General features: G+C 42.2%; 3 protein-coding genes across 10 annotated transcripts; 2 read left to right on the forward strand and 1 right to left on the reverse strand.

Moving 5' to 3' along the window:
* Positions 1-4439: 4439 nt before the first annotated feature.
* Positions 4440-11338, forward strand: Ptma (prothymosin alpha). 3 transcript variants are annotated; one of them, XM_058577520.1, is made up of 5 exons: positions 4440-4565; positions 9555-9626; positions 9898-9991; positions 10312-10385; positions 10588-11338. In XM_058577520.1, exons 1-5 carry the CDS (start codon positions 4551-4553, stop codon positions 10633-10635), a joined length of 303 nt encoding a protein of 100 aa, XP_058433503.1. In that variant the 5' UTR covers positions 4440-4550; the 3' UTR covers positions 10636-11338. The 3 variants fall into 3 exon arrangements, with proteins under 3 accessions (XP_058433503.1, XP_046295819.1, XP_058433504.1); XM_046439863.2 differs by lacking the exon at positions 4440-4565 and adding an exon at positions 6786-7029; XM_058577521.1 differs by lacking the exon at positions 4440-4565 and adding an exon at positions 9246-9267.
* A 12927-nt stretch (positions 11339-24265) lies between these two features.
* Pde6d (phosphodiesterase 6D) lies at positions 24266-79487 on the reverse strand. Its single transcript, XM_046439654.2, has 5 exons — positions 79286-79487; positions 30154-30242; positions 29089-29214; positions 28131-28236; positions 24266-24850 (listed from the first exon to the last, which is right to left on the reverse strand). Exons 1-5 carry the CDS (start codon positions 79333-79335, stop codon positions 24769-24771), a joined length of 453 nt encoding a protein of 150 aa, XP_046295610.1. The 5' UTR covers positions 79336-79487; the 3' UTR covers positions 24266-24768.
* An 85-nt stretch (positions 79488-79572) lies between these two features.
* On the forward strand, positions 79573-106890 carry Cops7b (COP9 signalosome subunit 7B). 6 transcript variants are annotated; one of them, XM_046439649.2, is made up of 9 exons: positions 79573-80098; positions 80495-80535; positions 82935-82988; positions 87030-87207; positions 90293-90368; positions 92929-93017; positions 94883-95085; positions 97080-97185; positions 105461-106890. In XM_046439649.2, the coding sequence occupies exons 1-9, from the start codon at positions 80036-80038 to the stop codon at positions 105617-105619; spliced, it is 969 nt and encodes a 322-aa protein (XP_046295605.1). In that variant the 5' UTR covers positions 79573-80035; the 3' UTR covers positions 105620-106890. The 6 variants fall into 6 exon arrangements, with proteins under 6 accessions (XP_046295605.1, XP_046295606.1, XP_046295607.1 ...); XM_046439650.2 differs by having other exon boundaries at positions 82950-82988; XM_046439651.2 differs by lacking the exon at positions 82935-82988.
* The last annotated feature ends 34638 nt before the right edge of the window (positions 106891-141528 follow it).

Raw genomic sequence — 141528 nt, forward strand, 5'->3', positions numbered from 1 at the left:
AGCCTAGGGTCTGGGGACATAGCTCAGTTGGTAGAGTGCCTGCCTTGCATGCACCAAGCCCTGGGTTCAATCCCCAGCACCAAAAAAAAAAAAAAAAAAAAAAAAAAAGAACTGGTCAGCCAGGGCCCCAGTCACTGAGGAGAAGGCAGGACATGTGGCATGGAGATCTGACAGTCAGGGCACCACGATGCTATTCCTGACCACAAGCCATGTTGTTGGTGACCTTGGTCAAATTTAGCTCCTATTCTGGTCCCAAACCCTCCTTCCCATCCTCTCCAATTGCAGGTGTTCAGGGGTATACCTGTTGGAAGTATGGCTATTTTTTTTTCTTCTCTCGTGGTGCTGACATGACACAGTCTCAACATCCTGGGAAGGCTACTTAGTGAAATATCAGGCCCATTTCCCTTTGACATAGAACCAGAACACATGAACTGAATGATCATTTATTTTCTTTCTTTCTTTTTTTGGTACCAGGTATTGAACCACCAAGCCACGTCCCCAGGCTTTTAACTTTTTGAGACAGGGTCTCACTAACTCACTTAGGCCTTGCTAAGTTGCTGAGGCTGGCCTTGGACTTGTCATCCTCCTCAGCCACCTGAGTTGCTGGGATTACAGGTGCGTGCCACCAGACCCAGCAAATGATCATTTCTTGATGAAGTATGGCAGGACCCATAAGAAAAGAGTCACACTGAATGGGGGACACAACCAGACCTACCCTTGCCCAGGCCCAGCTCACAGGGCCTGCAGGGATGTAGGGTTCCAGATGATGGGAACCAGGTGGGAAAGGTGGGGAACTACTTAGAATCACTGTCAATCAAGCCTAAGAGTGGGTCCTCCTGTCCCACTACTAGGACAGAGGGAGGAAAGAGACACTGGGATGGAGGAGAAAGAGCACAGAGAATTTCCACTATTGCCAGTGATAGTTTTCCATGAAGCTGAAAGCTTTCAGTACCCAAAAGCTGGGGTTCCTGGCTAAGGATGTTTCTTGACTCCCATTTCAAACCGCTCTGAGACCTTGCATTTTTCCATTAAAAGGTGCTGGACGGGCCTTACCTTTTCTGGCAAGACTTTCATTCTGGGGTGAGGCCAAAGGCTGTTTGGAGATTCTCCTATGGAATCATTCAAGTGAATGCCTCACTTTCTTCCTGTGAGATTCTCAAAAACGCTTTTGGAAGAGAGACCATTTTTTTGAAAGGAGCCTGAGAAATCATCCCTTTGTTCCAGAGAGGCTTGCTTCTTTCACCTGGACCTAGAGACAAGTGGATCTGCATGTCAGGACCTGATTGAAGACCCTGATCTATGAAGGGCAGGTGAGAGCACTCTGGGGAGGGGACAGGAGGTCCCCATCCCTGCATCACCCAGCTCGCTCAGGGATCTCCCTGAACACCTCCATCCCTCTTTGCCACGTGCACACCAAATGCTCCCTTTCTCCCAGCTTCATCGCCTGGTTCTCATGACAAAGAAGAGCACAGTTGGAGTGGGAGGCTGTTTTTGGGTTGAGGACCACAAGGACCCTTCTCAGCAGTGGTTACAGATTTCTTCAGAGATGTCATTTTTCCCAGGATGTGCATAGTGACTGGACTCCTGTGACCAATGTGTCCTGGTTTGCCCAGATTTCTGGTTGTGGTGCTGAGAGCTCTGCATCCTGCAAAGCCTTCAGTTCCAGGAAAACAGACTGTTGGTCACTTGGTAGGAGAGTGAGAAAATCCTCGCTGGCTGAATGTCCCTGTGTGCTCTGCCCTTGACCCATACATCTTCTCTCCCCAAATAGGGTGGCAGCAGCTGCTCTGCCAGGGGTGAGGGTAGAAAAGATCTACCTGAGGCTAAGGAGAAAGGAAGCTCCAGCATGTCAAAGTGCATCCTTCCTCAATGTCAAGCTCGCGTGAGCTGGGGCTGATGGCCTGGCATGGGCACACAGACCCTCAGCTGGGTCCTCTTCAGGGCTCTTAGTCCTGCTGGGCTTCCATGTGGGGCTGCGTGGCAGGAAGGCACAGGTGAGGAGATGCTCAGGTAATTTCTTCTTGCAGTGCCCTGAAGATAACTAGGCCCTTCTCAGGTGCAGCACTCTTCAGGCCTCTTCAGGCGGTTGCCCAGGTGTGTGCAGGCTCACTCACGTGCTCCCCAGTCAGCGCCTTCCCCTGCTACCACGAGGCTGGGCCTGCCCACTCACAACCATAACCAGAGCTAAAGCAAAACACCCACGGGCTCAGCTATGCAAATAGGTGCACACACACAGGAGGGATGCTGGGAAGAGGGCCAGGAAATGGCGCAGGCAGGCACAGGATTCCCAGAGACATGAAAGGCAGTGCAGTGCATGTGCAGGGAGTCAGCACAGCGGCCCCATAGTGCTGAGGTGGCTGCCATGTGCCTGGAACACTCACCTCCCCCAGCCTCCTTACCTTGCTTGGCTAATCTCACATTGGTCCTCCACAGGCCTTGGCACCCTTTTGGGGACAGGCATCAAATATCAAGAGACATTCCCCACTTTCTCACTGCCAGGCAGGGGCCTCCATACCTGTGTGGGTACCAGGAGCCAGGCCTCTGGCCCAGATCCCTGGGAGGACATGCAGGCCTGGGCGTGCTGTGGGAGGGAGCAGCCATGTGAGGGGGGTGGCTCACTCTTACACAAACCCGCTGGGCTTGCAAGGCGGGAGGGTTGAAAGGCGCCTGGCAGCTCCCCAGGCCCTGACACCCAGGCGAGGAAACCACAGGCTGAAACTCCTGGGCTTCCGAAGGGTGGGAAGGCAGGAGTTTTGAGGCTTCCTTCATGGCTGCCTCTCAGACTGCAGCATTCCTCTAATGCAGGGGGCTGCCAAGCTTGTTAGGAACCAGATCACAGGCTTCAAGAAACTCAGTTAGGGACTGGGATTGTAGCTCAGTGGTGGAGCACTTGCCTCGTACATGTGAGGCACTGGGTTTGATCCTCAGCATCACATGAAAATAAATAAAATAAAGGTACTGTGTCCATTTATAACTAAAAAACAAAAACACAACTCAGCGGGGACAGTGCCCTCACTTGCCACCAAACATGGGAAGACTCTGCTGAAGACACTGTTCTTTCATCAAGTCTTTCAAACACCATAAACCTAACCCACTTAGGTACAGATGGCAGCTGGAAGAGAGTCCTGAGAACACTAGTTTCCCTGGATGTGGAGGATGCTATTTTCAGTACTTTCTGAATATTAACTCATTCAGTTCCCACAATAACTCTGCAAGGTAGGAACTATTACTTCATTTCCAGTTTTTGGAGGTGAGGAGGAAGCTGGCCCAATTCTACATGGCTGGCATGTGGCAGGACCGGATTTGAACCCAGGCAGCTTGAACCCCCAAATGCATTGTCTGATCTTTTGGGAATCAAGCAGAATTGAGATGACCCATTAGGAATGTGTCGGAAATGGCTTAATAGCAAGCCTAGGCTGCAAACTAAGTGCCTACAGGACCAGGCAGACCAATGTGAGTGAGGCTGGCAGGGAGAGGTCTGTGGGGTGGCTGTGGAAGAGTGTTTAGGCAACCCAGAGGCCTCCCCGAAAACTCCCTGAAATCAAACTTGCCTGTAAGCCATTTGGGGCCCCTGGCTTAGAGCAGCTGTGACCTAAGTGCAGGGTATCTTGGCTGAACAGATCCTGAGCAAGAAAGGCAAGCCACTAGGGCCCACTAGAGCTCATCAGCTTCTGGGTCACAGGAGGAGGAATGCCAAGGACAGATCATGGAAGTACCTGACCTCCTGTCTGTGTAACAGCAAAGGGCATAAGAATCACTAGAGATGGAAGTGACAAGGGACAGGAAGAACTACCCAGTCAGAAATAGCCAAGAGTGACCTGTCCCTGGAGGAAGCCTCAATGTCCCCAGTGGTTACCATTGTCAGATATCACACTCCTAAGGCCTGGAGGTCTACTGAGTGTCTTCTGCTCCAGGGCTCCTCTAACAATGCAGGTTCTTCCATTCTAGGATGTTACCCTAAGTCAGGCCCTGATTCACTTGTTAACTCTTAAGTCCTTTGCTATAAATTCCTGTTTGCTTTTTTGACTTGTTAAAAGGAGGGTGATATCGATTTTCAATTGGTTTTGGTGTACCAAAATTAAATAAACTAATTAATTCTATATGGCTCAACTCTGAAACTGTCCTACCTAGTTTATAAGAATAAATGGAAATGCTTGAAACATGAGAAAAATTCTGACCACCATGAAATAGTAGGAGCTTCGTGAGTGCTTTGATGAATCAAGTGGTGGTTCTGGAGCCGGTGGGCAGGAACCTCCTGCACCCACTTCTAGCAGAGCCAGTTACATGGGAACAAGGTCAGGCAAAGCAGTTTTTCGAGGAAAATTCACATTCACCTCAGCTCCTCCAGGGTGTCCCCCCACCCCCCCTTCCCAGCGACTAGGATCCAGAACAGTCTTGTCCTGTTTTCAGCTGTGGATACAGAAGTGATTGCCCAAGGCCACTCTCCAGATTGGAAGGAAAACAGCCGCTACGAAGAGGCGCTGGCCAAGCTCTCATTGCATCCGGGTTTTGTGGACAGAAACAATTCCTTGGAGGGTGCCTGGAGCTGAATGGATGCGCTGCAGGTAGCCGGCGCTCTCCCAGTCCTTGGTGACGCATAATCCCTTCACCTCCCTCGAGAATAGCACAAAGTAGGGGATCCGGCGATAGCAGCCGAGGAGCCCCTCCTCCCCGTCTGTGAAGGGCGGCCGCAAGTCTGCGCCGCAGTAAAGGCAGCTGGCGCGGGTGTGGGGGGGCGAACAAAGAGTTGGGACGCGTAGTCGCCAGGGACAACATTGTGAAACCCCTAAGGTGGACGCGCGCACATTCTGAGGGACTCCACTTCCAGCCACTGGGGCGCCCTGCGGGCAGGCGGTAACCCTGCGGTGTCCTCCCCGCCGCATAGCTCTCAGGACTGGGGGCGACCGCTCGGCAGCGGGAGGGGGCGCGGTAACCCAGCGCTGTCCGGCAGCAGCCCCACGATTCTTCAGGCCAAAAGACAGGGAACCCGGGTTCTCCCTAAAGGAAAAGTCGTTCGAGAATGCCCAACAGGCCAGTGGCCAGGCTGGCACACGTGCACCGGGATGCGGGCTTGGCGCGTGCGGGGTGGGGGAAACGCAAGGAGGTCCAACTGGGCGGCGCCCCAGCCCTGCGCACCCTTTCTCCTAGGGAAGCGCGTGATAAGCTCAGCAAAAGGGTCCTCGCGGTGGAGATGAGCCAGCTCGCCCAGGACCTAAGGAAACAGAGAAGGGCAACTCAATCCCTCTTTTCGCCTCGACTTAAAGCTCCGCAGGTCTTGGCATCCGTCCGCCCGCCACCTTCCCAAACTCCGGGTTTTCCCCGTTCCCAGATCGGCGGCCCCAGGAGACAGACGGCAGGAACTGCCAATGGCAGGACGCAAAGCGTCAACTTTGTGTTCGCCCGCCACTCTCAGCCAGTGTGCGTTAGTTTCTCCGGAGTCCCGCCTTCCGTGTCGGGCGCCCCCTTCTGGCAACATATGGACGGAGTCTATCTGTCGCCATCTTGTGTGTGGCATAGGTATTTTTCTGGACTCTATTTGTATTTATTCTAGTCTTTGCTCCCACAAAACAAATTTATTAGTTCCACAGCGAAGTGCCGAGGCGATGAAGAGGGTGTAGCCTAAGGTTTTCGGACCGTCCGCGTGGGTCGGATCGCCACGTCACGCCACGCTTTTCGAATCCAACGCCATTTTGAGTGTGGCGTCTTCATGGTTCTCTTTTCTGGGCTCCGCATGGTTCCTTAAATGGCCCCCCAAATTTGAAGGAGCCCCCAGGGACTAGCCCAACTGGCTTAAGAGACAATTATTTCCCTCCAATAACAGCGCAATTCCCTCGTGCCCATCGAAACCCCCTAAGTAGGTGGGAGACAGGTACATTCGATGGTCTGGACGACTCTGGAAAGAGGTCCCCTGAGACTGTCGCGACGGCGGTGACCACCGCGACGTTGACCACAGCCCCGGAATCCAGCGCCCACCATGTGGTGCGCGGCCCACAGGCTGTCCCGCTCGAGGGCAGGAGTTGGAACCGGCATCCAGTTCCTGAGTCTGTGCGTTTGGCACGGTGCCCATTCGTTGGCTTGCTCAGGAGGCGGACGCTGGGGCTGGTGGTGGGCGACCGGGTCACTTTCATGCGGACTTTGGGCACCTGGGTCTCGGCGGCTGGGGGAGGACATGGGAAGACGCGATGGCCCAGTTGTGAGGGTCTCGGTCTTGCAACTTAATCATTCATCGTGGGCTTACGTCCACTTAGACTAGGACAGTCCTTCATTAAAGGTGCAGGGGCATAAGGCCAGGCAGCTCTGCGGGCACTGAGCGGGGTACTGAGCGGGGCACAGAGCGGGGCACCGCCCGGGGCCAGCGCGGCCCAGCACCCCCGTCCCCTCCCCCTCGCTGGCAGCCGTCGTGCGCCCGCCACCGCCTCCTCTTCCCTCCTCCTCCTTCCGAGCAGTCTCGAGGAGGGGGAGGGGGCTGGGCGGGCAGCTTTGCCGCGCTTTGGCTTTCTGCGTCAGCAGCCCTAGCAAAACAGCGACGGGAGCGCGCACCCTGGGCGCGCCCGCGCACCCCTCCCCCGCGGTCTCCGCGAAGCCGAGACCCAACAAACTCAGACCCTGAATGACAGCGCGACCCGCGACTGCGCAGCGCAGGCAGCGCGGAGGCACTGCCGCTTTAAGCACGCTTGCCCATTGTTCGGAATCGAGCCAATGAACGAACGCCCGCTCCCTGCGCTCAGCCAATAGTCTTTGGGCAAGGGCGGCCGAGCGCCGCCCACTAATCTATATTAAAGGTTCTGGCGCCGCGTGAGTCCCCCACTGGCTGCTCTGAAAAGCCATCTTTGCATTGTTCCTGGGTCCAGCTCCCCTCTCGCCGCAACCACCTCCGCCGCGCGCCTCCACCTCCGCCGCGGACTCCGGCAGCTTTATCGCCAGAGTCCCTGAACTCTAGTTTCCTTTTTAACCCACTGCATCGGATCACCGGCGTGCCCCACCATGTCAGACGCGGCCGTGGACACTAGCTCTGAAATCACCACCAAGGTAAGACTGGACGCCGCCCGTCCCCTCGGGGTCCGCGCGCCGCCGCCGTCGCCCGTGCGGTGTTTGGCGCGCGGAGGCTGACCTGCTCGGTGCACTCAGTTGCTACCTCCCGCGGGGAGCCCGCCGGCAGCGCGGTGCCCCCAGGCAGCCTACTCTTTGTGTGCGGGGGAGGGGGCGGGAAGCAGCGCGGGTAGACGTGCTGCCCGCGGGGAGCGTGCCGGGCACCCCGGAGCGGAGGCCGAGGGGCTCCGGGAAAGCTGACCCGAAACCCTCGAAACTTGTTAGTCTGCGCGGCGGTGGGAGGAGAGGGGCTGGGCTGGGGTCTTCTGCCGGCCCGGCGCACGGAAATAACTTTGAAACTCGAGCGCGTTGGGAATCGGAAGTGCTGGGGCGCGTGTGCGGGCGCGGGCCGGCTGCGGAAAGTGTGGTGAGCGCCCGCCGTCCGCGCTGCTCTTTGTTCGGCGCCGGGCCGCCGGGTTTCGCGCCCTGCAGTGGGCAGGCGGTGGTTTATGCGGAGTGAGCCGCGGCAAAGCGTGTAGGGCGACGGACCGCCGGCCGCGACGTCGGTGTCTCCGCGGAGGTGTGAAGGGTCTCCGCCTGGGCTCTCGGGGAAGCGGGGATGGGGGCCGTCCGTGGGGAGAGCGCCGGGAGCGGTCGCCCAGCTTCAGTAATTCAGCGGTGCCCGCCTTGGCCGAGGAGGCGAGCCCACGCGCTGGAGGAGGAAACGGAAAGTGAGTGAAGCAGTGGGGCGACGGTGGGCGCCCCCGCGGCTGCCTAGGAGCACCGTGTGCGCGGCTGGCAGGGGAGCCGCGGGCTAACGCCGCGGCCCCCGACTGATGGGGCCGGGTGGGGGAGCACCAGGGCGCCCGGCGGGCTCGCTGCCCTCGGCGCGAAGGTGCTGCGCGGCAGTAGCGGCTCGGCTGCAGCGCCCGGTGGCTCCCGCTGCTCGCCCTGGGGAGCGTCTCCGCCCTCGGCGCGAGCACGGCCTTTCAGAAGGGACTGTCTTCTTTTTAACCTTTCGGCCCGATTCCTCGCCCCTCGTGCCCCTTCGGGACCTGGCGCGAGTCACCTTGGCGTCTCCTTAACCCATGTGCCCCTGGCGTCACCTTCGGCTCTCCCAGGAGCGACTCCCCTGGTGGAGCAGAGTTCAAGACTGGGATCTCTGGAGGGGTTCTCTTCAGTCCCTTCTGGGTCCGACTCGGGGACCGGTGTGTGGGGAGCCCACTCCACCACCCGTGGCGCTTCTCATTCACCTTCCTGTTAGATGAATTCCTGCGAGGGCCGCCAGGAGCTGGGGAGCGCGCCCCCTCGACGGTCCCATAACTGAAACTGCCCAGCCGACTTTGGGGCGACCTCCCGCGGGACTTTGCCCGCCAAGTGCAGAGACTGAGGCCAACAAGTCCAGCCTGCCAGAGTGGCGGCAGGGGGCGTCGAGAGGCCAGGAAACTGGCGTGCGACACGCGCGCTCCGCAGGGCTAGTTGCCCGCGGGCTGCGAGTCTCCTGGGGCCCGGGGGCACTTGGCGGCCCCGGGCCACGTGCTCCTGCGCGCGGTGCGTGCCGAGGCCCGCGCGCGTAGTTCGCCGGGCGGGCGGGGGCCGTGCGCCTGCGCGCAGCTACCTCCCCGCCCCCACCCACTCCCCGGGGCTTTGGCCGCCAGGGGGCGGGAGCGGGCGGCTCCAGGGTTCCCGAAGGCCCGCTTGCTGGCGGGAACTTAAGGACCTACAGGTGCCCTGGGACCTTTCCGTGGACCTATACTGAGCACCTCTGCTGAGCAGCTCAGCTCCGTGTGTCGGATGCCTGGTGGCATTGGTAGCCAACTGGGCCCCGCGGGGTGGAGAAAGTCACAGAGCGTTCACAATCAGCTACCCTCGCAAGCCTGGTGGAGTCCGACCCGAGGTTCGGTTCCACTGACACTGAGCTGAGCTATCGCGAGCGCTGTCGGTGGGCAAGTGGGTATCAACAGCCAGAATGGAGGCTGGCCGGGCCCAGCACAGGCGCGCGCTTCCCCAGGCAATAGATTGCGCAGCCTCTTGGGACAGTTGTTGTCACTTCCTTGCGACTGGTGTTTCTTCAGATACCCGCGCCTGTCGGGGCCTAGGCTCTCTCTGTGCTCCGCTGGCCATTCCCTTCTCAGGCTGGTTCCCTCCATTACCTTATTTATTTATGGCACATACCTGCTGCCTTCCAAGAAGGAGTTGAGGGGCGGAGCTAGAGCTGGAAACAAGTCCTCGATGAGAGTAAGGACAAGTGTTCTGTCCCGTCCTCCCGGCCTGACGGGTTTAGGGCTTGGTGTGCCACATGGATTTTTAAGTGAGAGGCACAGGGAGCAGTGGGAATCGCCAGTGAGGTCCTTTAGTGTGTATCCGAGGGTTGGGAGTTGATGGGAAATGTGGTCACAGGCACAATTGTGTGACAGCCCTTCCCCAGTTGTAAGAGGTGACCCTCCTACGTGTGTGGTTCTTAGCCCCTTTGCCAGCCCTGGGTTACTCAAAAAGACTAATTGGTTCCCTCTTCCCTTTTGAAGGACTTAAAGGAGAAGAAGGAAGTTGTGGAGGAGGCAGAGAATGGAAGAGACGCCCCTGCTAATGGGAATGCTGTGAGTGTCCACCTGGCTCTGACCCCTGGCTTTCCCTGTCCTCATGTTTTTCTTATTAAATTTGGGCTTGGCTCCGGTTGGAAGGAGGCTAAGTACAGAGCAGTTCCTGTTATGGTTTTTCATGTAGCATGGTGAGGGTGTTGAGCAGGGATTCTCCTAGATGGTTGGACTATGGAAGCATTGGGCAGTCTCCAGAGTAGCAGCATGAGCCATGCTTTCTTCCAATTTGGGGCCGGCTTATTATTGACTGTTACGTTTTCTTGTTGAGCAGAATGAGGAAAATGGGGAGCAGGAGGCTGACAATGAGGTAGATGAAGAAGAGGAAGAGGGTGGTGAGGAAGAGGAGGAGGAGGAGGAAGGTGATGGTGAGTAGTTTTGTCTCTACTTAGCTCTTTCCTTTTCCTGACCTTGTCTGTTGGTCTCTGGTAACCTACTGGGATATTGGGAAAAGTGGACCATGTGCAACTGGAACTGGGCTAGTACCGCAGAGGCAGGGTCTTGTTTCAGCCAGCGCCACACCCTCTTGCTCACTCCCATTGGACATTGCCCTCTGCAGCTTCCAAAGCCTACCATCACTTAAGTATTGGTCTGGCCTCTGGGTGCAGCTGCATGGGTAGTTCCTTGATCTGTCCACTTGGGAGGCAGAGTGTGGTCAGTGATTTACCTGGCCCTTGGTTCTCTCCAGGTGAGGAAGAGGATGGAGATGAAGATGAGGAGGCTGAGGCAGCTACGGGCAAACGGGCAGCTGAAGATGACGAGGTGGGTTCTAGCTTGGGATGGGATGTGGTTTCCCTCATCTGCCTCTAGCTGAACTTCACCTATAGCACCAAAGCTGGAGAGAATGATCACAGGGTAGTGTGGAGGGGGGAGCCATGAGCACAGAGAATCACATCTTAGTGGAGATGGGAAGGGGATTTAGCTGTGGAGCTACCAATGCCTTGATAACTGTTTCTTTGCACAGGATGATGATGTTGATACCAAGAAGCAGAAGACCGATGAGGATGACTAGACAGCAAAAAAGGAAAAGTTAAACTAAAAATAAAAGGCCACCGTGACCTATTCACCCTCCACTTCCCGTCTCAGAATCTAAACGTGGTCACCTTCGAGTAGAGAGGCCCGCCCGCCCGCCCACCACGGGCAGTGCCACCCGCAGATGACGTGCGCTCTTCACCACCCAACCAAAACCACAACGTGAATTTGCAACAGGGGAGGAAAAAAGAACCAAAACTTCCAAGGCCCTGCTTTTTTTCTTAAAAGTACTTTAAAAAAGGAAAATTTGTTTGTATTTTTTATTTACATTTTATATTTTTGTACATATTGTTAGGGGTCAGCCATTTTTAATGATCTCGGATGACCAAACCAGCCTTTGGAGCGTTCTCTGTCCTACTTCTGACTTTACTTGTGGTGTGACCATGTTCATTATAATCTCAAAGGAGAAAAAAAACCTTGTAAAAAAAGCAAAAACAACAACAAAAAAACAATCTTATTCCGAGCATTCCAGTAACTTTTTTTGTGTATGTACTTTAGCTGTACTATAAGTAGTTGGTTTGTATGAGATGGTTAAAAAGGCCAAAGATAAAAAGGTTTCTTTTTTTTTTCCTTTTTTTGTCTATGAAGTTGCTGTTTATTTTTTTGGCCTGTTTGATGTATGTGTGAAACAATGTTGTCCAACAATAAACCGGAATTTTATTTTGCTGAGTTGTTCTAACAAAGCAGTCTCAAGTCTGCTGTTTGTTTGTCTTCAGTCTTCAGGGAGGGGTCTTAGGCAGGAGGATCTTTCCTGGGTTCAGTGGGTTGAAGGCATTGCTTCTGGGGAGGGTACACTCATGTAGGGCCAATATCCCTGGTGAGTGGCCAGGGACTATTTTGTAGTCAGCTTTTGGGGTGTGGTCTGGGCCATGCTGCAGATGGATCCTGGCCAATGGGTGGTGGAGCCATGGGAGGAAGTGGGGGCTGTTTAATGGATTAGTATTGATTATACCAAGAGGTCTTGTCTGGGTGCCAAAAAATGGGTCTCTGCCCTGGAAAGAAGAATCCCCAGACACTGAAGAAGTAGGCTAGATGTAGATCAGCCATTCTGTAAAGCACAGGCCAAGTGGGAACTGGTGCAGACTCATCCCAGTGGTGGCTTTGTAATACTGTAGGGCTGGTCACCTCACCCCCTAGTGGCTTCTCTAGTGATAACATGGTATTATCCCTTTTATCTTCTATGTTTAGGGCCCTGATTAATTTGGCAGACTCACTCTATGCCCCTTGAGCACACAGGAGGCAGTATTGGGCCATTCAGGTTTTCAGATCTGGGTTGTAAGGACAGGAGGTGGGGCAGGCTGCTTTGCAGCAATCACAATGGGAGGAGACATGGAGCTGTAGATCCCAGGGGGACACTGCTGGGTGCCAGCAAGGGTCGGGGAGACTTAAGTACCCTGAGTTGGACCTATGACTGTCCAGCAGGCAGGGGCAGCTGGTGGGCAGAGTAGGGTATGGGAACTGAGAATCCATGTGTCTGGATGCTCACCTGCCCTCCCCACAATCCTCTGACCCTGAAGGGACTTGCTTCACCTTTGAGCTGACTGGGTAGGGGTAGGGGGACATACTGATTTATTGTAAGAAATGAGGCACTGGGTTTGATCCTCATCACATAAAAATAAATGTATTGTGTCCACCTACAACTAAAATATTAAATAACACCTGGGATCCCATACTCTCCTGATGGGAGGAGATGCTGAAGTCTCCCCACCTTCCACCATCTCAGGTCCCCACCATTTGCATTGAGTCATTAAGTCTTTAAGATGGCCTGGGGGAGGGGCAAATTTTAAGAAACTGGACATTCATCCACAATTCCTCAATGCTATTGATTTTGGACACTGCTGCACAATGGGCAAGGGGGCTACAAGCACATGAACAAGGAAGTTCAAGTAGTCAGGGCTTCCCTGGGGTGGTGGCATTTAAATCAGCAATGGAAGTGGAAAATTTGGGAGCAGGAAGCACTGGCCATCTTCCTGATCTGGCAGATGTTAGTGTGTGTGAAGCTCGAGCAAGGAGGGGCCAGGACAGAAGGTCTAAACAGCCAGCCAGGTAATGTTTGGGGAAGCCACAGGTTAAAGGAGGAAAACTCCCTGGAGAGTCCTGAAGAGGCTTGAGGATCAGAGTTAAGGTGAGGTGCTGCGACCAAGAGAAATAGGTGCATTTAGGAGAGCCCCTATAGTGCCCATCTCCTGCAGACCCAACGTACCATCTCCACCATGTGTACCGTGTCATCCACACCTTTTCTCCCCATCTTTGGGCTTCACACCAGATGCCAGAATCCTGGGAGGGGTTTGTCTTATGGCTAGAGCTTAGCCATCTTCTCTGGGCTGCTCAGGTGCCAGGCTATCTGTCCAACATGGAGCTGCCCACCAGCAGCTGCCCCAGGATCAGAGACAGATTGAGGCTTTAGAAGAAGGGACCCTCTAACTCCCAAGCACATACCTCATTACTCCTGCAAAAGCTTGGACTACACATGCTGAAAAAAAGGGGGTGGGGGTGGGCTCTGGAGCCTAGACTCTCTGGCTCTGTCTGTTCTGCTGCCCAGAGCAGCTTATTCCTGGAATGTTCCCAAGCCCAGAGCCCAGGAGGGTGAGTCTCTAAAGCAGGTGAAGTGCTACAAAGGCCGCATGAAGCAAGCAATGCATGAAGTCTCACCCAACTCCTTCAGCTTACAGCCCTGCTGTGAACCACTACCCAGAAGGGATGAAAGAAGCTTAACCTAAGTCTAGACATGGAAGGGGCAGCCATGTTGAGGCCTCAATCTCCTCTGCAAAATGGCAACAGGATGAAGCATGAGCTAGGACCCATGGCTGCCTTGTTGAGGTGCTGCATCCTCAGTCCCAGTTATAGGCCCTCACTCCACAAAAGTTGTGTTCTAGAATAGCCCTTGCTGCCCCAGACAGAACACACTTTCCCTGGTTCTGAGCTTAGTATGTGTTTAACCGTTGTGTGAGTATCTGTCCAGTGGATCCAGGGTCACGTTGACCCCATTCCCAAAGTCCCCTGCAGCAGGACAGGACCTCCCAAGGAGCCCAAGTTAGGAGATTAGCAAGGGACGGGTGCCCTCTGGTGGACACAGAAAAACAGCAGGGGGCTCCTCTATTCTGTTTAGTACAGGAAAGAGCCCTTTAGTTCCCTGGTCCCAGAGAAGAGATGGCCTCAGTCACCCTCTAGTACTCTCCCCTCTACAAGACTTTATTCCCTCTCTGTTGCCAGAACCCAGTCAGAGGCAAGTCAATGTCATTTCCCATCCCTTCCCTCTGGGGAGCTGGTGCCCCAGCCTAGGGACCTGGTCCTTCTTTTCCTGGAGAGGAAACCATAGGCCTCCCCAGAGCTAGAGCTGGGGTCCAGGGTTGCCATCTCTGGGGTTATGAACTACCCTGGATTCTGGATCCCTGGGCTCCTTTAGTGCTCAGCATTGTGACCACATGCCCTCTTGTTCAGCCTCATTCAAATGCTGTGTGCATGGTGCACTCCCTGGGCTGACCCAACTCTGGGGATGGATGCTCGATAGCTCATGAGCAACTTTGGTAGGATGCCACATGTCCTTCTCACTGTGGGCTTTGCTATGATTGTAGCTTGAGGGCCCTGAATCACTATAACTGGAAATTGGGGGTCAGGGGCCCCCAGATGAACTGCTTGGCTATCTCTGAGCTGCCTACCATACTTTCCCAGGCCCAAGTGCCAGAATCTGGCACGATCTCTCCTGCACTGTTGGCAGGATCCCAGGGGTCAGGATCCTCACTCAGCCTCTAGTCCTTCCTGGGCCCCACTGCCTCGCCTGCTGTTGTCAACCTTCTTCTCCAAGCCTGTGTCCTGGATATGGGCCAGCCCTGCCTGCCTCAGGCTCTTGGCCACTCTGTGGTCCCCTCCTGGTAAAAACTGCTTCATAGGGACAGCAAACCCTGGGCTCAGCTTTACTTGGAGCCTACCTCAGTCCGGTTAGGTCTTGCAGGCCAACTTCCTCTTGACTCTGCCCAGCTGTCCAGCAGCCTGAGCCTGCTACAGGTGTGCTCCCATTTGTAGTGTGGCTGCTTGTCCTCCAAGCCCTTATAGACAAGGGCAGGGCCAGCCAGGAAAGGGTGGAGAATCATTCCCTAAGGCCCTCCATTTGGGAGACCTTGTGCTGGCAGGGTCTTGGCTGAACTCTGAGAGGCGGTATAAGCTCAACTTAGGAAACACAACGGAAACTTCTTAAAATCACCTGGCCCATTTTCTTTACAAGCTGGGTGAGTGCTAGGTGCATTATTTGCAGAAAAGTCCTGGCAGTTGGGGGCTGGTTTGGATTCCATGAAGTCCTGATCACAGCTGAGGCCAGGCTGGAGGGAGCATGCCTCCATGGGCTCTCCAGCAGAGCTGCTGCTCATAGCACAAGTGCCAGGTGGTCACTTGAGACAATCTCATTTCATGTGGGCCTGTTGGTGGGGGAGACCTCAGCTGTGAGGCTTTTGGCAGGGAGCAGTAGGAGCTGTGGGGGAGGGTTCTAGAAGGCACTAGGGGCACCTATTGTTTTTACCTCCAGCAGCTATCCCCTCACTATCCTCCTAGCAATAATCACTGCAGGCAGTATCCAGTTTTCTTTCCAGAGAACTTTCCTCTTCCCATTCTCAGCAAACTCCAGGGTGGAACATATGGCTTGATCCTGGCCAATCAGTGCCCTGAGCCCACTGGCCACACTGATGGGTTCAGAGTTGGCATATGACCCAAGTCATCCAATCAGAGTGAGCCCTGGGTTTTTTGTTTGTTTTTGTTTTTATCAAGTTGCTAGAAAGCAAAGAACATTTGGTTTTGTCCCTTGAGGATTTAGATGCAGGTCACTCAGAGGGGAGCAGAGCTGAGCCAAGCAGCAGAGAGAAATCTTAAGTTCTGATGACACTGTTTGAGCCCCTGAGTCCAGTTGTCCCTGAAGCTCTAGATCCATCTCAGGACTTTTCAGTTATACAAACCAGTAACTCTCCTCTTAGTTTAGGCTGTTTCAGATTGGATTATCTGTTATCTGAAACTGAAGGAGTTCTCATCAGTACACACGAAGAATGCAGGGCTCCACACTCCAGTCTACAAGGCCTCCAGGCCTCCTCAGCAAAGATAGCTTGAGGAAAGGGCATGGCTGGGGACCCCTTTCCTGGTGTGTTTCCAGATTGGAAGGAAAATAGAGAGGTGAATGAGCATCAGGGGAGGCTGTGACATTTATGGGCCGTCTTTCAACAGGTTGCAGAGTCCTGGCCTAGTCACTCCCAGTGGCCCACCTTGCATCCTTTGCTTAGAGCCCCCTTTCCCTCTTCTCCAGCCCACAGTGATTTCTGGTCTGCTGACCTTCCTGCCTTCCCATCCATGCCTCACAGCCAAACATGGTCATTGAACTAACCTAATTGTTCTGTGAGGCTTGTGGATAAGTGGTGAGACCCTCATGTTGTGCAGCTTGGTGTCTCTGTCCCAAGATGTGCCAAGAAACAGGAGGTGAGATCCACCCTGTTTCGTGCAGTGCTGGTGTTTTCTGGGCTTTTAACATACTGAGGGGTGCTGTGACTCCAAGAGGAAGGGCTAACATGCCATTCCTTCTAAATTTATTTGACCTGGATTTTTTTCAATAGAGCCCATTAGCCTATTGAAGGACATTAATGTCCAGAAAAAGCTGATCTTGCACAACGCAGACCCTCACTAGGGTTCAGGGAATATTTGCTGAACTAAACAAATGATGGATTCCTTTGGGAACATATTTCACAGCTGGGCTCTTGGAATCCGGCAGGGGCCTCCTCCTCCTATGGCAGAGGAAGGCTGGACTTGTGGTACCCCTGTCAGCACCAAGCAGAAGGGGGATGTGCCTTGGCTAAGGAGGTCACTGGCATTAGTAGGTGGGGTCAGCAAAGGGTGGACTGTTGTATGATTATGGAAAGCATTTTGGCTCAACATATCACGATCCAAAACAATATATATATATATTTTTTTAATATTTATTTTTTAGGTGTAGATGGACACAACACAATGTCTTTATTTTTATGTGGTGCTGAGAATCGAACCCGGGTCCCGCTCATGCTAGGCGAGCGCTCTACGCTGAGCCACAATCCCAGACCTATACATATTTTTTAACTAGAAATTCCACTGACAAGAACCATCCAAGGTATAAAGTTAGAATAGACTCGAAGATGTACACAGTAGTGATATTGAGCAGAATAAACAATTAGAAACATGCCACGTATTTGACAGTCAGGAAGTGGGCAAGTGACTAACAGTATAACCACTCAGGGGACAGAGCAATGTTTACAAAGAACTGAATATCTATCTATCTACCTATCTATCCATTCTCACCCATCCATCCATCCATCCCAGGGGAACTCTACCACAGAGTTACCTCCCAGTTCTTTTTTTGAGATAGGGTCTCACTAAATAGCTCAGGCTGGCCTCTACCTTGGAGTCTTCCTGGCTCAGCCTCCCTAATTGCTGGGATTACAGGTGTGCGCCAATGATTGAAGATTCTATTATTATTTTTAATATTTATTTTTAGTTGTAGTTGGACACAATACCTATATTTAGTTTTATGTGGTACAGAGGATCGAACCCAGGGTGCACACATGCTAGGTGAGTGCTCTACCACTGAGCCACAACTCCAGCCCTGAAGATTCTTTTTAAATATATAGACATGTTCTAGGCTCACTGTATTCTCCAATCCATTTTTAGTGCAGCCACCCTTTCTGGAATTAACACATTAATGTTTATTGTGGGGCATGTGCCCTTCCTTCCAGAACTACAAGTAGTTTTGAATAATGGGGGAAAATAAGCTATAAAATAAGCTTATTTTAAAATGTCAAGAGAAAAGAAGTTGACAGAAAATTGTGTCTACAGGGCTTGGCTGTGGCTCAGTGGCAGAGTGCTCACTGAGCACAGTGAGGCACTGGGTTTGATCCTCAGCACCACAGAAAAATAAATAAAATAAAGGCAGTCTATCTACAACTACAAAAAATAATAAAAAAAGAAAAAAGAAATGAAAATGGTATCTACAATATCGTATAATGATAAAGAAAGAAAGAAAAAAGAAAGAAAGAAAGAAAGAAAAGCTAGGAAGGCAATCTCCTGAGATGTCGCCTCTTGGTAATAGGATTGTTAACTTTCCTCCTTTTCTTCCCTCTCCCACTTCCCTTGGAGAAGAGGGTCTGTAACTTTTCTTCTTCTTTTTTAAAATTTTAATATTTATTTTTTAGTTATCGGTAGACACAACATCTTTGTTTGTATGTGGTGCTGAGGATCGAACCCGGGCCGCACACATGCCAGGCGAGCGCGCTACTGCTTGAGCCACATCCCCAGCCCATGTAACTTTTCTTCTTAAGATTGATTCAGTGTGTTTTAAATTTTTTAAAGTGAGCATATGAATTTTTATAGGGAAGCAAATTAAAAGAAAGAGGAAGAAAGAGAGAGGGAGATAGGAAGGAAGGAAGAGAGGGAGGGAGAGAGAGAAGTAGGAATAGAGAAAGCAAATAAGGAAAAAAAAAGGCAAGACAGAAATCCATATATCCATTAGGTCTCAGTTGCAAATTAGTTTATGAGAAAAGGGGATTTGTTATGACTAGGATGTTCTAACATGGCAGTTTCAGGTACAGTGGGATCCAGGTGCTTATTCATCAGGGATGTTGTCAGCTCTGTATTCCTTGGCATACCACTAAATCCACAACTGGTGATCTAGAATTTGGTGCAATACACCATCATTTGCAGCCTGGAAATGTTTGTCACTAGGATCAAAAAATCATTTCAATATCATAAAATATCTTTTTTTTTTTTTTTTAAGACAGGATCCAACTATGTTGCTGAGGCTGGTGTGAACTCCTGGGCTCAAGCCATCCTCCCCACTCAGCCTCCTGGGTAGTTGGGACTATAAGTATGCACCACCATGCACAACAAAATATCTACTTTTAAGTAAATTTGTTTTTACTTTCTTGGAATCCTCCAAAAGAAACTTGTTATAATTGTGGCTTAATTATACTGAATTGTATATTGTTGCTGAATGTAAGTAAATTCAAAGTTGGTTGGGGGGCTGGAGCTGAGCTGATGACAGAGCATATGCTTAGCACGCTTGAGGCTGTGGGTTTGATCTCTAGCATCCCCAGTAGTTGGTATGCATCTGCCAGAAGACATGATTTGGATTCTAAGCCTGACCAAGGAGTGGACAAAACAATGTGCATGGCCAAAACGCACCATGACATAAATGACCACTCTCCATGTCTGTAGTACATGAAGTAATAAAGTGAAATTTCAAGTTCTGTAAGTAGACACATCCATTATCTACAACCTGATTATACAGGGGTGTCCTGAGCCCAATAAAATATTCAGATAGCATACTGTATATTTCTGAGGCACATAATTTAGCTTGAAGTGAAAGTAATAATTATAATCTATATTAAACATTTGAGTGACAATAATTTGGCTTATCCTCTCATAATGAAGAAGAGCTGTTTCGGGAATGTTTTAAATAAGTTAAATCACTTAAAGAGCCATTCTAAGAGATTTTAGGAGGCACCTTTTTTTTGAATACATTTCCTTTAATAAGTGCAAGAATTCAAAAATCATTTCATGGAATCAAGTGCTGTCTCAGGATCCAAAAGTGTCAATGCCTATCTGTTGCCATTGCAACAAAGTCCAGAAGTCCAGAGGGCAGTCAATGCCAGTGACAATGATGTATGTGTGCTTCTAATCCTCTGACAGGTGTATTTTATTTATTTTTTGTGATGCTGGGGAGATGGAACCTAGGCAAGTTCTCTGCTGCTAAGCTATCTCCCCAGTCATAACAGGTATATTCTAAAACTACAGCATTGCTGGAGTTCCCACACTGTCTCCCTTCATAGCCATCTTAGTATCTCCATAATTTTTTCATGGTGCACCCAAGCCAAAATAAGCACTTCTCTTTCTTTAGTAAGTAGGTCCAAACAACTTATTAAGCTCCTTAATAGCTTTAATTTTTTTTTTTTTGTGTGTGTGTGTAAGCCACATAAATTGAGAGAACATTTTTATTTTTTGTTACTAGGAATTGAACCCAGGGGTGCTCTACCACTAAGCTACATCTCCAGTCTGTTCTATTTTTTATTTTGAGATAAGTTCTAAGTTATAAGGCTGCCCTTGAACTTGGAAATCTCCTGAGCTTCTGGATCATTGGGATTATAGATGTATGCCACCATGCTTGGCTTTTTACTTAATTTTTAAAGCACAATGAATAGCGCCTGCATGGTTTGTGATTTCTGGGCACTGTACATCTTCCCAAACTTTGAGATCAGACAGGATATCACACCCTTATTTCTTATTCATGTTGATTTTGTCTGGGAACTTGCTTCCTATCACTAAAATCTCTGAAAGCCTGATCACTAGAGATATTGCATCACAGAGAATTTTGTAGCATGGCCTGATTTTGAAACTTTTTTTTTTGGTACAAGGGATTGAACCCAGGGGTGCTTTACCACTGAGCCACATATCCCCAGCCTTTTTTTTTTTTTAATTTTTAATTTTGAGACAGGGTTTTACTCACTGAGCACAGTTGCTGAGGCTGGCCTCAAACTTGTGATCTTTCTCTCTCAGACTCCTGAGTCTCTGGGATTATAGGTGTGCACCACTTTACCCAACAAAATTTAGCTGTCTTGAGCTAACTGAGCAGTACAAGACAGGTATTCAGTATCACTGTATTTCCTTTTAAAGTTAAAAAAATTCATGGCAACTCTGAGAGTTCACATCAGTGACCTGGGGTCCCTTGGAACACAGCTTCAGAACTGAATGTATTCACCAAATTTGCACCTCTCTTGCTTCTGTTTATTCAAAGCTGTAGTGGAAGCATGAGTTTGCAGACCAGATAAAATCACCAAAAGCATTGCTAAGCCTTCTTATGTCTCTTCATTTTGAGGATTTTTTTACTACTGTGTTTTGAAAGCTATGAAAAAGACACCAGGTCACTAGCAAGGGGTTCTAAAAATAAACTTGACAATACAGGTGGAAAGTATTGCCTCCCAGGAACAAGACAATGTGGTTAAGTACAGGGGACTGGCGATCAGATCTACATCCTAGGGTGCTCTTTCTGGTGGCGATGGAGGAAGAATAGGAGGGGGGGTCAGTACCTGGCTCCCTCCTTTCTCCTCCCCATCCTACACCAGCTTGGCACATGGCTTTCACCTTCTACCCACAAGGCAGGGCCTTCCCTGTCCAGAGCCTGTGTTTTCTGGAGTTCACAGACAACTGAGTGGCACATCTGGTTCTTACTCTGGTTGGCATGTTAGGGATTTTACAAATCCTTCCCTGATTAAAGCCTAGCTTTCCATATTCCTAGCCTGCGGGGGCCTTGGCAATCTTGGTTAGGGAGTCAAAGGCCATGCATTGCCTGGTCTCTCCACCCCTCACTGCTGACTGCTGCGGCCACTGCACTTCCCAGTCTTCCTCAGATCACTATCTCATTTCTTCCTTCCTTCATTTTTCCTGTTCAGTACTGGGGATTAGACCCAGGGTGTTCTACCACTGAACTACATCTCCAGCCCTTTATTTTTTGAGTCAGGGTCTTTCTAAACTGCCCAGACTGGCCTTGAACTTGTGATCCTCCTGCCTCAGCTTCTTGAGTCACTGGGGTTTTCAGGCCTGAGCCACCATACCAGGCTCTGATTTCTTTTTTGTGTCTCCTCTCCTTAGAACCTACTGGAAGGGAGGTAGTTCATTCATCCCGTCCCACAAATATTAATCTATTTAGTGTCTACTACATTAAAAAGTGCTCAGTAAACATGCGTGAGCGAAGGTGTAATATTTAAAGATTTGGCAAACAGCACATTCCTCACACATGATAACTTAAAAATCCAAGGACTGCGGCGTAGCTCAGTGATAGAATGCTTGCTTGCCTAGATGTGTGAGGCTCTGCACTGAAATAAACAAACAAATAAACAAAACCCCAAATTAACAAATAAAATAAATCTGAAAAGTTTTAGAGACCAGGGAGAGGGAATAAAATGGTGGCGCACACCTGTAATCCCAGCAGCTTGAGAGGCTGAGGCAGGAGGATAGTGAGTTCAAAGCCAGCCTCAGCAACTTAAGGAGGCCCTGATCAATTCAGGGAGACCCTGTCTCTAAATAAAATACAAAAAGAGCTGGGGATGTGGCTCAGTGGTTGAGTACCTGAGTTCAATCCCTGGTACCAAAAAAAAAAAAAAAAAAAATGAAGACTAGCCAGGTGCAGTGGCACACACTTGTGATTCCAGAGACTTGGGGAACTGAGGCAGGTGGGTCACAAGTAACACCAGCCTTCTGCAACTTAGCGAGACCCTGTCTCAAAATAATAATAATAATAATAATAATAATAATAATAATAATAATAAAAAAGGGCTGGGATGTGGCTTAGTTGTGAAGTGCCCCTGGGTTCAATATATATATTTATGGCTGGGGGTATAGCTCAGTGGTAGATTGTGTGTGAGGCCTTGGATTCAATCCTTAGCACCTTAAAAATTAAAAAAAATCTATATAGACACACATATATATGTTGTAAAAAACATATCTCTTCATCCTTTAGATCCCCACCTTGTACTTCTCTTAGGGCACTTTTGATAATTATTTGTCATATCCCTTGCTAGAGACAAAGCTCAGGGAAGCCAGGCCCGTGTCGAGCACAGCCTCTTATTGATATATATATATATTGGCCTATAAGAGTGGCCTGAACATGGCTGAACCCTTTTGGGAGCCTCTCATACCCTACCAGGGCCATATTTATGTCTCTAGCAATTATTAAATGCCTATGCCAGCGCTTCCCAAAATATGGGTCTGCAAACTGTCTATACTGCAATGATCAAAGGTTCTTTTCTTCTATTCTTTTTCTTGCTGGGTGTTGAACTTGGGGCCTATGCATGATAGGTACATACTGTACAACTTATTAGCATACTTGCTCAGGTACGTGCCATACCAATAAGCAGCCCCTGCGGTGTTTTTACATGCAGGTTTCTGGGCCCTCCATCTATGGAAATGGAATCTCTGGAGGCTGGGAAAATGCCCATCAGTATTTGAGAACCAGTGGTTATACCCTGGTTCATACACTCCTTCTATTAACATTCTGTGGCCTTCAACATATCCAGAAAATACCCAGGTGTTCAGGCAGCTATCCCAGCCTTCAACCAAACTACAAGAGCTGCCCTTGATAGAGACCCAGCAAGTGGCCGAGTGTCCGAAGCACCCATAATCTCTCCTTTTGCTGAGTTCACCTATGACCTGCACCACCTCCCTCCTTCTCCTTCCATTGTTCAGCAGTCTGCCTCCTCCCTTCCAGCTTGAAGCACAAGTTTTGCATTGTATGTTTTATAATAAAATGATAACTCTTTCCTGAGAATATGTATCAATCCCAAAGAGATGCTGGGGTTCATACATATGCTCTCTCTCTCTCTTTTTTTAAGAGGTTCTGGGGCCTTGCTCATGCCAGACAAGTGCTCAACCACTGAGTCATATCCTCAGCCCAAGATGCAAGGCTTTTAAGAATGACTGGGTTATAATTCCTTCTGTTTTCCTCAGAGCAGCTAGCACAGTCTAACGGTTTTGGCCAGGTGAGTGAGTGGAGATGTGTTCTCTAGGAATGCCTTCTTTCTGCGCTAGAGTGGGTCTAGTCTCCAGAGAGCATTTCCTGAGGTAATTCTGGGAAACAATACAGTTCAGAAAAAGGGGAGGCGATGAGCCCACTCTGAGAAAAGAGATGGCATTTCAAGAAAGCACAAAGAGGGGCTGGGGTTGTGGCTCAGTGGTACAGCACTCACCTAGCTTGTGTGGGGCCCTGAGTTCGATCCTTAGCACCACATAAAGATAAATAAATAAAGGTATTGTGTCCATTTACAACTAAAAAGTATTGAAAAAAAAAAAGAAAGCAAAAGGAAACCTCAACTCATTTCCACCTTGTTTTTCCCAATATTTGGTATTTAAAGAACAGCTTTTTGAAGACAATGATTAATTTAATGAGGAACAGAATTGTCATTGAAAGATGGTGCTAGTGCTGAGTTTCCTTGCCACCCACAGATGCAAAGAGAGCCAGGTAATGGCCTCAGACCTACCTCTTTGGTAATAGAAAACTTTTTTTTTTTCCCCAGTGCTGGGGATTGAACTCAGGGGCACTTTACCACTGAGCTACACCCCAGCCCTTTTTATTTTATTTTGAGACAGTGTCTAAGTTGCTGAGCCTGGCCTTGAACTTGTCATCATCCTACCTCAGCCTCCCAAGTCATTGGGATTGCAGGCATGCGCCACTGCGCCAGCTCCAGAAACTTTGAATCACTGGTATTTTATAAAGGACAGTGACAGGGATAGCAGCTCAGAAGTAAGTTTCTAAAAGAGAACGCTTTTTGGTTCTCTCTTGTCAGACCTGAAAGCACTGCTGTTGAAATCATGTCTCTCCCACACCAGCTTCCTTCTACTGGTCTTGCAGCGGCCCAGCCTCCCCAGCCAGCTGCTTCCCCATGGTTTTCTTGTTTTGCCTCTGATGTACACCCTTGGAAGCAACAACCGAGGCTCTCCGGAACCAGATCAGTCAATCTCTGGAGTAAAATACAATTGAGATCCTATCACTGATAAAATATCTTTTGTCTCACTGTGGTACAAAATCATGTTCCAGAAAAAAGGAGAGATGGAAGCAGTGCCATGCTAAAACTGTAGGAATATTTTAATTCATGTTTTAATTACATTATGTAATAATATCACAGTCTATTTTACAAGTTAAATGTATGAGAATGTATGAAATAGAAATGGTAGGAAAAAACTAAACATGGGTCAGGAACATGAATTTTTCTAAAACCAAGGGCAAAGGAAGCCTGCAGGGTCCAAGGAGGAGGTGGGATGGGTGACCGCAATATCAGTTCCTGGCATTGGTTTGTTCCCTGCTTGCACCAGGAAGGAGTCCAGGCAAGTCCCCTACCTTGGTCTGGGGTTGGAGTTTAATCTGGTCAGTGGAAGATGGGGGCTTGGGAGAAAAAAGCCATCTGGTTACCTACACGGAGCTGGTCCCCTGGTGGCCACAGACAGGCTCTGCGTCAAGGGAATCAGGGGTGAAGTGTCATAAATCAAACATGTGGAGGATAAAAGTAAACGGTTTCCTCCTCCCTACCCAAAACCCAAATTCTTGAAGTGCACACTCATTCTTCTCTCAAACGTAGAAAAGTCTCACTCTGGATGTGCTTACGAGAAGATCGTCGTCAAAAAACTTTGTTTCTATGATAACATTCCCACTGTGAGGAAGGAGAAATGGGAGGGCAAGAGAAAGCATGAGCATGACAAGGCACAAGACTTGGCTTCCATAGGTGGTTTCCTTCTGGGGTCTCTGGCCCTGGGATCATGCACCAGTCAAAGCCTTACCGTGGGGCATTAGAATACTAGTCCACACGGGTTAGAAGTCTCACATGATACTTATGTGACTAGTTTGTCTCCATTGAGTTAAAAATGGGACATGAGAGCTTGTCTTGGTGTACTCTTACACCCTTCATAGAGTGCTCTACACATAGGCTGCTTACAGAGCCCAGGGACCTCATGATACCAAGATGGAGGCAGGATTACAAATAGCCACCTGCAGACTGCAGCTGCCCTTGAGAGAGGTACCTTTTCCTATAATACCTACTGCAGTGGATAGCTGAGGTTTGGCTTGCCCTGTACCAATTCTCCTGACTTTGAGTAGCAGCACTCTGCTTCTCATTTGGGGAACCGTCCTTCCTCTAGTCCAGGTATCAAACCAGTGGCTCCTCCTATACCTTGCAGAGGGGTGACCATGGGATGTAACTCAGATCAATCAATCTCTCCCCTGAGCAGGATCCTTCCTCTGGTTGCTCCTGGAGGAAGCCATCCACAGACTCCTACCCCTGCATCTTCTAAGCTGTCCAGGTTTCTCCCTGGCTCCTTCAACTCTGTTCTATTAGCCAGAGCCTGTTCCATTGGCTTATAGTCAAAGACCCTTAAATCATGTACCTTTATTGTGAGGATGAGATTTTATTTTTCTGGGTGGCTATCTCAGTGCCCCCATTTGTTTGTAAAGTAGGAGAGACTGTGACCTTACCAAATCACTTAAGCTGAGTGAAAGGCAATTGTTTTTTTTTTTTTTTTTTTTTTGGGGGGGGCTCTCAAAAGTTAACTACTATTTTGGGAGGCTCTAAAAAGTAAGACATCACATACTCCACTAGATTGGCTGGCTTTAGTACCTGAAAGAAACCAGATCTGGCCAAGAAGTTAAACAAAGATTAATCAAATTTAAAACAATGTCCTCCTCTTCTACCTTGTATTTTTTCAGGGTAATTAATAACCAGGAGATACATTTCTACTGGTGATCAATTATAAAAAAGGTAAATAAAGTACTAAAACTCTACTGGGCTAGGGTGTAGCTCAGTGGTAGAGCCTCTGCCTGGCATGTGTGAGGCCCTAGGTGCCATCCCCATACACAAACAAAAAAGGGGACTGGGGTTGTGGCTCAGTGGTAGAGTGCTTACCTAGCACGCATGAGACACTGGGTTCAATCTCTGGCACACTTAAAAATGAACAAATAAGGCTGAGGTTGTAGCTCAGTGGTAGAGTGCTCGCCTAGCATATGTGAGGCCCTGGGCTTGATCCTTAGCACCACATAAAAATAAACAAATAAAATAAATGTATTGTGTCCAACTACAACTAAAAAATAAATATTTTTTAAAAAAATTAACAAATAAAATAAAGGTATTGTATCCATCTACAACTACAAAAAAATTAAAACATAAAAAGGTACTACTGTAATAAAAAACTATGAAAGAAAAAAGACTATTAAAAACTCAAAAGTAAATAACCTCTATTTACATATTTAATGTGGCTTTTATAAAGGACCTGTTGAAAGAGATGATCTGATAGTACACAATTATCTGTGGTAGTCTTTTTATTCCCCCATAGAATTAGGGGTTGAACCCACGGGTGATCTAACACTGAGCTACATCGCCAGTCCTTTTTATTTTTTATTCTGAGACAGGGTTTTGTTAAGTTGCCCAGGCTGGTCTTGAATTTGCAATCCTGCCTCAGCCTCCCAAGTAGCTGGGATTGAAGGCATGTGCTACTGCACCCAGCAGGACTAACTCTTTAGAAGTCACTATTACTAAAACATCCCCAGCAGTGCTGGGGATCAAACCCAGGGCTTTGTATATGCTAGGAAGCTCCTTCCCACTGAGCTATACCTTCAGCAGAGATAAAACATTTGAAAGACTAATATATTTTCCCAAGAGAAAATGGTAGGTGGGCAGTAACTGATGGTGTTTTGGGGCAAAGGACAAATGAACTTTGTGCAGAAGCATAGCTATTAAATCAGAAGCTAGTCACTGGAAACCTGTAACCAAACATATCCTCTAAGTCAGGACTTAGAGTTTGGCAGATTCTGTTAAGGTGATAAAATAAAGCCTAGAGATACCAGAAGGATGGCAATTAGGACAGGGAGTGAGGTAGCTAGATTTGATATCTATTACATGCCGGTTCCCTTGCACATCATCTCATTTTATCTTCACAATGCTTCTGTGAGAAAGAACTATTCATTCTTTGTTTAGAGATGAAAGACTAAGGCTTAGAGAAGTAACATACATTATTACCCAAGATGACAGGAAGTTAGGGTGAATCAGGAGGTTTTTTTCTTTTTTTGGGGGGTGGGTGGGTACTTGGGATTGTACCCAGGAATGCTTTACTACTTGCAACACCCCCAGCCCTTCAGACTCACTAAGTGGCCTAGGTGGCCGTGAACTTGTGACTCTCTTGTTTCAGCCTTCCAAACGGCTGGGATTACAGGTGTGTTGTACTGCTACACCTAGTATGAATCAGGAACTTTTTTTTTCTTTTTGTGGTGCTGGGGATTGAACCCTTGTGCATGCAAGGCAAGCACTTTGCCAACTGAGCTATATCCCCAGCCTCCTAAATCAGGAATTTAAAATGTGGTCTAACCAAAAGGTTTTGATTCTTTAAATTTTTTTTTCATTTTAGATGGACACAACACCTTTATTTTATTTTATTTATTTTTAGTGGTGCTGAAGATTGAACCCAGGGCCTCACATGTGCTAGTCAAGCACTCTACCACTGAGCCACAACCCAAAGTTTTTTATTCTTTCTGCTCTTATCACACTATCTTATTTATTTGTTTATTTTTTGGGGGGTTCTAGGGATTGAACTCAGGGGTACTCGACCACTGAGCCACATCCCCAGCCCAACTTTGTATTTTATTTAGAGACAGGGTCTCACTTGAGTTGCTTAGTGCCTCGCTTTTGCTCTGGCTGGCTTTGAACTTGTGATCTTCCTCTCAGTCTCCAAAGCCACAGGGATTACAGGTATGCGCCACCACGCCTGGCCACACTATCTTTTTTATAGAACAAAAGTCAGTAACCTGTAAATTAAGACATCCCTGGATACTCCTTTACCCTTATTTCTCAACCTAGTTCTCTGCCCCCTTGACCAGGATCAGGTGCTCCCTGGGCCTGGAATGCCTGCTTTGAGATACACTTTGCAGTTTCCTGGGACCTCACTCACGTTAGGACGCTGGCTGGCATCATCTGGGACTCAGGTGCTGCCTCTATCAAGGACTGCCAGGTATTTGTGGAGTTAGGGATCACAAAGCCAAATTCGAAGAACCATTCTGAGGGAAGAAGGAAAAGCTGGTGAGCAGTGCCCCCATATAAAGTTACCAGGCTCTTTGCCTCCCTTTAGAGGTGACCTCTTTTTACTCCAGAACTACTGAAGTTAGTGATCAGAAACTTTCCAGACCCTAGAGGCATAAGAAAGGATGAGGAAGTCCCCTCAGGTGGTCCTCTGAGTAGTGCCAGAGGCTTGCTTCTTGTGGCTTAGCAAAGGAGGACCAGTAAGCAGGGCACAGGGTAAGCAACATTTTCTTAGAAGCAGACTGGATGTGAACTAAAACAGAGGTAGACTTTCTTTCTTTTTTTTGAGATTTTTTTTTTTTTAATATTTATTTTCGGCAGACACAACATCTTTGTTTGTATGTGGTGGTGAGGATCGAACCCGGGCCGCACGTATGCCAGGCGAGCGTGCTACCGCTTGAGCCACATCCCCAGCCCAAAGAGGTAGACTTTCTTACTCAGAACTTTAGTGCTAAGGTGCCTAATGCCCTCTTAGGCTTTATGGGGAGAACTCAATGCAGGGTGCCCTTGCAGTTGAATCTTACTTATGGCACTATTATGTACAGCACTGCACTAGACCTGAGCACAGCTGCTTTTTCCACGACTATGTCACAATATCATATCAGTGCTAAGCCAGGCACCAATGCCCAGACTCTCAGTGTCAGGGACCCTGAAGCCCCTTATCATAGCCAGACTTGTTTTAGGTTTATTTTCACTCGGGGTCCCCGATTTTGAAGATCGAGTAAAAATCCTACTACAAACTAAGTTGAAAAATCAATGTTTTCAAAACACTCCTTTCCTTTTTGTCCCAATTCCATCTAAGCCCTGATTTCATGTAGGCAGCAGAATACCTTCTAGACATTGCCCTTTGAAGTAAACTTTTTGTTCCAGACGGAATTTTTCCATTTGCTCTGCTGAAGAAAAGTTCAATTCTCGAGACACTGCCTTGCACTTGAGGATTTTCTTGGGAACACGAGCTGATAAAAGAAATAGAAATGTTGGATCCATTCTACATAAAACCATATGACAATGATGCCTCAAGTTTCTGGGAACTTGTTACTGATGATTTAGGAAACTTGTTAAATATATTAAATTCAGATAATGCCCCTGTAACTGCATGAAACTTCAGTTGAAGGGAGAGAGCTCGAATGCACCCACTGTACCTGAAAGATCTTCAAGGAATACCAGATTTGGTGCCTCTAAGGGCCTTGTGTAGCTGCCTTCACCAGGCACAGGGCTGCATGGGTACCCTCTTTTTATTCTTTTAGTACTTTGTTGTTGTTGTATAACTGGGATTGAACCCAGCCTTATGCATACTAGACAAGAGCTTTAGCACTAAGATACATCCCTAGCCCTTTTTAAGACAGGGTCTTACTAAATTGTTGAGGCTGGCCTCCACCTTGCGATGCTCCTGTCTCATCCTCTTGAGTAGCTGGGATTACAGGTGTGTGCCATTGTGCCTGACTCTAATCTCAATTTTTTTTTTTTTAGTTGCAGTTGGACACAATACCTTTATTTTATTTTTTATGTGGTGCTGAGGATTGAACCTAGTGCTTCGCACATGCTAGGCGAACGCTATACTGCTGAGCCACAGCCACAGCCCCTCTACTCTCAATTTTAACTCTGCTTTCTCTTTTACTTCAGGGAGATTAAAAAATGCAAATTTTCTTTTGGAAAAAAAGTTGAGATCTTAGTTCATATCTTTAGGTTTATTCTAATGCTAAAACTTCAACACAAAATGGGAAGTGGAAAAAAATATATAAGAAAGGAACAAAAAATGCCAGCAACATGTGGATTTGCATGTTATGCTATCAGGGCTCACACACTTATTAGGTATGCATTTACTTAGCTTCCTGATGCCCAGGGCTGGTTCTGGTATTGACTACAGCCCTGTGAACACAGGTATTAGAAAGTACCTTCATGCTCCACACCAGGGACAGACAGGTCTTCTGTTCCTTGCCAGAGTATTTTCCCTGTCTCAGCATCCCGAAGGTTCATCCAATTTCTGATCAAATATAATTAAGGAAAAATAAGGCTCTGAAAGTGACTCCAATTTTATACTCTATGGATCACGTATTTGCTTCTACTTTCTTGTTTAGTTTTTTAGCAAGTTTCCCAAACTGCTAAGTGCCATGAAAGTTGAAATGACTATGCAGAGTCCAAAAGATGTTTAAAAGAAGGCGCAGAGACCTACAGGAGATGTTTTTATGTACAATATAAGAATCCAAAGACTGCACGCACCTAGAAATTCCAAGAAAGGGACAGAAAATCAACATCAAAAAATTTACAATTTACCAACTGAATATGATTACCCAAAAGACCTAGAAGAACATATATCAGAGGTCCCTGAAGGAAATGACACATGTGGATCCCCCTAAAGTAAAAATCATGGTGCATAAGCTTCAATCATAAGCACAGAAGATCTGCTTTTTTTTGAATCCAGGCCTTATACATACTAGGCAAGTGTTCTATAGCTGAGCTACTGCCCCAGTCCTGCTTTTAAAAATGAGAAGATAGTGAAATATCACCAGAAATTCAAGAAGGCATTTACTCTGAAAAAAAAACGAACCAGAACAAAGAAAAAAGCAATTTAAAGGAAAAAAGAGAATATAGACAAATGGAAACTTTTAAAATGTTTTCCTGGTTCGCCATCACTATTTTTATTTTTTCAGATGCAAACTTTTAAGAGGAGTATTAAAGATGGGTGTGGTGATGCACACTTATAATCTCAGTGACTTGGGAGGCATCAAAATTTGAGGCCAGTCTCTGCAAATTAACAAGGCTCTAAGCAACTGAGTGAAACCCTGACTGAAAATAAAAAATGAAACAGGCTGGGGATGTGATTCAGCGCTTCTGGAATCCCCAGTACCAAGGGGGGCAGGAAGTGGCAAGGCATAACCTTATAGGCACTAGATGTATATATAAGTGATTGTGTATATTTTTGGTGATTTTCTCTGGCTCAAGGTTACAATATATGAGGCTAGTATACTCTCAGTCCAAAAAATCTTCTAACCTAAGTATTTATATTTTCTAGTTCTTGTATCATTTGGCAAAACAAATGAGTCAAATAATGCCAATTCAAAAATACATCCTGAGAAAAGATAGCCTCTTCAACAAATGGTGCTGGGAGAACTGGGAATCCATATGCAGCAAAATGAAAATAAACCCTTATCTCTCACCATGCACAAATCCCAAATCTCAAAGTGGATCAAGGACCTAGGAATTAGACCCGAGACCCTGTGCCTAATAGAGGAAAAGGCAGCCTAAATCTTCATCACATCAGATTAGGCCCCAACTTCCTTAACAAGACTTCTAAAGCGCAAGAAATAAAATCAAGAATTAATAAATGAGATGGACTCAAACTAAAAAGCTGCTTTTCAGCAAAAGAAACAACCAATGAAGTGAAGAGAGAGCCTACCTTTTGGGAGCAAAATTTTGCCACATGCACATCAGATAGAGCCCTAATCGCCAGGATATATGAAGAACTCAAAAAACTTAACACCAAAAAAAATAAACAACCCAATCAATAAATGGGCTAAGGAGCTGAAGGCACTTCTCAGAAGAAGATATACATTTGATCAACAAATATATGAAAAAATGTTCAGCATAGGGGAAAAGGTACACTCATTCATTGCTGGTGGGACTGTAAACTGGTGCAACCAATCTGGGAAGCAGTATGTCGATTTCTTAGAAAACTTGGAATGGAACCACCATTTGACCCAGCTTTGCCACTTCTCAGTCTACACCCAAAGGACTTAAAATCAGCATACTATAGTAATGCAGCCATATCAATGTTTATAGCAGCTCAATTCACAATAGCTAAACTGTGGAAGCAATCTATATGTTCTTCAATAGATGAATGGATTAAGAAACTGTGAGAGGGCTGGGGATGTGGCTCAAGCGGTAGCTCGCTCGCCTGGCATGCATGCGGCCCGGGTTCGATCCTCAGCACCACATATAAATAAAGATGTTGTGTCTGCCGAAAAACTTAAAAAAAAAATATTAAAATTCTCTCTCTCTAAAAGAAACTGTGATATATATATATATATATATATATATATATATATATATATAATGAAATATTACTCAGCATTAAAAGAGAATGAAATTATAGTATTTGCGGTAAATGGATGGAGTTGGAGAATATCATGCTAAATGAAGTGAGCCAATCCCAAAAAACCAAAGGCCAAATGTTTTCTCTGATGAGTGGATACTGATCCATAATGGGGGGAACATGGGAAAAATGGAGGAAATTTGATGGGGCAAAGGGTAGGGAGGGGTAGGGAGGGAGCATAGGGGTAGGAAAGATGGTGGGATGAGATGGACATTATTACCCTACTAGGCACATATATGACTGCACGTATGGAGTGACGCTACATCATGTATAATCATAGAATGTAAAGTTGTGCTGCAGTTGTGTACAATGAATCAAAATGCATTCTGCTATCATATACCTAATTAAAATAAAATTAAAACAATAAATAAAAAACAAAAATAAACTAAAAAAGAATAAAATACACAAAATTTATTAAAGCGATTCCTGTTCTAATTAAAAAAATATGTTTGGGAAAAAAATATCCTCTAGAAAAACATATTTTCATGGAGGAACCACATAACTCAATGCAAGGGTTAGAAGATAAAGCAGAAGGAAGCTCTCAGAAAAAGAAAGAAAAATACAAGGAGAGAAAAGAGTAGATATGCAAAAAGTGGGCATCTAAAAGGTCCAATTATTAACTAACAGGAGTTTTAGAAAAACAAAGCAGAGAGAAGCGGGCAGGGAGGTCATCAATACATCAATTCAAGAAAACTTCCCAGATTGTAAGTGTTCTACAAATGTCCGAGTCCCATCTTAGTGAATGTGCAGAATATCAAAGATAAAGAGAAGTTTTCTTCCAAAGGAAAAAGAAATTGTCATGTAAAGGATCAAAATCATAATGGGAAAAGAAAAAAAAAATCAGAATGAATCAGACTTTTCAACAGGAACCATGGAGGATGAGAGAAAATTTGAGCAGTGCCTTTAATATTCTCAGGGAAACAATTTTTGATACAAACTGAAAATATTGTTTAATTTTTCAATAAACTGACAATAACAACCTCTACCAAAACAACAGGGAACCTGGTACAGTTGCTCATGTTTGTAATCTCAGTGGCTCGGGAGGCTGAGGCAGGAGGATCTCAAGTTCAAAGCCAGCCTCAGCAACTTAGAGAGGCTTTAAGTAACTTGGCAAGACCCTGTTTCTGTATAAAAAGGGGCTGGGATATGGCTCAGTGTTTAAGCACCCCTGGGCTTCATCCCCAGTACAAAACAAACAAACAAACAAACAAACAACCCCAGAAAATCAAAGTTAGAAGGAAGAGCTCTAACACAAGAGGCAGGCATGAGAACTGGAGTGGTGGTGCTGAAGGTCCCAAGACAAGAAATCTTGAGTGCCTGGCCTAGGAGTAGAAGAGAGCAGGGCAGAAGCAAGAGACAGGCTTTCTCTCCATAAGGTGAACTTCACAGAATACCCAATGCATTTATACAGAAAGGAGATCCACATAATTAGGGGAGTCTGGGGTCAAATTAGTATATAATACAGGACACCTAAACAAATGAATCACAAAACAATACAATTACTGATATCAGGGAAAAGCCAAAGGTTGTATTAGAAGGAAAGAGTAGTCATGGGACACTACGTGGCTTCACTGTAAATAGTGTTGACACAGTCATTATGATCAAAATGGACTACAGTAGTGCATGCAGTAATCCCAGCAGCTCAGGAAGATTGCAAGTTTGAGGTTAGCCTCTACAAGTTAGTGAGACCCTGTCCTCAAAATAAAAAATAAAAGGGTTAGGAATGTAGTTCTGTGATAGAGCTGCCCTGGGTTCAATCTGCAGTATCACCACTACTACCACTACCTTAACAACCAAAACAAACAAACAAACAAACAACAACACACACACACACACAAAAAAAAAAAAAAACAGACTACAGCTTCAGTATGGTTTTTTCTGGGAAGTCACAGAACAGGAAGGCATGCAGGAATGAAGTGTGGATAAACAACAAAACCATCATTTTCAATAGCAGAAAATCAATAAATAATACTTAAAACTGAAACACTAGAGTGTAGCCACAGGGTGCTTTTTAGAAATACCAAGATAAACACCAAATAAATCAGCTAAGAAGAATGAAAAATAGTCTTTTCTGGGGAGTAGAAAATAGGGTATGAGGACAGAGCATATTGTTCTTCATTAGAAACTTGGTGAACTGACTCTTTGAATGGTAGATACATATGACTTTATAAAAATAAAGAGTAAGCTTAAAAAGAATGTATCTGGCAAGTTCAAGGCCAGACTGGGCAACTTAGCAAGACCTTGTCTCAAAAAGTAAAAAGGGGTAGGGGTGGTAAAGCTACTGGGTTCATGCTGGGTACGGTGACACATGCCTATAATACTCATAGCTCAGGAGACTGAGACAGGAGGATCTTGAGTTCATAGCCAGCTTCAGCAACTGTGAGGGGCTAAGTAAATCACTGAGATCCTGTCTCTAAATAAAATACAAAATAGGGCTGGGGATGTGGTTCAGTGGTCGAGTGCCCCTGAGTTCAATCCCCAGTACATCCCCTCCCCCCAAAAAACTACTGGGTTCAATCCCAGCACCCTCCCAACCATCCCCTCTCCCAAAGATAGTCTCAAGCTTTTTTGTTTAAAAACAACAAAATAGGTAAACAAGAAAATAAATCATGTCTTTTCTCTTTAAAAAAAAGATAAAGAAGTATTTTCCAAGATTAAAGGCCAAATCTGTGAAAGATGGCTAATGTTTGTAAATTTTGTAGATTGAGTGCCAACTAAATACTGTTCACATATTGATATAGTTTTTCTTTGCTATTCAGCAGCTCAACCCTCTTCCCACAGGACCCTGTTGTCTCTCTCCCTGGGGGAGGCAGAGACTACACGTCACTGTGGCAGGTAGGAGGGCAGATCCTTCTCTTTTCACCCTGGTGCAACTAGAGACAGTGTGAGGCCTAGTCTTGTACGCCTGGGGTGTCCAGTTCTGGAGTCATACAAGAATTTGGGAGTCTTCCATGTGGAGTGAGAGGCAGCCAACTTGCCCTTTCTGCTCTGTGGCCTTTCCAAGCAGTTCCAAAAGCCCCAGATACCCTTGGCACATTTTCTCATTGTTTGGCTGGCTGGCAGTGGAGAGCCCAGCCCAACACAGCTGACGCACATCTCATGTGCACTGGCACTACATTTAACCCTCTGGAGAGATTCCTTCTAAGTTTTGCTGTCATATAGGAGAATCACAAGGGATAACAAAGGGCTGTCCAGCAGAGCACCTGGAATGAGATGAGGACTCTAGCTTCCTGTGCCCTCAACTTGACTGCATATTTCTCCTCTTGGGGGTGCAGGTCCTAATCAACTCTCCTGTGTGTTCACCAGGTCTCTAGGCACTGAAGATCCTCTACCCATAGCTGGTTGGCCTTCTCCGCTTCATATTTCCAAACTCCACCTTTTCTTTCTCTTGCTAGGCCTCTTGCATGCTAGGCAAGTGCTCTGCCACTGAGCCACACTCCCCCTCTTTTTTTCTACAACTAAATTCAAAGGCAACTAAAAAATATATGATCCTGCTTAGGTCATGTCTCACAATTCCAAGTACTACAAATCTGCCTACCAGTCCTGGGGTTTCTGTATATTAAGAGAAGCTTCTCCAACTGGAGTGGGGAAAACAACAGATAATATTGTCCTGTCAACTTATTCCGAGTTCAGATCTAACAGACATGTCCTAGACACGTAAGCCCAAGGTTTCCAGAAGAAACAGTCCTTATTCAGACAACTCAGGAGAGACTTCTCATTCTGACATAACAGAGAGCATCCCATGTACCCAATACAGTGATATGGGCATAAGACTTCTTAAAATTAAACAACAAAACTAAACAAAATGGGAATTACTCCTACAGTTCCAGACTCACAGGCAGGAGGGGCATTCTAGTAAAACTAATGTGAGAAACACCTTGGAGAAGGGGTTTCCTAGATCAGACCCAGCAGCTTCCAGAAAACACTGACCCAAGTCAATAAGAAAAGCCTGAGACCAGAGATCACTTTTCCATCTGTCTAGTAAATCCTAAAAGTTTTAAGTTAGTCTTTTATCTGACATTCAGTGAAGAGTGAATTTGATGTTTCTCCATTTCAGACTAAGGGAGAGAATCAGCTAAAAATACACTGTTAGTCTCCACAGCCCAGTGCTCTTCTCTTTATAAGTAATCAAGTTAAAGATATAATTGATTATCTTTTATTTAAAAAAATCTCTGGCTAGTTCAAGAATTACCCACTTCTAGGGACCAGAGAGAGGGAAGAGAGGAGGGAAAGGGGAAATGTAGGGGTATGATATTGTCTAAATTATATTGTATGCAGGTAACAATAAATTTCACCATGGTGTATAATTATAATGTACCAGTAAAAAATACGAAAAAAAAAATCATTCCTTTCTGAGGCTCAGTGTGGTGGTACTCACCTGTAATACCAGCTACTTGGAAGGCCGAGGCAGGAGGATTACAAGTTTGAGATCAGCCTGGGTTCTTTTTTTGCAAGACCCTGGGTCCCACCCCAGCTCCGAGAAAAGAAAGAAGGAAGAAAAGGAAGGCTCTTAGTTCATGGGGATGAATATGGGGAACTGATTTATAAATTATAAAATGCAAATTCATAATAGCCTATAGCAAATAAAAATTATCAAGATAAGTTGTCTTAAAATAATAAAAAGAACAGCTGATCCTCAAAAGAAGAAACATTTGGCTAAAAATAATAGAAAGGTGAGTTTTGATGACTGGTCATCATTTGGCTGAAACATTTTTGTCTTAACAGCTTCTTGCTAACCATATTTTTCAGAGAAAGGAGCCTGAGTTTTAAGACTCAAAGGTCAAGTCTCTTCCAATCTTGAGAGAGGAGGATTAGGTAGACAGGCTTTAAGGGAGGTGAGGGCTGGAGTACTATTTATAAATACCACCCTCTGGGTCACCCAGGTCTTTTCTCATTTGAAAGCTCCCAGGCGATTTGTATGCTGGATGAGCACAGAGGGCCCTCCTGTACTACAGGAAGCCTCCTGCTTGGAGGAGAGCTATCTCTCTGGCACTGGGACCTTCTTATTTGGAACCAGGCAGAATAAAAAAAATTCTCATATGTACAAATAAGAGCGTCTCTCTCTCTCTCTCTCTCTCTCTCTCTCTCATCTCTCTCTCTCTCTTTTTTGACACTGGGGATTGATTCCAGGGATGCTCTACCACTGAGCTGTATCCCCAGACTTTTTTTTTTTTAATTCTGAGACAGGGTTTCCCTAAATTGCCAAGGGTGGCCTTGAATTTCCAATCCCCCTGCCCCAGTCTCCCGAATTACTTGGATTATAGATGTGAGCATCTTTAAAATAAGGTGCAGCTTAGTGGTAGAGTGCCCCTGGGTTTAATCCCCAGCTCCAGAGCAAAATCAATAGTTTGCAAAGTGTTGAATCTCAGGAAAGATGAGAAAGGAAGTGAACATTCTATAAACATCATAGAAGAACTGGAGGCCCTTGGCTCAAAGGAAAGGTAAGCTAAGTTCTCTTATGTAGAAGAACATATGTGCCCTGGTGTGATGCAGTATAGCCAGTGCAGGAGCTGAGGACAGATAGATATGAGGTATAGAAGGCAGTGAAGGAGGAGGGTGGCACTAGGCAAGTGCTCTACCACAGAGCCACAACCTTGGCCTCCCCAGCCCCTTTTTGTATTTTACATAGAGACAGGGTCTCACTAAGTTACTTAGGGCCTTGTTAAGTTGCTGAGGCTGGCTTTAAACTCAAGATCCTCCTGTCTCAGCCTCCTGAGCTGCTGGGATTACAGGTGTGTGCCATTGCACCTGGCTCAATATCAATTTTTACATTATAAACAGAGCTAGCACCTCACTGGTGAGTTAAAGGAGGAAGGAAAAATGAGAGAAATTATTTTAAGGGAAGACAGCAGAGAGAGTGAGGGAATGGGATGGCAAAGAGGGGATAGAAGAAAGAAACACAGGAAGAGAAAGACATAAGAAGGGAGCGATGAGGTGGGAAAAAGACATTGAGAAAAAGATACACCAAGAAATGCCCACATACAACTGAAAACCAAGACAGGGCCAAGATGCAAGGGAACAAGAAGCAACCGGTGTGGTGACTCATGCCTATGGTCCCAGCTCCTCAGGAGGCTGAGACAGGAGGATCACAAGTTTGAGGTCAGCCTGGGCATGTTAGTGAGACCCCGTTTCAAAAAATAAAAAGGGCTGGGGGTACAGCTTAGTGGTAGAGTGCCCCTGGGTTTAATCCCCAGTAATAGGAATAATTTTTTTTCAAATATTTATTTTTTAGTTATCGGTGGACACAACATCTTTGTTTATATGTGGTGCTGAGTATCGAACCCGGGCCGCACGCATGCCAGGCGAGCGCGCTACAGCTTGAGCCACATCCCCAGCCCAGGAATAATTTTTAAAAAGAAAAGGAAAAGAAAAAAAGGAAGAAAGAGGTCCAGGAAATTTGCAAAAGTTTCCCCAGAATTTTTTTTAAATTTTGAGACAGGGTCTCATTAAGGTACTCAGGCTAGCCTCGAACTTGCAATATTTCTGCCTCCAGGGCTGGGGATGTGGCTCAAGTGGTAGCGCGCTCCCTGTCATGTGTGCGGCCCGGGTTCGATCCTCAGCACCACATACAAACAAAGATGTTGTGTCCGCCAATAACTAACTAAATAAATACACATATAAAAAAATATTTCTGCTTCTGCTTCCCAAGGTACTGGGAGTACAGGCATGGATTAATTTGAGTAGCTTAACCTAGAAAGAGATTAAAGGAAGGGAATGGCTCCCTTAGTTTTAGCATTTTAAATAAAACCTAATTTTAATTCCTTCTAATTTTTTACTTTACCAGCAGAACTCAGGACAAGATTAGGAGTAGGATGGATTATTTCTGGAAAAATTATTAGAAAACAATGACTATGTTCTACTATTGCATGTGTTGCTAAATTAGTGCTCTTAAGATATGTGTGTGTGTGTGTATGTATGTGTGTGTGTGTAGCATAGGCAATTTTCTCCCTTGAGCTACATCCATTCCCTTTATTCTCTTTTATACTGTTGGTATAACAGCTGCTTAATATTTCTCCTTTAGTTGTTAGTCCATTGTTTCTCAAAGTATGGTTCCATGCCCTTGTTAAAAATATTGCTTCCCAGACCTCATCTCAAACCTAGGTGATCAGAATCTAAGTGTGAAGGCTGGGAATGCTCCTCTTCAAAAAGAGATTTTTATGGGTAATAAAATCTAAGTACTACCTGCCTAGCTTTCAGATCAACACTGCCTGTTCAAAACCTCCAATAGTTTTTCACTGTTTAAGATGAAAGCCCTATTTATTTATTTATTTACTTATTTATTTATTTTTAGTTGTAGATGGACACAATACCTTTATTTTATTTATTTATTTTTATGTGGTGCTATGGTTCAAACCCAGTGCCTCACACATGCTAGGCAAGAGCTCTATCACTGAACCACAAACCCAACCCCAAGTCCTATCTTTTTCTTTTTTAATTTTTTTGTAGTTGTCTTTATTTTATTTATTTATTTTTATGTGGTGCTGAGGATTGAACCCAGTGCCTCACGCATGCTAGACAAGCACTCTGCCCCTGAGCTACAGCCCCACCCACCTCTTCTTTTTTTTAATATTTATTTTTTAGTTAAAAGTGGACACAATATATTTATTTTTATCTGGTGCTGAGAATTGAATCCAGTGCCTCACGCATGCTGGGTGAGCGCTCTACCTCTGTGCCACAACCCCAGCCCCAAGTCCTATTTTCTTAATTTGCCATTTCAAGTTCTTTGTGGCTCTAACATCTCTAGTCTCCCTTCCTGCTTGACGCTCCTTCCCACCCCCACTGTCACTGGGGCACAGGGAAAAGCCTGTGCTCTCAGTTAGATTTGGAAACCTTTCACAGGAGGAGACAGCAAAATCAAAAGACGTGAGTTGTCTTTGGGGATCTATTCAAGTGTTATGATAACTACAAGGCCAAGCTGATTGAGGACAAAACTGATTGAAGACACAGAAAAAAAGATTTCCTTACCTTAGAGGACCCCTGTGGAGGCAATCATGACAAAAGCAAATGGCAGGACCAACAACACAGCAATTGTCCCAGAGGTACCAGTTCCAGGGCAAAGCCAGCCATATCATCCTAAGAAAATTTCTCGAATACATCACATCTCTTTTGAGAGAAGAGGGTCTTTTGTCTTTTTTTTTTTTTTTTTTTTGTAGAAGAATACCTTTAATGCTATGCAGCAAAAATTGATCCTAAGAAAATTTCTCATTGTTTGATGAGACTTCACAGGTAATACAGAGAATGGTCAAGTGCCTTGGTCAAAGTTGCGCAGGTAGAAGTTGTGGACCAGGAACTACAATAATGGTCAGATTGAAGCCCAAGTCTCTTGCGGTCCCCCTTACCCTTCCTCCCTGTGATGAGAAATAAAGCAATGATAAAACAACAAGGTTCTTCTTGCTCTGCTATGCCATTCTTATCCTTTCCTCCAAAGACTGAAATTCACCTTTATTTCCTGCAATGGATTAAATACTTGCGTCCCTCTTCAATTCAAATATTGAAATCCTGATCCTCAATGTGATGGTTTTAGAAGATGGGGACTTTGGGAAATGACTAGGTCACGAGGGTAGACGGCTCTTTCCCTCCCTCTCCACTGCCAGGATACCAAGAGAAGAGGGCAGTCTGCACCCTGGAAGATGGCTTCACCAGAACCTGACCATGTGGCACCCTGTCTCACACTTCCAGCCTCTAGAACTGTGAAACTGTAAGTTTCTGTTGTATACAATAAGCCACCCAGAGGCACTTTGTTATAGCATCCCAAACTTACTAAGACATTTCTATGGCAACTTTAAAAATTACTGTTTTTTCTTCTTTTTTCCAATGCTAGGGATCAAACTCAGGACCTTATACATGCTAGGCAAGTGCTCTACCTTGAACCTATACCCCCAGTCTGTGTTTTGTTCTTTTTTTTTTCTTCCCAAAATGTTTTTTAATTGTAGATGGACACAATAGCTTTATTTTATTTTTATTTATTTTTATGTGGTGCTGAGGATTGAACCAGTGCCTCACACATAATAGATGAGTACTCTACCACTGAGCCACAACCCCAGCCCCTGTATTTTATTCTTAATGAACAAATTATTCACAAAAAGATCCAGAAAAACTAAGTCTTAAGCAGTTTTCTAAACTGAACTGTTCAAACCAATAACAGTTCTGATTTCAGTCATATGCTCCCACTTTTAGGGAAGTTGATTGCTCATAAAAGAGATTCACAGGTAAAATACAACTTAATCCTTTTACTTCAGCTGTTCAGGTTTCTCTTATCTTGCTCACTCTTATATATCCTGTGTTTTATGGGTAGACCTAAAGACACTTGAATATTGCGACAGACGGGATTTTTGTGTTCTGTGAATATGAAAACAACACTTTGTGTTAAGAGAATGATTCAAGAGATGTTTAGTAATAAGAAAAAATGATGCAAATATATAAGTTGTGATTCATGCTAACTGGGAAAGCTTTAGAAGCATTCCCTTTATAGTCAGGAGGACAAAGACACCTTCTAACTTCCACTGTTATTTAATATTATTCTGGAGGTACTAGGCAATATAATTACGAAAGAAAGGAATAAGAAATGTAAAAGTTGAAAAAATAAATAAAATTATTATTGTTTCTAAGTGATATGATTTCATACCTGGAAACCCAAAAGAATAAAATGAGATTCTACCATAAATAATAATAAAGGTTGCTTGGCTAAAAAATCAATATACAAAAGTAATAATAATTAGGTGTGGTGGCCCATGCCTGTAATCCCAGTGGCTTGGGGGACTGAGGCAGAAGGATCATAAATTCAAAGCCAGTATCAGTAAAAATGAGGTGCTAAGCAACTCAGTGAGACCCTGTCTCTAAATAAAATACAAAATAGAGCTGGGTATGTGGCTCAGTGGTTGAATGTCCCCGAATTCAATCCTGGGTACCAAAAAAAAAAAAAAAAAGTAATAAATATCTTTTATGTTAATAAGTCAGAAAATAAAAGATTTAGAATGAAAAATTTTCAAAGGCAACAGAAAACACCTGGGAAGAAACAAACAGTAAGGATATTGTAAACTATTACAAAATGTTAAATGCTATTGAGAAACACAAAAGAAATATTCTTCCCCCTACCTTTTTTTTTTTTTTTTAAGTGCTGGGAATTGAACCTACAACCTCATGCATGCTAGACAAGCATTCTACCATGGAACTATATCCCCATCTCCCCAAAGAAATTTTTATGTGGAAACATCCTACTTTCAGATCAAAAAACAATATGAGGCCGAGTATGATAGAGCATGCCTGTATTCCCAGCGGCTCTGGAGGCTGAGACAGGAGGATCTTGAGTTCAAAGCCAGCTTCAGCAAATTAGCAAGGCCCTTAGTGACTCAGTAAGACCCTGTGTCTAAATAAAATACAAAATAGGGTTGGGGATGTGGCTCAGTGGTTGAATGCCCCTGAGTTCAACCCCCCCAGTACCCCCCCACAAAAAAAATCTTAATGTAAGAAAGATGTAATATTCCATATTAATCTGTAAATTAGTAGAGTACCTACAACTTATAAGATAAAAACAAATGGATAAGCTGATTCTAAAGTTATGGGAAGTATGAGAATCACCAGGAAAATCCTGAAAAGAACAACACTAAGAATAACCTTTCAGGGCTGGGGATGTGGCTCAAGCGGTAGCACGCTCGCCTGGTATGCGTACCGCCCAGGTTCGATCCTCAGCACCACATACAAACAAAGATGTTGTCTCCACTAAAAACTAAAAAATAAATATTAAAATTCTCTCTCTCTCTCTTAAAAAAAAAGAATAACCTTTCAGACAGTAAAACTTATAAATGAATAGTAATTGGAATAGAGTAGTGTATATAGGATTGGATATGACTAGACAGATCAATGGAAAAGAATATAAAGTTTACCTCGAAAAATAAATCATATGGAATTTAGCATATGTCAGTGGGGCCATTTTATTTTATTTATTTTTTTTTAAAGAGAGAGAGAGAACTTTAGTATTTATTTTTGTTTTTTTTTAGTTTTTGGCGGACACAACATCTTTGTTTGTATGTGGTGCTGAGGATCGAACCCGGGCCACACGCATGCCAGGCGAGTGCGCTACCGCTTGAGCCACATCCCTAGCCCCAAGTGGGGCCATTTTAAATCAGTGGCATAAAGATGGACTGTTGAATACCATTGGGATCAAGGACTGACATCTAGAAAAATTAAATCTCTACCTCTGTCCACTAAAATGTATTTCAGATAGGTCAAAGATTAAGAAAAAAGAAAGAACCAGAAAAAAGCCTCAGGAATCTTGGGGAGATCCTTTTTATAATCTAGAAAAAGTAGGGAAAGTCTATTGTAACAAAAAAGTCCAGAAACCTTTATAGTAAGTCTGCTTCTTCCTTTTTTGACCAAACCTGCAAACTGCAACAACAGAGTCAATCATAAATGGCAGAGTGATATCAATGGCACTGTCACTGTCTTATCCTCTACATAACATCTGCAAAGACTCCCTATTTTTTAATATATAATTCATTTCTTTATGTAATTTTTTGGGGGTACTGGGGATTGAACTCAGGGGTACATGGACACTGAGCTAAACCCCAGGTCTATTTTGTATTTTATCTGGAGACCGGGTCTCATTGAGTTGCTTAGTACCTTGCCATTGCTGAGGATGGCTTTGAATTTGTGATCCTCCTGCCACAGCCTGCGGAGCGACTGGGATTACAGGCATGCACCACTATGCCTGACCCTTTATTTTAAAAATAATTTTAAAAATATTTATTTATTTGTTACCTGGTGCTGAAGATTGAACCCAGGTCTTTGTGCATGGCAGGCAAACATTCTACCACTGAGCAACATCCCTAGTCCTTTAAAAAAAAATTTTAGGCAGGGTCTCAGTTGCCTCTGCTGGGCTTAAATTTGCCTCAGTCTCCCAAGTAGGTGGGATTACAGGTCTGTGCCATCATGCCAGGCCCCTTTTCAGATTAAACAACAACAACAAAAAGAGGCTTTTTTAAAAAAAATTATTTATTTTTGTGTAGATGGACATAACACAATGCCTTTATTTTTATGTGGTGCTGAGGATTGAACCGGGTCCTGCCCGTGCTAGGCGAGCGCTCTACTGCTGAGCCACAATCCCAGCCCCCAAAAGAGGCTTTTAAACCTAAGAAAAATTTCTTTTTTGGCTAGAGAGACTGAATTTTCATGGCATATAATCTATTGTACTGCTTTAAAATGTTATTATTTAAAAATAAAGACATAAATAACTTGGATTTAAAATCACTTTTTTTTAATATTTATTTTTAGTTGTAGTTGGACACAATACCTTCATTTTATTTATTTTTATGTGGTGCTGAGGATTGAACCCAGGGCCTCACATGTGCTAGGTGAGCGCTCTACCACTGAGCCACAACCCCAGTCCTAAAATCACTTCTTAATTATTAACCAGAGGACAGACTTAATTTTTCATATCATTGTTTCCTTGAATTTCTTTGTTCTACCAGAAAGTTTCTTTTTAGTGTTGACTGGGGCTGGGTTCCTCCTTACTCTAACATACGTAACTTCTTGCAGAGATGGATTCTGGCAGGATCTGTTAATTTGATCAGGTTACTCTCTGCATCAACTCCATAGTCACCTGGTTTCAGTTCACTAAAGGCAGAGGTGTGTGGCTTCTTTGAATAAAAGGGGCAGAATTAACAGACCACACATTTGTACCTCCTGGCTAAAAGAGACACAAGAATTCTTCATCTGAACTAATCAACATTTAAAAATTAGCTTCCTTGGGGCTGAGGATGTGGCTCAAGCGGTAGCACGCTCGCCTGGCATGCGTGCGGCCCGGGTTCGATCCTCAGCACCACATACAGACAAAGATGTTGTGTCTGCCGAAAACTAAAAAATAAATATTAAAAAAAAATTCTCTCTCTCAATCTGTCTCTTAAAAAAAATAATAAAAATTAGCTTCCACTTGCAAATGGCTCCTGCTTAATGCATGTCTTCCTCTGTCTGATTCTCTGGTACTTTCTCCTCCTTAGTCTTCCCTTTATTCTGAACTCTTGTAGTGCTTGCTCTTAGTGGGTGTTTTGAGTGTTAGCTATCAGCTCCCTAATTTGATTATGGGCTTCTTAAGGATGTAGATATTTCCTCTCCTTGAGTTGATAAATAAAGCAGGGGAGTCTCTGGCTGAGAGTTATTGACATTAGTCTGGTCTTTTTGATCAGTAACTTTATAATGTACCAAAGTCTGTTAGAAAAATCTTTATTTTGGGGGGAGGAATTATGGAGAAGAAGGACAAATAAAGGAGAAACTGCTTACAACTTAGATTTGGATAATCTATATAAGGCTAGTCAATATTAATTTTTTATGACTTTTTTTTTTTTTTTTTTGGTGCTGGGGATTGAACCCAGGGCCTTGTGCATGTGAGGCAAGGATTCTACCAACTGAGCTATATTACCATCCCTTAGAGTACATGGATTTTTCTTAAGAAGGATTTTTCATGTAATTCATATTTGTTAGTTTTTGTGGTACTGGAGACTGGCAAGTGCTCTACCACTGAGCCACATATATCCCCAGCCCTGTAATTCATGTTTGAATTAAGGCAAAACAAAAACAAAATAAAAACAAAATTTCTTTTTTTTCTTTTTTCCTCCCTCAGTACTGGAGATGGAACCCAGAATCCTATCCATGTTAGACAAGTGCTCTACCACAGAGCTACATCCCCAGCCCTTTCTATTTTTTATTTTGCATCACTAAGAAGTCCTTGAATTTGCAACTGATTCTCCTGACTCAGCTTCCCAAGTAGCTGGGATTACAGGCATGAGCCATGGTGTCCAGTGAGGCAGGGCACATGTCCTACTGGTTAGGGGCTTCATCCTGACAGGGAAGAATATGAGTCAAGCTAGGTGATAACTTCTAAAATTTATGCTCCAATTATAAGTAATCACATTTCAAATACTGAACCTCTTAAACAGAAATATTTGTCACACTACTGTAATATGTTGTTTTCTACCACAGGAGACTTTAAAACATTTTTGATATCTTCATATATATATATATTTTTTAAGTCAAAGAATCTGAAATACAATCATTATTATATCAATAGCACTTTATAAGCATATACTTTCTTTTTTAAAAAAATAACTATTTATTTATGTGGTGCTGAGGATGGAACCCAGTGTCTCACATGTGCTAGGCAAGTGCTCTACCAGCGCATCAAGCATACCTCACACAAGCACCAATATCTGTATCTAAAACAATTTCCAGAGCAGCACTAAATGTATGACCAAGACAACCTGTAATTCTATGATGGGCATTAGGAACAGCTGGCAGGGATGCCCTCTGTCAATTTTTTCCTGTCACCACTATTTTCCTTTGTCTCAGAGCCACAGGGGAGGTCTACAGAGTTTGCTTTTGATTGGTAACAACAGCAGAGGCAGTGGATTCCCTTCTCGGCCTAACTTGACTCTGCTCCTCCCCTGGAAACAGGATAAAACTGAAGACAGAATATACCAAAGAGTAAGAATAATTGGCTATGCCATGAAACTTGTGGTTGGCTACTGAGGGAACATGGAAATTACTTTAAAGAGGAAGGAACAAAAGGAAATTCTGTAAAGCTGACTGTGGCAGGGAAGTGGACTTTGAGTAGACTAAGTTCCTTTGACCCTTTGCTCACCACTTTTTTGTTGTCTTTAAAGGATTTTTATTGAAATGAATCCCTTTTTTACTTTTTTTTTGGGGGGGGGGTGATGATCAAACCCAGGGCCTCATACATGCTGTGCAAGTGCTCTACTACTGAGCTACACTCCAGCCCTAAAAACTCTTTTGATTGATGTATAATAATGTATAACATTTGCTAACTTTTTGGCTTTTAATGCACATAGTGGAACCTGACTGTAAATAAGAAAAGAAAACTGGTTCCATAACTGTTTTGCATGGTCATTCACCAAATAAACTCTCAGGATAATGAGAGAGTACATTATCCAGGTAAAAAGTAGTCAATGGTAGTGTGCTAATGTTGATTATCTGGTCTTGATAATACACCATGACTACTGTGAGATGTCCTTCATCACTGAGACAATGGATGGAGGGTACATGCAAACTCACTGTAACACACACACACATATTTATTTTTTAAAATTATTATTTTTGCAGGGCTGAGGATTGAGCCCAGGGCTTGGCACATGCTAGGTAAGTGTTCTATCACTAAGCTACACCCCAAGAATTTATTTTGAGATAGGGTGTCTCTAAGTTGCCCTAGCTGGTGGAACTTATTATCCCCTTGCCTCAGCCTCCTAAATAGCTAAGATTGACAGGTGTCTGGCCTGCAGGTTTTTAAATGCCCTCAACATCCCATTGTTGTACTTTTCTTAGGAATAAACCTTATCACTCATTTTTTTTTTTTCCTTAAGAATATCAGAGTAGCCAGGTGCACTTGTGCACACCTGTAATCTCAGGAGGCTTAGACAGGAGAATCGCAAATTCAGGGCCAGTTTTAGCAACTTATCAAGTCCCTAAGCAACTTGGTGAGATCCTCTCTCAAAATAGGGGATGGGGGGGGCTGGGGATGTGGCTCAAGCAGTAGCGCGCTCGCCTGGCATGTGTGCGGCCCGGGTTCGATCCTCAGCACCACATATAAACAAAGATGTTGTGTCCGCCGAGAACTAAAATAAATAAATATTTAAAAAAAAAAAAAAAAAAAAAAAAAATAGGGGATGGGGATGGGCTCAGTGGTGAAGCTCCCCTGGGATCACCCCAGTAGCAGAAGAAAAAAAACCAAACAAACAAAAAACACCTCCCCAAACCCCAAAACTATTACAATAATATCATAACAGAAATTTCAATAGGAAAATGGGGCAATAAAATTAAAGAGAAACAGCTGAGAGGGCCAGAAGAAGTTGTTTTTGGAAATCCTTTCCTTGTTCTCCGTTATCAGGGTGTTTATTTCTCACTCTGAGAATTACAAGTTTTGGGTTGAGAGAAGGATGTAGCAGAGTTAATAGCTAAGGAGAGAGCTGCTGATGGCAGTGATTTTGAAGCTGGGTAACTAGAAAATAAAGGTACCTCAAAAATTAAGGAATTCAAGGAAGCAAATTGATCTTACTTTGGAGAGGATGAAATGAAAAGGAAAAACATCATCATAAATGGCAGTGGTGGACATGAAGTTCTTCAAACTTCAATAATTGTATGGTATACTGGCATAAAATAGGCAGATCAATGTAGCAGAAAACCTAGATATGATCTCATCATATGTATTATATATGCTTAATTTCAAGTCAGTGAAGAAAAATGGTCATTTCATATTACATAATACAATACACTACAACTGACCTCAACATAAAGACACAAAGAAAATGTGTGTGAATATTTATGTAACCAGAGGATGAGAAAGGCCTCTCTACACAGAAAGCTAAAGAAGAAATCATAAAGACAAAAATTATATGTATATATAATTCCACAGAAAGAATTCAGGATCTGAGTGGTTTTAGCAGAAGGAGAAGTAGGAACTAAGGTTGGGGATGGAAGTCAGAAGAGACCCAGTTAAAAATTGCTTTAAACTGGATGTGGTGGCTCACACCTGTAATCCCAGTGGCTTGGGAGGCTGAGGAAGTAGGATCACAAGTTCAAAGCCAGCCTCAGCAAAAGTGAGGCACTAAACAAATCAGTGAAACCCTGTCTGGGGATGTGGCTCAGTGGTCGAGTGCCCCTGAGTTCAATCCCCAGCACCAAAAAAAAAAAAAAAAAAAAATTCGTTTTAATTTTTTGACAAGGAGAATGTGTGTACTGCCTGAATAAGTAAATTTAGTTTTAAAAGAACTTCAGAAAGTAAAAACATAGAAAATCTTATGTAATTCCAAATCACAATAAAGTCAAATGAAAAATTAGAAAAATATTTAATATTTTATTTTTCTGGTACTGGGGTTTGAACTTGGGGGCAAGTCTACCACTGAGCTACATCTCAACCCTTTTTATGTCTTGTTTTGTTTTGGAGACAGAATCTGGGTAAATTGCCCAGGTTGGCTTTGAACTTGTGATCTTCCTGCCTCAGTCTCCAGTGTAGCTGGGATTAGAGGTGTGTACTAATGTGGGTACATTAGCATGTTTGCTGATACTTTATACACTTCACCTCATTAATAAATAGTGTGTGTCAAGTACTGTATTAGATGCTTTACAAATATAAAACCCCCTGTTAGGTCTTCTTAGCTCAATTACTTTATTTTCTGTATGAGAAAATTAAGTCTTAAAAATATTAAAATCATACCTAAAATAAAAAAGCTAGTAGTAGTGGGATAAAGATGCAGGTGGTACTTTGTATTGCTTTATTTTTAAGATTTAAAGTTTCCTAGAATTTCTCCGAATTTTCAGTGGGCAGTCCTAATGAGCTAGTTCTTTGATTCTTCCCTTACCAGATCTTCCCCAGGGAGAAATGAGCACTGTCACTGGCTCTGGCTTCAACCTCATTCCCCAGCCAGCCAGCCACAGCCTGTGCTTCCTCCAGGGAGTGCTGTTAGCCTCTGACTTTTGCTGTAAGAAGAGAAAGACCCCTTCTTGAGTCAGAAACCATGTGATGGGTATCCAGAATAAAACCCAAGTTTCTACCAGCAAAAAGCATCCTTTATCCTTTTGAGTTTTCTTTTTTTTTTAATTTTTATTTTAATTTTTTATTGGTTGTTCAAAACATTACTAAGCTCTTGACATATCATATTCATACATTTGATTCAAGTGGGTTATGAACTCCCATTTTTACCCCGTATACAGATTGCAGAATCACATCGGTTACACATCCACGTTTTTACATATTGCCATACTAGTGACTGTTGTATTCTGCTATCTTTCCTATCCTCTACTATCCCCGCTCCCCTCCCCTCCCCTCCCACCTTCTATCTCTACCCCATCTACTGTAATTCATTTCTCCTTTTGAGTTTTCTTAGGGAAAAAAGAATAGGCTCTTGTTAGAAAGAGCAAGCTTCCTGGGACAGAAGAGGCCAGTTTTCCCCAAAGGTAACATTTAAGAGTGAGTCTTAAGAGTCAGAAATATTAAACCTTAAAGGGTTTGGGAAGAACAAATTCCACTACTATTTATTCTTCGGTTTGAACACGTGAGGATATAATATATACCTCACGTGTTTTTTAAATTAAAGGAACACAAAAAGGTTATATTGATAATATAATAACATTTATGAACTGACTTCCAATGGAATCATCATACATTACGCTTCTTTACCTGTGAAAAAGTATAGCCTCTGCACTAAGCCTTTCAAAATGTTTTGGCTGATGAAGTTTAAAGAACCCCTCCAAAACAGACAAATGAAAGAAATCAATAACCATAAAACAAAACAACAAAAAAAGCAAACTTCTAATGTCCAGGAAAATAAAACAGATTCATCTACTTAGGAAATTAGCAAACCCATTTTTCCCGATCACTGTCTAGTCACCAGGGACATTTTAGAGGTCACAACACATTCTTCTTAGTAGGGGACCTGTCTACTGTCAATCTCTGGAAACCCTCTGGGTTGGGATTTTTTTTTTTAAATATTTATTTTTTAGGTGTAAATGGACACAACACAATGCCTTTATTTTTTTTTAATGTGGTGCTGAGGATCGAACCCGGCTAGGCAAGCACTCTACCACTGAGCCACAATCCCAGCCTGGGATTTTTTTTTTTAAATACATTTATCTTTTTTTTTTTTTTTTTAATGTGATGCTGAGGATCGAACCCAGTGCCTCACGCATGCTAGTCAAGTGCTCTGTCACTGAGCCACAACCCCAGCCCTGGGTAGGGATTCTTTAAGGCCCAGAATTTATAACTCCCCTTGCCGGGAGACTGGGATTGATGACTGAGGGGTTTGAGGTTTTTCCATTGGTTCCTTCACTTGTCAAATTCTCCCCAGAGGCTTTTTCCTTATGGTGGGAGTGAGGAGAACTCTTTTTAACTTTTCTTTTTTTAATAGTGCCTTTTATTCTCTCCTATGATCAAAAACTAATTAAATAGGTTGCACTTAATATTAATATGACAATATTCCCTAAACTCATCTACAGATGCCATGCAATCCTATCAAAATCCTAGTGGGCTTCTTTGAAGAAACAGACCATCTAATTCTAAAACTCAAAATGCCAATTGATCTTGAAAGACAGAAAAATATTGAACAACTCATGCTTCCTGCTTTAACATTATTATTATTATTTTGGTACTGGGTATTGAACCCAGGGGTACTTAGCCACTGAGTCCCATCCCTAGCCTTTCTATGTTTTATTTTGAGATAAGGTCTCACTAAGTTGCTTTGGGCCTCTCTATGTTGCTCAGGCTGGCCTTGAACTTGTGATCTTCCTGCCTCAGCCTCCAGAGTCACTGGGATTACAGGCATGCGTCACCCATCTTGCTGTAGCTTATTATAAAGCAACAGTAATTAAGACTGTGTGGAAATGGCAGAAGAATGGACAAAAATCAATGGAATGGAATTGAGAGTCTAGAAATAAATCTCATATTAACAGTCTACTGATTTTTCACAAGGGTACCAAAATAATTCAATGGAAGACAGAACAGTCTTTTAAACAAATAGTAATGGGACAATGGATATATAATATATATACACACACACACACACCACACATACATATATATATATATATACAGAAATATGAATGAATATATGAATATGCAAATATTCACATATCTGAAAAAATATATGAATATATATTCACATACTTATATAAATAAAAAAATTGGGCTGGGTGTGGTGTACACTCCTGTAATCCCAGCAGTTTAGAAGGCTGATTCAGGATCGCGAGTTCAAAGCAAAAGTGAGGTACTAAGCAACTGAGTGAGACCCTGTCTTTAAATATAAAATAGGGTGGGGGATGTGGCTCAGAGGTTGAGTGCCCCTGAGTTCAATCCCCGGAACGCCCCCCCCAAAAAAAAAAAAATTGGGCCCCTACTCTCACACCCTATATAGAAGTCAACTCAAAATATGTTTGTAGACCTAAATGTAAGAGATAAAATTATAAAAATCTTACAAAAAATATTGGAATACATCTTTGTGACCTTGGGTTAGGAAAAACCTTCTTAGATATGACAAAATAAAAAACAAAACCAAAATGCAAGTGACAAAAGAAAAATAAGTTGGACTTCATCAAAATTAACACCCACCTCCCTGTATTGGGGATTAAACCCAGGGCCTTGAGCATGGCAGACAAACACTCTACCACTGAGTTACATCTCAGCTCTTCCCCTACTTTTTTTTTTTTTCTTTTGGTGGGGGTACTGGGGATTAAACCCAGGGGTACTTTACCACTGAGCTACATCCTTTAGCCCTTTTTATTTTGAGACAGGGTCTCACTAAGTCACTTAGAGCCTGGCCTCAAACTTGCCATCCTCCTGCCTCAGCCTGGAGTTACTAGGATTATAGGTGTGCACTGCCATGCCCAGCTCCCTGCTCCCCTGCCCCCGCTTTTTTTTTCTGTGATGGGAACTGAACTAGGGGTAATGTACCCTGAGCTATATCCGATCTCTTTTTATTTTGAAACAGGGTCCACGTTGCCAAGACTGGCCTCAAAGTTGTATCATCCTGCTTTAGTCTCCTGAGTACATGGAATTACAGGAATATATCATGTCCTTTTGCTTTCTGATGACAAACTTTAAAACATAAGAAATTTTTAATTTTAGCCTCACATAGTGGCACACCTGTAATCTCAGGTACTTGGGAGGCCAAGACAGGAGAATTTCAAGTTTTAGACCAGTTTGGGCAACTTAGCAAGACCCTCTCTCAAAATAAAAAATAAAAAAATCGGGGGTATAACTCAGTGGCCCTGGGTTAATTCCCTAGTATCAACACACACACACATATACACATACAACAAAGACAACCTACAGAATTGGAGAAAATATTTGCAAATCTTAGAACTGACAAGGGTATTGTATCCAGGATAAAGAACTCAATAATAAAATGACAATAACACATTTTTAAAAAATAGGCAAAGGATATATGAATGTACACTGTAGACACACATATACACACAAAAACCCAACGAGCACATTAAAACATGCTCAACATTATTTGTCAACAGGGATATGCAAATCAAAACCACAATGAGATATAATATCACACCTACTTGGATGGGTTCTTTTAAAGAGTCCTGATAACAAGTATTGATGAGAGTGTAAAAAAACTGGAATTCCTTATACACTATTCGTGGCACTGTGAAATAGTACATAAACTTTAGAATAAACAGTTTGGTATTTCACCAAAAGGTTAAACATGGCTGGGGCTATAGCTCAGTTGGTAGAGAGCTTGGCTCGCATGCACAAAACCCTGGGTTCAATCCCCAATACCACACACAAAAAAAAGGTAAGCATAAAATTACCATATGGCTCAGAAATTCCTTCCCTTGGTGTATACCCAAGAAAAACAAAAACATCAGTTCACAAAAAAGTTTATCTATGGTCAGGCGCCGTGGCACACACCTGAAATCCCAGGAGGCTGAGGCAGGAGGATCACAAGTTCAAAGCCAGCTGCAGCAATTTAGTGAGGCAGTTAGCAACTCAACAAGACCCTGTATTTTAAATAAATAAATAAATAAATAAGGGCTGGGGATGTGGCTCAGTAGTTAAGCATCCCTGGGTTCAATCCTCAGTGCTCCACACCCTCACCAAAAATTTATCTATGGCCAGGCCTGGTGGCACACGCCTATAATCCCAGTAGCTCAGGAGGCTGAGGCAAGGAGGATTGCAAGTTCAAAGCCAGACTCAGCATCTTAGCAAGGCCTTTGGTAACTTAGTGAGAACTTGACTCAAAATTAAAAAAAATTAAAAGGGCTGGGGATGTAGCTCAGTGATTAAGTACCCTTGGCTTCAATCTCTGGTAAAAACAAAAACAAAAATAAAACAAACTTTGTCTATGAATTAATATAGCAGCATTATTCACAATAACCAAAAAAGTGGAAGCAACCCAAATGTCCATCAGCCAATGAATAAATTAAATGTGCTTTATCCACACAATGGACAGTCAGCCATAAAAATGAATTAGATATGTATATATGCTACAACATGGATGGATGATGAACACAGTATGCTAAATGAAAGAAGCCAGTCACAAAGGACCAAATATTCTAATTATTTTAAATGTCAGAATAGGCAAATCTATAGGCAGAAAATGGATTAAGAGTTTCCTAGGGCTGGGTGAGAGGGTAGAGAAATGGGGATTGATTGTTAATGGGTACAGGGTTTCCTTTGGGGTGATGAAAATGTTCTAAAAGTGATTGTGTTGGTGGTTGCAAAACACCCAAGTCTACTAAAAACCACTGAATCTTACGCTTCAAATGGGTGAATTATATGGTATATGAATTTTATCTCAATAAAGCTACTATATATAAATATATTTAAAAAAAGAATTATAGAGATATCAAAAGTCTTTCAAAGAATCATAAAGTGACCCTGTTCCACTTTCTCAGTTTTCATGCATAAATGACCAAAAATGACTAATCTGTACGTGGACTCTAAAGATACATGAAAAGCTCAATAGCTATTTATGATACCCCAATGTTTTATAAATCATTGTTTTAATAATTGTAAAAAAGGAACTGGGCTTCAAATCCACGAAGACCATCAATGAAATCCATCATGCATTTGAATAGCACTTTTATACACAGTATCTTAGCTGACCCTCTTGATTTAATTGGGTTTCACCCTCATTGTAAAGTAACAACCTCAGAGACACTAACAGGTAGTGAAAGGTAGTGATGGATTAGAACCTAGGTCTTATCTCTCTATTAAGCCATCTTCTAAGCTTATAAAAAGTTGCTTTTTGTATAGAATATTTCTTTATTTTAATATAAATATTTCTTAGTGAATTTTTTCTTACATTAGTGTCTTGAACTTTTTCCTTTTTAATACTGGGGAGTGAATCCAGGGGTGCTCTAGCACTGAGGTATATCCCCAGCCCCTTTTACTTCTGAGACAGGGTCTCACTAACTTGCCCAGGCTGCCTTCCAATTTACCATCCTCCCTCCTTCAGCCTCCTGAATAGTTGGGATTATATGTGTCAGCCAATGTGCCTGGCTTGCACGATATCATTCTGAATATACATAATTAAATTTGGTCCAAAAATCTAATCACTAAATTTTGATGTAATTTTATATGAAAAGTTTTATAGTTATTTTTCTCCATTTTTCATCTAGAATATCCAAAATCATTATCTACTTTATAGTTGTTAAACCCTTTTCAGTATCAGATAATAATCAACATATAATTGGTACCAAAAAAAGTGAAATTGGGGCTGGGGTTGTGGTTCAGCAGTAGAGTGCTCCCCTAGCACAGGTGAGGTTCAATCCATAGCACCACAAAAAAATACGTAAATAACGGGGCTGTAGCTATAGCTCAGTGGCAGAGTGAAATTGGGTTTGATCCTTAGCACCACGTTAAAAAAAAAAAAAAAAAAACTAAACAAATAAAGGCATGTTGTGTTGTCCATCTACAACTATAAATTTTGAAAAATAAGTAAATACATTAAATATATTGTGTCCAACTACAACTAAAAAAATAAATATTTTTTAAAAAGTGAAATTAACCCAGACTTGAATTCTAACAAGCTATTTGGGCTATAACAAGGCTTAAGTGGGCATTTCATTTGTCCAACACTTGCTGAAAATTTATGTGTTTGACTCAGGGCTTACACATAGTATGATTTAATAAGACATAGTCCCTGCAATAGTCTCTGGAGTTTCCTCCAGGTGGGGAAAACCACCAGGTAAAAAAATAATTACAATGCAATGTGAGATGCACTATCTACAAAGGAGGCTTTTACAAAGTACCATCTTGGGCTTGCCTGTGCTCAGGTTTTGTGAGATAAGATAAGTATCAGTGTCTAAAACATGCCTCCTAAGCTGAATATGTACTCACTAACTTGTATCACCTTTCAGTACTTTGCCATATCCAGGTGTCTCTTCCTTGCCTGATTTGCATATCCAGACAAGATGGCCAAGGTTGATAGGGTTACCATATCAGGTTAAGGCACACTGAGATCAAACATGACTCAAAAGAGCTCACATCTTGTCCTGACTTTGTTCAACAGGTATAGCTACAGCTCCTAAATTCTTTTGGTCATGAAGTACCTTGTAATCTTCCTCAGAAGAAATGCTAAGTTTAAATGTTCTATGAATAGAATATTAAGTCTATTTCTCTGAAATGAAAAACTGCACATTTCTCATCTTTTATACACAGATACTGGTAGAAAAGGGGGCAATAATATGCCAAGTAGAGCTTTTCTCCTGCAGAGTAAACCAGTGTGTATCTTTTAAAAAGTTCCTAGCTGCAGGATGTCTTCATAATGCAACTGGACCAGGCAAGAACATTTTTTTTTTTTTTTTTTTTTTTTTTTGCAGAGCAGGGGATCAAACCTAGGACTTTCTACATGCTAGGCAAGTTGGGCAAGTACCCTACCATCGAGCTACACCTGTGCAGACCATTGTTTCTGAAGTAATAAGACTGGTATTTATTCTCAAAAGTTTGGGAAAGAGGTTATCCATGACTTTCTTTGATTATAACACAGTGTGGCTAACCATAAATTGCTTAAGTTTTCAAGGATTTGCTCTCAGGATTTTCCAGTTTGCTTACCACAACAGACATATTAATGCAGAGGAACCTCTAACTGTGAGATATTGGTTGTCTTGAAGCAAAATTCCAACTAAATCAAGGAATTAAAAAAATTTATAAATATAATTCCCTCCAATATGATTCATAAATTACAATCTAAACACCATTAAGAATTTCCTATGGCGAAGCATCTTAAGAGATGGTAAGGTCAAGTTCTATGTGTTAGGTTTAAACACAAAAAGATGCTGGTGCTTAGTTGATGGTAGTTGTAAGAGCCTGTGGGAAGGTCTCTGACTTCACTGTGACATCTCCCTTTACACATGTCTCTTTCTGTGTAGAAGAACAACTTCCCAATACTAAATGTTTCCCAAAGTAAAATAGTCTGTCAAAGACCCCACATTGTAAAGAAAGTGAATTAAAAAAATTTTTTTTAGTTGTTCATAGATCTTTATTTTATTTATTTATATGTGGTGCTGAGAACCAAACCCAATGCCACACACATGCCAGGCTGAGCCCCAGCCCCAGCCCAAGTCAGTGAATCAGGTTACCTTGGGTCAGAATTCACTTAAACAATATAAAATGTGACATGGCTGAATAAAAATTTTTTTTCTGGTACTAGGGATTGAACTCCAGGCCTCGCACATGCTAGCCAAGAATTCTACAGACCAGCTGCATCCCCATCCCAGGATAAAAATTTTTAAAAATTAAAAATCATTTATGAAAATTGTATAATATGATCATGTTCATTAAACAGTATGTATGTACATTTAAGGATTCTTGATTAAAAGAATCATGAGTATTACTGAAAGTTTGGAAAAGGACAAAAAAATAAGAAACAGCTATAATTCTTTAGCCCAGAGATTTTATCATTTTATATTTTTTCTATGAATATGTACTTTCCCCAGTAAATGTAATAATAAATTTATATACACCTGATGTTCTAAAAACACTAAGGCAAATTATAAGATTCATGTACAACAGTGCTTCTCAACCTTGGCAGTGGGGGAATTTTTAAATTCCCTATGCCTGGACTAGATACCCCCAAAACAAAGCCAACCAATCAAATCAGGATCTCCAGAGTTGGAACTCAGGCATCAGTATTTTTCAAAGTTCCCTGGGTGATTCCAAGGAAGCCAGAATTGAGAAACACTACTTGACACAGTTTTACACTCCTTGAGTAAAAGGTAAGGCAGGACAGGCTTTCTTCAAATTTCATGTGCATACTAATCACCTGGGGATCTTGTTAAACTATATTCTGGTTCAGTAGGTCTGCGGTGGGACCTGAAATTAAACATATCTAAACAGCTCTAGGTGAGGCCAATGCTATCAGCCCAGGGACCACACTTTGATGAACATTTTGTTTTTCATTCTGGGAAAGAAAATTCTCCTACAGAACAGTAAGAAAAATTTAGCCAAAATATGGCCAATGAAGTCCATACTCTTTATCATCAGCAAGGATGACTGATCAAAAGTTTGAGGCTCACATGTGCAACTTAGACCTTATCTCAAAATAAAATAAAAAAGGACTGGTGATGTTGTCAGTGGTAGAGCACTTGCCTCGCATATGCCAGGTCCTGGGCTCTAACCCCAGCACTGGAACTATCCCACCCAATATTTGGAATAGCACGTTTTTTTTGGGGGGGGCTGGGGAACAGTCATTAGAGTTTATGTATTTGTGTGAACAATAGAACATAAGCAGGCATGGGGGAGAAGAGTGAGCAGTGAGAGAAAAAAAATATCAAATATCTAGAAAGTTGTGGAAAAAATAAAGCCCTTGGCCATAGTACTAGAAAGGTATAGAGTGAATCTGGAAGGGTATAAGGGGATCTTCAGAATCTATTTTTCTGCCAAAAACATATCTGGGAACCAGTACAGCTAATAAACTGACGTTGGTGCAGATTAACAACCATCTTGTATCAACTCCCTTCTGGGGACAGAAGGGACCCCAGGAGTATAAGTTTCCCCTGGCAGTGCTTTGGGAACTAACAACAAACAGTGAACCATTTGTTTAAATGCCTTTTTCTGTGAGCAAAGAGAACATCTGGGCTGAAACATGGGGTCCCTTTGCAGCTTCCTGAAGGTACCCTTCTGTGAATTTCTAAACATCCAGACCTACTTCACTAGACAAATAACAACAACAAAAGGCAGAAACAAACCAACCAACCAACCATTTTTTTCCCTGAGGGTTTTCCCATGGAAATTTGAAATATTAGTATATTAATTAGTACATTTTTTAGAATGACAAAGTAAACCTGTAGTATAAAAATGTTTATAAATCACTACCAGACTTATTCCTGTAAGATAATTTCTAAAAACAATAAGTCAACTTTCATGTAAAATTATCTGGAGCAATATAAAACAGGGGCCATATCTAGGTAAATTTGTGTTTAAATAGAAGAAACTAAAGGAGAAGACTTTACTAAGAAGTGGAAGGAATTCTGTTGTCAGATGATTCATGCTGTATGACTTTGCAGAAATGTTAGCAATCTTTACATTTAGCGGCTATTTATTGTATGATGGTGATGTTAACATGTAGTGAGTGCCTGATACTGTGATGTGTACTTTATCCGTATCCACATGAATCCTCAAACTCTATAAAACAGGCATTATTATATAACCCATATGTTGATGAGGAATCTATGGTCTGGGGATGGTAAGTACATTGCTCAAAGTTCATAACACCAGAAAGTGGTAAAGTTGGTTTTTGACTGCCTGATTCCAAAGGCCATTCTTTTAATATTTATATGATATTACCAGCTATCCTGCATGCTGTTTGTCCCAGGGAGGGACTATACTCAAGACTGGGGGATACAAGATGAATAAGTTATGATCTTTAAGTTCAAGACAAGTAGTGCTTCCAGGACACAAGAAAGGCACTCTCAATACTATAGGAAGCAGGATGGTTTTTGGTGTCATGGAATGCCAACTCAGATGAGATGAAATCTGACTAACAGATTATGCTAGTGTATTCCACAAGTCAGATCTCATCTCATTTGGGGTCCTTGATTCTTGATGTTTTTATATATCTTTGATGGGTAAAAGATACATTTAAAAGAAGATACACTATTTTCTAGTTCAGACAAGCTTTCCAGAAATTATTGAACTACATCAAACTATATAAAATTGATCAGCCACAACAGTTTCTAGGAAATAAATCTAATACCAGTTGAGGGTTGGTCTCATTTACATTAAATGATAGTGTTGCCTGACATCTTGATACTAAAATCTATCAGAACAAATCAGTCCAAGATTGAGGTTCCTGTCTCTATTTTGAGTTTCTATAAATCTCCAAAGATTCAGGAAAATCCCATTCATTATACTAGCCAATAATGGCTACAAAGGCCAATTTTTTTTTTTTTTTTTTTTTTTTTGTGATGCTGAAGATGGAACCCAGAGCCTTATGTACACTAGGCAAGCACTCAAACACTCAGCCTAGGGGCACTCTACTACTGAGCTATATCCCTAGCCCTTTGTATTTTATTTTTTGCTTTTTTTTTTTTTTTTTTTTTTTGGTACTGGGGATTGAATTCAGGGGAATTCAACCACTGAGCCACATCACAGCCCTTTTTTGTATTTTATTTAGAGACAGGGTTTCATTGTGTTGCTTAGCAGCCTTTTTTTGCTGAGGCTGGCTTTGAACTTGTCATCCTCCTGCCTCAGCCTCCTGAGCTGCTGGAATTGCAGGCTTGCACCACCAGGCTGTATTTTATTTTTGAGGTAGTGTCTCACTAAGTTGCCCAGGCTGACCTCAAACTTGCAATGCTCTTGCCTTAGCCTTCCAAGTTGCTGGGATTACAGGTGTGTGGCACCATGCCCAATGAGGTCAATAATCCTTAATCTATATTTTGTTATCGGTACAGATAGATTAAGTCTTAACTCTTGCACTTCTCAGGGCTACCTTCCTACCAGTCATGTTTAACATGATAACTGAAAACAGAATAAGGCAATGGAAAACGTATACAATATTTACAGGCTTATCCAGCATTTAGCTAGGTATATTCATGGTTTACAGGCAGTCTTCAAAGAAAGAAGAGGCAGGTAAAAGAAGGATATTTCAGTACCTACTTTCAATAAATATGTCAAGTGTAGTAGTGTTCGGGCTCCTCTTTTTTTCCTATTTTTCAATATTCATTTAGTACTCATGCCCACATGAAATAGTGGTGCTCCCAGTAGTTAAATACTTTTCTTAGGAACTTACAGCTGGAAAGCAATGTAAGTAACATTCAGATAGAGGTCTGTCCACGTTGCCTGGGAAGAGTGACTTCAGGCATCTGCAGGGTTTTAGGTCTTCCCTTTGTGGATAGCCTAACAGAGATGAAAGAGCTGAGAGAACTGGTGAAAGAGCGAAAAAGGCAAATACACCATGGAAATGGTCTTTTGGGATAAGCTTAGTAGAGGTATGCAGCTAGGAAGCTGTACTGATTGATCCATGGTGGAAACAAAATTCTATTCATAATAAAACTTCCCTATTACAAGCAGTGGTTACATATTATTTGAGCTTAAATATTTCAAAATAATGATCTCCTTCAATTGAGCTGTGGGTTTGGCTATTAAAAAGTAGTCTCCCTGCTTTCAATATATACTGAATGTGACCATGAATTTCTTTTATCTGAAGGGGATAGGTTACCTGATAGGTTCTTTTTTTTTTTTTTTTTTAAATATATATATATATATATATATATATATATATATCTTTATTTTATTTATTTTTATGTGGTGCTGAGGATTGAACCCAGTGCCTCACACATGCTAGACAAGCGCTCTACCACTGAGCTACAACCCCAGCCCCACTCCTTCTTTCTTTCTTTTTTTTTTTTTTTTTTAAATTATTAGTGGAGGAATGCAGAGTTGGAAAGTTAAACTCCTTTACCTTATTTTTTTTTTAATTAATTAATTTATTTATTTATTTTAGTTTTCGGCGGACACAACATCTTTGTTTGTATGTGGTGCTGAGGATCGAACCCGGGCCGCACGCATGCCAGGCGAGCCATGCCAGGCGAGCGGGCTACCGCTTGAGCCACATCCCCAGCCCACCTGATAGGTTCTTAACTACAATTTGGTTTTATAAAGATTTAGTGTTGCAAAGAACCCAAAATTACCTCAATTGACATAGAAGTTTTGCTTGTTACAAAATTTTTAGTAAAAAATAGTTCTTTTTATGTTTTTTAGTTGTTGATAGACCTTTATTTCATTCATTTATTTATATGTGGTGCCAAGAACAGAACCCAGTGCCTCACATATGCTAGGCAAGCGCTCCACCACTGAGCCACAACTCCAGTCCCAGAGTTCTTACCCTATTCAGCTAATCTCTGAGAAGACAGGAAACAAGAAAATCTTAGGTGGACATTTGGCAATTATGTTCCATAGTACAAGATGGAGAAACACACTGATTTTAAGAGAAGGGGTTAATGCCAACCACAGATCTGCTTCTAAGAGGTAGTTCAGAGAAGCAGGTTGCCATCCTTCTCCAGTCATTTAGGAGATCATAACTATATCTGCATTATCAAAACTTTATTTCTCAGGAATTCACATGGGATTTATTAGAATAGGTCTGTCTCACGAGAGAGCTCAAGGAATGATGTTCAGAGTGAGTAACGGGAAAAGTTTTACATGAAGGCTTGCTTACCTTCTTCCCTTATCTTCGTTTCCCTCCAGCTCTCCAAAGAGCCTCTACTGTCCTTTTGCCTTGCCTATAACTATAATCTTGCCAACCATCTCACTATTTATTTCCCAAACACATATAGAAGTACTACATGTTAAGCACAGATTGTTTTGGGGATTCCACTGCTGTACTACTCAGAATGTAGTCTATACATATTTAGATTAATATGAATCCACTTGCACATCTGTGACAGTGTTTAAAACATTTTTTTTCCTGTGTCATGAGGGATTGAACTCAGAGTGCTTTCACCATTGAGCTACATCCCCAGTCTTTTTATTTATTTGTTTAAAAAATTTTTGTGAGACACGGTCTTGTTAAATTGCTCTGGCTGGCCTCTAACTTGTGATTCTCTTGCTTCAGCCTCCTGAGTAGTTAGGATTACAGGCATGTGTCACAGCACCTGGCTAATATTTAAATTTTTTTTCACTTTTTAAAAATTGATTTTTAAAAAAATAAATGATAGTGGAATGCATCACAATTCTTATTACACATACAACACAATTTTTCATATCTCTGGTTGTATATAAAGTATGTTGACACCAATTCGTGTCTTCGTACATGTACTATGGATAATGATGTCTATCATATTCCAACATCCTTGCTAACCCCCTGCCCCCTCGATTTCCCTCCCACCCCTCTGCCCTATCTAGAGTTCATATATTCCTAAAATTTTTAATGTCAACTTAGCAGAGTAATTTGTTTGTGGATTCTAACAATTTTTTAAACTTTTATTTTGTATGTTATCTTTGTAATAATTCACTTTATTTTATTATATTTAAAAAATATTGGTCTATAAAGAATTAGAAGTTAAAACTGGGCTCTTCATCAGTGATAGTTTAAACAGTATTATTCCATGGCTTCTGCTCTTGACAAGGTTTGTCTAGTGTTATATAAGTGTCCAACAAAAAAAAATCCTTTCACACTCAGACATAAACTTTTTTTTGGGGGGGGGTACTGGGAATTGAACCCAAGGGTGCTTAACCACTGAGCCACATCCTCAGCCCTTTTTATTTTTTATTTAGAGACATGGTCTCACTAGGTTGTTTACAAATGGCTAAGTTGCTGAGGCTGGCTTCAAACCTGTGATCCTCCTGCCTCAGCCTCCGGAGCTGTTGGGATTACAGGCATGCACCACCATGCCTGGCTCAGACATTCACATTTCTGAAGAACATATAAAATTTAGGCTTTGTAAGTAGGTTTGGAAAAAACAAATTTTTTGAAAAAGTGAATTACTAATAGGTTAAAAGGATAAGAGAGGAGGGTAAAATAGGAAGGTAGAGCTGAGAGAAAGACAGTTTGATAAACAGGAAATCACAGGCAACTAGGTTAAAGGTTACAACTGCTACAAGCCTGATGTGAAAAAGTCAAGAAGGCAAATCAAGGATTATTGGAAGGAGGAAAACACTGAGTCCAGGCCCTGCTATCCAATCTACTTTCCTGTGCTATCTGTTACGGTAGTACTCACCAGGGTGTACTATGTACACTTAAGTTTGCAAGTCAAATTCCATTGACACTGTATTATTTATCTTTCTCAGCACATAATGGACACTCAAATACATGTTGAACCACACTGAGCATCAGTGAGCAAGTTTTAAGAGATGATTAGAATTCTCTTTCAGGTTAAGCATCAAAAAACAAGTCTTACTGAAGAGTATCTAGAAGGCAATGCAGGGGAGCTGCTCATTTAGGTTCCGCAGCCTGTACAAGGGGCAACTTAGAGCTGGTTCTCAGCAAAAACAACAAGTAAACAAACCAAATCCACCCCCCTACAGAGAACAGCAAAGTCAGGCAGCTGAATTGCATGTAAAAACATTAGATTTAAAAGGCTGTTCTGCATAGGAAGGGCAGCAGAATAGAATAGACATTATGATTGCTGTATGTATATAGGTGACTCTAATGACCAGTGTGATTCTGCAATCTGTACAATTAGAAAAATGAGAAATTATACCCCAATGATTCAAATGTATGAATCATCAAGATCATTGTAATGTCATGTGTAGCTAATAAAAAAAATTAAAAAAAATTAATTTGTATTATATAAACATGATGCCTGATAGGCAGGGCATGGTGAAAAGGAGTTAAAAGAGGACTTCTCTGAGGAAAATTACTTGACCTTTAACATTTTTAATAGTTCATTTTTATACTTATTGAAGTAAAATTGACCTATAATATACTGAACATCATTAGGGTGTACAATTTTTGTTTATTTATTGCATGTATATGTAACTGTGAAACCAATGTGAGAATCAAAATAATTAATTTTTCATAATAAAAAAAAGGCTGTTCTGCATTAAGTTTGAATTCATGACTTGGCAGAATACTTGTAAATTATATACAAGCATGTGGTTCTGAGTAATTTCAAGGTAAATAGATTTTTCAGGCAAAATGGCTGACTAAGCACATAATGATATATGCTAATGTCTACCACGGCAGACCAGAGCAATACAGGCAAAGCTTCAATACCAGGCAAAGCTTCAATACCAAGGTCATAGGCATAAAGAAAAACTTCTCCCTTTTTATTCCTTTGGGGTGGCAGCAACTGCAATGACTAGCAGTAAACAAAGGGAGCTTATATTTGGTGGCATTCTGAACATTTATTTTCATCACAGAAATGCCTTTCTTTGCTTTGCTCTCCCAGTTTCTGGTTGTGGTTTTTTTCATTTTCTTCTTGTTGTCTTTGTCTTTCAACACTCTCCCTTTATGATCTCTCTCCTCTCAGTCTCCCCTTCTTGTTCAGTTTCTGAACTCATTTCCTTCTCTCACTCCTACCTTCATTAATTCTCAAATGCCCCTCTACAAAAATCCTCCTGTTTCTTCTGTGCTAGTCTTGGTTATACAGAGCAGGATGATGTCTTTTAGTTCATTCTTTTCTTTTTCTTTCCCTTGTTTCCCTCTCTCCCTTCTTTCCTTTTGCTGTACTGTGGACTGAATCTTCAAGCACCCTAGGCAAGAGTTCTACTGAACTACATACCCAGCTGCCCCCTTTTGTTGTGGTAGGGGGTTGACTCAGGGACACTTTACCACTGAGCTTCACCCCAGTCCTTTTTATTTTGAGACAGGGTCTTGCTAAGTTGCCCAGGCTGGCCTGGATAAGCTGGGATTACAGGCATATGCCACAACACCCAGCTGTTTGTACATTTTTAAGAATCAATTTTAGCCAGTGGTGGCACAGGATTGTAATCCTAGAGGCTTGGGAGGGTGAGGCAGGATTGCAGGTTTGAAGCCAGCCTCAGCAAGTTAGCAAGACTCTAAGCCACTGAGACACTGCCTCAAAAATAAAAAGGGCTGAGGATGTGGCTCAGTGGTTAAGCACTCTTGGGTTCAATCCATGGAAACAAACAAACAAAAAATAATTCCAAAACCAAAAAAAAAAAAAAACCCAATTCTAATTCACAGACATTTAAACATACTTTCCTACTCAGTTATTTCTCAGTGATGTTCCATTTATGAGAGACAAGGTGAGAAAATATAAATGGATCCCTGGGAACCCAGGTTTCAGTATCCTTGAAACTTAATATGCAGCACTGTAATCAGTGGTTGATATCCCTAAGAAATGATACTCTGGCCCTGGCGAAGTTACTATGCTTGGAAAGGGTATGATAAAAATCCAAATTGGCCTGGGAAACAGTGGAGGTAAGTAATTTAGTAATGAGAAAGAGATCACCATTTGAAATGTAACAGTCCTCTCACTAGCAAAGTCAAACAATAAAACAAATCTTTCTTTTTCTAGTATGTCTATTATTCTACTGTGAGCAGTTATGTGCCTGAAATTGGTCAGAAACAAACTGGGAGAGACAACCAAAGGGATTCTTAAGAGACTCTCTGCATTTTCCTTTGCTTCCCAACCTCTTGATTGAAGAAGAGATAATACAAGGTCTTTCCCAGGGGCCTTTTTCCCAAAAGGCATTTTCTTTCATGTTATTTGGAGGCACTGGGATATTGCCTTGAATCTTATCAAAATCTACATTCAGAGATTCCTAAGCTTCACCTAGTTTTTAAAAAACGCTATATTATTGAGAGGGAAAACATCTTTCTCAAATGATAATCCTTTAAAAACATGCAAAAGCAAAGCCAAAGATGATTTTAGTTTTAAAGTGGGACTTAAGTGTTGTCTAGGGGGCTTCTTCTGTTGTCACTCCATGGCCAATTGCTTACCAGAATTGTGAAAAAAGATGTTCAGATGTCTAAGCTAGAGTAAAAAAAAAAAAAAAATTATCAAGTCTCTGGCTTTTGTGTCACCCTGAAATATGAAATCTACAAATTTGCAAAATGGACCCAATCATGAATTGTACAGCAGAGATAAATGACTGTAACAATATAATAACAATAATGCATTTAAGTCTTTTTGTTTTTGTTTTTTTGTATAGGGATTGAACCCAGGGACACTTAAACACTGAGCCATATCTTCAGCTCTTTTTATTTTTTGAGACACGGCATAGCTAAGATGCTTAGAGCCTTGCTAAATTGCTGAGCCCGGCTTTGAACCTACTACCCACCTGCCTCAGCCTCTTGAATTGCTGGGATTAGGGGTATATGTACCACAGTGCCTGGTGAGGAGCTATGGTTTTTAAAATGAGTTGACAGGGCTGAGGTTGTGGCTCAGCGGTAGAGCACTCGCCTAGCATGTGCGCGGCCTGGGTTCGATCCTCAGCACCACATAAAAATAAATAAATAAAACAAAGATATTGTGTTCAACTACAACTAAAAAATAAATATTAAAAAAAATGAGTTGACATACATTATGTCATTCAAATTTCATAACATCTTTGTAAATCAGATGGGGCAAGCTTTAACCTCACGTTACAGAATAAGTGACTTGTGCAAAAGTGACAACTTAAAAAATGATTTCCCTTTTTATTATTTTTTGCATTGTTGGTGATGGAACCTAGGGCCTTGTGCATACTAGGCAAGTGCTTACCAGTGATTTATATACCCAGTCCTAATCTTTTTACCCATTCAAGCTAGTCCCCTAAACTCTGCTTTCCTAGGCCACCAGATTTCTTGAAGAGTAATTGATTCCTGATGATTTTCTTTTCTCATTATTCATTTTCTAATTTTTGCAGATTATAGTTAATTTGTTCCCTCAAATATCAATTGTTTTATTTTTGTTTTGTTTTTTTAAATACATCTTCTGCCAGGGTGGTGCACTCTTTTTTTTTTTTTTTTAATTTTTTAGTTTTCAGCGGACACAACATCTTTGTTTGTATGTGGTGCTGGGGATCGAACCCGGGCCGAACGCACGCCAGGCGAGCGCGCTACCACTTGAGCCACATCTCCAGCCCTCAATTGTTCTTAAATCACTAGTTACTATAAGGTATAATGGGACTCTTAATATATTCTTAAATATTTGTTGAATGAATAAAATTTCCGGCATCTCAAGGACTTGTTTTTGATCCTCCATTCTTCCTCACTCTTGACTCCAACTCACTCCTGAAACACTCTCCTCCCTCATTTTTCATGTCATTACTTATTTTTCTTCTCTAACTCCTCAGTAACTTAAAAGATTAAACTACTTAACACCTACTCATCTTTCATGATACTATTCAAATGACAATTCTGAAGTCTTCCACACCGCCCCCAGCACTAGTCATTCTTCCTGTTTCTATAGCATTTAATATCTACTGCAAGGCCCCTATCACATTGTATTCTGATTGTTATTCTCTCTCCCTTATACAAGAAATGTCCTTTGGACACAGAAACCAGTTTATTTATTTATATCTCTTGGATTTAGCAGGTGATTTGCCACTTACAGATTATCTTAAAAACTGTCTGAAACAACTGCCAGTAAATGACAGCCCTAGGACTAGAACCTAGCTCTTCTGGATCCTCCTTATTTAATACTTAGAAGATGGCTCAAAAGTAATTAAGGGGGCTGGGGATGTGGCTCAAGCGGTAGCGCGCTCGCCTGGCATGCGTGCGGCCCGGGTTCAATCCTCAGCACCACATACAAACAAAGATGTTGTGTCCGCCAAATACTAAAACATAAATATTGAAATTCTCTCTCTCTCTCTACCTCTCTCTCACACTCTCTCTCTAAAAAAAAAAAAAAAAGAAAAGATACCTAAAAAAAAAAAAAGTAATTAAGGCTCATGGTGACATTTCTCACTTCTTATTCCATGAAAGTGCTCAGGTTCTCAGGAGGGTCTGCTAGATTCTTATCTCAATCTATAAATACTTCAAGAAACCTTTAAAACTAATCCTAAAAGTATGTAACACTCTGTAACAGGAATCCCAATATACTTTCACTTGATAATTTTCATAGAAGTTTTAAAGAAAATGTTGCATTATGAAACTGAAATAACTTAAGCTGCTCACAGGTAGGATTGTCTATCTGAAATGCAAGGAAATGCTCACTTATTTGTGCGAGGTCCAAAGGGATCATGTAAGACATTCTTTCTCCTCATCCTATGAGATGACCTGAATTGCTCATCTGAGATCATTTCCTCATGGAATAAACTGTGTGAATAACTTAACTGGATAAAACTGCATGGTTCACAATCCTGTGTTTATTAGATTTTAGTATGTTTGATTATGATCAAAGTTGCTAATCAGATTCCTGTAAATGACCATCTCTTGACTACACGTGAAAAAAATGTGAAAGAAAACAATCGTTTGCTGCTTAATTACTTTGGGGAGACTGTCTCTTGTTTGCAGATAACGAATTGCTAAATTATTCTTCCTTATCCCAGGCTAGGCCCTGCCTCTTATATCTGAGAATCGAATAAAAACTAAAAATAATATAGGATTTATAGCTATAATGGAAGAAGAAAATAATTTTCAAGTGAAAAATAAATCTGTGACTTAAATAATGAGGAAAATTTTTGACTCAAAAATCAAGGATATAGTATCAAAAATAGATTCCCCAGGAAGGCAGCATAATATATTATGGAAAACATGGACTTTGTACAGAAACAAGGTTTAAATAAAGGTTCTGCCTTTATCAAATGTCGATCCTCAATTCCCTCATCTATGAAGTGAAGACAATAATGTAGGGTTGTTGTAATAACATAATAATGTACTAAAGTGCTTTGAAAACCTGAAAAACAATAGGAATACCAGATATTATTAGGCCACACCCTTTCTTTTTGTGAGCAAATTAATAGCATTATTTATATCAGAGCTATTTAGGTTTAATTCTCTACCCTTTATCTAGATTCAGAGGCAATAATTGCTCCTCTTGACTCTGAATCAGTGTATCCAAAATTCACTAAATAAGATAATTCATCAATACTAGGAAAAGAGTTGGTTAAAAACAAAAAGGAAATCAGACTATATTCTTTAGTTACATCACAAAAAAACTGTGCCTATTTTAGGTGTGGAACATACGTCAATAGAAATACTTGCTGGAAAGAGTTCTTATCAATTAAGAAAGGTTGTCAACCAAATCAAAAGATTGTAGTATTGGAAAAGGATCTTAGAGTCTTTCTGGAGATCACCTGTTCTGATATATACACATTTGATATGTTTACAATTTCCCTCTGCAACACTCTGGATTGTCGTGCATTCATCTGTTGCCTAAAATGTTTATCGGAAAAAGTCTTTTTTTTTTTTTCCAAGTAACTCTAATAGTTAGAAATTGGGCTAAACTCTGATTCCTATAATTTCTATTCCTGAGTCTTATACTTCCTCTGAGAGCAACACCACATACACTTAATTCCTCTCCTTTAGAGCAGTTTTTTAAAATTTAGGAAAGAACACCCTTGTCCTTTGAACAACTCTTTTCATTTTTAGGCTAAAGGCCCCTGCGTTTCCTAATTACTGGCACATTTCAAGTACCTCTTCTCTGAACCAGCTCCACTTTACCCTGGCCGAGTCACTGCAGATTAAATAAGCTTTTGTGTGTACCCCTACAGTGAGACTATCACCTTTTTGCCAGAAACAGGATGCTTCTTTTGTCCAAGCCACTGATATCTTTATGCATATCAGACTGTAAGAAAATATATTTTCTTTTCCTTCCAGCTTTAAAATTATCAGCAGGTCAAAGGCAAACAAAGAATGCTGTTTTTGAAACCTTGACAACTTTGAGTTTAAGCATTCAAGCAATGTTTAAGAACTGTCAGGTTACTAGACAAGATGACCTTTAATATTCCTTCCTATGATGTTAAAGCTCAGGAATAGGGACAGGTCTACAAATTCAGAAGTCAAATCCCGCCTCCAAATGGGAATTTGTGGACACAGAATGTCCACAAATGAGGCCTGTGGGGGGAAAAGTGAGGTCAAAACTCATAAGCTAGAGCTGCCAAGCCTTAGCACCACCACTAGTCCTTTATCAAATACAGTGACAGTACTACCCAATTTTTCCATGACAGTCTTACCAGAATTCTGCCTCACTATTCCAGAAGCTATTATCATGTTTCACTATAAACCATATGACACACTCCTGGAAAGAAACTTAGAAGGTCTGAAGAAGATCAAAAATGTTGAATTTTATCCCAACTTCTTCCTAAACTGCAAAAGTAGGAATGCCTGTTTAAGAATCCTAAGTAATATAATCAATAGGGCATTATATTAATTTAATCTATTTAGGATAACAATAACAACTTCTCAGAGTCCATTCGGGAGGGAAACAAGCAAACAATCATAATCTACCTGGAATCCATGACTAGATGACCTGTGACCGCAGTTTTTAAGGCTGCATGGGTGGTATGTTTTGGCTGCTCTCCAAGTACTTTGGTTGACAGATAAAACTGTTTTAGGAAAATCATAAACTTCAAATTCATTTCTAACACCTGACCAAGGCAATAGTATAAGGCAATAGTGACATTCAAGAGAAGTTGAACAGTCTATCTTAATTAGGAAATCTAAGTGAATAGAAAATGTAAAGCCAATTATTTTAGACTAGAAATAAAAATCAAGGGGTTGGGGATGTGGCTCAAGCAGTAGCGCGCTCACCTGGCATGCGTGCAGCCCGGGTTCGATCCTCAGCACCACATACAAAGATGTTGTGTCCACCAAAAACTAATAAATAAATATTGAAAAAAAAAATCAAACTTCAAAGCGTTATGGGAAAGAGGATATCTGGGTTCTAAGACCAAACCATGGGAGAGGAAAAGAAAAAAAAAAAGAGAAGTGCTTTCAGAAAGCTTCTGAACTAATTTTTTTTTTTTTTGTCAACCTGCCATAAATTGGATTAAGAGTCTTTCCTAGATAACAATATAAACACCAGGTACATATCAATGTTTATAAACTGAGTCATTTCTTCAAAAGCAAAACAAATGTTTGTAAGAAAATCTGATAGTAGCATTAAGGAACTGGTTACATCCCAGAGAAATAGGTGGTTTTATGGAAATATTAACACTATAGTTATTATCATTCATAATTATTAATAGAATGGTTAACAGTAGTTAACATTTATTATTCACCATGTGCCAGGTACCATTATGCAAAGCATTTTTAAAATTTCATTTTATTTAATTATGATAACAACCCTCAGAGGTATGAGATATGGATACAGAGGTGCAAAGAGCATGAGTGCTCCACTGAGAGGCACTATGTGGAGGCAGCAAGGCTGAACCTTAACTGTCTGTGCTCTTTTTTTGACAAGGGCGGGTCCCAGGGATTGAACTCAGGAGCACTTAACCACTGAGCCACATCCCCAGCCCTATTTTGTATTTTATTTAGAGACAGGGTCTCATTGAGTTGCTTAGCACCTCGACATTGCTGAGGCTGGCTTTGAACTCATGATCCTCCTGCCTCAGTTTCTCGAACATTAGGAATTACAGGCCTGCTCCACCACACCCTGTCCAGGAAAATACAAATTAAAGCAAAATACCATTTGTTGTCCAAATTTGCAAAAATTTAAGATTCACATGTGGAACATTGAGGATTGTCAACATTGTTGGTGAAGGAACATAAAGATATTTTCCCTTTTTTTAAAGTAACAAAAATGGTTCTTACAGAAACACTCTAAGGTCTGGGGCTATAGCTCAGTAGTGGACTGCTTACCTACCACTCTTCCCGCTCTTAATCATTGTGTCCCATGCTCCCCTGTAGTTACATGGTAAGTTTTTTTTTTTTTTTAAATATTTATTTTTTAGTTATTGGCAGACACAACATCTTTGTTTGTATGTGGTGCTGAGGATCGAACCTGGGCCGCACGCATGCCAGTCGAGCGCACTACCGCTTGAGCCACATCCCCAGCCCCATGGTAAGTTTTGATGGGCACCAACTACCTTCCATAGAGGATACACACACACACACACACACACACACATAGAGCAAATGAGAATGAAAAGCTTGTCAGTTTTCCCTGAAAAGCTGCCAACCCTGAATATTATCAATCTTTAAAATTTCTGTCAAATTTGAAATTAGGGGATAACCTATTGTTTTGATAAGCCTTAGTAGCTCCTTCATTTATTTGTTTCTTCTGGGAATTGTCCATATCTTCCCCCCCACCACCTTTTTTTTGTGTGTGTGTGGTATTGGGGTACTCTACCACTGAGCTATACTCACAATCCTTTTAAATTTTTATTTGGAGATAGGGGTCTTGCTGAGTTGCGCAAGCTGGCCTTGAACCTGTGATTCTCCTGCCTCAGCTTCCTAATTCACTGGGATTATAGGTGGGTGCAACCATATCTGGCTCCTTTTCCCATTTTGAGCTAAATAATTATGTTATTGATATATAGGCAGCCATTTATATTCTGGATATTACATTAATATTTGGAGTATAGGTAAATAAATAAATGAGATCTGGGGTCACAGTTCAGTGGTGAAGTACTTGCCTAGCAGGTGTAAGGCCCTGTGTTCAATCCCCAGCATGGCTTTAAAAAAAAAAAAAAAAAAAAAAAAAGCTAAATCACTACTGCATACCATCTATCAAAGCAAATTCCAGGTAGATTAAGATAATGAAATTATAAAAGCATAATCCTTTCTGATGACAGACTGTTGGTTTCTTGATATTAATGTAATAAGATATGTATTTATGCCATTGAAAAAGTAATTCAAATAGGCAAAACAGTACATTATAGACTATATTAGAAAGCAACTATAAGAGTACTATGATGAATGTATGGCATTGAAACAATTCACAATAACCATTTTCGGAAATTATGAACATGATAAATTTATTAAGTGAAAAGGTAATTTACAAAACATTATTCTAGTTCCATTACTTATTTATTTATTTTTGGTACTGGGGATTGAAGCCAGGGGTGCTTAACTACTGAGCCACATTCCCAGCCCTTTTTATTTTTAGGAAAGATCTTGCTAAGTTGTATAGGGCCTGGCTAAGTTGCTAAGGCTGGCCTTGAACTTGGTGATTTTTCTGCCTCAGCCTTGGGATTTGCTGGGATTATAGGTGTGCACCCCCACATCTGGCTCTAGATCCATTTTTATAAAAGCAAATACAGCCAGATGCAGTGGTGCACACTTATAATTCTAGCAACTCAGGAGGCTGAGGCAGGAGGATCAACATTCAAGGGCAGCCTGGGCAACTTAGTAAGACTCAGTCTCAAATGAAAATAAAAAGGGGTGGGAATGTAGCTTTATGGTAGAGTGCCCTGGGGTTCAATCCTCAGTACACCCTGACCCCCCAAGAAATAAGAAGGGAAGAAAAAGGCAAAAATCAAATATAATAAACACTAACCACATTGGAAGCCTACATTAAAATATTAATAAAGGTCATTCTAGGTGCTGGGGTTTATGATAGAAAAATTGAACATTACTTTAAAAAATACATTGTGCTTTGGAAGATATCCCTTCTAAATATAGATAAAGAAGGAACTGAGACTCATTTTCATATCCTTTCAAGTACAGAGGGCCCTATGCATAACAGTCACCCAATAGTCTTGTTTAATGAATGAAATGGGAAACTGTGGGACTCACAATCTCTATATCAGCTGCTTAAAATTATCAAACCCAAAACTCACAAAACAATCACATTTATTTCCCAAGTAACATTTCATTCATAACTTTGATTTATAATTTAACAACAAGAGAGAAATGCGAGTCTTTGATGTGTACAAATTAAAAATGAATGGGATGGGATGGGCTGGAAGTGATATGAGAAAGAAATCTTACAAATATATTATTTTTGGGGGTACTGGGGTTTGAACCCAGGGGTACTCTACCACTGAGCTCTTTCTATTTTTTATTTTGAGACAGGATCTGGATAAATTGCCCAGGCTGGCCTCCAACTTGCCATCCTCCTGCCTTTGCCTCCTAAGTAGCTGGGATTACAAGCATGCACCACCACGCGTGGCAAAACATTTTATTTATTTATTTTTAAATGTTTATTTTTTAGTTGGACACAATATCTTTATTTTTATTTATATGTGGTGCTGAGGATCAAACCCAGGGCCTCACACATGCTGGGCAAGCACGCTTCCACTGAGCCACAACCCCAGCCCCAAATATTTTATTTTTGAAATAACTTAAGATACACACAAATACTGAATTATCTCAGACTATACCTGATTTATGCAATATGATATTCACACTCATTGAAGATCTACAGAGAAAGATTCTGTGTGAATAAAAGGAACACCAATATTTATATGGAGCTTATAATATGACTTTTTTTTTTTTTCATACCGGGGATTGAACTCAGGGGCATTCAACCACTGAGTCAAATCCCCAGCCCTATTTTGTATTTTTTATTTAGAGACAGGGTCTCACTGAGTTGCTTAGTGCCTCACCATTGTTGAGTCTGGCTTTGAACTCATGATCCTCTTGTCTCAGCTGGGATTACAGGTGTGTACCACTGCACCCAGCAAAATATGACTTTAACACACATACTCTGTTTATGACATACCAATTCTTTCTATTATAAACTATACTAATTATACTATAAAGCTATAGTTAAACAAAATGCATGCTGGCATAAGACAGATCAATGAAACAGAAATATTTATAATAAACCCATGTCTTGTGGAGATTTGGTTTATAACAAAGGCAGCATTTCAAAACAATGGGGAAAAGATGAAGTAATCAAATGATTCACAGAATCAAATGAAAAATATTAATAAATTTGAAATAATAATTTTAAAATTCTGTTCAGTGAAAAAAGGAGACAATTTGGGGCTGGAGTTGTAGCTCAGCGATAGAGTGCTCACCTAGCACATGTGAGGCCCTGGGTTCAATCCTCAGCACCACATAAAAATAAGTAAATAAAATAAAGGCATTGTGTCCAACTACACCTAAAAAATAAATATTTTTTTTAAAAAGGAGACCATTTTACATTGAGAAAAAGTACTTGCAACATAACAGGCAAATGACTGATATTAAAATATATAAAGAACACCCACAGGGCTGGGGTTGAGGCTTAGTGGTAGAGCGCTTGCCTAGCATGTGCGAGGCCCTAGGTTCCATCTTCAGCACCAAATAAAAATAAATAAATAAAGGTATTGTGTCCAACTACAACTAAAAAATAAATAAATAAAAAGAACACCCACAAAGCAACAAGAAAAATAAGTCAAATGGGCAAAAACAAAATTAACAAGAATTTCACAAAAGAAAATGAAATGACCAAATATGAGACTTGCAACTTCTCTAATAACAACAGTAATAATACTAGCCAACACATAATGCTTACTATGCATCAAGTGTTTTTCAAAATGCTTTAGGTATCAACTCATTTAATCTCACAACAGCCCCAGAGTCAGGTCCTAGTATCATCTCTATTTTATACATGAGGAAACTGAGGCAGAGGTTTAAGGAAATTGTGTAGGGACACACAACTAGGAGTGCGGACTAGAATTTTAATGCAGACAATACAGCTTCCTGACCTAGTTTTTTTTTTGGGGGGGGTACTGCGGATTGAGACCAGACATACTCTACCACATTTTTACTTTGAGACAGGGTCTCATTGAATTGCCAAGGCTAGCCTCAAACTTGCAATCTCCTGCCTCAGCCTCTTGAATTGCTGGTATTAAAGGTATGCACCGTGTTGTAAACTCCAGTATAGTTTTTAACCACTATACCATACTCTCTAGGGATCCAGGAAAATACAAATTAAAGCAAAATACCATTTGTTGTCCAAATTTGCAAAAATTTAAGATTCACATAGGAAATGTGGAAAATTGAGGATTGTCAACATTGTTGGTGAGAGAACATAAGGGTATTTTCCCTTTTTTTAAAGTAACAAAAATGATTCTTACAGAAACAGACACCCACTAAGGTCTGGGGCTGTAGCTCAGTAGTGGACTGCCTACCATGTGTGAGGCACTGAGTTTGATCCTTAGCACCAAATAATAAATAAATAAATAAAATAAAGGAATGCTGCCCATCTACAACTACAAAAAGATATATATATTTTTTTTAAAGAAACAGACACTCTGAAAGTTCACGTAAACCACATTTACCCAATAATGGGTGGACAATAATTGTGGTTTCTTACTAACACATTATTATTATTCCATGAAAGTAGGATCAAATCTTAAACGTTTCTGTTTGCCTCTTCTTTCTTAATCCTCAGACATCAACAAAGGCCACTGTATGATGGATGGGCACTCTCTTGTTCCCACACTTCTATATGCCTTGCTTCCCTTGTGCTTCAGGATTCAGTCAATTCAGGTCAAACTTTCTTGATGCACTAACACCATCATGAAATTGATTAATTCACATTTCTTTCTAGTGGGCTAACACAGTTCTGTTTTCTAGTGGACTAACAACAGGTCTGTTTTCTACTCTTTTTCATATTTGCCCCTTAGCGTCTTTCTGAACAGGTTCAAGAGAAAAGATGGAAGGTAAGAAGTTCAAACTTTCCTTTTTTTGTCATGTTCAAAAACCTTTTGTTGTTAGCAGTGTGGGGTGGCAGATGCCTGTAATTGTGCAGCTCAGGAGGCTGAGGGAGGAGGATCACAAGTTCAAAGCCAGTTTCAGCAACACTGAGGTGCTAAGCAACTCAGTGAGATCCTGTCTCTAAATAAAATACAAAATAGGGCTAAGGATGTGGCTCATTGATTGAGTGATCCTGAGTTCAATCCCTGGTAGCCCCCTCAAAAAAAAAAATGTGTTGAAAACATTTCTTTTTTTTCAGTAATATATTACTTACAATTAGACAAAAATTTTGCTTCCGAAATTTCTCAATACTCCATAGTATCTAATTTACCATTTATAGCATAATAAATAATTATGTAAATAACTTAACAATATAAACAACTTAAATAATGTAAATAGCTTAAGGGAAAAATGAAATAAAATCATGCCATAGGGTGTGGGTTTTTTTTTTTTTTTTTTGGTACTGGGGATTGAGCCTAGGGGTGTTTTATTTTGGCTGACCTGGAACTTGGGATCCTCCTGCCTCGGCCTCCTGATTCACTGGGATTATAGGCTTGTGCCACCTTACCTGGCATGCCATAGCTTTCTAACACTTTGGTTATCCTTATCTACTTAAAGGTTCTGTTATGAAGAGAAATAGAAAAGATACATGGAACTATGAAAAAGTCAGTTACTAAACTTCACTACATTAAAGTACTGAAAGTTTATCACAAATATGACAGTCTATACAAAAATGATACAGCTTTCAGCTTTTCAAAAAAAAGTATAGTGGGTCAGTTTTCATTTGTAATATTTCATTTGTACATCCTGTGTACACTTTTGCATTGTATCCTAAAATTTACTACCAACTTGGTTTTTGACATGACAAAGCAGTTAAAATTTCCTGGGGAGGAAACAGGCAGTTCAGAGAATAGTGCTTTACTAAACCTTTGCGGGGAGGAACCCTAAAGGGATGACTGCATTTCACTAAGAGAGGAATTTAAGACCGGTCTATACTGTAGACATGGGATGTAAGAAGAGATTAAGGTCGGCGGGAGATCGTAAAATTGGAATACACAAGATCGTATTTTTCTGTCGGTATCTTAGGGTGACAGACTAACAATCCATTGAAAAACAAAACTTCCTTGCTATATGAAGGAGAAGCAGGTTGCAAAAGCGGCACAACAGGCCCGAGGCAATGATTTCCATATCCTAACACGTCCTACCTACCGGGTCTTCACCACGATCGAACAATTGCTGGACAGCTCCACCACAGCTAGCCGCAGCCACACCAATGCCAGCCCGAAGTTCCCTTTACCAGAAGTCTCAGTGCAAACCAGAGTACCTCAGGGCATCCCGCACACAAGCTCACCGTCCTGTCCTCACTCATCTCGCTGGAACGAAAACTGAGCTGAGAGAAGCAGTGACCACCCAACGTCTCTAAAGGCCGAGAGAGTTAATAATTTCTCTTTCCCCACTTTCCTCGGCTACTACAGCCCTGCGAGACGCCACAAGTGAGGGAAAGAAGTTGGGGAAACAGACGGGGTGGAGTAGGGTGGGGACTGACAGAGTTTAACGTAGCATTTTGCATCTGTCAAACACAAGGTCACTCGCTCAGAGTCACTTTTCCCTGCTCCCCCGTGGGCTTCCCGCCAAAGACGCTTCCAGTCTCCGAGGCCAGCCCGCCGCGCCCCCGCGGCCCCTCCCGGCTTCCGGGTCCCGGCCGGAGCTCCGAACCCAGATGGCCTGCTGGACGCCGGTCTCCGACGCCGGAGCCTCTGCAGCCCGTCCCGGGACTCCTTCGCCTCCACCCCCTGAGGCTCCCGTCACCGTCCCCTTCCTCCCGCAGGTTGCCCCTGCGCCCGCCGCCCGCGCCTGGTCCCACCGGGGCCCGGGACGCCGTTCCTTTCCTGGCGGCTCTCGCTGCCCTTGTTTTCGGGTGCCCACCGGGCGCCCCCGCCCCGGCAGGTCTCCTCAGGGAGCGGCCGCCTCCCAAGTCCTCCCGGCCCCGCCCCGCTCCCGGGCGGATACAGTTTGAAGCCTCTCAGGATCTCCCTGGCCCGCTCGTCCTTGGCTGACATGATGCGGCGGCCGCCGCCCGCGGCTCTCCCACACTAGCCGGCGGAGCCTCGCAGACCGTGCCAGGAGTCGAGGAAGGAGCCGCAGCCGGGCCTGGAGACCTCGGGCAAGCAGCGGCAGCGGCCAGACACTGACCGGCCTCTCCCTCCCCCTCGCTCCCGCTCCTGATCCCTTCTCCTTTCCTCTAGCCTCAAAGCGCCCGCCCCGCAGCCAATGGAAAACCCGTTTCGGCGATTGGCATCCTGGCCAGCCAATAGAAATGTTCAGCGGCTTCGCAGGGGGGACGGAGAGCGTCAATGGTAAAGGCCCTTCCCAAGAAGTCCCGTAGGACAAAAATTTCATTCGATGTTGTTGCCTAGAGTTTGCCCCAGCGGAGGGTTGGCTTGAGATCTGCAGACTCCAGGGACGGGCTCTCGCTGGTTGGCATACTAGCGGTCTGAGACGACGGCAGGTTGCCCAGTGCGAAGTATTGGAAACTACATTTCCCAGCATTCCAGGGCGCGCCTGGGGACCACAGATCCCGGCGCACCGCCGAGAGGCCAGATACTACAAATCCCAGCATGCCGGGCGCCTCGCTCTTCTAACTTAGACTCTGATGTGCCGCGCAGTGTGCGCAAATTCGGAATGTCGCAGGCGGGGATGGTGGGTTCTGAATCCGAGACTTAAAACAGACGAGAAGACCCACTTCATTCTCACAAGAAGATGACAACCCACAGAGAATTAACTTCTGTTTATATTCAACTCAGAAGTCTTCTGCAAATCATGGTAAGGTTGCAAACAACAAACAAAAACTGATTAAACCATGAAAGGTTGTGGAACAAAATGATTTCCTCAAATCGTCTTCGTTTGTTTGGGGCGTCTTTTAAGTGTTTCGCAGGGTTTTCTGGTTTATTCCTTCTTTGAACTGGGAAATCTACCGATTGTGTATATTCGGGATATCAGTACGGGAAGGGGCACTAAAGAATGTGCTAATCCAATCCCTGTTGTTTTTACTCATGAGGAAGTTGAGGCCCAGAGAGGGGAGATGTTGGCCACAGTTCTAGCAAGTTAGGACAGAATTAGAATTCAGTTCTAAGCCTGCTGCCCCCCGGAGTGTGGGTTCCACTAGGAAGGTGATATTTTCAGCAGTATGACAATGTGATTGTTATTCTTGATGAACAGGAAATCAACCTTCATCCAGGATTGAAACATCCAGAAATTAGGTAAGCATTTATTTAGTAAATTTACTGCAAGTGAGGAAGTGTGATATTTGTTTATCTTGAGTCTAGGTAGGATTTCATGTTTTGACTTGTTCTTTCTTTGTCACTCAATGAAGATGTTTAACATGATTTCAGGAGGTAGGTAGAATTGATTTAAGCCACAATTTCCTTGGAGATCTCCTCTGTCCTTTCCTAGGTTTGTCTTCCTCTTTCTTTCCCTCTTCTCACCCATCTGAGCACACATTCAATTTTTTCTTCCATATAATTCAACAAACATGTTTTCAGCTCTGTCATTTGTCAGGCACTGAGTGGGTAAAAGGTGAAAGGCATGATCACTGTCACTAGGAAGATAACCATTGATTTAGGGAAATAAGGAGACTCCATTGAGATTCAAGTTGGATTATGATGCATAAAAGAAATAACATCAGAATGCCACAGAGGTCCTGCTGGAGAGATTTATAACCACTGACAAACTTTATGGAGGAAGTGGCATTTGAACTTGAAGGATGGATTTTTTCCTACATTAAAAAATTTATCCTTAAATGCTTTTGTCAATGAGATAAAACAGTAGAGAAAGACTTTTCACATATGTATACACCCATATTGCCATCACCCAAATCAAGATAGAGAATGTTTCCAGCATTCACTGTGCCCCTTCTCAATCTGTACTACATTCACACATCTGGAAATAACCACTTTTCTGGCTTTATTACCATAGGTAATTTTGTCTGTACTTGAATTTCACTTATACGGTGTGTACATTATATATCTGGCTTTTCTTGTTCATTGGTGTTTTTTATGAGATTCATCCTTGGTATATATACCTTTTTTTTAATTTGTTTTCATTTGCTTAGTAGTATGCCATATGATCACAGTTTATTTCATCTGTTGATAGTCATCTGGGTTGCTATCATTTTTTGGCTGTTATTAACAAAGCTACATTATTTTTTTAAAAATACTTTTTAAAAAAACATATTTCTTTTATTTGTCAATGGAACTTTATTTTTATTTATTTTTATGTGGTGCTGAGAATCGAACCCAGTGCCTCACACATGCTGGGCAAGCACGCTACCACTGAGCCACAACCCCAGCCCCAAAGCTACATTCTTATATGAACCTTTGTTTCTTCTTGTGGACATAAGCACACATTTCTAGGGAAGAAGTCGCTGTCTTGTAGAGTATGTATGTGATCAGCAACAGAGATATTGCCAGTTTTCCAAAGTGCCTTGTCCAGCAATATAAGAGAGTTCTAGTTGCCTCTTATCCTTGCTGACACAGGGTGTCTGTTGTCAGTCTTTATGTTAGCAATTTTGGCTAAATATGGAATTTCATCAAAGTATTTATTTACATTTTTCTGACACTGAGCATCTGTGTCAGAATGCTTATTGCCAATTTGAATGTCCTCTTTTGTGAAGTGACTGTTCAAGTATTTTGCCCACTTTTACTTATTAATTTTTTTGGTAAGGGGGACTGAACTCAGGGGCACTTAACCACTGAGCCACATCCCCAGCCTTTTTTTGTATCTTATTTAGAGACAGGGTCTCACTGAGTTGCTTAAGGCCTTGCTGAGTTGCTGAGGCATGTTTTTTCACTCTTACTGGTGTCTTTTGAAACAGAAATTCTTAATTACAATGAAGTGTAATAGTTTAGTGTTTATATAACACTTTTTGCATTGAATTTAAGAAAGCTTTGGCTGTGAGGTTAATAGGATTTTTACAGGCAAATGTGAGAGAAGAATATGGCAAAAAAAAGCTTTCTCTAAAGCAAGCCTGGGCACAGGCCTGTTTGAATTCATGATGGGCATTGGAAGGCCTGGAGTGGAGAGGCCTGTGAAGGGAGTGGGGTGAGGCAAAGCTGGAATATTAGAAGGAAGGCATACTGCAAAGGACTTAAACTGAGCCCTGGAGTATGGACATTATTCTGGAAGAAGCAGAGGGATTGCCAGAATATATATAAGCTCAAAATGAACTCAGTTGTCTTTCTCACCCTTAAACTTGCCCCTCATCCTTCGTTGCTGTGTTTTAACATCACTGTCAGACAGCTTTGGCTTCCTGGGCCAGAATCCTGGGTATCCTCCTTCCCTCTCTCTGCATTCAACTGGTCACCAAGTCTCATAGATATTATAGTCTAAATGTCTCCAACAACGTCTCCTTTTTCATCTCCAACTGCTACTACCTTTGTTTAAGATCTTATAGTCTCATATCTGAAGTAAGTCATCTGCTTCCAGTTCTTTTCACATAGTTAGTTCCTGTTCTACCTAGTACAACCATTCTAAATTGACTGTTCTTCCTATTTTCAGCTTTAGAAACTTAAATGGTTATTCAGTGCACTTAAGATAAACTAAAAACCCCTTGACTTGTCCTTTCTGATTTGCTTATTCATTTTTCCTGACTTAACTCAAGCCTCATCTCCTCCAGATGCCCATCCTTAATCACCCTTCCCAAGGCCACAGTGAGGTGAGTCATATTTGTTCCCCCAGGGGGCTGTGAGATCTCCGAGTGGGAACTTTGCTGTATTTAGACTTTTACTGTGTATAGTACTGGCATGTGAATTCCAAGACCCTTGATGACTGGGCTCCAGCTTTGTGCTCCTCATTTCCCGCACCTGAAACCTGGGTTCCAGCCACTCTTGGTTCTTTTTCTGCATCAGTGTATGTTGCACAGTGCATGTCTCTGTGATTATGGTCACTACCCTCTTCTGCTTTTTTTTGCCTGGAAAATGATTGTTTTTCCTTTCCAAATCTATTTCGTGCCTCCAAAGTTATATCATATTCATCTCGTAGCACTTAATACATTGGAGCTTTTTGAGTACAAGAACCTTGTTTTAACTTTATGTAACCTTCTAGAACATAATAGGCACTAATTTTTTTGAGTAAATGAATGAATTGGTTGGGGCTAGACTCTATAGCATTGTTCTGATTTCTGCACTATAATGCACAGTAAGTAAATGGGGCTCTTTTCCTCGACTTTGAGACCTGAAGATCTGTGTCATGTAATCTTAAAAAAAAAAAAAATCAGTTCGAGGGCTGGGGCTGGGACTCAGCCGTAGTGCACTTGACTAGCATGTGTGAAGTGTGAAGTACTGGTTCAAATCTCAGCACCACATATTTATGAATAAATAAACGTCTATCAACAACTTAAAAATATTGAAATAAAATTAGTTCAAGCGTTCAGTTATGTGGCATTTCTTAGCCATCTTCTTAGGGGAGTTGGTTGACAAAAATGCAATGCCACGAATGACATTTTAGTTTTAGAACTATTGTTGTTGGCTGCAGCCATCTCCTGCTTATTTTATTCTGAATAGAGATCAAGAACATGGTCTCTGGCTCAGACAGTCCGGATTCCAAAGTAGGCTTGGCACTTGGACTTTTAGATTTTAGCTTACCTGAAAAATGAAATGATTACAGGTCATGATGTTATGAGAATTCAACAAGGTAATACATATAAAGCACCTGGGAAAAAAATGCTCAATAAATGGTAGTTGTTTTTAGGCTTAATGTTTCACTGTTCCTAGGGGTAGCTGCAATTGCCACAGGGAGCTCCTGGGGTAAAGCTCAGCCAAAGGGATGAGTTTCGGGTCCAGGATGGTGATGGCGGCGGCTATGGTTTAGGTCCCCACATCACCTAGGCCGCATTCTTCTCCTGGAGCCCCTCTCCACTCTCCTCCCCTCGCGGTTCCCGGGCTGCAGCCCATCCAGGACCCTCTTCTCTCGCCGTGCCCCAACTGAAGATCAGAGGCGGTGAACTCAGCGCGGGGAACCTTGTGTGGGCGGAACTTGAGTGCAGCGGTGGGAGGCTTCCGGGGGAACCGCACGGTCGACGGGTCGGCGGAGATAGAAAAACGCCGGACGCCGGACTGATCATGGACGCTTGACAACCTGCAGTCAGGCGCCGGGAGGCCGAGCCAGCAACGAAGAGGACCCAGACGCGGCAGGGACAGGTAGGGGCCGGTGAAAGGGCAGGCCGCGCCGGGGCCGACGCTCCAGGCTCGTCTAGACCTCCGGCTTGGCGGCCTCTGCCAGCGAAACCCGCGGCCACGCCGCCCCGCCCCCGCCCCAGGAGCGCGCCCCGCGGCTCCTCACTCCACGCCAGCGGCCCTGCCTGAAGCAAGCTGCCACCCTGAGGACCACCCCAGCTTGCGCCCTCAGCTTCCTCGTTGTGGATATCTTCGCTGCCCTATCCCCCCAAAGGCCACCCCTTTGCCCCTCTCCGGTTCATCAAAATAGCGCCCTCCGCTGTTGGGAATTCACCTCCGCTGGGTCCCTAGCGTCCTAGGGGGCCTTTGACTCCAGAAGAAAACGATTATCACCGTCTTCTTAAACTCTCCCTCACACACTGTGCGCTTCAGGCTGAGATCTTTTGCATGCACCGAAGTTTCTCCCCATTTCCCTACCTCCTTTCCACCCCAGCTGCTTCCATTTACTCTTTGCTTAGATACCCACCTGTCTCTTTACACGTGTCCACGTGGAAGGACAATTTTCCTCTCGTTTCCTTACCACCATCACCTACCTTCCTCTACTCTTCTCCGCCATCTCACCCCTTCCTCCCTTTCCTCTTGTCTCCTCAGAACTCATTTCTTAACACTTCTCTTTTTCTGGCAGGACCTTTTTAGGTAATGCTAAGTGAGGCAACATAATAGTGTGAAAGGATTGTAGCTTTGTATGCCTGACTCCACAAAACTTAAGTTTTTCTTGTACCAAACTATTTTTTAAATTTTTTTCCGTATTTTTTATTGGTACATTATAGTTGTACATAGTGGTGGGTTTTATTGTGCCCTGTGTGTACATGCAAACAATATAATTTGGTCATTGTGGTTCCCCGGTATTTACCCTTTCCCTCTCCTCCTCCTTCCCCCTTGTCCCTTTTCTCTTCTGATCTACTTTGGATTTTTTTTGACACCCCTCCCCCCTTTCTTTTTCCTTTCTTGCTTCCACTTAGAGGGACTTTCTGAGTTTGGCTTTTTTCACTTACCATAATCTCAGGTTCCATCCGTTTTCCTGCAAATGACATAATTTCATTTTTTATGACTGAGTAAAACTCCATTGTGTGTATATACTTTTTTTATCCGTTTATCCATTGATGGACAACTAGGCTGGTTCCATAGTTTGGAATTGTGCTGCTATAAACCGGTTCGGCATGTGTTACTGTAGTTATGCTGACTTTTAATTCTTTAGGGTAAATATTGAGAAATGGTATAGCTGGGTCATATGGTGATTCCATTCCTAATCTTTTGAGGTACCTCCATACTGATTTCTGTAGTGGTTGTACTAATTTATAATCCCACCAACATTGTAAAAGTGTTCCTTTTTTGTTGTTGTTGTTAACCAGGTTATGCTTTTGTAAATTTTTCTTTATTTTACTATACAAAACTCTTTTCCTTAATTTTGTCATACTCCCCAATTTGCATCATTTATGGAGGACAAATCTCTGCTTATGTGGGACTCAAGTAGGTATGTTGTGTGTCCACATACACTCAACATGTAATTAGATTACAAAATTGAGGGGCCTTCCTGTACCTGATGTCTTAGGGATGGCAATACAATATCCACATTGTTTTCCAAAATCCTGTTATTATTGAGGTTTTATACAGATATTGAGTTATGTTTATTAAAATGTCTCATATCAATAGAGGAATTTACCCTGTGGACTTACACAGTATTTTCTAAGTTTGAATATATTGTTGCTTATCTTTTACAATGCTTTTTCTCCTTTCTTAATGCTTAAATAACGTGTGTGTGTGTGTGTGTTTTGCTAGGTGTGGAACCCAGGGCCTTATGCATGTGAAGCATACACTCTACCACTGGGCTACATCCTCAAACCTTAAATTACTTTTTAAATTAAATGAAATATGGTTCTTGTCAGCTGTTTTATCTTGTTTTTGTAGATGAGATTCTGATAACACATAGGAAGCTGAAATGAGTTGCCTTTGTTTATGGGCAATATCCTTTGTCTCTGAATCAGAATTTGTAAATGAGGTAGATATAAAACAAGTATGGAGAAACTCCTGGGTTTCTTTAGGCTGGTAATCTTTTTTTGGTGGGGAGTGGGTATTTAACCCAGGGCACTTGACTACTGAGCCACATCCTCAGTCCTATTTTGTATTTTATTTAGAGACAGGGTCTCACTGAGTTGCTTAGCACCTCACTTTGTTGAAGCTGGCTTTGACTTCCTGTCTCAGCCTCCCGAGCCTCTGGGATTATAGGAGTGCACCACCACATCCTGCTCTTTAAGAGCCTATAAGGGATGCCTCTGGGAGAGGGACATATGGGGAAGTGATTTAGACAAAGTGTGTTTCAAACCTCAAAATTGTTAGGACAAAATCCTCTTAACTTCAGGTTGAACCCTACCCATCTCAAAAAGTGGTCATTGTATCTGGACTAGGTAGCTGTTTTATCTTTATGAACACTAAAATTATTCTGGCGTCTGGTCCAGCTTTAAATAAATACAGACTTTGGAAAGGAGAAGGAAGAATGACTGACATACCTTTCTTTTGGACAGATCTCAAGGTCAGAGAATGGCAGGTGAACAGAAACCCTCAAGTAACCTTCTGGAACAGTTTATTTTATTAGCCAAAGGTACCAGTGGCTCAGCCCTCACTGCTCTCATAAGCCAGGTGTTGGAAGCTCCTGGAGTGTATGTCTTTGGAGAGCTGCTGGAGTTGGCCAATGTGCAGGAGGTAAGAGCAGTTTCCAAATAATTGGTCTGTTTTTTTTCTCTAAGCCTTTTCTGTGACTTCTCTAGGTTTCCAAGGAATTTCACTGTTGAAGTATTGTGTACCTCTAGGGTACTATTTAAGGAGTGATAGGAGTTGGTGAAGCAGAGGAAAAGATCAAGGATGATGTCTTGGGTTTTTTTATTCAATATTAGTCCCTTGGGCAAAATTAGATTGGGTTACTAGTTATCTGAAAGATAGCAAAAAAGTCAAAATGGTGCTATAAGTGTGGTATGATGTTTAATAGGGATAGTTTCAGGCATTCTGAGGAACAAAAATCCTCCAGCACAATATAGAAAAGGAAGATTGGTCAGGGACATAATAGCAGAAAATTATTGCTGTGTTGAACATGAGATGGGCATGAATAGGAAAGTGTTGTTCCTGTGGAAAAGGTCAAGGTTGTGTTAAAATGGATGTGTTAAAAAGTTAAGAAAAATAAAGCAAGAAAGTATTCCATTTTGCTTTGTTGATTTGTTTGATTGTTGTATTCTTTTTGGTCAATGTGCCTTAAAAAATGAGATATTTTAAGAGTGACCAAGTGGAACAAAGAGATGGAAAGCAACTTACACTACTTTAGGCACTTGTGTTTTTATTTGGATTCAGGGGCACTTAACTACTGAGCCACATCCCCAGCCCTATTTTATATTTTATTTAGAGATGTGCAAGCATGTTTTTGCTTTGGAAGGGAGCTCTCAGAAGCTTTGATGTGTTGGTGGCAGGTCCGCTTTCTCTTTGCCATCCTGGGTTTCTGGTGGTGCAGAATGGCGCCGACTAAAGGATGGCCACTATGGGCAGATCCAGGTGTGGTACTTCTTGCAGATCATGTGCTGGATGCTTCTGAGAGTAGCCTTTGTATTCTTGGTGGTGGTGGTGTTCTGTATGTAGGAAAACTGTATGTTTTCCCTCTAAGTGGCTGACTTTTGCTGGATGGATCATTACCTTCATGAGCATCATGATACCTTTGCCATTAGCTGCTGGGTCTGTGTCCATAGCCAATTGTAACCACAGCAGTGGGCCTTAAGGGTATTAGGCTTGGTGCTGTATGTCTACTTCTAATTCTTGGTCAGGAGGTAGAGAGATTCCTTATGACCATTCTGTATATGTCTCCCCTTCTTCTGCTGGCCAGAAATGGGACTAGAGAGCCACTGTATTTTTTATTTATTTTTTAGTTTTAGGTAGACACAATATCTTTATTTTACATTTATGTGGTGCTGAGGATCAAACCCAGTGCTTCGTGCATGCTAGGTGAGCGCTCTACCACTGAGCCACAACCCTAGCCCTGCCACTGTATTTTTTAACTGTAAATTTTTATTTAATGTTAGTCTTGTTTGCTGTAAGCTCTGTGGGAATAAGAAAGACTTGTGCTCACCATAACTTTATTGGAGTGGAATACATAGACTGACACACAGTAGACTTTCAGTGAATATTTAGTTTACCAGAGATGGAAAATTAATATTTTGGGAAGATTTGAGAGAACTGGGTTTACTTTTCAACAGAAGACATGACCTTTAGATTCATGAAAAGCCTGAATGAAGATGCCAAGCAGTTGATTCTGAAACTGTGCAAGATTGGTGAAGAGGAAATACATGGAAATTAAAGCTGGCAAGACCTTATGGCCTTATCTGTTTTCGAGAAAATAGTCTGTTCCAGATAGTGTTTTAACTGTCTCTCTGAAAAGGGGAATAGATTTGGTGGTCTTTACAGGTCTCTTCCAACACTGATTCAGGGACCTATAGAGGTTTGTAATACCTTAGAAGGTAGGCTGAGGTAGAGAGTGGTAGAGTTCTTACTCTTATGCTTAGCGGATCACCTTTATCTCCACAGTTTGCGTTTTTCCATTTGTGAGCTGGGAATAAGCTAGCTGCCTTTCAGTGGTCTGAAATTATGGTTCTTGGAACCTTTTTTTTTTTTTTTTAATTTTTAATCTTTTGGAACTTTCTTTTAAATGGCTAAAATTGAATAGTAGTAGTATTGTTATTACCGTTTAGATATTACTGAGTTTGGTAAGTTGGAAGAGTAACAGGTGCTTGATTGTAGTAAAAGAAGCACCCAGTTAAAGTAATTGACAGCAGAGCAGTTCCAGGCAGAGTAGTAGTTCTTCTGTTTTTCTACAGTGCCTTCAGTGAAGACTAAGTAATTTTAATGAAAATTTTTATTTGGGGAAGCCTGATATCCTGGTTTCCTGTCCTAGTCTGGCTTTTCTTTCACACTTTATGCTATGCCACTCTTTCCCAGGGTGAATAGTCCATATATGGTCCTGAAAGTTGGATCCTAAGTTGTGATCAGTTGGGTTGATAGTGATTCTCAACCTCCTGAACTGTTGTGTGGACAGGACTGTCTTTGTTTTGATACTGGAGATTGAACCTGGAGGTGCTTACCCCCTGAGCTACATTCCCAGCCCTTTTTATGTTTTATTTTGAGATAGGGTCTCACTAAGTTGCTCAGGGCCTTGCTAAGTTGCTCAGGCTGGCTTTGAACTCAAATCTTCTTGCCTCAGCCTCTGAAATTGCTGGGATTATAGGCATGCACTACCACACCTGGCCCAGTCTTTTTTTTTTTAGTTGTAGGTGGATGCCCAGTCTTTTTTTTTTAAGTTGTATATTTTATTTGTTCATTTTTATGTTGTGCTGGGGATTGAACCCAGTGCCTCACGTGTGCTAGGCAAGCAGTCTACCACCAAGCCACAACCCCAGCCCCCAGTCTTTGTTTTAATGCAAAAGGAGACCTGAGAAAAGTTGAACTGCTTCCAGTGCTTAATGCTGTGTCTGTGTGTCTGTGTCTGTCTGTTAGAAGCAGCTACTGGGACATGCTAGGTGTAGAATAAAATGTCATCCTAAGGAAGAGAGATTGAATTTGGGATTTTAATAATCTTATTTATTTTTTTTCCCCAAAGAATCAAGAGTTGGAAGGGACCCCAGGGGCCACCTTATCAAACAGTACAGAATAAACAGCTGTGGCATCTTTGGCACATAGTCACCCACCTCTGTTCAAGCACTCTAGTGATTGGTAGATAGCTTGGTCTGTGGTAAAATTTGTTTTTCCTTCTCAGCTTGCAGAAGGAGCAAATGCTGCTTATTTGCAGTTGCTGAACCTGTTTGCCTATGGAACATACCCAGATTATATAGGTGAGTTGATTAAGATCCTTCAAAAGACTTAACTATGTCGCTCCATTTGGAGGATGATAGAGGTTCTAGATAAAATGTTGCTTGTGTTTATGGGAGAATTCTTGATAGGGCTGTTATCATGTTACTGCAGGTGACCTCACAAAAGGGATTTTCCTTCTCACTTTTTATTTTCCATCAGGTAAACTAGGGGCTGTGTGTATGCACATCCATAAACAAAGCCCTTGTTTATCTTCCAGGTGAGATTCTTGAGATAGTGTTCATAGGGCACTTGGTATGTGATAAGTGTCAGAATACCCACTTGTAAAATATTTCATTGTTTTAAATGTTATCAAAATAACATACTATATTGAAGAATGTTTGAAAAATAGATTTTAAAAGTTACTTATAGTTGTACCTCCAGTAAAGTACTGGTAGCTTTTTAGTGCTGGACTTGTTTCCCATTATGCTTGAATGTTCTATTCATCAGTGTAATTAGATTATATATATATATATATATATATATATATATATATATATATATAAAATTTCATATTTTAACTTCATTTGCTTCACAAGTCTTTATATTTTTAAAGTTTGTACTTTATTTATTGGTACTGGGGATTGAACCCAAGGATGCTTTATCATTGAATTAATTCCCATCCCCCCCCCTTTTTTTTTTAATTTTGATACAGGGTCTCTCTAAATTGTCTCTAAATTGTCCAAGTTGCCCAGATTGGCCTGAAACATGCAATTTTCCTGCCTCAGGCTCCTGAGTTGCTGGAATTGTAGATGTGCACCACTGTACCTGGATTTACTCAATTTTAACATCTCACAATCTCCTATTCTACCACAAAGATACATCCCCACCCCATTTGAGTCATTTTAAATTAGAATCTTAAGTTTCAGGAATAAGGGACTTGCATATCCAAATGCTAACTTGTCTTATACCCAAACCACTTTTTTTTTTTCCTGGATTTCCTTTCCTTTTTCTTCCTTCCTCTTCCCCCCTCTCTCTCCCCCCCTCGCACCCTCCCATTCTTCCTCTCTTCTTCTCTTTTTTGCTTGCTTTTTTTCACATGAAAGTAGACTGACACTCGCTGTTTTCTACTTTATCCTCCACTTTCCCTCCTTTCTCATTGGTCATTTCTCCTTATTCTGTGCTGCTGTCAGACTGAACAGTTTGCCACTTCTTGGTACACCACATTTTTCTAATCTCTTTTGTTCCAGTGAATGTGTCCTGTTTCTGTCCTCACTTACTAAGGAGGCAGCATTGTAGACTCTGGAAGCAGACTGCCTATATTCTAACTCTACTTCTGCTAGTTGTGTGCTCTCCAGCAAATTAAGTAATCTTATGTGCCTCAGTTTTCTTAGTTGTAAAATGAGAGTAACAATACAAGTCCATGATCCCTTACTTGCACTTCTTGAGGCTAGATGTTTTAACAGTTTAGAATTTGGTGGACTTTGAAAAGGTAATATGTGTTTGCCTTTTCATGTAACTTCTAAGAAGGATGTGGGCAGCATCTATAGTTGAACATATCCATAATTTTGCAACAAAATAAGTAAATATTCATAACAAGTGAGATAAAAGCCAGCCTCAGTTCAGTCCTGTCCTCAGGACAGGAACTGCCACCACATGAATTTCAGCACCCTGCTTAAGAAAAAAGCAATCAGTTTGGGTTCAGCTCTTTGGAATCCAGAATTATGTAAAGGGATTGAGGACATTTGGAATCCGTTTTGGGTTTGTTGTGATAACTGGATGTTTGCCTGTGTGCCTGTGTGTGCTGTATGTGTATGTGCTGTATGTCATCTGCAGCTACTGCCCTCCCCCATTGCTGCTGTGAATCTTACTATTACTAAAGTTTTGCTTATCTCTCAAGGCTCATCTAAAACTCCATCTCTTCCATGAAGCCTGCCTTTCTTTCTCTTCTATACCTCCCAGATGAGATTGTTTTCACTGTCCCCTTCTCCCCCCTCTCTCCTCCTTCTCTATCCCTTCTCCCCCTCTTTTTGTCTATTCCTCCCTCTCCCCTTTTCTCTTGGAAGTTTGTATCCTTCTTCTGGTAGCTCTGCTTTGCATTTGTAGCTAGTGAAACATTGAATTATAAGACTGAGGATAAGTCCAGGGCCAAAAAGTTGCACAGCAGTAGGTGTTTGGAGCTCCTGAAGTTGTGTGGTGCAGCAGCCTTGACAAAGCCCATCTTATTCATCCTTGATTTCTCTTAAGACAGCACCTTTCGTAGAACAGATGCTCAGTGAAGATATGTTGAACTTAAAATGAGTGTCACAAGGAGCACAGACAGTATTCCATTAAGATAATTCCACTTAAGAAGATTTTGTTTGTTCGTGCCTGGCTTTTTAGGACACTAAACTCCTTGTGTGTAGAGACTGGTCTTTCCTTTTTTGGAAGCATGTTGTCTTTCAGAGGAGATGGGAGGTGCTTATAGAATGCTTGCCCAGTGAATAAATGCAGTGCATGACAGTGATATAGTAGTACATTTGGTGGGGAGTTGATGAGCTTATTCCATAAAATATCCTAATTTTATTTTGTGTCTTGGTTTTTGTGGTGGGTGGGACTGAGCAGCCAACAAGGAGAGCCTGCCAGAACTGAGTACAGCTCAGCAGAACAAGCTGAAACATCTTACCATCGTGAGCTTGGCGTCAAGAATGAAGGTACAGTCCCAGCTCCTTCCCTGCCTTCCTCCATATCCGGAGTCAGGTGTCTCATTGGCATCAATGAGGGAACTCCCACCTACTCACAGTAGAGTTGTATCCTAAATACATAAAATTTACTTGGCAAAGAGGAAAAGGTGACAGGGTGGCATAAACAGTTACTCCTCATTCCTGTGTTCAGGAAAAACATGTCCTGCAGGGGCTGAATCACCAGGTCTTATTCTGGCATGCCATGGGTCCTCATGTGAACTGAGCATTTTGGCATGTTAAAGGGAGACTGCTGTTGAAAGATACATATTTTTCAAATAGCAGAGTATCTTGCAGCAAGTTAACAACTTCTTCTGTTGCTCAGTGCACAGTGAACTATACCCATGTTGGAGGAAGATCTTGGTATATTGGATTCCCCCCCCCCCCCCCCCGTGTTGGGGATTAAACCTATGGTCTTGCCCATATTTTGCAAATGCTCTACCACTGAGCCATACCCCCAGCCTTTATTATTATTATTATTTTCAAGGTTATTATTCTAATTGGAATTTTTGCCTCTTATGCTAATTTTACATTCTATCCTTCTGTAAGATTTCACTCCATCATAATTTGGAGCTCTGTGCTCCAGTGGATTTAGAAGAAGCCTTGCAACCAGCTGCTCCCAGCCATTAATAAAGACAGTCCAGACTCAGTTAATTTATAGTTGACTTGGATTCTTTGCCTGGCCTCCTAAGTTTTTGTGGGGATATGCTTTTGAAGAAGTTTGATTTTTGATTGCACTTGAGATATGTATGTGTTCTTGGGCTGCTGTTTCAGTTGCTGAAATTATTTTACCTGATCTATTCACAAATTTCTGAAACTCATTTTAAGTAGAAGACTCTCCCCCTCCCCCCATCCCTTTTGGTGGTGCAGAGGATTGAACTCAGGGCCTTGTGCACACTAGACTTGCGCTCTATCACTGAACTATATCACCAGCCCAGTGGGTCCAACTTTGGGAAATGAAGACCTGACCTTTTTCTAGTCCTGCACATGGACTTCTCGAGTGTTTAAGGGTAGGATGACTTTTCTTCTTTCTGCAGCCTATTATTGTAAGCCCAGCCATCTCCCCTGGATAGCATGCCCTTAGCCATGGAGCGCCCTTCTAGATGTGTTTGCTGTATTTTTTTTTGTGTGTGTGTGTGTGTGTGCATCTTTCTTTTCTTTGTATCTACAAATTTGATTTCTGTATTTTATTTCCAAATTGTAGTAATGTGGCAGGATTTGCAGAAAACTGGATATTTATATATTGTCAAGACCTTGCATGCAGTATATTGGTACAATCCAATAAAGGATTTGTTGGGGATTTGCATTGGTTGCAAAAATCTGAGAAAACAAGATACAGACCTTAAGGTGCCATCTTTGCTGGCTGTCTTCACTGGCCACCTGTAGGAATAAATGATGGCCTGCACATTTTTTTTGCTATAGCACTTTGCTGGGCAAGCAGCCAGTTCTCTCCAGGGCCTGGGATCTCTTGGAGGTTTATGATAATCTGGCATTGTATGCAAAATATGCAAGCTTCTGGAAGGTGGCAGCGTGGCACACACTGTTTCCTTTTTCTCTGAAAGGCATCTTTCACACCCTGTGCTCCAGGGTGTGAAAACTGAAGTCTGGGTGAAGTCTAGGATGTAAAGAATAAAGAGGGCACCTTCTTGGATGCCATAGGGTCTTGTCACAGGTCCTGTGATTCATTTATCTACTTTTGTTGCTTTAGACATGAATGATTATCACTGACCTGCATCACCTGAGCCCAAAATTGGCTGTTGTCTATGTGGGTAATGCCCACATTTTCATTAATGCTTGCCAGATGGTTTTTTATAACTATCACATGGCCTTATCCACAGTGTATTCCCTACTCTGTACTGCTGAAGGATCTGGAAATGAGGAATCTCCGAGAATTAGAAGACCTCATCATAGAGGCTGTCTACACTGACATCATCCAGGGCAAGCTGGACCAGCGAAATCAGCTGCTAGAGGTGGATTTCTGCATTGGCCGTGACATCCGCAAGAAGGATATCAATAATATTGTCAAGACCTTGCATGAATGGTAAAGCTGAAATGAGAAGGGGGATAGCTCGCTTGTCCTTTGTGCGTCTACATGCAAAAATGTGATCATCACCAGGAGTCAGCTGAGGGCTTGGGGTGAACCAGATAGTGGAGCTAGATTTGTGATTACAAATATGTGGCAACAGGAATCATTTCACTCATTTCACTTGTAAGATTGTTCTTGCCTTAAATGCAGCCGAGGGTTGTTTAACAGTGGGCTCTAAAATATCCAGACCTAGCAGGTAGAACTTCACATCCTAGTTATTGTGATGCCAGTCCTGCACTTTGCAGATGTAGATTCAAAGTTTGGCCAAGCTCAGGAAGTTTTTGGTAAGATTTTTTTTTTTTCTTTTTTTGGATAAGAAACCTTTGTTCAGTGTCAGTAACATTGGGCTGGTGTTTGTGAAACACTGTAAGGGATAAGTAATGGGTTGTTCTAATTTGGAACACAGCCTCATGCAGAATATTTGATAAATATATCCTGATATATAAAAAGAATTGGGACATTTGTATATTCTCAATGAAATGTGATATTTGCAAGAGCTGTCACACATTCTACAAGGATTTGTTGTGGAGTTATTTAAATGATTTAGGGCTTATAAAGCTAGGTAGACTTAAGAGAAGTTTTAGTGATCTTTGAAGGAGGGCCAGGAGTAGAGTAGAATTTGAGGTGAGGGGAGAATGTAAGCAGGCAGGCTTCATGCAGAGGGACAGGCAAATTGTTTTCCTTAAAACCAATGATCTCTATTTTATCCCCTGGAGTCTTTTCAGGGATGAATGGCCCACCTTTGATCCCTGAGGTCTAATGCCCCTCAAGTTTCCCTCATTGACACTACTCTTAAACCTCAGGCATGTGCTTCCTACTCCTCACATTATGTTCTGTCCCAAGTGTGGCCCCAAACTCCTTCCCTGTGCAGCATATGACAAAAGCAAGAGCTTTCAAAGATTGTTAAACTTCTAAATCAGAATAAACTTATAAAATGTCCACAGCACAAAAAAATGGTCTAGCAAACAAAATCTAGATTTCTGATCCTACTAAAGTTGTCCGTTCCAGTCCAGTTTTGACATGGCTGGCCCTGGTTTTCACAACCAGGGCCTGGTTTCCTGTTTTAAGCCCCTAGTATGTTGGGCCAAGATGTGATACCTTGACTCCTAGCCCAGAGTGTTCACCAGGAAAGATTCTTAGAACTTCTGTTGAGGTTTGACATTCAATTTAGAACAGAATTGCTACATTGAGAGGTCCCACAAAAATGGCAAAATGTTTACAATATTGAATTTTATTTTATTTTTTGTACCAGGGATTGAACTCAGGGGCACTCAACTACTGAGTCACATCCCCAGCCTTATTTTGTATTTTATTTAGAGACTGGGTCTCACTGAGTTGCTAAATGCCTCCCTTTGCTGAGGCTGGCTTTGAACTCATGATGTTCCTGCCTCAGCCTCTCAAGGCATGGGAATTACAGGTGTGTGCCACTGCGTTTGGCTCAATATCGAATCTTAAATGGAGGGGATATGAATATTTATTGTGCTATGCTTTCAAAAAAAAATTTTTTTTTTATTTTAAAAATTTCAAAACACAGAAAGTGGAGAAAATAACAATGAGCAATAGGAGGGCTATGGCAATTAGAAAGGCACTTCAGCTTCTGAGGAAAGGGGTAATCTCCCAAATAGGATGCTTTTGGGGATTTTTTTTTTCTCCTGTTGAGAGTGATTAGTGTAACCTATCAAGTCTTGCTCACCTTTTTTAGTCCACAGTCTGTAAAACCATTTCCCATGGTCTACAGAAGTTGGATGTGAGAGCTGTATTCCAAGAAAGTACACACAAGCCACCATATTTATCACTGTCTTTCCTATTTGGACAATCTGGGGCAAGGGCAGAGGAGGTTAAAGGAAGTCCTACAAGGTGCTAGGGAGACTTATTGGGAAAGAGATTCCTGAGGCTAGGGGAGAGTTCTGGGCCTTCTTGCAGCTTGGGGCTGGTTTTCTCTGTTACAGGTGTGATGGCTGTGAAGCAGTTCTGCTGGGCATTGAACAACAGGTTCTGAGAGCCAACCAGTACAAAGAGAACCACCACCGGACTCAGCAGCAGGTGGAGGCAGAGGTAAGCAAGAGAATGTTTGCTCTTCTCCAGGGTGTAACCTGGCTGTTCTTTGTAGTGTTTTTGTTTTTGTTGTGTGAGCCTTGGTGTGGCCAAAACAAGCAGTCCCCCCAATTAGGCATTGTTTTTGTTGCTGGAACGTAGGAAAACATAGTGGGACACAGCTCCTGCTCTTGATCCTCTTTGTCTTCTGATTCTTGGTCAGTAGAGGGTGTGTAGACTTGGATTACAGAGAAGGTTGTAATTCTCTGATATACATGTGTTTGCAACTATAGAGCAGAAGAAAACACATTTGGGAATGGATCTTAAAAATGGTTAGAAGGAGGCTGGTGTTGTAGCTCAGTGCTTCCCTGGAGGGTGTGAAGCACTGGGTTCTATCCTTAGCACCACATAAAAATCAGTAAATAAAGTAAAGGTATTGTGTCCATCTATAACCCCCCCCCCCCCAAAATTTTTTTGTTAGAAGCATGCACAAGGACCTGTTAAAGAGCCAGCACTGGGGAGAAGAAAGCTAAAAGGATGGTGGTTGTCAGCTGTGGAGGAGGTACGGGCTTCAAGGCCTGGTAATGTCCTGCCTAAGTGGCATGGCAGGTGCAGAGTGTTTGTGTTATTCTTCTCTCAACTATATACATATATTACAAACATTTTTAATTTCATGATGTTTTATACTAGAAAAGCAAAAAATTCTGTGCATGAAAGGAAAACACAGAGGATGTGAGTGGGATTTTAGTGATGCCTCCTTATTGTCTAGGACACTTGCAATCTCTTGCATGGATGCAGGCTCTCACTTTTGTGTTCTGTGCATTTGTGTGCCTACAGTATGATGCACGGAGCCCTTAAGATTAAAAGTATTGGTTTGTTTTAGCAATTAAAGTCCTTTTTTAGTGTGGCTGGGGCTTGAAATGTCAATGGTATTGAATGAGTTTTAAAAATCAGGTGTTTTAATAGTGGGGCTCAGAATTCCAGGTGTTTCAGGAGCATAAAAAATGAGTAGACATGCTTTTCACCGAGGGGTTTGTGAATTTGGAGAGTCTTCTACACCTTAAAAAGAAAACCTGTGCTTATTTATCTCCATAAAACCGGCTCTTGTTCTCTGCTTCACCCACAATAGGTACTCAGATTTTGAACTGAATGCTTCTGGTATTCCATATATGTGTGTCAGTGGACTGCTGAAGTAGGCCTTTCATGAACTAGTGCTAATTTATTTCAAATACCCTCCTCCCCATGTGTATACACTTTGGATGTTCAGTTCATGGTACTTTTTAAATCCTACTTCTAGCCAGGAAGGATAAATTACTTCTAATTTAACATTAGCAAAGGCAAAGTCAATTAGGAAATTAAGCCTGCTGCTTCTTTAGTAAGCTGGGCAACCATCCTCTTGAATATATGACCTCCTGTCTGATCTAGGATTGAGATGTGAGCAACTTAGGACAGGCTAACCACTTTCCTTTCTTTTTATTTTTCCTTGTAAATCAATTTCTGAGGAAAACAAGGTTTGGAGACCTATTCCTAGGGAAGCCTAGGTAAAACCTACCTCCTTTAACCTAGCAGGGGACACGGGTTGCCTGTCTGTGCTGGACTGTTGCTGATTGTGGCAGGTGGTGAAAAGTGAGTAGGGAAGGGACATCATTGTGGTCATTGACAAAGACGAATGATGCTAGTTTTAGGATTTTGAACTGTTCAAGGTTACTTTCAGTGACTGGCATCAGAAGGAAGAAAAGCTGGTGTGAGAATCATAGCCTCTGGGACAGGAGTCCCTGTGTTTCTTCTTTGCTAGCAAAGTAATAAATCTTTTTCCTTTTTCTGGAAAAAAAAAAAAAAGCAAGTGTACATGGAGTTGTTGTAGACACTGGGCCAATGTGAACCATGCTCTGTTCTTACTCAACAGTGTATACTCTTCAAATCATGGTTATTTAAAGAAAAAAAAAAAGTGAACAAGTTTGTCATGGTAGCCCATTTTTGGAAAATACAACTACCTCTGCTGGTAAAGCCTGGTGCCCACTAGGTGGCGCTAAAGATTTAGGTTTGAGAGAGATCTGAGACGACCAAGCCCACCTCCACCACTATTTAAAATGATCTGTTGACTTAATAATCTTCTAGAAAACTTGGAACAGATGGATAGGAAAAGAGAGAGTGAATCGCAGAGGCTGGTTATTTTCTGTTCAGTTAGTTCATGGTCTGAAGCCCAGAGTAGGTGCTGATCATCCCCTGCTTGAGACACATGGAAGGTGCTTACCAAACACTCAGAGTTGAAAAGAAAACAGATCTTCAGAAAACAAAGGTAGTTCTGTTATATTCTGCTTATTTTTGTACTTCAGTTACCCTTGGCCATTTATAGCCATTTTCTTAACTGGATGGGTAATCTTTTTTTTTTTTTTTTTTTTTAAATATTGTTTTAGTTGTTGATGGACCTTTTTTTAGTTTATTTGTATGTGGTGCTGAGAATCGAACCCAGTGCCTCACAAATGCTAGGCAAGCGTTCTTATACTGAGCTACAATCACAGCACAGGTGATCTTTTCTTTATTGGTCCTTAAAGTCCTGCTGTTCTCAAAGGGCAAAACTTAATGTTTTTCCCCAAAATCTCACAATAGCTTTCTTCTGGTGAGTTGGACCTTCCAGAAAACCTTCCCTCTGAATGAAGATAGCCCTATTACAAAATTATAAAAAGAAATATTCTTTCCTTTTAGCTCTTTATAGAAATAACGTATTTAGTTATAATTTCAGCAAGTCTGGGGGTACAGAACAGTAACATTATGAGCTAGTTCATTGTTTCTGAGAAAGTGCTCTGGAGGGGAAGGAAGTTCACAAAGCAACTCATTTGATTTTAGAAGAGATTTTTCTTTATATTGAATGTGCCCATGTCTGATGTTCTGTGGAATGTTAATATATAGCTGTAGTTATACATTTACAAAATAGGCTGTGTTCAATTCATATAGGTAATAAAGCTAAAGAAGGCTCTATTTTCAGTTATGTTGAAAATCCCCCAGGAGCTAAGTCAGTGACAAATCTTGAGCTTTCTGACTGGTGTAGTGGCACTGACATTATGTCTTGGGTACCTGCTGGATAGGCTGTCTCCCATCTCCTGCTTCCCCTTTTTTTTTTAGTTTTGGCACTGGAGTTTGAACCTAGGAGTGCTTTGTCATTGAGCCATGTTCCCAGCCCTTTATATTTTTAATTTTGAGACAGGGTCTCACTAAGTTTCTTAGGGCCTCACTAATTTGCTTATGCTAGTCTTGTCTTTGTGTTTCTCCTGCCTCGGCCCCCTGAGCCACTGGGGTTACAGGTGTGTGTTACTGCACCCAGCTCCTGCTGCTCCTTTTCTTTATAGCAATTTTCCAACTGTAGGTTCTATTTCCTATTGTCTGCTTTTGCTTTGCCCCACAGCTGAAGGAAGTTTTCCTGCCCCAGAAAGCTCTTCTCTCTCCATTTGCCTGAATATTTAAGGTCTGTAATAGAGCCAGGCTGCATTTGTTTTTTGGGTTTTTTTTTGTTTTTTTTTTTGCCAGCAGGTGTCTTAACTGGGAAATTTCTGAAGTCCATGTTTTGAAGAGCTCGACAAACTCTAGGTCATCTGTGGGTACGTGGGGTGGGGTGGCCTGTAAGCCAGGCTCCTCCAAGAGGAAAATCAGGAGGAGTCGGGTCAGATTTAGACCAAAGAAGACAAGTCTGAGGCTATTTGTCATCAATTGAATGGGGCTCTATGGAAGAGGAATTAGACATCTCAAAGTCTAAGAGGTTGAAACAGATGTAACTGGTGCACCTACCTGCAGGGCCAGTCTGGAGTTCTGGAAGGAGCTCTGTGCTTAAGCCTGCCCAGCTCCTGGCAGAAGTTAATTGACTACTTCTTCATTTTTGTGGTACTGGGGATTGAACACAGGACATTGCATGTACTAGGCAAAATTCTTACCACTGAGCTACATCCCAAGCCTTTTTATTTTATTTTGAGACAGGGTCTCAATAAGTTGCTTAGGCTGGCTTTGAACTTGCAGTCCTTCTGCCTCAGCCTCCCAAGCCTCTGGGATGATAGGTGTGTGCCACTACACCTGGCTCTAATATTCCTTTTAACCCTGAGCGTCTGTGATTGGCCTTAGCAGTCCTTTTTGTGAGTTCTGTATGTTTAAAATGCCAATGGTAGGACTGGCAAAGTGCTTGCCTGGCATGCACAAGACTTTTTTTGGGGAAAAAAAATTGCCAACACTACAGCTGATGTCCAAGCAGGGCATCTGTCACACTAGCACCCAGTGTGGGGGCCACAGCACTTCCCCTCCTGAGGTTGTCTTTGTGGAGTTCTCAGGCCTTGTTTCTTGCACATAAGAGATACTTGCCCAAGAAGCCCTCTTTTCTTTCCCTGAGTGTTTACATTTTGCTTCTGTGTGATAACTACTGTGGAGGACTTAGATTTGTTGGTAATCCTGTTGGTACAGGGAGAGGTGTATGCATGAGACATGGAGACCCAGTGCTAGAGGAGGCGATGGAGTGAGAGCACTGCCAGGCAAAAGCAGCTTGGGAACTCCAGACAGGTCAGTGTGGGTTGAAGTGGTCAGGAAAGGTTGTATGGAAGAGGCACTTGACTCTCCAGGCAGGTAAGGAGATTAGCTAAGGAGGTGTTTTGCCCAGGCTGCAGGGTCGTGAAAGGCAGAGATAAAATGAGTGCTTCTGAGTGTTGGTGTGGTGGGGAGGGACAGTGAATATAGCTGGAGTGAAGGGTCTGTGTTGCGGAGCAGGGAAAGAAGGTACCAGATCTTGAGTGGTTGAGTGGTGTTTAAAACTAAAGAAAGAACCAAGTTTTCTCCTGGGTCAAGTCCCTTGCATTCCAGGGTCACTAAGCACCCAGGATAGCAGCTTATCAAGTGGGTACGAACCATAAGTGAAAGCTGCTTGAAGGTAAGCAGGCATTGGAATGAAGGGAAGAGTGGCTCTGGTTCTGTTTCTTGCTCAAAAGGTTTTGACAGGATCTTTTTTTTTTTTTTTTAATATTTATTTTTTTTTAGTTTTCGGCGGACACAACATCTTTGTTTGTATGTGGTGCTGAGGATCGAACCTGGGCCGCACGCATGCCAGGCGAGCACGCTACCGCTTGAGCCACATCCCCAGCCCTTGACAGGATCTTGAATCAATAAAATTGAGCTGCCTGTGATGGAATGGCTGTGTCACCCTCCTGAGGGGTGCTGGTGTAGTCAGGAGAATGGGCTGTGTGCAGGCTCCTCTGGAGCTGCAGTGAGAATCTGTGGGTTCCTATGTGAGGACATGACACTGGAAGTAGTAAACTTTGACAAGAACAAGTCTATGTACAGCTTAAAGAGTAAAATAGCAGAACACTGGGGGCAGTCCCAGAGGTCAACAAGGGAACCTTGCTTCAGGGAATGAATATGCCCAGACAAGGTTTGCTCCTGGCTGGCAGGTCAGGGGCTGACAGCTCAGCTGAGCTGTGGATACTCCAGATAGTCCAGAGCTAGCTCAGGTCCCCTGAGACCACTCAGAAAAGAGAGATGCTAGTTAATATTCTTTTTCTTTTTACCTTTTTTTTCTTTTTTTTCTTTTCCTGGCGCTGGGAATTGAACCCAGGAATGCTCTACCACTGAGCCCACAAGTTTTCTTTTGAGGCAGGGTCTTATCAAGTTGTTCAGGCTGGCCTAGAACTTAGAATCCTCCTGCCTCAACCTCCCAAGTTTCTGGGATTTATAGGTGTGTACCACAAAGCCTGGCACTAATTAATTTTTGATAGACTTGAAGTGACTTTATGCTACAGAAACACAGGTACAAAGTAATTGAAAATAACCATTATTTGGAAATTGATTACTTTTTTTTTTTTAACTCATGTAGGGGTTAATAGACTATCAGTAAATCTCAAGACATCTTAATCAACATAGAAAACTATTGTCTTGCTTGATTAAAATTTTGTTAGCTTTTGAGGAAACCTCAAAATAAACCCTCAGGTACTGTCATTGCAGGACCTTCTCACATTGTGGAAGTCAGAGGTGACTGGCATGCAAATAAACAAATTTAATTCATGCATTACCTCTTAAGATTTTAATATTCCTCCTAATGTTTAGAAAGCATATCAAACTACAGAAGCATTGGAATGTTATTTTATAAAACAGTGATACGTGAGAAATCATATTTTTAAATCTCTCCTTCAAGGCCATCAAAATAGTCCTAGAAGTTAAACTGGCATTAACAAATCTTTCTCTTAAGGAAGAGAGGTATGCCTGCTTGCCCCATGCTTTCACTCACCAACTCCACCAGTAACTGCTGAAGCAGAGACACCGAAATGGCAGGGAGCCCAAGGGAGGGAGGGCTACTGAGTTGGGGGTTCGGCCTGGCAGAACAGCTGATACACCCAAACTTGACCTAGACCTTGTTCCGTATTACCTGTCCCAGCCCACAGTCCTGTGTAACTCTCCTGGCAGAAAGGTTCAGATGATGGTGAGTAACAGCAGTTTGGGGTTTGGTTGTTTCCACTTCACAAAATGACAGTGACAACAAATACCCACCTACCGTGGAGTTTGGTTGACTCTGAAGATGATTGCTCCTCTTCTGGAACTGAATATTACTCTCACTTTCACAGCCATTATTTGGTATTTGCATTTGGACTGTTTCTTACTCAAGCTCCTGATATTCTGACTGTTTTGAATTTTTGATTTGCCTACTCCCTTCTTGCCCTGTAGAAAACCAAATTACTGCTTCTCAGAGAATATGGAAACTATTAAACAGGAAAGATATACTTACTCTGCAGCATCCTTCTCTTTCCTTCTAATGTGTGGGTTTTTTTTTTTTTTTTTTAAAGAAGGCTTATATTTGAATGAACTCTTGCCTAGCACCTTCTTCTCTGCTTGCTTTTCCTTCATGTTTTCTTCCTTTTTTTTTTTTTTTTTTAAATTTGTTTTTTAGTTGTAGATGCTGAGGATCAAACCCAGTACCTCACACTTGTTAGGCAAGTGCTCTACCACTGAGCTATAACCCCCAGCCCTGTTTTCTTCCCTTCAATGAGCTGAAGAGCAAAAATGTAAAAGCCTTCAGGACTGGTGTTGGGGGATGGGCGTTTAAACAGGCACTGCACTGGAGTACACGCTCCATGGATTGCTTCATCATTTTTCAGAAGGTACAGGTTGAACATCCTTAATCTGAAACATTCCAAAATCTGGAAATTTTTGAGCATAGGTAAAATCTATGCAAATATTCCAAAATCTGCCAAACTCTGAAACCTGAAACACTTCTGGCTCTGGGCATTTTAGATAAGCAATACTGATTCTGGGAAAATGTGGAACCCCTTTCATCCAGAAAGCTCATGTCCTGGAGTATGTCTTCCACAGATGTTCACAAAGTATGCAGAGTAGATATAGAAGGCCATTTATCCCCACACCAGAAAACAAACAAGGAGCTAATTTTAAATGGTAGAACATTTACAGCCCAATAGTATACAGATATTCAAGAGGACATGTGTTGACATGGAAAAATGTTGCTTGGGTATTTTTGAGCAAGGTACTTTGTTAACAGAAAAAAGGTATGTTGCAAACAGTAGACTTGCCAGTTCTTTTCCTTAATTTTCTTTTGTCAATTATTTGGTTGAAATTCATGCCCTAGTTGTTTTTTCAAGAGGAGTCCAAGGTACTTGTGGAAATATTTGGTTTCATACATTGCCTGTAGTTAGCTGAGTATAGAATTATTCCATTGCTCTTCTCTTTTTTGTGCTGGGGATTGAACCTAGGGGTACTTAACCATGAGCCATATCCCCAGCCCTTTTATTTACTTATTTTTTATTTTGAGACAGGGTGTCACTAAGTTGCTGAGGGCCATGCTAAGTTGCTGAGGCTGCCTTTGAACTTGCAGTCCTCCTCCTGAGCTGCTGGGATTATAGGCATGCGCCACTGTGCCTGGTTTGCCCTTCTTTTTCTAAGGGTGTTTTTACCATTAATTTCTGTTACCTTCTGGGTCATACTGCTTTGCTAGATGGTTTACTTCTACTTGTTTTAAACAAGAAAGCATTGGTTCCACTTTATTCCCCCCCTTCCTGTAGTAGTGGGGATGGAACTCATTATACACACTAGGCAAGTGCTTCACCACTGAGATACATCCCCAGGCCTGGTCCCACATTTTTGCCTGACTCATTTCTGTTTACCTTCCTAAGCAGCCTGTGTTTGTTTCTTCTCACCTGGATTTCTGAAGATCATTGGAGATTTTCTTGCAGACAATTTTTGGCTACTTCTCTGCCTCACTATACTGAGAACAAGTTGTTGTACATGTCAGATGCTCACATCCACTTCTGTCTCTCTCCAGGTTACCAACATCAAGAAGACACTTAAAGCCACTGCGTCCTCTTCAGCTCAGGAAATGGAGCAGCAACTTGCTGAGCGGGAGTGTCCCCCTCATGCTGAGCAGAGGCAGCCTACCAAGAAGATGTCCAAAGTGAAAGGTCTGGTCTCCAGCCGCCACTAGGACCGGCTGGGGCAGCTGGCACTCACCAGGCCTGGGTCAGGTGGGGAGGGGACACCAAGGGCCTATTTCCTCCCTTCTCTACCTACAGTGAGTTCCAGACCTGCCCATCCCCTCACCAGCGTCTCCCCGCCCATTGGTACCGTTCCAGAAAAACCATTACTCCTTTCCCCGCCCACTCCCTCATTCCTGTTGTTCCCTCAGACTCAGGGGCTCCGTGGATGCCATCCTAACAGGGTGGACACTGCCCACTTCTCTCCAGGAGGTTCTTGTCTCTGTATGGGCTTGTCTCCCTGCCAGTTTTCTTTTGCTCCATGTCATTTTGTCAGGCTGGTCATAAGCCGAAGGCAGCTTTAACCGGCCCACAGGGATGACTGCAGAGAAGGCTCCTCTCTGGGCAAGGAGGGGGCGTTCCTTCTCTAGCCCCATGTACCACAGTCCCCATGATGGTGCAGGCGCTCTCTAGCCAGGTACCCACATGCTTGTTTTCCCTCTCCTGCCTTATCCCTGTTGGCAGCTCCAGTTCAACCGTGGAGGGATGTGATGCTGGGCGATGTTTACTAAACCTTCGGGTTTTCAGCCTCTTAAACCCAGCTTGGATCTCTCGTTATTTGGGAGTGCTAGACTGACTAACCTCTGGTATCTGAGCACAAACAGAGGGTGCTGTGGGTCTGCTGGTGGCAGAAGTGTTTCTCCCAGCTTGGTGTCTTCTGCTGGCCACTCTTCCTGCTGCCTCTGACTGCTCAGCTTTGTTTTGGTGTGTAGGCCCCAGCTGCTCTCGGGGGCTGTCTGCCAGCACTTGTTCTCCCAAGATCTTCCACACTTCTTGGCCGCCCCTGTGGCAGGGGTGGTGGTGTTGGGGCCCCTTAGTCTGGTGAAGGACTGTTGCTGCTGCTTCTCTTCCTTCCTTCCCCTCCTTGGCTGGTGATCCAGAGCCCTCTGATGACAGCATACTCCTGGCCAGAGAAAAGGACTTGACTAGACTTTCTGAACTTGAACAGTTTCAGGTTATATTTTAATTTTTTTTTTTTTTTGTACAGGTTAATTCTAATACATTTCAACATACTTTTTTCTCCCCTTGTGTCAATATTTGTTATAGACTAATCGCCGGGGATTTTTTTACCTGGTTGGAGGGTGGCATGTGTGTATGTGTGTGTGTATTGTTTTGTTTTTATAAAGGGAGGTGGAAGTCCTGGACTGATACTAAAGTTCACTGAGGAAAAAGCACATTTTAGAACAAAAAAAAAAAAAATAAAATAAAAGTGTAGATTTGATGTATGTGCCTGGAGTGTGGGGTCACATAGCTGGTAGATCTGGAGGGGTGGGGAGTCGGGTGGTTCAGGAAAATAAGATGCTACCATGGTTAAAAAATGGGTTTTTCCTTTTCCTAAAATGTTCAGCAGATGTTGCAGTATTCTCATGTCCCTTTCATGTTGGTATGTGTGCCCGAACAACACTGTGCCCAAACAACACTGTGCCCAATGAGAGAGAGAAGTGTAATTCCCAAAGAGTCTTTCATGATTTCCTGGTCACATACTTGTGGAAAGGGGGTTCTATTATTAATAAACGTGGCACTCCCTGCATCCCCTATCCTCATTGGGAGTTAATTGCTAAGGTCATAGAGAATTCCTGGGGAAGGAAGCCTATGCCTACACTCATTTCACCACCAGATCCTTCCAGGTCAGATCCTTCCAGGTCATAACTAGTGGGACACGTTGTGGGAAAGTTTAGGGAATCATTTTTCAAAAACCTTAATAGGGGCTTGTTTTGTACATCCTGCAGCCTCATAGGTTTTTCCAGTTATTCTTTTTGGACCCTAAACTTGCACACTCACTGTTGGCAAGCTACCTTTCATCCTTGTTTTTCCCATCGGTGAGTAAATCAGGAAACGTGGTTTGACGTGTGTCATGCTACAGAGCTGCCTTCTTGAAGAGAAGATGGTGATAGTAATGACACATTAGTAAAGGACTTTACAAAGTGTCTTCCTGTGTAGTGAGTTGTCTGCCTAGTTTTCTGAGGTTGGTAAGGGTAAGTATTATTACGGTCATCCTCACTTTACATATGAAGCAGAAACTCAAAGGTTTAAAGTGCCCTGATAGGTGGTAAAACGAGGACTCCCAGATCCTGACTTGTGCTGACATTCTAGGTTAAGACTAACCTACAGTCTACTGTCCAGCTGACTGTACTCCCTCCCTGTTTGTTCTTCTGAGGGCTTGTCTTACTTTTAATGGACACCCCACCACACACATGCCTCAGCCTCTGCTTCCCAGACTCACCCAGCCACTTCATAAGGATGCAGAGAATATGGGGCAGAGGGTTCAGCTGGAAGGTCCATTGCTCCACTGGGACTTGAGTAAAGATCTTGCCTCCAAACCATGCAGTTTCTCACCTTGTACACTGCGACAGCTGAGCTTAGGACTGAGATGTGCAGATGTGCAACATTCAAAAGAGGTGTCCTCAACAGTGGAACATCTTAGGGAAGAAGATGCTGCCATATTAAACAGAATCAGCTCCATGGAAGTGCCTGGGAAGTGCTTGGGGCTGGCCCAAGCCAGAGCTTTCTGCTTCCTGAAACTCCTTTTCCTCTTTACTGTTTGTTCAGATAAGAGTCATTATTCATTATGGGCCCTACTTGTGTAATATTAGGGAGGTGGTCAAAGCCAATACAGGCTGTTCTTATGTCCCAAATTGGAAGACACTGCCAATTCTGTCCCCAAACTTTGAGTCAGGGGTTAATGGATGACCAAAGACACCAAGAGAGAACTGCTGTGGGCTGCATCTCTGAAGTGCCGGGTTGTGCAAACCCCACCAAGCATTCCAGTTCTTGTGTGTCAAGTTGCTCTAACAGCCTGAGACTTCAAGCACTTTTTTAGAAAAGTGGTAGTTGGTTAAATTTTACTGGTCCTGAAGGAACCATCACACTACTAATGGTATTTGAGCGTCAAGGGTAGCACTCCTTCGGTAGTCTGGATGCACTTGTGGCCCCCCCGGGGACTATAGAGCCATGAGCATCTGACTCCTTCAGAAAGTCTGTTCTTGTAGTTTCACCTGAGATGTGTGGATTGGAATACACATTATAAACCTCGTACATCTCCTTTATGCTACCCTTGGGGCCTCTGATCTTTAAACTTACGTCTGCTAAGTAGGTTGTCACTGACTTGACCTTGGGACAATAAACATGGGTGCTGTTGATTATGAAAATGGAGTGTTGGGTCTAATGATTAGGGATAAGAATTGCTGTCCTTGGTTAAGGATGAAGTCCATAAGGAAAAGGTGAGGTGGCCACACTCTCCCTGGGGTTATTTGTGCCCATCCTTTCCTTATTTTCTCCTGCATTCCCTACTTCCCCCATCCCCAGCTGTGAATCAGTTTGGTGACGTAACCTTTCCTCCTTGCTGGAGGAGACTTCACAGCTGCAGACGGTATTGCTGTGGGCTGCTGTGGGCTTGCTCTCACCAGCCTTTGCTGGGAGGCATCCATTATGCGTCTCCAGTGAGCTCTCACTCTTTCCCCACAGCTGTCACTGTCTCTGACAGTGGCTTAGCCCATCACTCCTCTCACTGCAGTGAGGATTATACTTCCTTACTTCATAGGAAAAAATAGAGAATATCAGGTGAGTCTCTCACAGTTTCTCGTCTTCATCCATCCTTACCTCTTGTTCTTCACAGTGGAAAAGACTCCTCCTTCCATGTGAGCACAGTTTATCTCCCTATGCCTCCGCCTCTTCATCCACTTCACCTTTTCTTCCAGAAGTCTTCACTCTTGCACTCTCAGCCTCTAGTGGCTGGATATGGTGAAGAATTTCACATCTTCAGGAGACCCTCTCTGAATATGATGTGTCTTTCCAGCCTCTAATGACCAAACTTTTTTCCCGTTCAGTGACTAAGATTCTTGAGACTTGTCTGTACTTTATCTCTGCTTCTGCCTCACTGGTACCTGGCCAACTCCAGATCATTTTCTTACCCATTGACCTCTAGCTTGCTGAGTTGCTCAGCCTCCCTCTGGCTTGGTCTTTGTGTTGCAGAGGGACTGGTGAGCCCACTGCAGGTGTTCTTAGCTTTCCTGGCCCTAATCTCCCGAGTTTCCTGGGTTCCTCTGCCTATTCTAAAATTTCTTTAGGACACCTCTTTCTTTAGAGTCCAGTTGGGAATGTTTCCTAGGGTTACACTGTGACCTTATTTTTCTTCTCCATGGCTTGTATGATTCATTCCCATAGCTCTAATTCCATTTATAACATCCAGATCTCCATCTTTGGCTCATTCTACCAACATGAATAATTAGCATTTTTACTTGCCATCTTCTGGTCCTACCACGGTCAGTAAATGATGCCCATCATCCAAGATTATTAGTTTCTTATGGCTTACATAACAAATGTATTTTCCCACAGTTCTGGAGGCTGAAAGTCCAAGATTAATTAGAGTGTTGGCAGTGTTGGCTTCTCCTGAGGCGCCTCCTCTTGGCCAGCAGGTGGTTGCTTTCTCTTTGGGTCCTCATGTGGTCTTTTCTCTGTGCATACACATCCTTCATATCTCTTTTAAAAGGATACTGGTCATATTAGATGTTCCCATCCATTTAGCTTTACCTATTTAAAGGCTCTGGGTGTAAATATAGTCACATTGTGGGTTAGGCCTTCAACATGTGAGTCTAGGGCAGAGTCCCAGCACATTCAGTCCAATACAATCATTTACCTGAGCCATAACCTGGGGTTCATCTTTAACTCCTGCCTGTCCCATCTCTGATTCATCACATCCTGACCATTGTACTTTTATTATTTGAACCAATCCTTTTTCCATTTCCTCTGCTACTCAAGCATTTGAAAACTCATTTATTTATTCAATATACTCTTCAGATACACATTATGTGCTAGGGATGTAACCAAAGAAATTTAAAATATTAAAAACAAGTAGATGGAAAGAAATGATAAAAAGCAAATGCAGAAATAAATGGGCAAAATCAAAATTATGAATCTAAAGATTTTGATACCATGAAAAAGAAGAAATACCTGTCAAACCTAATTAAAGGAGTGGGGGTGTACCTCAGTGGTAGAGCGCTTGCCTAGCATGGGCAAGGACCTGGGTTCAGTCCCCAGCAACACAAAACTGAACAAAAAACAGGAAAAGAAATTTAAAAATGCATTACTATCAATTTTAAGTTTAATGATAATGACAATTTTCTGGAAAGATGAAATGATCATAATTTATTCATGAGAGACAAATTAAGAAGTTGTGTTGCTATGGTTGTGGCTCAGTGGTAGAACACTTGTCTAGCACATGTGAGGTATTGCGTTTGATCCTCAGCACCAAATAAGTAAAGGTATTGTGTCCTTCTACAGCTAAAAAAAAAAAAAAAAGACTCCCGACAAGGGGACACCGTCCAACAGGTCATGTATGGGTCCCACAGGAACTGCTGAAGCCACAGTATAGATCAGAGTGGGTGGAAGGTGGCCACTGAGGTTTCCAAGAGCTATGGAGTGTGGAGTCCCACTCAGCTGTTGTCCAGACATAAATTAGTCCTTGCCAGAGACATTCTATCTTTGCCAGGAAATGTGCACCAGGGACTTAGCTTCCAGGGGGTGGGCCTATGCCAGTTTAGGCTTGTCCGGGCAGAGTCGCATGTGAGCACTTAGTACAGAGCGGTTGTGGGTAAACATGGGAAGCTCACTTTCTCAGAGCAATTCTCAAGGTGAGAACTGTTACAACTCCTGACCTGCTATTGAGGGAACAAGTCCTGGCTTGCTGTTTGGTAGAGCTGGGACTCAGATCTGAGAGTGATGCAGGCTCAGTCCATGATCACTCTCCTGTGGGATTTGAAGTTCAGGCACTGCTTTGCCTCTGCGAGACTGGGACTGGCAGGGATCAAGCCCAAGTTCAGGGCCCAGGACTGGATGTGGGTGGGCAGCAGAGGAGCTGTCAGCTCAGCCAGTCTATTCATACTTTGCTCTGTTCTCAACTTTCCATGCAGTAATTTTTTTTTTTTTAATATTTTTTTTTTTTTTTTTTTTTTTTTAGTTTTCTGCGGACACAACATCTTTATTTGTATGTGGTGCTGAGGATCGAACCCGGGCCGCACGCATGCCAGGCGAACGCTCTACTGCTTGAGCCACATCCCCAGCCCAATCCATGCAGTAATTTTAAAATGTCTCTTGGGCACTCCTACCACGGAAGGTGTAGTCAGATTTCCCTCACCTTGTGTAGCGGTCAGCCTCAGTGAGGTCATTTTTTTTTTTTTATACTGGGGGTTAAACCCAGGGGTACTTTACCGCTGAACTACATCCCCAGCCCTTTTTATTTATTTATTTATTTATTTATTAGTTTTAGGTGGACACAATATCTTTATTTCATTTTTATGTGGTGTTGAGGATCGAACCCAGTGCCTCCCCTATGCCAGGTGAGCACGCTACCACTTGAGCCACATCCCCAGCCTGCCCTTTTTTATTTATTAAGACAGGGCCTTACTAAGTTGCTGAGGCTGACCTGGAATTTAGGATTCTTCTGACTCAGTGACACCATTGACTACAGTGTGGCGGACTGAGGGTTAGTGACATGAGGCTAAATTAGAAAAGATACTCCAGCATCTACCTAGCTGTCTTTCTGGAGTCGCAGGACTTGGCTGAAGCTGCCTTACTGGAGAGATCACTGGGGAATCAGGGAGAGGGGAAAGAGATGCCCAAGGAGTCTTCACAACACATGCACCATGTGGGAGTGAGCAGGCCCCATCTTCAAGGCTGGTGCCAAATAGAGCAGGGCAGCTCTGCCCAGCCCTCCACAGACTGCAGATCAGTTAGGAAAATAAATGCTACTGCTTGAGCACGCAATTTGGAGTGGTTTATATTACCCAGCATTAGATAGTTTGTATCCATATCAATGAGGATAGTGCTACCTCATTTGAATTCCATAATGTGAATGTGCCAATTTGTACATCCATTCTATAACTGATCATCCAGTATGTTCTTTTTGATTTATTATTATTTTTTGGTGCTAGAAATCAGACTCATGCATGCTAAACCTGTACTCTACCACTGAGCTGCCCTCCAAGCCCCCAGTATTTTCTTTCTTTCAATGTTTATTTTTTTAGTTATAGTTGGACATAATACCTTTATTTTATTTATTTTTATATGGTGCAGAGTATTGAACCCAGGGCCTTGCATGTGCTAGGTGAGTGCTCTACTGCTGAGCCACAACCCCAACCCCAGTATTTTCTTTTATTAGAAGTGACCCTTTGCTGGGTGCTGTGGTGCATGCCTGTTATCCCAGTGGCTCAGGAGGCTGAGGCAGGAGGATCATGAGTTCAAAATCAGCTTCAGCAACTTAAGGAGGCTCTAAGCAACTAAGCGAGACCCGTCTCTAAATACAAAAAGGGTCTGGGGATGTGACTCAGTGGTTGAATGCCCCTGGGTTCCATCCCCAGTTACCCACCCACACATACAAAAAAAGTGACTCTGAGAAAAATATCTCTATTCATACTGAAGTTTGCACATGTAATCTGATGTCAGCTGTCTTTGAAGGCTGGTGCGTGGAAGGGCAGATGTTGTTTCACATTTACTGCTGGATGGCAGCTCCTCCTTAGCCATGTTTTGGCTCCCCCCAGGCTGCAGTTCACTCCTCCCCTGCTACTCAGCCCCTTGGAGCTTCCGGATCCATTGTCTTCCTGGAGGCAACACTGTGCCCTGAACCAGCCTCCTCCCCTGTCCTGGGTTCAGCCCCTCTCTAGCCCAGCACCTCTTTTTGGGGGGTGTGGGGAGGGTAGGGTATAGATGGACACAATACTTTCATTTTATTTACTGGTTTTTATATGGTGCTGAGGATTGAACCCAGTGCCTCATACATGCCAGGCAAGCGTTCTGCCACTGAGCCACAATCTCAGCCCCTAGCCTAGCACCTATTGTTCAGACTAAACCTATCTCTGCCTCTTCCTCTTCTTGCCCTAGGCCCACCCCCATCCTCACCAGGCGTCTGGGTCCAGCGTTCCTCAAATCCCAGGAGCATACTCAAAAAGTCAGAACTTTTTTGTTCACAACAGTTCTTAACCAAGGGATAATTTTGCTCATGGGGCCATTTGGTGATAACTGGAGACTTAAAATTATTTTTGAAATTGAGGAACTGGAGGTAGAGACTTGCGTAGCATGCATGAGCCCCTGGGTTTCATTCCTAGCACCACATAAAAAATTTTATTGAGATAATTATAGCTTTATATGCAATCATAAGAGATAATACAGGGAGATTTCTTGTACAGTTTGCTCAGCTTCCCCCAGTGGTAACATTTTGGAAAACTAGCATATGACAACCGAGATATACGTTTTTAATTAATTTTTTTTTAATTTTTAAAATTTGTTCTAGTTAGTGATACATGACAGTAGAATGCATTTTGACACATTTACACAAATGGAGCACAACTTCTCATTCCTCTGGTGAGTCATACCAGTAGTGTAATCATACATGTATATAGTGTAATAGTATCTGTCTCATTCTACTGTCCTTCCCATCCCCACAGCCCCTCCCCTCCCTTCACTACCCTCTGCACAATCCAAAGTTCCTTCATTCTTCCCTGCCCCTTCCCCCGCCCCCACTATGGATCAGCATCCGCTTATCATAGAAAACATTTAGCCTTTTTTGGGGGGGGGGGGGATTGACAGGATACTGATATTGACTCAATCCGCAGATTTTACTCAGATAAGTTCAGATTTACGTGTGTGTGTGTGTGTGTGTGTGTGTGTGTGAAATTCTTGCAATTTTAACCACCTCTGTAGATTTGTGTGGCCACAGCACAGTCAAGGTAGCATTTCCATCACCACAAGGACCCCCACCTTTTGTCTTTTTGGGGGGTGCTAGGGATTGAACCCAGGACCTCTTGCATGCTGGGTAAGTGTTCTGCCACTGTGTTATACCCCCAGCCCACAATGAGGTATAGCTTAATGAGACAGCTTCAGAATGGTATTTGGTTGCCAAAGGAATCAGCCATGTAATTCAAGGGTAGGAACTTTTAGCCCCACCCCACTGACCTCCAGGAAGTACAGAGGGGCTGGGATTGAGTTAATCAATGGTCAGTCAATTAATAATCTGTTATTTAATCAATAATGCCCATATAATGGAGCCTCCATAAAATCCTAAAGGAAGTGTTTCAGAGAGCTCTTTTGGAATTGGTGAATGTCTCTACAAGCTGGGAGGGTGGGACACTACAGTGCCACAGGGACACAATCTCCTGTGTTGGGGACCCTGCTTGGCTTCATCCTATGCACCTCTTCAATAACTGTTTGTTTATATTCTTTATGATTGCCTTTATAATAGACTGCTATTAGTAAAGTGTTTTCCTAAGTTCTGGGAGCTGTTACAGCATATTATCCAACCTAGGATGGAATTGTGGGAACCCCTGATTTGTGGCCACATCAGATGGGAGTGGGGTAACCAGTACTTATAATTGACATCTGAAGTGGGAACAATTTTGGGGACTAAACCTTTGCAGGATCTATGCTAACTCCAGGTACTCAGTTTCAGAATTGAATTAAACTACAAAAATCACCAAGTTGATGTCCACTAAAAATTGGAAACTTGCTTTGGTGTGGAAAATCCATTCATTTGTATCAAAAGTGTTGTGAGGAGAGAAGTGGGTTTTCCTTCTCCCTGTGCATATATTCATACCAACAACATTCTTGAATGACACTGCTCTTCAGAGCACTGTGCTTAGCACTTTACATGGATCATGTCCCACACTAACCCTTCAAAGCACGTGTCATTATCTCTTTTTTAGGTGAGGTCAGACAAGTGATATAGCTTGCCTAAGATGATAGATATAGCTAGAAAGTGGGGGAGGTCTCTGCTCTCAGCTGCTCTACAGTGTTGCCTGCTGAGATGTCTGTTATAGAAGAGAAATATTTCCCTAAATCTAACACCATTCCAGTGTGATTGGCGTTTGCCTTTGTCATATTGGGCAGCAATCACCCTTATTTACCCACTTCCTTCCAGACTAGGGCCAGAAGCCCATGGGGTTGTTCATTTGTTCATTCATTCAACAAGTATTGTGTCTATAGCACATCAGGCTTTTTTTCTGAGCACTGGACAAAATAGAGTGGCATCTCTGACTATGCAGAACTTTTTGTTCTTGTGGGGAGATGGAGATAGACAATAAATAGGAGAGGATGTCAGACAGAACTGGCCCCAGTTCTGTAAGTCTATAGGAGGGTTACTTTAGTTTCTGGGAGCAGAATGGGAAAACCTTGCCTAAGAATATGGCAATATGAAGATTTGATCTTCTGATTGAAATTACTTCACCTAATTGTCTGACAAATTCTTTAAGAAAAGTTTCTATAAATGGACTGTTTGAGGTTCAGAATTGGAATTTTAAGTTGGAATTTTAAGGCCACTGACACATAGAACCAAACAACTCCCAGAAGGCCTTGCCAACTTGCATCCCCCCAAGTTATGAAGCCAGAACTTCAGAGCAGGGTGCCAGGACCTCCATTTGGTACCATATAGGTACCAAGCGTGGCCCTTCCTGTCCCTGGGCCAGAGCATTTGCTTCTTTTGAGCCCAGGGTTCCCTGCTGATGTGGTCACTTTCTGTTGGTGCCCTCTTGTGTAAAGCCATGTGCCCTAGCTCTGGACAGCACTAGACGCCTGTCATCTTTCCATCCTCAGAGGAGAACATCCCCTTTGTGTTTTAGTTTGCATTTCTTGAGTTACAAATGAGAGTAACTAATTTTTTTTATAGGCTTTTTATCCCATTGCATTTCTTACTTTGTTACTTGTTCTCTCTCCTTTTCCTATTAGGGTTATTTTTAAAAATAGTTTTTTAAATGCTTCCTGAAATGAACAGCAGAGGGCAGCAGTGCATCAGCATGCTAAGGGAATGGTGCTGGAACCTGAGGCTTAGCAGTACATCCTGGGCAAAGGCAGAGAGCTTGGCCCTAGGGGTGGAGGTGGTTAATAACTCCAGATTGGAGTTATTTGTCTGAGAGTCTGTGGTGTGAACTGGGAACAAGAAAATCACTTTGAAAGGCCAAGACTCTAGGTCCCAGAGAGGTAGATGAATTCTGTCCATAAGAGATATTTAGAGGCATATTTGTTGTTGTTGTTGTTTTTGGTACCAGCCATTGAACCCAGGGGTGCTTAACCACTGAATCACACCCCAAGACCTTTTTATTTTTTATTTTGAGACAGGGTCTTGCTGAGTTGCTTACGGCCTTGCTAAGTTGCTGAGGCTGGCTTTGAACTTGCCATCATCCTGCCTCAGCTTTTCTAGAGTTGCTGGGGACATTTGGGTACGGGTATGTACCACCCTGCCTGACTAGAAGGCACTTTTTAACTAATCTTTTCATGTGTATGTGGTACTGGGATTGAACTCAGGACCTCACACATGTAAGGCAAATGCTACCACTGAGCTCCATCCCTGGCCCCTAGAAGGCATTTTTCAAGTTGTTTTGGCATTGCTTGAGTCCCAGGCTTTGCCAGAACATGGTATATGTGCAGTGTGTGTGTATGTTTGGGTTTGCACAGATGCCCACCCCACCCCCATTGAAAGCTAGCTGAATAAGCTTTTCTTTATGCCAGCCTGTCTCCACCATGAAGTTTTCAGTCTCTTGAGGATTGAAGCAGTTGAAAGAGTCCTGGGTAGAGTCCTGGGTGGTGCTGCAGGAGTGTGTGCTGTGGTGGGGAAAGGGCCTGAGAATGCATCTCCAAGCTCCTTTCACCCTTGAAGGCCAGGTGAGCCTCAGCAAGATGTTAAGTCCTTGAGATCATATGCAGAATTGTGCATAAACTTATATATTTTCCTTTAAAAAAACTTAAAATTTGGAAGTAATTATAGATTTACAAGAAGTCCCAGGAGTAGTAGAGAGGCCTGTGTACCTTTCAACCAGTTCCCCCCAACAGTAACTTCTTATGTAACTTAAATACAATAGCTAAATCAGGAAATTGACATGAGTATAATCCAGGTGGTTTTTGGACTGTATGAGTTTTACATGAATTCCTGTGTGCACATGTATGTGTATGGTTCTATGCAATTTAATTATATGTATAGATTCATGTAACTCCCCCCACAATCAAGAATTTGCTGTCACCCCAAAGATTTCTCATGCTATCCCTTTATAGCCACCCATCCCTAACTCCTAACAACCACTACCTATTCTCAATCTTTATACTTTGATCATTTCAAGATTGTTACTTATATGTGTTTTCTTGAAAGGATCCAGAGCAGTCATCAGATGTGCTATGGTTTGTCCTTTCCACAGCTTGTGCTAAAGATAGTCATTGTGGTGGTGCTGGGAGGCAGGGCCTTTAAGAGGTGATCAGGATGTTAAAAGGGTTTTTTTTTTTTTTTTTTTTTTTTTTTTTTTTTAAGAGAGAGTGTGAGAGAGAGAGGGAGAAGAGAGAGAGAGAGAGAGAATTTTTCAATATTTATTTTCTAGTTTTCGGCGGACACAACATCTTTGTTTGTATGTGGTGCTGAGGATCGAACCCGGGCCGCACGCATGCCAGGCGAGCGCGCTACCGCTTGAGCCACATCCCCAGCCCTAAAAGGGTTTAATGAAGTTCTTGGGGGATTGTATAAGTTACCCGAGGGCAGGTTGTTATAAAGTGAGGCTGCCTCCTCTTATTCCTTTCACATGAACCTGCCTGTCCTTCATGAGTTGAAGCCATATGTGGCCACCCAAATATTGGACTTTTCAGCCTTAGAACTGTGAGCCAAATAAACCAATTTTCTTTACAAATTATCCAGTCCCAGATATTGTTATAACAGAAGACAGACTAAGGTATATTCTCAAGGGCATCCAAAATAAAATGCTAAAATTGCAGAAGCCTGATGCAATTGCTACAGGAAGCTGAGCAGGAGAAGTAGCCCCAATGCCAAGTGCTCTGGGTGTGAGAAATAACCACCAGGCTCTGCTGAGTGATTACTATGTGTGAGGCATTGGAGACTCTCAGAGGTTAAGTCACCTGCCCAAGGCCACACAGCCATAAGCATCAGAGTAGGGATGAACCAAGTTCTCTGCACCTGTGCTTAAGCAGGAATGATAAAAAAGGGGACAGATTTGTTTGGAAGGACTCATCTGGTAGCAAAAACTTAGGCTAGTCCAGAAACCAGTCCTTGTGCTAGCAGGAAGTGTATGAGTGACAGATATGGCTGGGAGAGCACCAGCCCTGTGGGTGTTTCTGGTAAGGGAGCTTGCTGCCAGGGCTGGCTGTATCATAACTTCCTGGAGGGTGGCCTGCTGGTTTGTGGTGAAACCAAGTTCACCTAAGTGCTAAGTGACTTTCTAAATCATGGCAGTACTTGGTAGCCCAGATAAGTGTGTGCATGTGGAGGAGGGGGAAAGATAGGCAGAATTACTAAGAAGTAATGGAGTACACAGACAATGGTAGATTATGGCACTGAAGATTTTTTGGCTACTAACTGATGGAATACGTTTCTTTAAATTTGGTCAAAATTCTGCACATTTGATCTCTTCCTCCAGGAAGAGACCTCGTTTGGAGACGAGGCCTCGTTTGGAGAAAGCTAGCTACTTCTGTTGATACTTTTTTTCTTTTTATTTTTTTTCAAATATTTATTTTTTAGTTGTAGTTGGACACAATACCTTTATTTTATTTACTTTTTTTTTTTTTTAAATATAACCATTTCAGGACTTTTTTTTTAAAGAGAGAGAGAATAGAGAGAGAGTTTTTTTAATATTTATTTTTCAGTTTTCAGCAGACCCAACATCTTTATTTTATTTTTATGTGGTGCTGAGGATCGAATCCAGCGCCCCGCGCATGCCAGGTGAGTGTGCTACCGCTTGAGCCACATCCCCAGCCCCTATTTTATTTACTTTTATGTGGTGTTGAGGATCAAACCCAGGGCCTCACACGTGCTAGGCAAGCACTCTACTGCTGAGCCACAATCCCAGCCCTTCTGTTGATACTTTCTGTCTCCATCTCTTATCTTGGTAGCATGAGCCCTTACACTACTTCACCATTCCCCCCAAAAGAAAAGACTAGGTGGGGTTGGGGACCAGACTGTGGCATGCACTTGAATGGATTTTCTTTTGGTTTGGCTCTATTATCTGGGCTCATTTCTTGTTGAAGTGGAAGAGATCTGAATCCTCCTAGGTTTTCCTGTTGAGGCCTGCAGTGACCATCAGGACTGTTGGCCCTTCAGCCCATGTCTCCTCTTTCTACAATCACTCCATTTCCCTTTGTGGAATTTATCTATCTTTCATCTATGTTTTTCTTCAAAGGTGTAGGGAATTGAACCCAGGGCCTTGCACATGCTAGGCAAGCACTCTACCACTGAAATGCATCCTCAGCCCTTTTCATTCTATTTTGAGATAGACTCTCACTAAATTGTGCAGGCTGGCCTCACACTTGTAGTCCTCTTGCCTGAGACTCCTGAGTAGCTGGGATTACAGGTGTGCACCACCATGCCCCACTCCGTTTTTTTGTATTCTTGAAGGGAGTTATTCCAGCTGCAAAAGCCAGAAGCCATGGAGCCAGACCTTTCTCTACTGGTGCCAAACTCAGCCACTCACACAAGCTCCCATGGAGCTTAAGTCTGATGCAGAGTCATCATGTTGGTGGCCCCATCTCCCTGCACCTGGGCGGCAGCCATGTTCCCCCAGCCTACCTCAGGGGTCCTTTGCTTCTTGCCCATTTTCAAGCCTTTATCCACTGCCTATCAATTAAAGGCTCCAGAGATCCTTTCAGTCTTCCTCTTGCTTGAGTTGGCCAGTATTGGACCCTTTACTAGGAACCAAAGCACCCCAAGGTTAGACATAGTGGAATGTGGGCTTGTCCTTGGTTGGTTCCCATCCCCTGTGGCCAGCCTTGCTCTGCTCTGAGAGCACTCCTTGGGACCCAGTCCAGCTCCTCATGAAGAAGAGCTGAAGCTCTTATGGAAAAATAAAAATCGCCATTGTGTCCCTTCCTCTCGTCTCCGTACAGACTTCCTTAGGGGACTTTTTAGGAAGGTCATTGCTGGGAGAATGATTTGCCTCCTCTGGGTTGGCTGGATGAACAGTGTCTTAGAAAGTGGTGTGGCAGAAGGGTCAAGAGAAATTCAAATTTTATGTGCCATGTGACCTTTGGCACATATAAAGGTTAATTCTAAGGATTAAATAAAATGAATGAAAATTTATATGCTATAACGAAGTACCATGAACTGGCTGAATTAAAATGACAGATTTATTGTCTCACAGTTCTGGAAGCTAGAAGTTCAAATTCAAGGGATTGTTAGGGTTGGTTCCTCCCCAGGGCTGTGAGGAAAGGATCTGTTCTAGGCCTCTGTCCTTGGTTTGTAGGTGGTCATCTTCATATTCACCTGACCTTCTCTATCTTCACATTATCTTCCCCCTGTGTTCAAAGTTTCCCTTTTTCACAAGGATTAACTTCCTCCCATTGCAATGAACTCCCTTTAACTTGATCAATTCTATAAAGACTTTACCTCCAAATAAGATCACATTCTGAGTTACTGGGAGTTAGGGCTTCAATATGTGAATTTGGGAGGAGGGGTCACAATTCAACCATATCAGATAGTATGTAGCACTTAATAAGTACTCAATGAACACTAGCTATTACTTTAATAATGCCACTACAGTCCATGATTACTTATAGGGAACACCCCTGGAAGGCAGGTAAACAAGTGTATTGCTGAAGATCATAGGTCCTAGAATACCCTATCTGATCCCATTGTCCAAGGAATAGGCAGCAGACATGTGAATTGGCAGCTATTTAGGTCCTTGAAATGTGTGCTCTGAAACTGGGACTTGAGCTGGGACTTGTGGCCAGTGATGATGGGCACCAGAACTGAAATATTTGTCTTACACATCCTTCCTTTCCTCTCTGGGGCTATTGCTTTCTCTTCTCTGCTTCCTGCCCATTTGCTCCTCCCTGCTGTGTCTCTGCAGATCCCTGCCTCACTTCTCCAGGCATGGGCTGTCATTCCCAAGGCTGACATCACTCCCTGGGAAGTGGCCAACTGCACTGACCAGTGTCTCCAAGTCTCAACTCCACATTTCTGGGAGAGAGAATCTAACTGGTAGGCACTATTGGATGCCTATCTAAAAGTCACTTGCCCCTTCATTCTTGCTAAGCAAACAAACTATTCCTGTTTTGTTTCAAATGCCAATGTATCCAGCCCAGGTGATAAATTGTGATTGTCTAAGCTAATCTTTTTTCACCGGATATTTAACTCCCCAGTCTCCATCCTTTTCTGTGAAAGTTTTTTTTTTTTCTTGCCTAAGAAAAAGAGTCAGGTGTGGCTTGAAGTTTGTGCAGTCCTTTCCTCTTCCTGTCTTTATCACAGAAGTGATTTCTGGAGCAGCAGCAGCTGTGATGTCAAGTGACAACTATAGGGACGAGAAGCCAACATACTGAGGATGATACAATGAAAGTATGGAAAGGGCCAGGGTCCTTAATGACACTGCTGAGCTACATGAGCAGTCCTGATGTCATCTGTTGGACTTCTTGATTTGTGTAAATATCTGTATTTGTTTACATCATCATAAGCTGGGTTTTCCTTCTTTGCAGCCATAACATTCCTATATACATCTAGTTTCAAGGAACAGATAATCTAATGCAAACTCAAAAAAAGAAGAGGGAATATTGGTTTATGTAATAAAATCCAGAGGATGACTGAATTGACTCTACAGGTTCAGAATGTCATCAGAGAGTTTGCTGTATTTCTCTGCAACTTCTGTGAACCTCTGAGTTCTGGTTTCATCCTTAGGGCTCCTTCCCTCAAATTCCCAGTAGTGGCTACAGTAGTTCTAGAACTTTTTATTAATTTGATTTCAATTGGAGGTGGGCTTATCCCACCCAGATCAGAATGGGAGAGGCTTCAGAAAAGAAATTTGAGATGCTGTTAGCAGAAGGGAGGGGAAATTGATGCTGAGCAGTAAACCACAGGTATCTACTACCGCCAGCATGGGGTCTCAAGTTTCTCCCTGGTCAAATCAGTTATGACCAGATGGGCAGTATCACATAGTACAGGGTGTTTACTGAGATGGGGCTGTAGTTCTTACATAATGGGGTGACAGCTGGACAGATCTCTCAGGAGGTCTCCAAGAAACATACAAATGGATCTAGAGCTTAATGAAGTATTATAAAGCAAACACCCAAAGTGCTCTTGTAACCCAAGGTTAGAGGGTTCTCTGTCCCCATTATAGCCCCTAACTCCCTGCCACAGCAACAATTGCCTGCTTTTATATAACCAATTCTTTTATATAACCACTTTTTTCTTCCTTCCTTCTTCCCTTTCTTTCTCTCCCCTCCCCTCCCCTCCCTCTCCCCTCCCCTCCCCTCCCTCTCCCCTCCCCTCCCCTCCCCTCTCCCCTCCCCACCCCTCCCCTCTCCCCTCCCCACCCCCCCCCTCTCCCCTCCCCCCCCCTCCCCTCTCCCCTCCCCACCCCTCTCCCTCCCCTCCCCTCTCCCCTCCCCACCCCTCTCCCTCCCCTCCCCTCCCCTTCCCTCCTCTCCTCTCCCCTCCTCTCCCCTCCCCCCTCCCATCCCCTCCCCTCCCCTCATCTTTCTCTTTCTCTAATTGAACCCAGGGGCATTTCACCACAGAGCTACATCTGCAGTCCTTTTTAAATTTTGAGACAGGGTCTCATGAAGTTGCTGAGGGTCTTACTAGGTCGCAGTGGCTAACCTCAAGCTTGCTATCCTCCTGCCTCAGCCTCCTGAGTTTCTGGGATTACAGGAGCATGCCACTGTGCCTGGATACATAGCCACTTCTTATTCTCCTTTATAGTTTTGTCAACCAAGCATGCATGTCTAGGCATTATGGTATTGTTTTGCCAACTTAAAAAATACATGTTTTTACCTCTCTTTTAATCCACATGTTATCCCTTCATCCTTTTCTTTTGTAGCATTTCTACTGAATTCTGCTGGCCCCCTACTCATGGGTCGATTCCGTGTGCTTCTCTTGCTCTGTGGGTGCTGCTCATTGTTAGCTAGACCTGGAAGTTTGATCAGATCTGCTTGTTCTCTAGTGAGACTGGAGGAGGTGGTGTGTTCATTCATGGGGGTGTGTCATGTTCACCTGCCCCTCCTTTAGGGGTGTTCATACTATTGATGCTCAGAACCAGGGTCCATTAACTTCCTGGGAGTTGCAGAGTGGTAACATATATTGTCATTGTACTCTGATGCATATTTTATTGCTTCTTAATTTTGTTATTCCACACAATATATAAGTAAATAGACTTTGAGAAAACAGACTGTGAGTGCTAGACAGATGATGGCGGCACGTGTGAGGCTGCTCCAGTGTTTTACATAAGGTAATGGAGAGAACCTCAGCTGCTGCCACTACCAAATGATGATATTTTAATTCCGTCATTTCTTTTTCATTTATTTCCATCAACAGATGCTTCCTTTCATCTACTGTGAGTTTATCCAGCAGGCAGCTCATATAGAAGGGGCAGGATAAATGCTCCTTCTTGTCCTTTATGTATCCATTTGCAAAGCAATAAACTGGTCTCTTTTATCCTCTGGAGGTGACCAATTCATTTTTTCAACACCATTATGAACCCACGGGGATTTAAATGTATTTGGTGGGTCTCACTTTGTTACAATTATTATTGTGGCTCATATTATCCCAGCTTTGGCCAGTAGGAGCCTCTCCTGGCTGGCTCTGGAGTGTGGCTTCCATGCTGTCATGCATGTCAAGATGTTCCAGGCTCCTTTTGAATGTTTTCTCCTTAGACCTGGAATCAGCCTTTTTCCACACAACCCTGACCACACATGGACCCCCAAAGCTGTTAACTGAGATAACAGACATAGAATGACAGATAAGATGCCACATTAGTGTGTACTGTTATTTTTCTATTGAAATTTTAGTAGCATATTTTAAAATTTACTCTTTTCTTAAAAAATTACACATGTATCTCCTTTTTCCACTAAGAATCCTGATTCTTTGGAACATGGGGGATAATAGTAAAAATATCTATTGATCCAGGCAAAAGGAAGTAACAATCTTAGTGCTACCCTCCCAGATGAGTTTAAAAGTACTCACTGAGTCTTACAGCTGTTCTATTAGGTTAGAGCTTGCAGCCTATTTATACATTTCCTTCCTTCTAAGCCTCATATTGTTTTGGTTTGACAAGTATCTGTGTATGTGTGATCTCCCACTTGATGTCTCAAGTCTGAGTCTTGATTCTTCAGGTAGGGCTTATGGGAACAATATTCCCTAGATAACACTGTATCTTTTATATTTCAAAGTCAGTTTTCCTGGGTATCAGATCCTTGGCTCAATTTTTACTCCTTTAGATATACTTGCCTTTTTTTCTTTTATTTTTTAATTTATTCTTAAGTTTTAGGTGGACACAAAATCTTTATTTTACATTTATGTGGTGCTGAGGATCGAACCCAGTGCCTCGTGCATGCTAGGCGAGCGCTCTACCATTGAGCCACAACCCCAGTCCCGCCTTTTTTTTTTTTCCTGATAAAGAGCAATGCTATTGAAAAGTCTGATAATTATCTAAATTTCTTTCCTTTATAAATCTCTTGCTCCTTTCCCCCCTTGATTCTTCAAGGGATCCTCTCCCGTTTTGCGGGGATGGATATTGAACTCAGAGCCTTGCATGTGCTAAGTATATGCTAAGCACAAGCTCTACCATTGAACTATGCCCCCAGCCCCAGCCCTTTTAATATTCTGTACATTTGCTAAATATGTCTTGGCGTTGTTCATTCACTAGAGATCAAACCCAGGGCCTAGTGCACACCAGGCAAGCAGTCTACCACTGAGCTACATCTGTAGCCCTCTGGGTCCATTTTCTCATGAATATTATGTAATTTTTTTACATATGTATCAATTGTTAATCTATTTTATACCAGCTCCAATCCATCCTTCAAATGATTGGTTCTGCAATAAGGGAGCAGGTTCTCTCTTGCCAAGGGGCCAACTTTGTCAGTAGAGGGCACTGTAGGGACACTGGAGGAGGATCTTGCAGATCAAAGCACTCTACCAATGAACCAAATCCCTTGCCCCTTTTTTCTTGGTTTGAAATAGCCGGCATAGCTCATTGTCTATATGGATCTTTTCCTGCTCCTTAGTCTTTTTATTAAATATTTTTTAGTTATAGGTGGACACAATATTTTTATTTTTGTGTGGTGCTGAGGATCAAACCCAGTGCCTAACACATGGTAGGCGAGCACTCTACCTCTGAGCCACAACCCCAGCCTCCTTAGTTCTTTGTTAGATATAGACATTTTTAATTGAGTTTGGCATTACTTTGTATTACCTATTTTGTATATAAAATTAGTTTCCCTGAACTTTTGGGATGAGGTAGAATGAGGAAGCTATTCTAAATTCTAGGTGCTGTCTCTACTGTTGTTGTATAATTGTATTTAAAAAGTATGGCATACCACTAGAGCTAATTAAGTTCAGCAAGGTTGCAGGATACAAGATCCATAACAAAATCAAATGAATTTGCAAAGAAAAAATTAAAATGAAATTAAGAAAGCAATTTAATTTATAATAGCAAAAATAAAATGCATAGAAGTGTAAAATGTACTCTTAATACTACAAAATATCATTTAAAGAAATTTTAAAAGACCTAAATAAATGGAAAGACATCTTATGTTTGTTGGTTGAAATATTTAATATTGTTAAAATGGCACTACTTCCCTAACTGATCTACAGATTCAATGCAATTCTTGCCAATATTCTGACAGGCTTTTTTTGCAGAAATTGACAAGCCGAACCTGTATTTCAAATGGAAAATCAAGGGGTCTAGAACAGCCAAAACAATCTTGAAAATTAAGAAAAATATTGGAGGACTCACACTTCCTGACTTCAAAACTTACTAAAAAGCAGCAGTAAGGAACTTAGTGTGGTACTGACAAAGGGATAACTGTAAAGATCAAATAGAATTGAGAATTCAGAAATAAATGCACAGTAGCAGTTAACTGATTTTTTACATGGTAAGAATAGTATCTAAAGGGGAAAGAATAGTATTTTCAACAAATGGTTCTGGGACAACTGGATATTCACATACAAAGAGAAAAACAGGCAAATTGAACTTGATCAAAATTAAAAGCATTTGTGCTTTGAAAGATACCAACAAGAAAATTAGGGGCTGAGATTGTAGCTCAGCAGTAGAGCACTTGTTTGGCACATGTGAGGCACTGAGTTTGATCCTCAGTACCACATAAAAATAAATAAAGATATTGTGTTTATCTACAGCTACAAATATTAAATCAAAAAAGAAAAAAAGTAAAAAGACAGCCCGTTGATGGGAGAAAAGAATTGAAAATCATATATTTGATAAAAGATCATTTTCTAGAATATGTAAAGAACTCTTAGAATACAATAAATAATAAAAAGACAACCCAATTAAAAATAAGCAAAATATCTGAATAGACATAAATATTAGAATATATAACACATACCAATGTGTTATATATTTTTATACTTATATAAAAGAAGATACACAGAAGTCCAATAAGCACATGAAAATGTGCTCAACATCATTAGCCAACAGAAAAATGCAAATCAGAACCACAATAAGGAGCCAGGTATAGGTACAGTGGTGTACACCTGTAATTCCAGCACACAGAAGGCTGAAGCAGGTGGATCACTTTAGCCCAAGAATTCTAGACCAACTCAGTCAACTCAAAAGACAAACAAATGAACAAACTAACCACAATGAGATACTACTTCATATCCACTGGAATGGTTATAATTAAAAGGACAGCAAGTGTTGGAGATAATAAGGAAAAGATAGAGTCTCTGTGCTGCTGGTGGGAATACAAGGTGGAACAGCCACTTTTGGAAGCAGTGTAGTGGTTCTTCAGAAATTTAGACCAGAGTTACCATTTGATCCAGCAATTCATTCCAAAACTCCTAGGTATATGCCTCAAAGAACTAAAAGCACACACATGTGCCCACACACAAAAAATACATGAATCTCAACTATTCTTTCTATTAGGGAGGGTGGTGGTCAGGCATGGGTTAGACAGTCCTGATTGGGTCTAGCAGTCTCATCTCCTTGCTAGGACAGATTCACAGTAACCAAACATGAGATTGATGTATCAACCAAAGAACATCAATTTAGTTCTTTTTCTTGAGAAACATTGCTGCCAGAGGAATTGGGAACCTCCTGGCTCCAAATCCACAAATTGTAATCTCTGTGGCAGACCCACATTTGGTTAAACAAACCATAAGCAGATTATTTGGGGAAGATGGAATCAGGACAAGGATTTTGTTGTTATTGTTGAGGTAAAGGAGATTAAACCCAAGGCTTCATGCATGAGAGTTGCACTTTTATCATTGAGCCACATCCTCAGTCCTTTTATTTTATTTTTTGAAACAAAGTCTAAGTTGCCCAGGCTGACCTCAAACTTTGGATCATCTTGTTTCAGCCTCCCTGGTAGCTAGGATTACTGGTATGTGTCACCACACCTTCAGAACAAGGAAATCTGATAAATCAACAGCTAAAGGCATCAGGTCAACATAGTAAGGCACATCTATCTATTAAAGGGGCAGCCTTCTCCAAGGAGTGAGAACTAGAGACTGTGGGCAGATTCTCTGACCTCCAAGATTTTGCCAGTCCCACTGAGATTCCATTTGTGTGTCCATTGACAGCCCCCTTCTGGAGGATGTGATTGTTTTTGAGAGATAGTCTTCCATCTGCAGAGCTCCCAGAGTTTTAGAGGCCTGGGAGTTATTTTAGGTCTGTCTGATGGGTTTGCATAGCTCTTCGGGATCCTTTCCAGGTTCTTTTTTAAGAAAAATTCTATTTTATTTATATATGACAGCAGAATGCATTACACTTATTATAATTATTACATTACAATTATTACACATATATAGCACAATTTTTCATATCTCTGGTTGTATACAAAGTATATTCACACCAATTCATGTCTTCATACATGTGCCTTGGATAATAATGACCATCATATTCCACCGTCATTTCTAACCCCATGCCCCCTCTTCCCCTCCCACCTCTGCCCTATCTAGAATTCATCTATTCCTCCCTCTCCCTACCCCACTATGAATCAGCCTCCTTGTATAAGAGAAAACATTTGGCATTTGGTTTTTGGGATTGGCTAACTTCACTTTATCTTCTCTAACTCCATCTATTTACCTGCAAATGCTATGATTTTGTTCTCTTTTATTATTGCTGAGTAATATTCCATTGTGTATATATGCCACATTTTTTATCTATTCATCTATTGAAGGGCATCTAGGTTGGTTCCACAGTTTAGCTATTGTGAATTGTGTTGCTATAAACATTGATTTGGCTGTGTCCCTGTAGTATGCTGTTTTTAAGTCCTTTGGGTATAGACCGAGGAGAGGGATAGCTGGGCCAAATGGTGGTTCCATTCCCAATTTTCCAAGAAATCTCCACTGCACCAATTTGCAGTCTCACCAGCAGTGTATGGGTGTACCTTTTTCCCCACATCCTCGCCAACACTTATTGTTGTTTGTCTTCATAATAGCTGCCATTCTGACTGGAGTGAGATGAAATCTTAGAGTGGTTTTGATTTGTATTTCTCTAATTGCTAGTGATGACGAACATTTTTTCATATATTTGTTGATTGATTGTATCCTCTTCTGAGAAATGTCTGTTCAGGTCCTTGGCCCATTTATGATTGGGTTATTTGTTTTTTTGGTGTTTAACTTTTTGAGTTCTTTATATAACCTAGAGATTAGTGCTCTATCTGATGTGCGAGGGGTAAAGATTTGCTTCCAAGATGTAGGCCAATTGACACCTTTTTTTAAAAAATATATTTTTAGTTGTGGATGGACCCAGTATCTTTGTTTATTAATTTATTTTTATGCAGTGCTGAAAGATCGAACCCAGTGCCTCATACGTGTGAGGCAAACACTCTACCCCTGAGCTATAGCCCCAGCCCTCCAGGTTCTTTTTGTAGATTTTAAAGGCACTCTGTTCTGCCATCTTATATATTCTTGGAAGGTTTGGGGAAAGTGTCATTACAAGTGCTGAGGAGTGCCATCAAACAGATATAACTAATTTAGTACTCCATCAGGGCCTCTGGTGTGGGACCTGAACTGTGACTTGGATGCTGTAAATACAGTAAGTATGGCCCAGGCCTGTGCATTTCTCACTGTTTGGTCAAGCCTCAAGCAGACTGGAGGCTGATTATCAGTCACTCATGCCATGGATCACTTCCAAGGGCCTCCCTCCCTGTGGGGAAAGTGAGTTTTTCATCAAGTGCCCCAACACAGAAATTGTCAGTCTGCAGGTGGCTCTCTATCTATTTGGCTTTTCCTCCAAGAAGGAGTTGGGAGAGGGTTAAATCCCATACACAAGATACTTGTTCAGAAACATTAGTCAGCTCTGACATTCTGTGACTTCATAAAAATGCAAGCACCCTTTTTCTCAGCCATATGTAACCCTAGAAAAAATTAACCTGGTCTCAACCATGATTTATATAGGAATATAATATCCTACTTATACTTTCACACTGTCATCAAAAAACTGCCTCATCTTTGTCACTAAACAACACCCTGAAAGTTTATTACCTGGCACTAAAGCTTTCTTTTTATGACTCTTGGAAGATGTATTGCCTTCAATGCAAAAAGGAAAGCAAAGAATGCTATAAGACAACCAGCCTCACTTCCACAACATGCTCTCTCCTTGGCTAATGAGGATCACAAGCTAAGTTCCTTTGTAAAGAACCTGCTTCCACAGCAATTCTCTCTCTCTCTCTCTCTCTCTCTCTCTCTCGCTCTCGCTCTCACTCTCTCTTTTTTTTTTCTTTTTTCAGTGCTGGGGATACTTCCACATGCTGGGCAAGTGCTCTATCAGAGCCACACACCCCCCAGTCCTATTTTCCTTTTCACCTGTTTTCTGAGACTTGGCATTCAGGTCTTACAGTAGAGGCCTAGGGCAGGACTTAATCTGGGAAGTGGGCATGTGGCATGTGTGAGGTCTGGAAACACCTTGGTACAAAAGGGCAGGGTAGTTTCTTGTTGGAACTGAGACCAGGGTATGAACTTGACCCCTCTTACCCTCTCCCCTTTCTCAATATATTTATTTACTTTATTTTTATTTTTGATCAGTGAAGAAATTACTATATAAGAGGGAAACCCTAGAAGACTTAAATAATTTTTAAAATCAGTGCTGGCACCTCTTCTATGCTAAGCGAGTGCTTTACTACTGCTCCTGACTTTCCCTGTTTAAGACTCACCTTCCTCAAGGTTGTGTACTCAGGCTCCATCCTGTGCTTCTCTCCTGCACCCATCCCCACACCCATTCCTAGGGCAGCTTTTAAGGCACTTCCTTAAGATGCTAGATAGCCTATATCTGAGCCTGTATACATACCCCTCCGGTTTACAGATTTCTACAGGCCTCCACTAGGTCTCATTTATTTCTGTATAACCTCTAGTTACTGCTATTGGGAGGTGTCAATTGGTAACTGTGAGAAATAGCCCTATTGGTTTGTGTTATAGATACTTTTATTTCTAGGGGAAACATATCCCCTATAATGTGTTTTCTTTTTGAGTTGGGCCTGTTTTTAGAGTATTTGTCTTTTTATCAACATTTGCAAACCCTTTATTGAATATTAATATGAATATTTTCCATGTAGGATCAGCCCTAAAATTGTGGTAAAGTTGGGCTGGGATTGTGGCTCAGTGGTAGAGCCCTCGTCTAGCGTGGCCGGGACCCAAGTTCGATTCTCAGCACCACTTAAAAATAAAGGCATTGTGTTGTGTCCATCTACACCTAAAAAATAAATTTTATAAAATGTGGTAAAGTAGAAGAAAAACCAAATTTTAAATTTCTGTGTGATCACATCTGTTCATGTTTTTCTTTGCTATTTCTTCCTTTGTTTCACAGATTCTCCAGCATAGTTTATAACCAATCTATGTCTTTTATCTTTAGGCAACAGTACTGATCTGCTGTTAACTCAAGACAAACCCCCAGGGCAACAGGCTCCCTGTTCTCCTCCCCAGGAAGAGGGGCCTGGACTTGGCCTAAGGAAGAGGGGATCCCCACCCCCACCCTTGTTCAGGATTATCCATCCCTAACTATGTCTTCATTTCTGCCAATATTTTGATACTTGTGGGGACAGGTACGGGGAGTACTGCATACATGGGATATGTTAAGGGCATCTGAGTGGCAGGCCATTCCCCTCATGCTAGGTGCATGAGCAGCAGGCTGCTTAGCCCATAGGCACAGCCTTGGGTGTGAGGCCAGGTGTTGCAGTACCTGCGCTTGCTCCATGGCCCACTCCTCGATTTGTCACTGCAAGGACAGTTAGCAGGAATTGCATTGGTGGCTGCCTGTAATCTGCTTAGCTACTGCCTGAGTATATATACATGGTAACTGTGTAATAACATCAGATCTGCTTCTTGCTTGGTCTCTGGAGGTCTTGATTAGCGACTCTGCAGCCACACTCTCCTCTGCTTTGTACTGTGGACCTCCTCGTTGGATGAGAGAGAGCCCATGGGTACTGTCTTCCTCTTGTTTCACACCAGTAGATCATAAACTTCTAAAATCTGGGATCATTTGTACCTCATTCATGGATGTCTCCAGATGCTAGGAGAGTCGTTGAAAGTAAACTTCCCAGCCAATCCAGAATATCTGCATAAAGGTAAAAGAGAAAGAAAATGGTCTTACTATTGAATTAATATTAAATTAGGCTGCAATGGACATCTATCTCAGGCCAATCCACCAAAGCAATCAGAGTCAACCCATTATCACATACAACCCATTATCACATACATGTTTAAACACTGGGTTTTTTCAGTAAATGGGAAGTCACATCCTAGAGCAGAGAACTAGGCTTGAACTCCTAGACGCCCACAGAGAGACTGGGGTGTCCTACTCAATGTTCACATTTCAAAGACCCCCCCCAAGAAAGTAATTCCCAGGACAACAAACTGGCAAGAGACTTACCTGAATTTTTAAAAAAAATTTATGATGTCAAACAGACAGAGGAAATTTTCTAATGCTTCTAGAGGAAATGCTAAAGAGGTGGTGTAGTAGTCAGCTTTTTGTTGCTATGACCAAAATGCCTGGAAGAAAAGTTTATTTGGGGCTCATGGTTTCAGAGGTTCAGTCCATGGTCAGCCAGCTCCATTGCTCTGGGCCAGAAGAGAGGCAGAACAACATGGCAGATGGATATGGTGGAGGAAAACTGCTAAGCTCGTGGCAGCCAAGAAGCAGAGAGGGTGCGATGAACCAGGAATAAATCATAATTCCAGAGGGCACACACCCAGTAACCTGCTTTCTCCAGCCATGCTCCACCTGCCTACAGTTATCACCTAGTAATCCAAATTATCAAACCATCAAATGAATTAATCCACGAATCAGGTCACAACTCTCATAATCTAATCATCCCACCTCTGAACATTCCTGCTTTGCCTAACATGAACTTTCTGGAGGATACCTCATACCCAAACTATGATAGATGGGAAGCTCTTTTTCCTTTTTGGCACGAGGGAAAATTTTAATTTTTAAAAAAAATATTTGTGGGGTAGGGTTGTGGCTCAGTGGTAGAGCACTTGCCTAGTACATGTGAGGCACGGGTTTGATCCTTAGCACCACATAAAAATTAATAAACAAAGGTATTGTGTCCATCTACAGCTAAAAAAAAAAAGATTTGTATTTCCCTTTACACAAGCATCTATCAAAATATCTGGCACATAGTAGGTACTCAGTGAATGAATGAGCAAACCATGCATCCCTTTTCTGGAAAGCAGGACTTTCCCTGGTCTGTCCAGGTCCCAGGAACAAACTCCACAGCCCCCTGTGCTGCCCATTTTGTGGACTGATTCCCTCCAGAGGCACACTAGCCTCCCCACCTGCTGCTCGTGGCTGATTTTCCAGGACCCTGCTATCTTGGAGGGCAGGTGAGGCCAGGAGGTGTCAGAATCTCTGGGGTGGAGTGGAACCTGGACTAGGTAGGCAGAGTCCTCTTCAAAGCTCCAAGGGCCCTGATGGAATTCTGGGGGTTCAAGTCTGGGCTCAGCAGAGAGACCCTGTTCTTCTTTGGAGATCTGATTTTCTGAGAGCCTCCCTGCTGTGGATTTTCAAACAGTGGGCAGTATATGAACAGCCTGACCAGACAGAGGAACAAAGCCCTGAGGATTCCAACAGGGAGGTACTTGGAATCAGAGGATATTGGGATTTTTCCATCCACATGTTGGTAACGGTTTCTCACACTGGGTCAGCATGAAGATGAAAGCTTTTCCCAGAGCTTTTTTTTTTTTTTTTTTTTTTTTTTTTTGCTGAAAGGGATACTGAACACAAGGTCAGTTTTGTAATGAGTGAAAAGGATGGCTTGGTAACTTAAGTCCCCTTCCACCCACCCCCTGCCCCAGGTTCTCACACGCACTCATGCATACACACACTCTTCATCCATCCAGGATTTGGAGATAGCAGTTCTCCTAGCAACCATCTAAAACCTATAATTTTGACTCTTGCCTCAATAAAAACTGTTTTCTAAAAAAAAATTGCATTTTCATTGTTCATCTGAAATCATTAAAAGCATTTCAAAGGGGCTGAGGTTGTGGCTCAGTGGTAGAGCGCTCGCCTAGCATGTGTGAAGCCCTGGGTTCGATCCTCAGCACCACATTAAATAAATAAATAAAATAAAGGTATTGTGTCCAACTAAAAAATAAAAAAATAAAAAATAATAATAAAAAAGCATTTCAAAGCAGAAAACATGTAGACTATAGATCGAGATTTTAAGTGGTTTCTGAACTTGTCTATTGCTGGCTAAGTACAGTTGCTTGTACCAAGACATCAGGGTTTTTGACACAAAATAACAGCTATGCTTTAAAGGAAAAAATTTATTCTCTTCAGAGAAATTTAGCTTCACGGGTTCCACACAGGGACCTCTGCCTAGCTCCATCCTCTTGACCCACTTAGGTTGCCACCATCCACTTGAGCAGTGTATGCATCTGCTGCTCTTTGGTGCAGAAGAGAGACAGTAGAATCAACTAATGAGGAGGTTGTTTGAAGGTGTTTATCCACTTTATCCTTTTGAGGGTCCATTGACATGAACCAATAGTAGCCATGTGATTAGGAGAAAAGGCATAAAAATTTATTTAACAATCATGGGGTAAAAATCATAGTTGAGTAGTTGCTCGATAACTCAGTGAACTGCAGATGCTAAGTACCTCTCTACACAGGAGGGGAGCAGGGAAGATGTATGTAATTTTGAGGGGCAGTAAATTATTTTAGGGAAGTTGAATGGTTTCCGGGAAAAAGAAATTAGCTTGTAAATGATTCTCTTTGGAATTGGAATGATCCCCAGAGAGAGATAATATCTTGAAAATGATTCTCTTTGGGATTTGAACGAGCCAGAAAGAGAAACAATGTTTTGTCACGAAGTCCATCCAGGTGTGGTTCATTCCTAAGTATTCTTTTCTTTGAAAGATGGTAAAGGCAGCAGCTTCTTCCACTTTGGTGAATCCAATCTGAAGGCAGATAAGCAAATATAATAGTAAAGCCTCTTCCAGTGACTGCTCATCTTCAAGAGCCTTCAATTTACAATGATCATGGGGGTTGGGGGCATAGCTCAGAAGTATAGTGTTTGCTTAGTGTGTGCAAGGCCCTGGGTTCAATCCCCAGCAAAAATAAATAAATGACAAAATAATTTGCATATTGGGGTATCATATTTTTGGGTAAAATTCTCTGGGCTCCTTCATGTATATAAGGATTTTGTTGTTCCCCTCTCAGACTTACCACTATGAACTTCTCCCCATCCCATTCTTTCCACTATAGGAGCTCCTTTTCCAGTCAGTCCACCTCTTGAGAAAATTGATAGTGTTCAATGATGACAGTCACTGCATTTTATTTTTTAAAAATGCAGATCTCCAAATTTAGCAATTGCTGAATGGACTTGAAAAAGACCAAAATGCAGTAATGCTGCTAGAAGATAGAGCTCCTTCCTTTCCTGAGTTAGAATCAGTGACAATTATGACAGGAGACAGTGTGTGTTGCCACAGAGCTTGATTATGTTTCAAGAGCCAAACTGAAACTCTTCTCATGGTTCATAGCTATAGATCACTAACTGCTACATATGTAAAATAATAGCTCTACTTGGCGAACTGTTTTACTCAGTTTTTTGTTTGTTTGTTTGTTTTTTTCTGCAGTGACCAAAAGACCTGACAAGAACAACATAGAGGAGAAAAAAGTTTTTTGGGGGCTCATTGTTTCAGAGGTCTCATTCCATAGAGGGCCAAATCCATTGCTTTGGGTCCAAGGTGTGGCAGCACATCAAGGCAAAAGGGCATGGCAGAGGAATATAGTTCAGGACATGACAACAAGGAAGAGGTGGAGGGAAAAGAGAAAAAAGAAAGAATACTCCCCTCACCACAGACAAAATATATACCCTAAAGGCACATCCCCATTGACCCACCTCCTCCAGCCCACCCCTACCTGTCTATAGTTACCACCAATTTAATCCATTAAGTGGATCAAAGCACTGATTAGGTTAAGGCTTTCATAACCCAATCATTTCACCTTTAAACATCTTGCATTGTCTCACACCTTAAATTTGCAGTTTATATATAAACTATAATAAGAACCAAGAAAATAGATTTTTTCTGAGCCAAATATGAGTGACTGTGGCCTAGGAACATGGATTAAAATTACCCTGAATGATGTTTTCCACCATGGAAAAAGCTACATGAAGTTTATAGCCACAGAACAAAAAAGTTCATAAGGGGCTGGGGTTGTAGCTCAGCAGTAGAGCACTCGCCTAGTGCATGTGAGGCACTGAGTTTGATCCTCAGCAACACATAAAAATAAATAAAAGAAAGGTATTGTATCCAACAACAACTACAAAATATTTTTTTTAAAAGTTCATAAACCAATACATCTATTTAATACATTATGGGGACATTAGATAGACAGGCTACAGAAAAGTGGGTAAAACCTCTTCCATAGGTTTTAGATGTTATAATATTCTTAGCTTTAGGGTTAGTGGAGAACAGAGATCTGCTAAGCTTATTGATATATTCTGAGAGATTTGCCTAAGAGTCATGAGGATATTAAGTCAGATTCAGAGGTTGAAGGTAAATGGCAATTAAAGAATTAAGATAGCCCAAAATAATTTTGTTTTTTGACCTTCATTGTTGCCAGACCCAACTCTATCTGCTCACTACTAAAAAGCCAATACTTGGGACCTAAGAATTGGTAGAAAGGAAATCAGATCTATTTAAGGGCACCCTGAGAATATGGGGGAGCTATGATCTCTGCTCACCCCCCAAGAAAAAGACTATTTCAGAGAATTAAAGTATGTAAAAGGTATTATATAGGGAGGAAGAGAAGGTGCAAGGGGCAGTGGACAGGAAGATTATGTGCTGGGCAAGGTCTTTGTCATCCAGAGCACATGTCTCCTTTATTGATTTATTTATTTTCCTCTGGCCAGAACATCACAACAAACCTTGACCTCCTGGGGCTAATTCCTGTAATTCATTAGACAAACATATTGCTTTTCTAAAGTTAAACCTCATAGCAATATACATGCTTTGAGTTAGTCGATGCACAGGACTGAAAAATAAAGAGAGGCATTGCATATTCTGATGTTAGCTGAAGGTCACCAGATGTTCTGAGTTCTGTAAATCTAAAGAAAGATTATTTAGCAGTTATCATTTGAATCATTTAGATGTGGTTTTTCTCTAGAATTTAGAATTCCAAGGAGGGGAAGCCAAAGTATAACTTTCAAAGGCTCGGCCACTGTAACACCATTTCTCCATAGTCACAATGTTCTACTCGGCTGCAATCAAACAGTGTGCAGGATTTTCAGTTCAGATGTAGCTTTTTCAGAGAACTTAGGCTTCACACTACTGTGGTTTGGATGTATTTTTCCTCCAGTATTCATGCGTGGGGTGTGGTCTTCAGTGTGGCATTATGTAGTTAGTATGGAAGCTCTAAGAAATGGACCCTAGTAGAATTCTGTAAGTCATTGGGAAGGGTGTGACCTTGGAAAGGATCATGGGACACTAGCCTCTTCACCTTCTTTTTTGGGTGATATAATCACTTTTCCCACATGCACTCCTCCATTGCCATCTACCATGAGGTGACACAACCTAGGGAGGCCCTTGTATGAACCTGAACCATGTTGTTTGGATTTTCATGAGCTAAATAAACCTCTTTACTTTATAAAGTTAGGCTGCCTCATATATTTTGTTATGGTGATCAGAAACAAACTAATACAGTAAAATATAAGAATTATCTTAAGGACAAACACTCAATAAGCATTTCATGGGTCTATAGGCTTGTTTTGTTGGTTTTCTTAGACATTGCTGGTAAATCCCTTTCCACCAAATGGGGAAGCCATTTCACATGAACGCTAATTTTTGAACTTTTTGACACACTAATTCCTAGGAATTCTATCCTAAGAAAGTAATCCTAAAAATGACAACAAAAGCTCAATGCTCAATTATATTCTATATAACATTATTGTAATGGGGAGCATAAGCAACCTAATTTTACCTGCATATGGGTTAGGCAAATATTTAGTTTCCTTGCCTTCCACTTTGTTTTTTCTGGTTGTGAGGAAGAAAGAATTATGTGCTCACTGTAAGGATGTGGAAGCCTGGGTCAGGAAAGCTGCCCAAACCACACTGCCTTGGGGCCTCTGTCCCTTCTCTGGGGTCTTCCTACAGGCCTTACCTCAGGACTGTTCTGTTTTCTCCTGACTGCCTTCATGTGACAGGCACCCAATTTCCAGTGCCCCTTTCTTCCTTGCGGACAAAATTGCCTACCTTTGCCCCAGACCCTTACTAGAATTAGCAGCCAGGATGTGGGAGGTGCCGATTCTCCATTCTGTTTTTTTTCTCCTCTGTCGGTAGCTCTGGGACAGAGACACACTGCACATTCCTTCACATGTCATCTGAAGACAAAAATCAAACTGCTTTCAAATTTTTCTAAAACCATTTCATAAAATACAAGTTACTTGTCAACTTTATAAATAGTGAGAAGCAGTAAGTCTGGTACATCTGTACATTTGCTAAACTCATCAAATTGGTCACTCAGAGAAATTGGTATAATTCTAAAAATGTTAAATGTTGGCAAAACAGAAAATGACTTTAAAAGAACTCAAGAAAAAATCATTGTCAACTTAAAATCTCTTCTATGAGATGTTACAGATTTGGAATAGTGAAGGCTAAATTTATCTTGTAGCATTTAACAATTTTAACATTTCTTAAAATGTTGGCAAGATATTAAGGAATATGAAATAGCTAAAAAACATATTGGCTAAAATGGTATTTGAGAACTTAGTGTCCTAGCTATGTTTGGTGAATTGGTCATTTGATGACCAATTGATAAACGATGAATTCTCATGGAATTTGTGAGATCCACAGCTGAAAGTCATGGTGGCTTCTATGTCTCTTATCTGTCTTTGACTGTCTGTCTCTCTCCCTCTGGACATTCCTGTCTAGCTCTTCTCTACCCCTCCTGGCTCTGGCCTCATCTTCCAACACCCACTTCTGCCTTCAGCTCCACTCCTCATGTGGCAGGTGTGTCCAGCCTGTACTTGGAGCCTAACTCCCCATTCCCTGCCAGTGGGTGCCTCATTTCTCAAGAACTGTATTCAGGACTTTGAATTCCAGATTCCCAAAGAGGCTGCCTGGCTGGGCTTAGGTCAGTGTCTCATTGTTCCTGTGGAACCACACCTGCTGGGACCAGGACGGTCCTCTAAGGAGGCAGTGACAGCATCTTGGTCCCACTGAGCTTGTCCCTGCCTGGCTTCTCACCCTTCTTCCCCTAGATTGGGTTTTAGAGGTGCCTTCACCCTGCATGACCAATCCTCCTATCCCTTCATCAGGGCCCTCTGCCGTCTCCTAAGAAGAATCTCCCTCCTGCTTCCTCTGCAAAGCCACCAGACCCTCTTCTGTCCCTTTACAGGGCTTAAGTTTTCCTTGACCATGCTGGATGTGGTAATACAAGTTCATTTGTCTGGTGTCAGTCTCCCCGACAAGACCCTGAGATCCCCAAGGGACTTTTGTTCCTACAGACATATTCCTTCAGACATGTCAGGTGCTCAGTGAGGATTTGTTGAATGACTGAATAGACTTACATCCTCCCCAGTGGGAAATGCCCAAAGTCTTGTCCTGGGGACCACAAAACTCCAGGTGGTGACTATCCCCTGTTCCCTGCCTGCCTTTCTCCCCAGCCATCTGGACTCCTCCACACCCAGTTCAGACCTTCACCTCCCCAAGAAGAGGGGTGGGGATAATCACTTCTTATTGTCTCTCTATTTTTCCAGGAGAGCTTCAGAATTATTTGGGCAAGTTTCCCGAGAAGCTTCTTTGAGATTTTCATTGACATTACTCTAAATATACACATCCATCTGAAAAGACATGGTTACAACATTAATTATTTTCACAATGAACATGACATGTCTCTTTATTTTCTAGATTTCCTTTAAAATCTCAGTAAAATTCTGTAGTTTTTATATTGCTTCTGCTTATTGATTGTTAAGCTAATTTCTAGGGAGCTTTATTTTTACAGTGCTATTTATGTGTGTGGGTCTTTCCCCTTCTTTTATTTTCTAGTTGTTGGTCAGAAGGAAGGAATTGATTTATGCATATTTATTTGGTATCCATTCACTTTATCTAAATCCCTACTGATTCTAAGAATTTTTCATTTGATTATCATGGGTATAGAACCATGTTATCAACAGATAATGATTTTATCTCCTTCCTTTTCTTTCCTCCAGCTGTACCTCTTTTTCAGCTGTTTCTTATTACATTCGGCAGAGTGAATCCTTCCTTAAATAAACTTTTGTTAGGGAAGATATTCAGGACTCCACAGAATATTTTAAGAACACAGCCATGAAAGTGACACATCTCTATTTCTGGGATGCTGCCAATGCAGTACTTAGAGGAGATTTATTGGTCCCAGTGCTTACATTAGGGAGGGAAAAAAAGAGAAACAATAAATCAAGTCCGTACCTGATGAACTTTGTTCCCTTTAAGCTACAAACCTAGAGAAAGAAGAAAAAGGAAGTAATAAATTTAAAGAAAATGGAGGAAGAAGAGAGAATTGATAAACTTAATTAATAGCACCTGGGAGGAAGTGGCCACTTCTGCAGAGTAGAGCAGTGTGGGACAGGACAGGTCCTGCCAGGGAGCCTGGCTCTGCCTTCTCACCATACATCTGGAGGCAAGTGGGTCTGGGGTAGGGGCTTCTGTTGATCCCATGGCCACCACTGCCCATGGGTTTCTGACTAGAGCTCTTTACCCAACCAGAACTCCAGATATTTGGGGAGGGATAGAGAATGTTCAGAATTAGGAATGCACCCAGGACCAGCATCCAGAGGTAAGGAGGTGCACAACTTGGGGTGAGCAGTGAGCATGGCATAGCATGTATGTCGCCTTGGCACTTCATCAATCCATCTGGTCTCATAATACTTATAGGGTGTTTGTTTCCCTCTGTCTTTCTTGTTTTTAGTCAAATTTCTTTTTAAAATTCCAGCAGAGGACAGTGGTGCATGCCTGTAATCTCAGTGCCTCTGGAAGCTGAGGCAAGAGGATTGGAGTTAAAAGCCAGCCTCAGCAAAAGCGAGGTGTTAAGCAACTCAGCGAGACCCTGTCTCTAAATAAAATAGAAAATAGGGCTGGGGATGTGGCTCAGTGGTTGAGTGCCCCTGAGTTCAATCCCCAATACCCTCCCCAAAAAATAACTAAATAAAATTCTGCCCTGATAGAAAAGACAAGGCCTTGGTTCTGCCTGCCCTCTGCCAGAACATTTGGGGATGAGGTAGCCCAGGCAGGGTGGAGCAGGGCACAGGTGACCAGTATGGGCTCAGAATGGAGAGACTGCTAAACTAGGCCTTCAAGTTCTTTTTGGTCTGGCTGCTTAGAGGATTAATATTATGTTTATCTGAAGGGAAAATTCCTTTATAGTCAGTGAAAAAATTAATAAGTCATTAAACCAGATTCTCAAAAAGAGCAAATACAAATTAATATGCTCTGAAAAAAGGAATAAACTAATACAAAATATGTTTTACA

The sequence above is a fragment of the Marmota monax genome, unplaced genomic scaffold (genome assembly GCF_021218885.2).
Source record: "Marmota monax isolate L192 unplaced genomic scaffold, Marmota_monax_Labrador192_F-V1.1 WCK01_AAM20220418_F8-fsc00041, whole genome shotgun sequence".
NCBI lineage: Eukaryota > Metazoa > Chordata > Mammalia > Rodentia > Sciuridae > Marmota > Marmota monax.

Bases quoted from the DNA above. Each gene is read 5' to 3' on its own strand.
- Ptma (XM_046439863.2), top strand. From the start codon at position 6,985: ATGTCAGACGCGGCCGTGGACACTAGCTCTGAAATCACCACCAAG. The intron at 7,030-9,554 runs GTAAGACTGGAC...TCCCTTTTGAAG, and splicing joins GCTCTGAAATCACCACCAAG to GACTTAAAGGAGAAGAAGGA. The intron at 10,386-10,587 runs GTGGGTTCTAGC...TTCTTTGCACAG, and splicing joins GGGCAGCTGAAGATGACGAG to GATGATGATGTTGATACCAA.
- Pde6d (XM_046439654.2), bottom strand. From the start codon at position 79,335: ATGTCAGCCAAGGACGAGCGGGCCAGGGAGATCCTGAGAGGCTTCAAA. The intron at 30,243-79,285 runs GTATCCGCCCGG...ATATTTGATCAG, and splicing joins ATCCTGAGAGGCTTCAAACT to AAATTGGATGAACCTTCGGG. The intron at 24,851-28,130 runs GTGAGTGAGGTC...CCTTCCTCACAG, and splicing joins ATGCCAGCCAGCGTCCTAAC to TGGGAATGTTATCATAGAAA.
- Cops7b (XM_046439649.2), top strand. From the start codon at position 80,036: ATGACAACCCACAGAGAATTAACTTCTGTTTATATTCAACTCAGAAGT. The intron at 80,099-80,494 runs GTAAGGTTGCAA...CTTGATGAACAG, and splicing joins GAAGTCTTCTGCAAATCATG to GAAATCAACCTTCATCCAGG. The intron at 80,536-82,934 runs GTAAGCATTTAT...ACTTAACTCAAG, and splicing joins TTGAAACATCCAGAAATTAG to CCTCATCTCCTCCAGATGCC.